Source organism: Cajanus cajan, chromosome 2 (genome assembly GCF_000230855.2).
Source record: "Cajanus cajan strain Asha chromosome 2, NIPB_CcT2T_4, whole genome shotgun sequence".
In the NCBI taxonomy this organism is placed as follows: Eukaryota; Viridiplantae; Streptophyta; class Magnoliopsida; order Fabales; family Fabaceae; genus Cajanus; species Cajanus cajan.
The window spans coordinates 1,989,391-2,133,569 of NC_138518.1; the positions used below are offsets into that span (position 1 = coordinate 1,989,391).

At 32.4% G+C, this 144,179-nt stretch overlaps 13 protein-coding genes and 1 non-coding gene across 16 annotated transcripts; 8 read left to right on the forward strand and 6 right to left on the reverse strand.

Moving 5' to 3' along the window:
• Positions 1-4,723: 4,723 nt before the first annotated feature.
• Positions 4,724-7,695, reverse strand: LOC109791794 (uncharacterized). The gene is made up of 4 exons (XM_083067740.1): positions 7,074-7,695; positions 6,414-6,904; positions 6,275-6,332; positions 4,724-6,219 (listed from the first exon to the last, which is right to left on the reverse strand). Exons 1-4 carry the CDS (start codon positions 7,693-7,695, stop codon positions 4,724-4,726), a joined length of 2,667 nt encoding a protein of 888 aa, XP_082923866.1.
• A 15,096-nt stretch (positions 7,696-22,791) lies between these two features.
• LOC145954063 (uncharacterized) lies at positions 22,792-26,325 on the forward strand. Its single transcript, XM_083067741.1, has 7 exons — positions 22,792-23,085; positions 23,293-23,554; positions 24,236-24,865; positions 24,938-25,200; positions 25,274-25,441; positions 25,509-25,765; positions 25,846-26,325. The coding sequence occupies exons 1-4, from the start codon at positions 22,964-22,966 to the stop codon at positions 25,076-25,078; spliced, it is 1,155 nt and encodes a 384-aa protein (XP_082923867.1). The 5' UTR covers positions 22,792-22,963; the 3' UTR covers positions 25,079-25,200; positions 25,274-25,441; positions 25,509-25,765; positions 25,846-26,325.
• Positions 26,326-32,292: 5,967 nt separating this feature from the next.
• LOC109788830 (2-methylene-furan-3-one reductase) lies at positions 32,293-35,214 on the forward strand. The gene is made up of 4 exons (XM_029269334.2): positions 32,293-32,968; positions 33,216-33,542; positions 34,049-34,208; positions 34,856-35,214. The coding sequence occupies exons 1-4, from the start codon at positions 32,756-32,758 to the stop codon at positions 35,119-35,121; spliced, it is 966 nt and encodes a 321-aa protein (XP_029125167.1). The 5' UTR covers positions 32,293-32,755; the 3' UTR covers positions 35,122-35,214.
• Positions 35,215-42,035: 6,821 nt separating this feature from the next.
• Positions 42,036-42,692, forward strand: LOC145954064 (uncharacterized). Its single transcript, XM_083067742.1, has one exon. The coding sequence runs from the start codon at positions 42,036-42,038 to the stop codon at positions 42,690-42,692; it is 657 nt and encodes a 218-aa protein (XP_082923868.1).
• Positions 42,693-46,841: 4,149 nt separating this feature from the next.
• On the reverse strand, positions 46,842-49,514 carry LOC109788825 (2-methylene-furan-3-one reductase). The gene is made up of 4 exons (XM_020347655.3): positions 49,215-49,514; positions 48,175-48,498; positions 47,767-47,926; positions 46,842-47,438 (listed from the first exon to the last, which is right to left on the reverse strand). The coding sequence occupies exons 1-4, from the start codon at positions 49,425-49,427 to the stop codon at positions 47,173-47,175; spliced, it is 963 nt and encodes a 320-aa protein (XP_020203244.2). The 5' UTR covers positions 49,428-49,514; the 3' UTR covers positions 46,842-47,172.
• Positions 49,515-54,290: 4,776 nt separating this feature from the next.
• LOC145954066 (uncharacterized) lies at positions 54,291-54,698 on the forward strand. The gene has a single exon (XM_083067743.1). The coding sequence runs from the start codon at positions 54,291-54,293 to the stop codon at positions 54,696-54,698; it is 408 nt and encodes a 135-aa protein (XP_082923869.1).
• Positions 54,699-60,869: 6,171 nt separating this feature from the next.
• LOC109788828 (2-methylene-furan-3-one reductase) lies at positions 60,870-62,721 on the forward strand. The gene is made up of 4 exons (XM_020347658.3): positions 60,870-61,324; positions 61,453-61,776; positions 61,918-62,077; positions 62,187-62,721. Exons 1-4 carry the CDS (start codon positions 61,109-61,111, stop codon positions 62,450-62,452), a joined length of 966 nt encoding a protein of 321 aa, XP_020203247.2. The 5' UTR covers positions 60,870-61,108; the 3' UTR covers positions 62,453-62,721.
• Positions 62,722-62,901: 180 nt separating this feature from the next.
• On the reverse strand, positions 62,902-65,596 carry LOC109788820 (CASP-like protein N24). Its single transcript, XM_020347647.3, has 3 exons — positions 64,750-65,596; positions 63,764-63,899; positions 62,902-63,331 (listed from the first exon to the last, which is right to left on the reverse strand). Exons 1-3 carry the CDS (start codon positions 65,346-65,348, stop codon positions 63,143-63,145), a joined length of 924 nt encoding a protein of 307 aa, XP_020203236.2. The 5' UTR covers positions 65,349-65,596; the 3' UTR covers positions 62,902-63,142.
• A 1,137-nt stretch (positions 65,597-66,733) lies between these two features.
• TRNAK-CUU (transfer RNA lysine (anticodon CUU)) lies at positions 66,734-66,806 on the reverse strand. Its single transcript has one exon. It is a non-coding gene; the product is annotated as a tRNA-Lys (tRNA).
• A 2,488-nt stretch (positions 66,807-69,294) lies between these two features.
• Positions 69,295-76,141, reverse strand: ERA1 (Prenyltransferase family protein). Its single transcript, XM_020347657.3, has 14 exons — positions 75,953-76,141; positions 75,781-75,867; positions 75,591-75,696; positions 74,352-74,387; positions 73,732-73,814; positions 73,554-73,607; positions 73,087-73,138; positions 72,699-72,763; positions 71,800-71,856; positions 71,618-71,690; positions 71,404-71,490; positions 71,174-71,330; positions 70,959-71,083; positions 69,295-69,922 (listed from the first exon to the last, which is right to left on the reverse strand). The coding sequence occupies exons 1-14, from the start codon at positions 76,108-76,110 to the stop codon at positions 69,683-69,685; spliced, it is 1,380 nt and encodes a 459-aa protein (XP_020203246.2). The 5' UTR covers positions 76,111-76,141; the 3' UTR covers positions 69,295-69,682.
• A 4,261-nt stretch (positions 76,142-80,402) lies between these two features.
• Positions 80,403-82,982, forward strand: LOC109788826 (formate dehydrogenase, mitochondrial). The gene is made up of 6 exons (XM_020347656.3): positions 80,403-80,611; positions 80,865-81,036; positions 81,416-81,956; positions 82,073-82,197; positions 82,420-82,532; positions 82,626-82,982. Exons 1-6 carry the CDS (start codon positions 80,534-80,536, stop codon positions 82,737-82,739), a joined length of 1,143 nt encoding a protein of 380 aa, XP_020203245.1. The 5' UTR covers positions 80,403-80,533; the 3' UTR covers positions 82,740-82,982.
• A 2,977-nt stretch (positions 82,983-85,959) lies between these two features.
• Positions 85,960-91,256, forward strand: LOC109788822 (formate dehydrogenase, mitochondrial). 3 transcript variants are annotated; one of them, XM_020347650.3, is made up of 7 exons: positions 85,960-86,109; positions 86,258-86,349; positions 88,586-88,757; positions 89,311-89,851; positions 90,143-90,267; positions 90,554-90,666; positions 90,970-91,256. In XM_020347650.3, the coding sequence occupies exons 2-7, from the start codon at positions 86,266-86,268 to the stop codon at positions 91,081-91,083; spliced, it is 1,149 nt and encodes a 382-aa protein (XP_020203239.1). In that variant the 5' UTR covers positions 85,960-86,109; positions 86,258-86,265; the 3' UTR covers positions 91,084-91,256. The 3 variants fall into 3 exon arrangements, with proteins under 3 accessions (XP_020203239.1, XP_020203240.1, XP_020203238.1); XM_020347651.3 differs by having other exon boundaries at positions 86,048-86,104; XM_020347649.3 differs by lacking the exons at positions 85,960-86,109; positions 86,258-86,349 and adding an exon at positions 88,267-88,470.
• A 10,782-nt stretch (positions 91,257-102,038) lies between these two features.
• Positions 102,039-103,505, forward strand: LOC109788819 (basic blue protein). The gene is made up of 2 exons (XM_020347646.3): positions 102,039-102,709; positions 102,988-103,505. The coding sequence occupies exons 1-2, from the start codon at positions 102,541-102,543 to the stop codon at positions 103,188-103,190; spliced, it is 372 nt and encodes a 123-aa protein (XP_020203235.3). The 5' UTR covers positions 102,039-102,540; the 3' UTR covers positions 103,191-103,505.
• Positions 103,506-132,275: 28,770 nt separating this feature from the next.
• On the reverse strand, positions 132,276-134,468 carry LOC145954067 (uncharacterized). The gene has a single exon (XM_083067744.1). The coding sequence runs from the start codon at positions 134,466-134,468 to the stop codon at positions 132,276-132,278; it is 2,193 nt and encodes a 730-aa protein (XP_082923870.1).
• Positions 134,469-144,179: the final 9,711 nt, after the last annotated feature.

A 144,179-nucleotide genomic window follows, 5' to 3' on the forward strand; every position in this document is an offset into this window, starting at 1 on the left:
ATTAGGGGAGCCACCCTTCGGGTGGATATCGCTGAGTGGGAGCTCGAATGGGGGGTTGTTCCAAATTTTTTCCCAATCATATAAAAATTTCAAAGAAGAGTTTTTTAAAGTGCAATGTTTACATAACGATGCGAACTCGGACTCAATTTTCCACTCAAATGGTGAACCAAAATTTCCGCTGAGTTGGCAATCAGAACCTATAAGATTCTCTGGGTCAGAAGGTTTAGTATTGTCGGTGGAAGAGAAGAAGAATATAGAGAGATTGGAAGGGCTAGCTCGGCCGTTAGAAAGTAAAACTATTCTGTTGCTTGCGAGATCAAAAAATCCGCAAGACGATCTAGAGAGTAAGTATGAAAAAATAATATCTGAACTTAATCAAAAGTATATGTATAGCTGAATGTGTTATGCATTGTTATGATGTGCAGGGATCATGGGAAGGAGTAAATGGCGAGAGTTAAAGGCTAAACATGGGTCCAAAGAGTTAGAAGTTATTAACGTGGACAACATACAGGAAAAAGAGAAATTGGAGACAAAGAAGAAAAAGCAACGAGTTGAGGATAAAAATGTGGATGCAAGTCGTCCGAAGTTGGCTCAAACTGAAGTCAATATGGGAGAAAAAGATGCAAAATTAAGTCATCTATCTGAGGATTCAGGTCGTCCAACTGTTGCTGATGTGACCATTCCGAGTTCCTCAACATCGGACGCTGGTCACCAAAAGGGAAAGGATCCAACAGTGGTGATCCTTGATGAAGAAACAGTAAGTGGCCTCATATCCTTTTGGAAACAAGATCATTATACTGAAGTGATTTGAAAATTGAATAACATATATTGAATTTATTTCCTCTTTGTTTTGCAAACATTGAAATCAAAAGAGACAACCAATCTGATCTCCTCGGACGATACAATGTTGGAACTACAAAAGGCAATTGCGCAGCTCGACTTCTCTTCTCCGATACGACAAGGAGGATCATCTCAAGGTGGTCAGACAAGTCGTCCTCGGACATTACATCAAAGATATGATTCTAATCATCCATTGGAGAGATTAGATCATGTGAGTATGTCTCCAGATGTCACCTTGTTTTGGAGTGCCAAGTTAACAGCAGATGCATTTTATAAAGAGGATCGTGCGCATATTGCCGATAAGGCATTAATTGAGAAAGTGGGTCCTGTTGAGGGATTGGATTCGGTTGAAGTTTTTCTGCAAAGATCTATAGCAGTGGTTGATCACTGGAAGAAAAGGTGGAGAAAAAATATAGAGCAAATGGATAAGTTAAAGATGGAGAATATGAAAGTTGGATCGTTCAGTGCCGAGTTGAATGATGTAAAGGGGAAATTTGTGGAAACCAACAAGGCGTTTGAAATATCACTTCGATCAAACAAATCGTACTCAGCGAAAGTAGAGGAACTGTTGAATAAAGTAAAAATTTTGGAGGAAGAGAAGGAGCAAAAAGAAAAAGAGAATGCTGAGTTGAGAGTAAAAGTCAAAGAAAATAGTGAAAAAGAGAAGGAAAATGCTAAGCTGAAGAAGAAGTTGGAGGAACAAAATCGTCTGACCTCGGAGCTGCACGAGGAGTTGCAAAGATTAAAAGAGCAGAATAAAGCTTGTCAGGAAGTGATAGTTGCTAATGTGGAAAAAGCCACAGACTTGGAAAAGAAAAATAATAAGTTAAGTAAAGATCTGGAGAACCTCGAGTTGCATGTGATGGCGGAGCATATGAAAAGATTTGCCAAGGCTCTTCGTCAAATCAAGATAGTATCTCCAGAGATCAATCTTCATGATCTAGTCGTCAACAAGGATGTGTGGGACGGAAAATTAATCAACGAAGACGATATGCCTGATGATGTTAGCGGTGAAGACTGGTGCGAAAGAATAAAAATTGTAATAGTGCGTTGTAGGGGCTATGTTTTGTTGTTGTTTTACTTTGTTCTTGTTTTACTTTGTTCTTGTTTTTTTTTGTATGAGACACATTTTGCTTCTTGGGAAGAAAATTATTTAGTTTAATGTAGCAATGATAACGTTTGACTTCTATATGGGTTTTTTGCGGATAGATAGAATTTTGCAAGCTATAAGTTATAATGAATTTGGTGTGAGGTAAGATGAGTCATATGAAACGTATGTAACGATGATGTAATCATAAGAGGTTGAAATTTGGGTAACCTTTATTAACTTTGGCTCAAACTTGGCCAAGTTTGAATTTGGGTAACCTTTATTAACTTTTGGCTCAGACTCGGCCAAGTTTGTTGAGTAACTTTTACTATTAACTTTGGCTCAGACTTGGCCAAGTTTGTTGACATTGGGTCAAACTTGGCTGAATTTAATTTATTAAGTATTAGGCTCAGGCTTGGCCAATTTTAATTACATCGGCTCAAACTTGGCCGAGATTTAATTTATTAAGTATTAGGCTCAGACTTGGCCAATTTTGGTTACATCAGCTCAAACTTAGCCAAGTTTATTAATATTGAATAAATTTCAAGTAATTCCTGGGGCAGAGACTGTAATAGTTAAATAGAATGAAAGAGGAAGAAATAAGTCAAGAGAAGAGAGAATGTATATTATAAGATTGGATATCAATTACATCTCTCCTACTTCCCTAGGTATGTCTCGTTAAAACCTCTTCAGCCAAAACCCTTTTTTTTATCTGGGAAAAAAGACTAAAGTAGGAAAAAGAGTACAATACCTGGGTTTACATATTTCAGCTATAATAAAATTTCAAATGAGTAGCGTTCCAAGTTCTTGGGATAACTTTTCCATCCAATTCTATCAGTCTGTATGCACCATTGTGCAGACATTCCGAGATTCGGAAAGGGCCTTCCCAATTAGCTACGAATTTCCCCGCTGATGTGTCTTTTCTAGCTTCTCCAACAGCTCTCCAAACAAGGTCCCCTCTCGGAAAGATCTCGGCTTAAGCTTGGAATTGTATCTCCGAGATGCTCTGAGCTTACATGCCTCTTCTTGAACTCGGGCGCACTGTCTGATTTCATCTATGAGGTCGAGGTCAGTTCTCAGGGCTTCTGTATTTTGAGTTGTATCAAAAGTTAGTCGTCGATGACTCGGCTCCCCGACCTCTACTGGTATCATGGCATCAGACCCATAAGTTAACTTATATGGGGTTTCTTGAGTGGTAGTCTGTGGTGTGCAATGATAGGCCCACAAAACACCAGGGAGCTCGTCCACCCATTCTTCTTTTGATGAGCCAAGTCTTTTCCTGAGTTCTCTAAGGATAACCTTGTTGGTAGCTTCAACCTGACCATTTGTTTGTGGGTGTTCAACCGAAGTAACTTTGTGATTGATCCTGAGTTGCCTAAAAAATTACTCATAATTTTTATCAACAAACTGCTTTCCATTGTCAGTGGTTATAGCATGAGGTAATCCATACCTACAGATAATTTTCTTCCACGTAAATCTTTGAACATTGGTTGTAGTGATCTTTGCTAGGGCTTCAGCTTCAATCCATTTTGTGAAGTAATCAATGCCAACTAATAAGAACTTTAGTTGACCTTTGGCTATTGGGAAAGGACCAAGAATATCCATTCCCCACCAGGCAAAGGGCCATGCTGACTGCATGGAATGCAGAGTTGTTGGAGGTAACTGATGTAGATTGCCAAACTCTTGGCAGGCCTTACACTTCTGTACATATGACTTGCAATTCGATCTCATAGTTGGCCAGTAGTATCCAGCTCGGATAACTCTGACAGCCATGGACCGAGCTCCAGAATGCATGCCACAAATGCCACGGTGGATTTCATCCATTACATAGTTGGCTTGATCTGTGTCTAAGCATTTGAGGAGAGGCATGGAGAAGCCTCGCTTGAATAATTCGTCTGCTTCAATCGTAAAGTGGCATGACTTGTTTTTAATCTTTGATGCTTCCACCTTACTATCTGGCAAAGTCCCGTCTTTAAGATAGCTCCAAATATCAGCCATCCAGCCATGCTGATAAGGATTGTTAGCACAAATTGCCGTAACTTGACAACTAGGGGTAGCTATCGTTTCTTGAATGATGGTCTTATGTTGGCCTGGACGTTTAGTGCTAGCAAGCTTTGATAACAAATCGGCTCTAACATTATGTGCTCTTGGGATGTGTTCCATTTGGAAAACATCAAAAAAAGATGTGAGACGAGATACCATAAGATTGTACCTTTGAAGTTGGGGCTCTTTAGTTTGATATCCTCCTTCGACTTGTTTTGTAATCAGCTTGGAATCACTGCAACACTTTAATCTCTTGACTCCAACGTCTTTGGCCAGTGTTAAACCTGCTAACAAAGCTTCATACTCAGCTTGATTATTAGTGGCTTTGAAATCAAATTTAATAGCAAGTTCAAGCATTATATTATTTGGCCCTTCAAGTATAATGCGAGCACCACTGCCTTTCACATTGGAAGATCCATCTACGTGCAACGTCCAAATTTGTTCATCGGAAGGTGGAATAGGGGTGAGCTCAGCAACAAAGTCGGCCAGACATTGGGCTTTGAGTGGTCCTCGGCTTTCAAATTTTATATCGTACTCGGACAACTCGACTGACCAAGCAATCATCCGTCCGGCCAGGTCTAGTTTTCTGAGTATTTGCTTGATTGGGTAATCCGACTTCACAATGATTTGATGGCTTTGGAAATAGGGACAAATTCGTCGAGATGAGACCATCAGTGCCAAAACTAACTTTTCTATTGTCTGATATCTTCTCTCGGTGTCTTGTAGTACTCGACTGATGAAATAAATGAGAGTCTATTTTTTGTCATTTTCTTGTACAAGTGCTGCACTGAGAGCATTATCATCCACTACAAGGTATAATAGGAGACCGGCTTGGCAATCTGGTTTTAACAAGATGGGTGGACTCGACAAGAATTGCTTGAAGTTGGTGAAGGCGTGTTCACATTGGTCACTCCAACAAAACCTTTTCGGCTTTCTGAGTAAATTGAAGATCAGCTTGGCCTTCTCTGCCAGCTTGGGAATAAACTGAGATAACGAAGCAAGTTGTCCTACTAACCTCTGTACCTCCTTGTGATTTTTGGGACTTCGCATGTTTATCAGTGCTTGGCACTTGTCGGGGTTTACCTCAATTCCTCGGCAAGTGATCATGAAGCCTAAGAATTTGCCTCCTTGAACTCCAAAGAAGCATTTCTCCGGGTTTAATCTCATGTGTTTTCGTATTTGCTCAAAAATTTCTGCAAGATCTTGGACATGACGCTCAACGGATCTTGTCTCAATGACCATATCGTCAACATACACTTCAAGGTTACGACCAATCTGATTGGCGAAGACCTTGTCCATGAGCCTTTGATAGGTGGCTCCTGCATTTTTGAGTCCAAAGGGCATGACATGGTAGCAGTAATTGGCTTGCTCTGTGATGAAAGTAGTGTGCTTTTCATCTGGAGGGTACATCAATATTTGGTTATAGCCTGAGTAGGCATCAAGGAAACTGAGCATGGCGTATCCTGAAGCTCCATCAACCAATCTATCAATGCTGGGAAGTGGGTAAGCATCTTTTGGGTAGGCTTTGTTTAAGTCAGTGTAGTCAACACACATGCGCCATTTTCCATTGGATTTTTTAACCATCACCACATTGGCTAGCCAAGTGGTATAGTTAATTTCTCTGATGAATCCTGCACTTAAAAGTTTTTGTGTTTCAGCTTTAACAGCTTCTCTTTTTTCACCACCAATTTTTCTTTGCTTCTGGGATACTGGCTTGGCTTCCCTGTAAATGGCTAATCTGTGGAAAATAAAATTGGGGTCTATCCCGGGCATATCTGCACTGCTCCATGCAAAAAGGTCAGCATTTTTAATGAGAATTGACATGATTTTACCTTGGAGGTTGGGTTCTACGTGCTTCCCGATTTTTGTGCATTGTCCTGGCTTCTTACCAATTTGGAATTCCAGAAGCTCGTCAACAGGACTAGGTCGGTGGTCATGCATGTCAACTCGTGGATCCAACTCGGTCATCTCGCTCTGGCCGACATGGGCCATCATTTTAGAACTCGTCATTCCGAGCTGAGGTTTTGTGGGAGTGATCTTTAGGCTTTCAGCGTAACATTTCCTTGCCAATTGTTGATTAGCTTTGATGGCGATGATATGTCCGTTCATCCCCGGGAATTTCATGGTTAAATGAGGTGTAGACACTACAGCTCCCAATTGGTTCAGTGTTGGTCTTCCAATGAGGATGTTGTAAGAAGTGATGGCATCGACTAAGAGATATTTTACCAACACTCTTCTGGAATTTGTAGCTGTACCAAAAAGAGGTTAGTAATTCAATGAAACCGCGAGTGTGGACTCGCTCACCTGCAAAACCCACAAGAGGCTCGGAATGTGGCTGGATCATGCTGTGAGGAATATCAAGCTTTAAAAAGGTTGGCCAGTATAACACATTGGCAGAGCTGCCTTGATCAATTAATGTCTTCTAAACCTCCCAGTTGGCTACCTCGACCGAGATGACCATTGGATCATCTTGGTTTAGGCTTATGCCCTCGTAATCTTCATCAGTGAAAATGATAGGAGGGGTGGGTATGTCTGACTTAAATTCCGAGTTGAAACAATTGTGAACGTTGGAAACATTGCGGAGATGTTGCTTCTGAGCGCAAATAGAACTTCCTCCTCCGGCAAACCCGCCAGCAATAGTGTTGATGACACCGCGTATGTTGTTTCCTTCAGAGGATTTATCCATATGTTGCGAATCAGCACTGTTTGTTCTTGGTTTGCCCTCATCGCGTGCATTTGTTTGATGATAATTTCTTTGCTCAGATTGTCCTTGGTAATTTTGATATCGTCCTTGATATCGGCCAGTAAATCGGCCACGTCCTCTACCACGTCCTCGGAAGCCCCCATGAGAAGCTTGATTGCGTTGGACATATTGTCCAAGTTGGCCGGCTTGAATAAGTTCTTCAATTCGATCTTTGAGACTCCAGCATTCCTCTGTTGTATGTCCATATATAATTTCTATGATAACAGCAATGTTTGCTCTTATCAGCGTTGACCGGATTGTGTGCCGGTGGGGGCAGAGAGATCAAATCTGCATGGTTAGCTTCCTCTAAAATGTTAACACGAGGAGCATTAAGGGGGGTATAAAATTCATACCTGGGACCTCGTGACTGACGAGGTCTTTTTGATCTCTGGTCGAAATAAGTTTTTGACTTCTCCCTGGTACTAGACTCTCCTTTGGTGGTGAAACTGTCACGGACCAAGTTACGGAACTCAGCGTGTTCCTCCATTTGAATATATCCAGCTGCACGTGCTCTGAGTTCATCCATGCTTGCCGGTTGATGTCGACAGAGGCTGTCAACAAAAGGCCCGGGTTTGAGTGCCATAAGCATGGAATGAAGGGCGACCTCAGGATTAAGGTTGTGGATTTTGATAGAGACGTTAGCAAAATGCTCCATGAAATGCCGTAAAGATTCGTCATCCTGTTGTCGTAGATTTGAAAGCGCGGCCGATGTGATATGATGGGGCCTACTAGTGGCATACTGGGCGGAGAAAAGGTGCACTAAAGTGTTGAAGTTGTCAACCGATCTAGGTGGTAGTTGGGTGTACCAACTGAGGGCGACACCTTTAAGCGAGGTGGGGAATACACGGTACATGATGGCGTCCTCATTTGTGTAAAGGTTTATTTGAGTGATATATGCATCGATGTGCTCATCTGGGTGTGAGGTGCTATCATATCGCTCAATGTTTAATGGTTTCCAGGCGGGCGGAAGAGGAACTTCCATGATTCCATCGACAAAAGGGTGTCGACGAACCGAGTGACGATCATCAACTGGATGACTAATATGGGTTTGCTTAGAACGATGAGACCGAGTTGGATAGGTAGGAAGGATCTAGGGAAGAATGATGCTCCTCGGTGACAGGGGAAACATGGCTGGCATGGTGTGTGTGTGGTGGTTGATGCTGTTGCCATTGAGTTCTAAAAGCAGCATGCTCAGCATGCATTTGGTGGAGATTGGCCTCATGTTGCTTACGAAGAATTTCCATCGCTTCTGCATGTTGCTGTCGCATCAATTCGATTTGCTCGAGTAACCGTCGCAAAGTTGGATTGTCTTCCATGTTTGATGTGTTTCTGTGCACTGTACTTGTCGCTGTGTTGGTTTGGCTTCAGGTTGAAACCATAAGGGTGATGGAGGAAAAATTTTACCAGGCCCTCCTTCTAGCGCCAAATGTACTTACACGAATCAGGTCAGATCCCTAACTCGGATAAGTTGCCTTCCTTGCTCTGGTCTAGGCGAGATCGTATGAGAATGGTTGCTGAGGTGAGTTCCTTCCGTCTGGTCTCCTTGCTTGAGCGTCTCGGATGTACTTGCAAAAAGGACTCCGACAATCAAGTTAGTTATCTATCCGATCTCATTTATTGCTTATATCATTACCTATGGTGGTTTTCTCAGTAATCGCGTAACTGTGGTATGGTTATCTTCTGAGGGTTATGGTCAGTTGAGTCATGTTCGATGTTGTTGGGATGCCGAGGTGTATTACTAATCTCCTCTCCTCGATGTAACACCTCAGCGTTAAATATATGTACTTTAGTTTGACCAGGTGGTCACCTCGGTCAAGATTGTCTAATGAACTCGGTTGAGCTCGGCGTTGAGCCAGGTTGGTACACTAACACTTGTAAACATTCTAACACTCAGTAAATGAATGTTGGAAATGTGTCGAATAAATATTAATTAATTACACACCTATGCTTAAAATGTATTATATAATAATAGTTAAATAGTTATCCTAGGCCATATATAGGTCACATGGTATACCTAGATGGGGTTTAGAACACCAAGGAAAAAGCTTGAAGAGTAAAGGTAGATGTAGTCGTAACACAAAGAGCTTCATGTTGATGAAGTAGTAAAGCTAGCCAAAGAAATACTATAAGATAGATGTGACATCTTTTACCCACACGTCATTATACATAATATAATAAATAACTGAAATACCTCAATATAATAAATGAAGTCAAAGTTCATAAAGTAGAAATAGTTACATTTTAACAAAAAAAAAAACTAGACTTGGTGAAAACACTACTACAAGATGCATATTCTACATCGGTTCTCTAAAGTCATCTACATCGGTTCTAAAACTGATGTAGAATAGAGCGACGTAAAAAATGCATTCATTTTTACATCGGTTCTCTTGAGAACCGATGTAGATTGCATTTAAAAAAAATCATGCTTATTTTTATATTTCAATATTTATTCTTTCCACCAGTACTGAGTTAGAAAAAAATAGAATTAAAAACATAGTTAAAATAGAAGATACACTATATTACAAAACACAGGCACAAACCCAGTTGCTGATTGCAAAGACTATAACCCATCAAAGCCACATTAAACTCCTAAATTCCTCAACCGTTATAGTGGATTTTCTGATTTTGGGAGTTCTGAGCCTGAGGCTACTGTTGGGAAGCCTGCATGTTAATTGGTTGCGTGTTGTAGTGAGCAAAAGGTTGGGAGTATAGAGAATTCATCTGCCAAGAACCCAGAAGAAAAGCATGTGTTGAGTAAATCAAACAGGAATGAAATACAAATATATCATTAAATCTCGTGGTAAAACAATCACGACCTTCAATTTTTTGTAATGAGATATGTTAATTGTACAACAATTTGTAAAATTGAGATGTAATAAATGATGTAAGGAAAATAGATATAAATACTAAAAAAAATGTTGTACAAATTGTTGTATATTAAGTGTATCACATCTCTTAATATTTTCATTATAATAAAAAGGTTGGAACTACAAGAAACCTGGGACTGAAGAGGGTTGGCATTCGCCACACTGAAATGGCTCTGCGTCGCATCATCTTGCAAGGGATCACTGAATCCCACCTGGGTGAAAAGGCCTTGTGATCCATGGCCCATGTAGTCCTTCCAATTAAAAGAAAGAAAAAACCAGAACATGAATGAAAAAATGACCCAAATCATAGGGGAAAAATGCTCATTACTAGCAACTTTAACAACCCGAGACATAAAGTCATTTCCAGAACCAAAACGAGAATATCCGGCTTGAGAATTCTGGTTAAGGAAATTCCCTGGGAATCCACCTTGTGCTCCTTGTGTAGCATAATCAACAGCATATCCACTTTGAGAAGCCTTGAGGTGGTCAAAGTGTCAGTAGGGAAAAAAACAAATAGACATGAATATCTAAGTTATATGATTAATCAACAAGAACAAAGCCCTGTACCCTGTTTTGCAAATTGATAAGATTAATTTCAATCAAACAAATATAATATAATTATATAATATTAACAGTAGTCCACAAACCTGTGTAGAAAAATCATTGACATTATAAGGAACATGAGATCCCTGGCTTTTGAAGTCATCACCCAAGAAGTCCTGATGGTAATTTTGAAACAAAAAGCACAAAAATGAGCCAATTTTACATTTGAAACATCAAGTTCTGACCAAGTCACAATAAGTACCCGGGACATTCCAGGCGTAGAAAATTGATCACGAAATTCCCTTTCAATGCAAGATTATAGTTTCAAATTTCATCAATTCAGGGGTACACATTATTAAGAAAATCATGTATAATTATGAACTCAATAAAACTGCTATAGCTATAAGCCAAATTTCACAGAAATTGTAAAACTTTGCACAAAAGAGAAATGAATGAAACAACAGTGAGAATGTGTTAGTTAATTTATGAATGTGCAACAAAATTAAAAGTATAAATTGGAAACGCACTTTGGTGGGGGGTGCGGTCTGGGAAAGCTCTTGGTCTGGGAAAGCTTCGCGGAACATTTGCTCGGTCTCAAGGTATTGACCCTTTTCTAGAATGAGGCTTCTTATGCTTTGAGAGGGCGTGGAGATGGCGTCGAAGACTTGCTCAACGCCGTTAACGAAGGTCACCGTTATCTGCGGCGGACGCTCTTCCCTTCCGCGCTTTACCTCTACTTCGCACGTCGGGTTCGATTTCTTCACCTTCCGCGAGTTGCATTGCGCCGAGTATGAACGAAAGAGGTGGAGGAAGGCGAGGGAGTCGGAGGGAGAGAAGGAGGGTTTGGGTGATGTGACAGATGAAGAAGGGGGTTTAGGGTTTGGGTTTGCGATTGCGAAGCGGAATGAAGGAGGGGGCTTATGGTTTGGGTGATTGTTGGTGGCTGGGTTTACAGGTAGTGTGCACCCTGCGCGAGAATAGTCTCATTTCTACATCGGTCATAAGGAAAACCAATGTAGAACAACTCCCGAATTTCATTTTTACATCGGTCATAAGCAAAACCGATGTAAATATGTTTATATTTTTTATTTATTTACAAGTTTTCCACCGCGTTTATGATTTACATCGGTTCTACTAGAACCGATGTAAATATGGCGATGTTAAATAGTATTTTTGTAGTAGTGAAATATCAAATTATAAAGGAAATAAAATCAACTATTCAATTTAAATAACATAAATCAAATCCTAACTAGTTTTAACTAATCCTCGATGTCACGTGTCATATCAGAGTAAAACCTAATGTTGAGGACTGGGCTTCATCACCAGCATCCTCAGCATCATGTTGGTGGTTACCTACAAAAATCACAAGGAAACAACATAAAAGAAAAGGGAGTGAGAAACATCTTACTATGACTCATGGTGTAGGAATGCAAATTGGCTAGCCAAATACAAATTAACAACACATACAATGAGATATAACATATACTGTTACACATTATCATCATGCCTAATTCATTCATAACATAACAAACAACAAAAAATATTGATTATAATGCATATAGGATGGACACGGACTACATATATATTATCATGCATGTGGCAACAGTAAAATCATCACACTTGTGTATTGCCACTAGCAACACTCTAGAGTAGTTTATGAGTACATGTTGGGTCACAACCCTTGCACACTCTCACTAGAAGGACATACTACTAGAGTCTCGTCATGATAGCTGAGTAGCACAAGATATATCTCATGCTCACGAGGGCAAGATTAAAACTTCCAAACTATGTTATACCCTGAAGGTTGATTCCTAAACTTTTACATAAGAGACCTTCCCTAATGGTGTATTTCATATTGTACTCTTACAAAATCATTTTATACACATGATGCATGTCAAACAGACTTTATGCATTACATTCACATGGTTTTGTGATCTCACATTTAACACATTTCTCACATTTCATACTCATTATACACTTTCACATATTCATCACAAAGGTCAATTCATATCCAACTCAACATCACATTACAAGAGTTACAATTATTGGAATAAATAGAAGAATAATATGAGAATTGCATTCAGGATCATGCTCAGCGACACACTGTAACGCTCGATTTATATAATAATAAATATATTTTTCCTATATGATATTATCATAATTATATCATTAATAATATTTTTCACAAGGACAAAGAAGATTTTATGAACTCATTACATGACATATCATTCTAAAAATATTTACAAATATGTACTATTTTACACATGTTTCATTTCTTCCAACTCTATTACAATAATTACATTAATAGTGGAAATAAATTTACAATTTGACTAGTATGATTGGCAGAAAGAAAAATATATGAATGTAATTATATGTCTTCAAAACGTAACAGAGTTGGAAACAACATCCACATCCCAATTCCATCCAAGGTAGACAGCAGTAATAACAACTGTAAAATGTCCTCGAATCGTAGGTAGATCCATCAATTTTGTAATATATTTAATTTTAAAAACAAAGAAAAGCGAGGAGTGAGAACAATATCCAATAATTACAATAATTCAAAAGAATGTACAGAATTATTTATAATCAATATTGAACATATATATATATATATCATATATCATATATTAAATTTTCATGTTACAATAAAATTTGAATTATAATTGTAGTGACTCGTCAGGATAAATGAGTATCATCATAATATCAACCAACAAAAGGATATTTTACCTTAACCAACAAGAGGATATTTCACATTCATTCCTTACTCATTTAAATCTCCAAGGTCAAACCTCCAGCTACAAATAATTCAAACTTTATCTTTTATGGTCATAGAATAATATTTATCTTCATAAATACATGAAGAAATACCAACAAGACGAGTCAAAGATATGAAAACTATATTATAGTTGATGATAAAATATATTTACAATAAATATATTTACGTAAAAAGAATATATTAAAAGTACCAGTCATATAAAAATGACAATCATTATAAAATAATTAACCAACATAAAATATGAACACCTTAATAATTATTATGGATAAAAATAATCATAGGTTAAGCAAATAAATGAGGTTAGAGACACCTCACTAAATAAATATACATAAAATATAACATAAATAAATAAAAATAGTAGTATATAAAATTTTAAAGAGATAAAGTTCTCCTCCCCCTTACCTCAAAACATCGACTTATCTGCGAAAAATCTTCAAGATCCTTTTCCTACTCACTTTTTCTCTCTATCCCTCTTTCTTTCTCTTTCTCTTTCTTTCTCTCTCTCTCTCTTTCTCTTTCTCCCTCTAAGTTTTCACTTTAGTCTGTTATAATTTTTCACAGCCCCTCTCTCTTATTTATAAAAGTATGGATTGGCCAGAATGGCCCGTTCTGAATACGGAACGGTCCGTTCTGGACCCATTTCATGATGTGTGTAACGTCTAAAATTGTAAATATTAACCACAATTTTAATACGTTTATATATTTACGGATAATATATATATATATATATATATATATATATATATATATATTTTATTCCTAGATTGAGTACACAAATAAATAATAAAAGAAAATTTCCAAACTTACATAATCGACTTATAATAACCTTAAAATATTTGCAATAGTATAAGTAATTATAAACTACTCATATATTACATTATTATTTCCAATATTTGCATTACATATTATTCTACTATTATTGAGAGTACATGCCTTGCATATTTTTTTTTTTCTACTACTACACTATGATAGTTTTTACATTGGTGGTGGAAATAAGTTTACAATAGGATTTGCATGATTTGCTAGTGGTAAAAAGAAAGTCACTATAATAGGTCCATCTATATTAGTGGGATTTTCTTGATTGAGAAAGAAAACGAACGAAGACAGCCCTATGCCTTGGAAAGTGACTGAGTTGGAGATAGAGTCTACACTCCAATTACCCCCGGGGAAAACGACACTGATAACTACTGTAAAAAGACCTGGTATGGCTGGTAGATCCATCTATTTTATGATATATTAAATTTTTCACAAAAGAAATAAGGAGTGAGAACACTTATTAAATAAATATACTTAATTAAATAAAGAATAAGATTATCTGTAATAAACATAAAAATTAAATAATAAAATTTGAATCATTTTAATAGTGACTAGTCAGGATAAATGAGCATTATTATAATATCAATCAAATATCAAACAGAATATTTTACCATAAATTCTTACTCATTTAAATCCCTAAGGTCAAACCTTCAGCTATAAATAATTCAAACATTATCTTCTATGGCCATAGAACAATATTTATCTTCATAAATACATGAAGAAATAGCAACAAAACAAGTCCAAGATATCGCAACTATATTATAGATGATTATAAAATATAATAAATATATTTACGTAAAGAGAATATATTAAGAGTACCAATGATATAAATACAAAATGAAAATCATTATAAAATAATTAAACAATATAAAATATGAACACTTTAATAATTATTATGGATAAAAATAATCATAGGTTAAGCAATTAAATGAGGTTAGGGACACCCCACTAAATAAATATGCATAAAAAATAACATAAATAAATATACATAATAATATATAAAATTTTAAAGAGATAAGGTTCTCCTCCCCCTTACCTTGGAATGTAGACTTATCAAGAAGTAGTTGAGTAAAAAATTTTCTTACTTCGCTCTCTTTCTCTCTTCTCTTCTTTCTCTCTTCTCTTACTTCTCTCTTTTTTTTCTACTTTCATCAGTTTGTGTCTCCAAATTTACCACAATTGAGACCTATTTATAGCATTCAAGATAATGGTTACATAGTTGCTATGTAATGGTAAATTAATATCAATTCGTTTAGTTTCACTTCCATTTGTACCTTTAGTTACGTAGAGATAACATTGAAATCAAGTTGAAATCAACAAATAAGATTCTGAGCTGGGTTTTTTATCCGTGCATTGATTGCAGCGGATTTTTTTTAAAATTGTAAATGTTAACCCCAATTTTATACGTTTATATATTTACGGATAATATATATATATATATATATATATATATATATATATATATATATTTATTCCTAGATTGAGTACACAAATAAATAATAAAAGAAAATTTCCAAACTTACATAATCGACTTATAATAACCTTAAAATATTTGCAATAGTATAAGTAATTATAAACTACTCATATATTACATTATTATTTCCAATATTTGCATTACATATTATTCTACTATTATTGAGAGTACATGCCTTACATATTATTTTTTTTACTACTACTACGATAGTTTTTACATTGGTGGTGGAAATAAGTTTACAATAGGATTTGCATGATTTGCTGGTGGTAAAAAGAAAGTCACTATAATAGGTCCATCTTGTTATAAAAGGAAGAAAAGTAGAGAGAAGAAATAAGACAGTATGAGATAGAGAAAAGATTCTGACTGATGTATTATCTTTGGGAGAGGAGTAACCAATTTATAAGTACATGTGGTAACTGAACAATTACACAATAAAGGGAATGATACATAACGGACATATAAATGGTAATGATTGATAATGAATATTGACATCCACTAATTAAGCCACTAATTATTATTCATAACACTCCCCCTTGGATGTCCAATATTTAGAATGTGCCTCGTTAAAACCTTACTAGGAATAACCCTGTGGGATAAAAACCTAGTGAAGGAAAAAGAGTACATCATTCATAAATATTTATTTCTCCCCCTTATGCATACAATCTTTAAGACGACGGAGTCCAATCTTGTGTATCAACTGTTCAAAAACTTTTCTTGGAAGTGACTTTGTAAAGAGATCTGCTAAGTTGTCACTTGAGCGGACTTGTTGAACATTTATATCACCATTCCTTTGAAGATCATGAGTAAAAAAGAATTTTGGTAGAATATGCTTTGTTCTATCTCCCTTTATGTATCCATCTTTCAATTGTGCAATACATGCAACATTATCTTCATATATAACTGTCGATGTCATTTTTCCAGAAGATAAACCACAAGTTTCCCATATGTGTTGAATCACAAATCTTAGCCAAACACATTCACGACTTGTCTCATGTAATGCTAAAATTTCAGCATGATTAGATGAAGTGGCTGATATGGTTTGTTTTACAGATCTCCATGAAATGGCTGTACCACCACTTGTGAACAAATATCCTGTTTGTGATTTACCATTATGAGGATCCGAAAAATAACCTGCGTCTGCATAACCATTTAGTTCTGGTTTGGAAACATTTGAATATAATAACCCCATATCCATTGTACCTCTAAGATAACGAAGTATTTGTTTAACTCCATTCCAATATCTTCGTGTAGGTGAAGAACTATATCTTGCTAACAAATTAACAGCAAATGCTATATCAGGTCGTGTATAATTAGCAAGGTACATTAGTGCTCCTATAGCACTATGATATGGTACTTCAGGACCAAGTATTTCTTCATCCTTTTCTTGGGGTCTAAATGGAGCTTTATTAACATTTAAAGATCTTACAACCATGGGAGTGCACAATGGATGTGATTTGTCCATATAAAACCTTTTAAGCACCTTTGTTATATAAGCTTCTTGATGCACAAGAACTCTATTTTCTAAGTATTCAACTTGCAATCCTAGACAAAACTTTGTCCTTCCTAGATCCTTCATTTCAAATTCTTTCTTTAAGCAATCTATTGCTTTTGAAAGCTCTTCAGGAGTTCCAATAATGTTTATGTCATCTACATAAACTACAATTATGGCAAATCCCTTTTGAGATCTTTTAATAAATATAAACGGAAAAATTGGATCATTTTTATATCCTTCTTGTAACAAGTATTCACTTAGTCGATTATACCACATACGACCAGATTGCTTTAGCCCATATAGGGACTTATTTAATTTAATCGAATAATCTTCTCTAGAAATTGCATCGTCAGACAAATTAAATCCTTCTAGGGGTTTCATATAAATGTCAGCATCAAGAGAGCCATATAAATATGTTGTAACTACATCCATTAGATATAAATTAAGTTTTTCATGTACAACCAAACTAATTAAATATCGAAAAGTGTTTGCATCCACTACAGGTGAATATGTCTCTTCAAAATCAATACCGGGTCTTTGTGAAAAACCTTGAGCAACTAGTCTTGCTTTGTATCTCACAATTTCACCATTTTCATTTCGTTTTCGCACAAAAACCCATTTGTATCAAATTGGTTTTACACCTTTTGGTGTATGTAGTATTGGTCCAAAAAATTTTCGCTTAGCAAACGAGTCTAATGCTGCCTCAATTGCATCTTTCCATTTTGGCCAATCATTTCTTTGTCGACAATCGTTGATGGATTTTGTTTCTTGATCCTCAATATCATTTATTTCATTTAGCGTTATATTATATGCAAACACGTCATCAATATTGACATTGTTTCGATTCCATCGTATTCCATTCATGACATAATTTATTGAGATCTCTTCATTTTCAATAATTTCAGGTACCTGAGTTTCTTCTGGAACTGGAATATGAGTTATGTCAGAGGAATCTTTTTGAGTTTTTATATCCTCAATTTGGTCATTTTGCTCTTTAACTCCCTTTTTTATTCGAGGATTCTTATCCTTGGAACCAATTGGTCTACCACGCTTCAGGCGTATTTGTGACTTGTTTGTAGTATTAAATTGTCCAACAGGGACTTTGACTCTTATTGGAGCATTAGTCGCTGATACATATGACTTAGTCACCCCTTTTTGGATCTGTGAATACATTTAGTAATTGATTGGATAGATTTTGCAAATGAATTATCTTTTGAACTTCTAGTTCACATTGTTATGTACGAGGATCAAAATGAGACAGTGATAATTCATTCCAACTAATATATTTTTCTAGTTATTTATGTTCTCCCCCTAATGTTGGGAAAATCAACTCATTAAAAGAATGAGATGCGAATTTACCAGCATTATCCAAACGAATTTTCTTAATTGGATAGTCAGGAAAATGAGCTCTTAATCTAATTAGTTGAGCTAATAATCTCGCAAACGTCTGGTTGCGAATTGATAATAAACAAACATGTGACCATCTTGTTGATGCATCAATTAAAACCATAAAATATCTAAATGGTCCACATGGGGGGTGTATTGGTCCACAAATATCACCTTGTATTCGTTTTAAAAATAAGATAGGTTCATGCCCAATTTTTGCTGGTGATGGTCTAATTATTAACTTTCCTTGGGAACATGCGGTACATGAAAAAATATTTGATTGAAGAATCTCCCGGCTCTTCAATAAATGTTCGCATGAATTTTCAATTATTTTTCGCATCATGATAGTCCCAGGATGACCCAATCGATCATGCCAAACCTCAAATTTATTTTGATTTGTAAACTTCTGGTTTACAATAATATTTGTTTCAACTGTATTAACATACGTGCAATACAGTCCATAAGAGAAAGCAGGTAATTTTTCCAATACTTCCTTTTTATTCAAGTGGATTTTCGTGATATAAAGATATTCTACATTCCCTTCATTGTTTGTTTCAATATGAAACACATTTAAACAAATATCCTTGAAACTTAATAAGTTTCTATAAGACTTAGAAGAAAATAATGCATTTTTAATATGCAACTTCGTTCCTCCCGGTAACAATATATTAGCTCTTCCGGAGCCTTCAATTATATTTGTAGTACCAGATATGGTACTAATTTTGATTTCTTGCATCACTAAATTTGAAAAGAATTTATTATTCTTGAGAATTGTGTGAGTTGTTGCACTATCAGCGAGACACATATCTTCAATATTGATGCTATGGTCAATATTCATTCTTCATAAAATTAAAAAAAAATTGTAAATAAACAATATGATAAAAGACAAGACAATAATTTCTAGAAAAAAAATTTAACGATAATTTGTATATTAAAAAAAATTGATAATCCAATAACATCAAAACATAAGAAATACCCAAAATCCAATAAATAAAATATGGAAAAAAATTATTTCTGAACACTCCCATCACCAATAAGGTGATCAATTTTTCCATTTGAAACAACAAAGAAATCAGCAACATCCAAGTGAGTAACATCCACTAGTGGAAAAAGGGGCAATTACGTCTCCTCATTTACGTCGGAAAGTGGAACACCCGACGTTGTAAAAATGCAGTGGCAATTCCGTAAATATGGAGGAGGAAATTTACGTCGGACCTAGGGGTGTCTGACGTAAATTAGATTATCTATATCGGACTCAGCACCCGACGTAGATAATCTAATTTACGTCGGACACCCCTAGGTCTGACGTAATTTCCCCCCAAAACCCCCCAATGTTCCCTTTCTCTTCCCACGCCTCTTATTGTTTACGAAAACACTTCTCTTCTTCTCTTATATTCTCTAAGTCTCTAACTGCATTATTGTTTCCACATTGCACGTTTCTAAGTCCCTAAGTCTGCACATTACACGTTTGAGGTAATTTTGTTCTCTACGCAATATTTTTTTTATTTTCTGTTATTTGTTCATGTGGAACAGGCTGTTCTACAAGTAGAACGGGCCGTACTGCTTGCAGAACGGGCCGTTGTCCTTGCAGAACGGCCCATTCTCCTTGCTTAAATCTTTTGTGTTGTAAATTGTTGATCTGGAATGGGTCGTTCTAGTTTCAGTATGGGCCGTTCCAAATGCATTAAAGATGGACTTTTTTAGGCATTGATGTTTAGTTTACCATCATATTGGTAGAAATATTTGTGGATTTTATCCGAAATTAGTATCAATTTTTTAGGGTTGTAGTTTAGGTTAGAAAAATTATGAATAACTGAGTGAATAGTTAATTTGTGTTAATAAATAGATAATGAATCGAAGTTGGATGAATGCAAGTCGCATTAGTCAAGAGTACAGAAATGGAGTTGAAGAGTTCTTGGAATTTGCAAGAAAAAATGGGAAACCCCTCAAAGAGGCATATTATTGTCCATGTGTTCGTTGTTTGAATCAGATACGTCAAGAAGTTGGAGAAATACGTGATCACCTGTTTATATATGGTATTGCGAAGAGTTATACAGTATGGACATGACACGGAGAAATATTAGACATTCCAAGAGTGTCAACAACTGAAAATTTTGAAGGGATGGACGATAACTTAGAAGAGATGATACATGATGTTGGTGAAAAAATTTTGAAAGAGCACATGTGTATGATACCTTAAAGTCTGATTTTGAGCAACCATTGTACCCAGGATGCAGTATGTTTACAAGATTATCAGCAACTTTAAGATTGTTTAGTTTAAAAGCAAGAAATGGCTGGACTGATAAAAGTTTCACAGAATTGTTGGAGTTGTTGAAGGAGATGCTTCTAGAACATAACACGTTACCTAATCGCAACTATGAGGCAAAAAATATACTATGTCCAATGGGTTTGGAGTATAAGAAGATACACGCGTGCCCTAATGATTGCATATTGTATACAAATGATTTTGCTACACTGAAAATGTGTCCGACATGGGATTGTTGCGGTTCAAAAAGAAAACTGATGGAAGTAGTGGTGAGGAAGAAATAGAGGGTCCTCCTGCTAAGGTCTTATGGTATTTGCCAATAATACCTAGGTTTAAAAGATTGTTTGCCATTAAAGAGGATGCAAAAAACCTCACATGGCATGAAAATGGTAGAAAATGCGACAAATTTCTTCGACATCCAGCTGATTCTCCGCAATGGAAGAGGATTGATGAAACATTTCTAGAATTTGGTGCAGAGTCAAGAAACTTGAGAATTGGTCTAGCTACAGATGGCATGAATCCTTATGGGAACTTAAGTAGTAAACACAGTTCATAGCCAGTTTTGTTGGTCATTTACAATCTGCCTCCTTGGCTATGCATGAAGAGAAAATATATTATGTTGTCTATGATGATATCAGGACCCCGAAAACCAGGAAATGACATAGATGTGTATCTTAGTCCATTGATTGATGACTTGAAAATGTTGTGGAGGACAGGAGTGGAGGTCTTTGATGCATATCGTGAAGAAAAAATTACCATGCGTGCAATGTTATTTTGCACAATAAATGATTTTTCAGCATATGGTAACTTGAGTGGGTATAGTGTGAAGGGTCATTATGCATGTCCTATATGTGAAGAAAACATCAGTTATACCCAATTGAAACATGGGCAAAAGACTGCGTACACTAGGCATCGTAAGTTTCTTGTTCGTAGTCATCCATACCGTAGATTGAAGAAAGCATTCAATGGATGTCAGGAGGATGAAGTTGCCTTGACACCGCGCAATGGTGAAGAAGTATATCAGCGGGTGAAGAACATTAACATTGTGTTCGGAAAGACGCAAAAGAAGTCAACTGAGAAAAATATCTGGAAGAAACGATCAATATTCTTTAATCTTCCTTATTGGTGCAAGCTAGATGTTAGACACTGCATAAATGTGATGGATGTGGAGAAAAATGTTTTTGATAGTGTAATTGGGACATTGCTAAACATCAAAGGAAAGACTAAAGATGGAGTGAAAGCACGACAAGATTTGGTGGACATGGGTATACATTCTGAGTTACATCCTCAGTCTATTGGAAGACGCACTTACTTGCCTCCAGCTTGTCATACTCTATCAAAAAAAGAAAAAAAAAATCTTTTGTGAGTGCTTACGCAGTGTGAAAGTTCCATAAGGGTACTCCTCAAATGTTAAGAGTCTGGTGTCTATGCAAGATTTGAAGTTAATTGGTTTAAAGTCTCACGATTGTCATGTCTTAATGCAACAACTTTTGCTTGTGGCTATTCGTAACATTTTACCATCTTCTTAGAGTTGTTATTACTCAATTGTGTTTATTCTTCAATGCCATTTGCAACAAAGTAATTGACCCTGTAAAGTTAGATGAGTTAGAAAATGAAGCAATCACAATCTTGTGTCAATTGGAAATGTATTTTCCACCTTCATTTTTTGATATCATGGTGCATTTGATTGTTCATTTGGTTAGGGAGATTCGATTGTGTGGCCCAATTTATCTTAGATGGATGTACCCTATTGAGAGATACATGAAGATCTTAAAAGGATATGTCAAGAATCAATACCGCCCAAAAGCCTCTATTATGGAGAGGTACATTGCAAAAGAAGCCATTGAGTTTTGTTCAGACTACATGTCGAAATCAGAACCAATAGGAATTCCTAAGACTCGACATGATGGGAAACAATTTGGTAAAGGTACTCGAAGTTTAAAAATTAGAACTGTGAGTCGAACAGAAGTTGACCAAGCACATTTGTACATATTGAACAACACTGATGAAGTAATTCCTTACATATCTGAACACATAGATGAAATCAAGATAGCACACCCCCGAATGAATGAGAAATGGGTATTGAATGAACATAACAAGAGTTTCTTAGCTTGGTTTAAGAAAAAGGCTTACAGTGAGATTAATGCTTCTGATACACTTTTGAGACTCGCGCGTGGGCCTAACAACGATGTCATTACATTTGGTGGGTATGACATTAATAAATAGTTTCTATACAAAGACTGAAGATGACAAAAGTAGAGTACAAAATAGTGGGGTTACAATTCAGGCTAAGGCTGTGCACTTTGCTAGTTCTAAAGATAAAAATCCCATTACAGCATCCATGAGTTATTTCGGAGTCATACAAGACATATCTGAAATTGATTATGTTATGTTTAGAGTGCCCGTGTTCAAGTGTAAATGGGTTGATGGCAATACGAGTGTGCAGACATATGATTTAGGATTTACTTTGGTTGATTTGAATAAGGTTGGTTATAAGGATGAACCTTTTATTATGGCATATCAAGCAAGACAAATTTTTTATGTCAGGGATCCATGTAATGAGAAATGGTCAGTGGTCCTCGAAGGAAGAACCATGCATGGAACTCACGAAGATGAGTCTCTAGATATGCATGAGACACCGTCTTTCTCAAGCAGATCATTTGGTCCTATTGCGGATAATGAGGTGGACGAAATACATGCTATTCGAAGTGATCATGATGAAGGAATATGGGAAAACATTCCAACCTAATAGGTTTGTGTTTGTGTATTATTTGTTTTTTTATTAGTTATTTTGTTGCTATATTGTTATGGATGAATGCAATCTACGTCATGGGTGGCACATATTTTCATGCATTGTCATAAACTTTTCTGAACGTTATGTATGTAACAAATTTTTCATTCGTAAAAGACACTTCACATATTTGATTTTAATTTTAATGGCATTATCTTTATATTTCAGGATTATGGAGGATTCGTGGTCTGGCAGTGGAAGGAGGGAAGGTAGATTTGTCACCCGATTGTCTGGGTTGACAGCTGGACGCATAGCCAAGGAGAGGACACTGGTTGAGGTGGATCCTCGTTCTAGCAAGGCGTCAGGCCCAAATGCTGCCAAGTTTAAGAGCTATTTGGGAGTCCTAGCTCGACGCTATGTTTCTATTATCATTCCATCATGGGATGACGTTCAGGAGGCTGACAAGAACCTCATGTGGCAGGATATTCAGGTATATACTTTCACATCCCTTGAATATTATATAACTTAAATACATTATTTATTAATTGTTGTTATTTTCATAGCAAAATTCCCAACACTGAGGTCATGAGGAGGAAGATGTTATCTGCCCTGGCCACCAGGTGGAGAGACTTCAAGACTTTCTTGACACGGGAGTATGTATTTGGAGAGCAACAAAATGAGACTCCTTGTCTAAAGTACCAGATCACTGATGAGGAGTGGATGCAATTTCGTGCCACTCGATTGGACCCTTCTTGGCAGTTTAGTTATTGATAACTCTTACATTGACACAAATGCTTAAGGTATATTTTAATTAATCTCATTTTCTTTTTTGTATTATTGCGGGCCAAAAGAATAGCTGCCCAAGAACGACAGAGCAAGAATGATGCACCCCATCTATTGTCAAGATGGGGATATGAAAGAAAAAAAAGGAAATGAAGAAGGCTAGGGCAGAGGCAGCAGGGGTTGAGTCTGCTGACCGTGTGGAGTCACCTCCCCGCCATGAGATTTGGATAGCAGCCCGGACAAAATCAGATGGGCAAATGACTTCTGAGTCTGCAAGGGTCATTGCTGATAAAATAGTAAGTAAAAATATATAAACTAAGACTCTTCATTTCAACTCATTTAATTCATAAGTGTAGTTTAGGGTATACTTATTGTTAATATGTTGCAGGAGGGTTTAGTTGAGCAAACCACCCAGTGCTCATTTGTTTCCCATGGTTGGGATGATATCCTCACAACGGCCATAGGAAGGCTAGAGCACGCAGGCCGTGTGCGTGGTGTTGGTGGTTCTTGGAGCCACCGAGATTTCTTTGGTGCACGATCAGCGAGGAGCACTGTTGACTCTTGCAGTCAAGAGGCTATGCAGAGAATGGAGATGCAATTTGAAGAGAAATTGAAGAACATGCGAGAAAAGTTTGAACAGAAGTTTGAACTTTTGGCTCGTTCTCAGCAACAGACTGCAGTTGCTCATGATGGTGTTCGAGTCAGCACTAAAGGGAGTTGTGCTGCTCCAGATCCCTCAGCGGAACACGCTCACACTGATGTACCAAACCAATGTGAGTTATATGTTGAGGATGACCCCCCACGGTTAGTGGCTATTGGTCGAGTATTTGAGGGTGGCTCAACCATCCATGGTGTCCCTCTACACCCAGAATGGACACGGGTTGTGGTTGACCAAGTTCAAGATGCTGCTGCTCCAGTGCCTTTGCCCAATACAGAGGTTCAACTAGTGGGGCAGGCAACCGACACATTCTTAGCTTGGCCAAAGCGTTTGGTCATGCTGCTTTTAGCACGGGCAAAGGTAATACTATTATTACTCTTTTATATTCTTATAATTCTATTATTGCTTAACTAATTTTGATTATTTCTTTAGGATTTTATCAATCATGGTAAGGAGGTCATGAGAGAACCTCATGTTGATCATGTTAATATCGCAGAAGCTGAGGATGATCCCATATCTAGGTTTCTATCCATATTACCACGATTAAAGAAAAAACCAATTCAATTGCAGTGAGACATTAGAGTTTTTGGAGTTGATAGCTCTGATGTTCCACTATACATATCCCTGCCTGATGCATTAGAGATTGTTGGGGGAAACTCCATGTTAAATATATCTATCATACAACTGTGGGCCATGTAAGTCATATTTTCTTTTATGAGTCTAAATTTACAATAATTACATTTAACTTATAATAATTATTTGTGTTAGGTACATGGAAAAATTGAGTGTGGAGCAAGCACAAGCAGAAATATATGGATTTATTGAGCCTCAATCCATCCAAAAGTCAAGAAACACTCAGGTCCATATCCAGCAATATATGCAAACATGGATGAGTGACTCACGAAGAGATATATACATAGCTCCATACATTGACGGGTTAGTTTTTTAATTGGTTTTTTAATCATGGTAATTTTATACCTAATCTGTTTGTCATACAATGTAGGTCTCATTGGCAGTTAATGGTAATCATTCCTAAGGAATACACCGTGGTGTGGTTTTGTTCACAACATCGAAAACCAAGCCACGATATTAAATGCCAATTACAAGGATAACTAAAATTTTTCATTATCTTTTAAAACTGTAATTATATATATTGGCTAACATCGGTTTTTATTTCAATTAATTAGAATCGTGTCTGGAGCTAATATTTTAAGTGGAAGAAGCAGATCATCAAAGTCATTGCACTTCATATACCCTAAGGTTAGCAAATTAATTAATACAGGCAATAATATTTAAATTTATTGACTTTGGAAATAATAGTTATTTGTTTCTCATTTTAGTGTAATAAGCAACAAGACTCGTTTGAATGTGGCTATTACATCATGTATTGGATGAGAGCCATAGTTTCTACGGGTATTACTGATTCTTGGGCCCAGGTAATTCATATCAAAATTTATTTAAGTATATTTACCTTTACGATAATTAACATTGCATATTAATGACACTTAAATTAATGTTTCAGGTCTTTCAAGATCCATCTCCATTGCCCGAAGATGAGATCATCAAGATAAGAGAACAATGGGCAAATTTTTTTCTTCAGAGTATATATTAGTTACATTTCTAAGTTTAGTTAGTTAGATATTATGTTTCTAGTTTGATAGCATTGACAAACATATATTTTATAGCTTTTTTACGATAATAGGATTTACATTGTCATAATTTATGCTTTTTAAGATTTATATATTATTTTGTTTTTGTCATTCAATTTTGAAATATAATTTGAATTTCTATTCTGGACTGCCTGGTTTAGGTTTGATATTCTGGACTGCCTGGTTTAGGTTTGATATTCTGGATTATATATATATATGCAGGTGTTGGGTATATCAAAAAACAAAAACGTTTTAAAAAAAAAGGCCAGAATTTACGTCGGACAAGGCTATGTCCGACGTAAATTTACGTCGGGCCTTGCATTGGCCGACGTAAATTTACGTCGGATATAGCCTTGTCCGACGTAAGTTCTGGCATGTTTTTAGGCCACTTTTGACGTTGGGCTAGCGAAATCCCCGACGTAAATTTACGTCATCTTTGACAGGTGACGTAAATTTACGTCTCCCGTAACGTCTGATGCTTTTCCGACGTAAAAGGCTTCAAATACCCGACATAAAAGGGGTCTTTTGTACTAGTGATCCATATGACCAAAATCTGAATCACCGTCTTCTTGAGCAAAATGTGTCTCTATCTTTTTCTTCTTATTAATTAATTCTTGGTAAAGTTCAACAAGATGCTTTGGTGTGCGACAAGTACGTGACAAGTGACCCTTGGCACCACAATGATAACATTTGTTTTCCTCATGTTTGTTACCATGTCCATCCATTTCCTTTTTATTTTTCCCATTATTTTTCCACTTCTAGTGTGAAAAATTGTTTTTTACCTCATAATCATGACCACGACAGCCTTTATTACCACGACCATGACCACGGCCACGATTAATTCCACGGTTGTGACCATAGCCTTGACCACTAGTTTCTTTATCATGGGTTGCAATTCTGGGAATGGAGCAGAGCCAGTTGGTCGAGCCTCATGATTTTTTAATAAAAGCTCATTATTTTGCTCAGCCACAAGGAGGCAGGAAATTAATTTAACATATTTCTTAAACCCTTTTCTCGATATTGCTGCTGCAGGAGCACATTCGATGCATGAAAAGTGGAGAATGTTTTTTCTAACATATATTCATCAGTAATTTTTTCTCCACACAATTTCAATTTAGAAGTAATTCTAAATATTGCAGAATTATATTCACTTACAGATTTAAAATCTTGTAACCGTAAATGCATCCAATCATAACGAGCTTTTGGGAGAATCACAGTTTTTTGGTGGTCATATCTTTCTTTTAAATTATTCCAAAGAACAAGTGGGTCTTTTATGGTAAGATATTCAGCTTTTAACCCTTCATGAAGGTGATGACGAAGAAAAATCATAGCTTTAGCCTTATCTTGGTTAGATGCTTTGTTTTCTTCTTTAATAGAGTCTCCAAGACCCATTGCATCTAAATGTATTTCAGCATCTAATATCCAAGATAAATAATTCTTTCCCGTAATGTCAAGAGCAACAAATTCGAGTTTTGCAATATTTGACATGTTCAATACTATCATAAAAGAGAGACAAAATTAGGGGGAAAAAATAATAATAAATAAAGGAATCATAAATAGCCATAAATTTATAAATTAATATTGCTTTAATTATGGAAATCAAATCGTCTCTAATTTAATATATATTATCGCACAAAATAAATAGAATATATAGTAAATATATATATATATATATATATATATATATATATATATATTGATATGACATAAAAAAATTTATTACAGAATATTTAAATTGATAACATGAACAGAAAATATGTGTCATAATAATATTATTATTAGGCAGAATAAATATATTCATCATTCCATATATATTAGGCAAAATAAATGTATGTAATATGTAGAATGTATCGCATCAATAAAACATAGATTTTTCTCACTTCTGGTGAAAAAAAAAATAATAGAGTTTGAACATTCTACTTTGATAATGTCTTCTAGACATTTCAAAAATGTATGAAGAATTTCTTTATTTCATAGTGTCTGCAGGACTACTATAATGTCTTCAAGACTACTTTGATTCATAATAATGCAAATAATATAAATATTTGATAAAGTTCTTATTATGAAAGGTGAATAACTAACCTTAAAATATTTGTCTTGAAAAATATGACTTTCTTCAAGAAAATTCTTCACAGCTTTGTCTTGTAGTTGCAACACCAATAGATAAAAGACTATCGTGCTGATAACGTGTTATAAAAGGAAGAAAAGTAGAGAGAAGAAATAAGACAGTATGAGATAGAGAAAAGATTTTGCCTGATGAATTATCTTTGGGAGAGGAGTAACCAATTTATAAGTACATGTGGTAACTGAACAATTACACAATAAAGGGAATAATACATAACGGACATATAAATGGTAGTGATTGATAATGAATATTGGCATCCACTAATTAAGCCACTAATTATTATTCATAACACATCTATATTAGTGGGATTTTCTTGATTGGGAAAGAAAACGAACGAAGACAGCCCTATGCCTTGGAAAGTGACTGAGTTGGAGATAGCGTCTACACTCCAATTACCCCGGGGAAAACGACACTGATAACTACTGTAAAAAGACCTGGTATGGCTAGTAGATCCATCTATTTTATGATATATTAAATTTTTCACAAAAAGAAATAAGGAGTGAGAACACTTATTAAATAAATATACTTAATTAAATAAAGAACAAGATTATCTATAATAAACATAAAAATTAAATAATAAAATTTGAATCATTTTAATAGTGACTAGTCAGGATAAATGAGCATTATTGTAATATCAATCAAATATCAAATATAATATTTTACCATAAAAGCTTACTCATTTAAATCCCCAATGTCAAACCTCCAACTATAAATAATTCAAACTTTATATTCTATGCCCATAGAACAATATTTATCTTCATAAATACATGAAGAAATAGCATCAAAACAAGTCCAAGATATCGCAACTATATTATAGATGATTATAAAATATAATAAATATATTTACGTAAAGAGAATATATTAAGAGTACCAATGATATAAATACAAAATGAAAATCATTATAAAATAATTAAACAATATAAAATATGAACACTTTAATAATTATTATGGAAAAAAATAATCATAGGTTAAGCAATTAAATGAGGTTAGGGACACCCCACTAAATAAATATGCATAAAAAATAACAAATAAATATACATAATAGTATATAAAATTTTAAAGAGATAAGGTTCTCCTCCCCCTTACCTTGGAATGTAGACTTATCAATAAGTAGTTGAGTAAAAAAATTTCTTACTTCGCTCTCTTTCTCTCTTTCTCTCTTCTCTTCTTTCTCTCTTCTCTTCTTTCTCTCTTCTCTTCTTTCTCTCTTCTCTTACTTCTCTCTTTTTTTTCTACTTTCGTCAGTTTGTGTCTCCAAATTTACCACAATTGAGACCTATTTATAGCATTCAAGGTAATGATTACATAGTTGCTATGTAATGGTAAATTAATATCAATTCGTTTAGTTTCACTTCCATTTGTACCTTTAGTTACGTAGAGATAACATTGAAATCAAGTTGAAATCAACAGATAAGATTCTGAGCTGGGTTTTTTATCCGTGCATTGATTGTAGCGGATTTTTTTTTAAAATTGTAAATATTAACCCCAATTTTATACATTTATATATTTACGGATTATATATATATATATATATATATATATATATATATTTATTCCTAGATTGAGTACACAAATAAATAATAAAAGAAAATTTCCAAACTTATATAATCGACTTATAATAACCTTAAAATATTTGCAATAGTATAAGTAATTATAAACTACTCATATATTACATTATTATTTTCAATATTTGCATTACATATTATTCTACTATTATTGAGAGTACATGCCTTACATATTATTTTTTTTACTACTACAACGATAGTTTTTACATTGGTGGTGGAAATAAGTTTACAATAGGATTTGCATGATTTGCTGGTGGTAAAAAGAAAATCACTATAATAGGTGCATCTATATTAGTGGGATTGTCTTGATTGGGAAAGAAAACGAACGAAGACAGCCCTATGCCTTGGAAAGTGACTGAGTTGGAGATAGCGTCTACACTTCAATTACCCCCGGGGAAAACGGCAGTGATAACTACTGTAAAAAGACCTGGTATGACCAGTAGATCCATCTATTTTATGATATATTAAATTTTTCACAAAATGAAATAAGGAGTGAGAACACTTATTAAATAAATATACTTAATTAAATAAAGAACAAGACTATCTATAATAAACATAAAAATTAATTAAATAATAAAATTTGAATCATTTTAATAGTGACTAATCAGGATAAATGAGCATTATTGTAATATCAATCAAATATCAAACAAAATATTTTACCATAAATGCTTACTCATTTAAATCCCCAAGGTCAAACCTCTAGCTATAAATAATTCAAACTTTATCTTCTATGGCCATAAAACAATATTTATCTTCATAAATACATGAAGAAATAACAACAAAACAAGTTCAAGATATCGCAACTATATTATAGATTATAAAATATAATAAATATATTTACGTAAAGAGAATATATTAAGAGTACCAATGATATAAATACAAAATAAAAATCAATATAAAATAATTAAACAATATAAAATATGAACACTTTAATAATTATTATGGATAAAAATAATCATAGGCTAAGCAATTAAATGAGGTTAGAGACACCCCACTAAATAAATATGCATAAAAAATAACATAAATATGAAATGATTGATATCTTTGTCCGAGTTGTGAAATCTTGAATGGCTTGCGCCAAAGTTGCTCTATTTTAGGTTATTATTATTTACGCTTGCCGACCATCTCAAGTTTGTGGCCATTTCAAAATCTTAATCCACTATAAACATTTCTTTTAAATCAAACACTTTTATTTATACTCTATTTTTTAATCATTTCACTCACTTATTTCTTCCTTTTATATTTTTTTTTAGCTTCATTTTTTACTTATTTTTTATTATTATAGTACCTTCACAATGATATATAGATAATTCTATCACTTTAAGTTCTCGTCCAACAAAGTCTTTATCCTCATAGTCTTCGTTCATAGCTTCATCCTAGTTTTAGGTTACACTTACTCGAAAAGTCTAAAATATAATATATTTATATACTTTTGATAATGAGATGAGTAGTCATTGGTCATACTTGATCGAGAGGAAAAAATGATTATACCTAAAAAAAATATTTCAAAACCTCAAATTAGTTCTTGATCTTAAATAAATCAATCCAATTAATATTGTAATAAATGTCAAAGTACCTTTTTCTCTTAAAAATGTCATTATTTATATTAACCTTAGTGAACTTGGACCTTTATAATAGATCTATTAACTACTCAATTACCTTTACCAATGTTTCTCAATTATTCATAGCCCTTGATCACAAATAGAAGAGTGTTCGATTTTACTCCTCAACCAAATCCTTTCAATATAGCTACTAAATTGTGTGTTAAGGTTAATTAATATCTAATCATACGCTATATATTCGTGTGCATGTGAACATTTAAAATCCTAATAATAATTCTCATTAAAATAAGTAACTTAAATTAAAACAATTATAAAAGGCAGTAACAATACATGATCACATTATTACTAATAATAACTTTTACTAAAATAAATAACTTAAATTAAAATATTAAAAAAAATAGTAACGGTACATAATAACATTATTTATAACTTTTTAATTGAAATCACTTATTTGAATAAAAAAAAATTATATCACTCCTGATAAATTATAAGAACTTGTTCCTAATATTTATGGAGCGACAACGGGTCCAAGGATGGTGATCGATGGAGAGCGCGGACGTAACATTGTGAACCTTGCCAATAATATCGGGATGAACGCTGAAAATTGAAGGACCAATAACAAAAAAGTCAAAATAGCATAAGATAGTTGGAAAACCCGGAAAGGTAGTTCTCCAGATATTTTAGAAATCCAACTGAGGAATGGAAGGTGCCTGATAGTCATACTTTTTTTCTAAAACTTTTTTTCTTACACATATATATAACTATAATAATCACACACCTACTTTTTATAATACTGCCAAAAAAAAAAAAACAACTATGTATCTCACTAAAAAACAAAGAGAGAGAGAGTAGTTGTTTTAAAATAAATGAGCAGTTTTTTTTTTTTTTTTTTAACTTCTTTTTGCAGTAAAAAGAGCAATTTTACTTTTATGTATACATGTCTTTTAATTTTCGATTTTATCCTTAACATATATATTAATATATTAAAAATTATATATAAAATAGGAGTATAATTGACTTTATAAAAATGGATACCTCTTTGACAGATTGTTATAGATAAATAATAGAAAAATAAAGATGAAGGTTTATTATCCCCACGTTTGATTATGTGTCGTAAAGATTGGATGTGAAGTAGTTTCTGCATTTTCCTAGACCTGATGTGAAATTTTATCTAAATAAGCATAATAATGGAGAACCAAACACTCACTATCTATAACTCTTTTTACTTTTTTTTATTAGTATTTACTCTGGTGCATCATTATATTATCCACACCTACACTACTGATTTCAACTACAACTAGGAAGAACTCTCACTTTCTCTTGTTCTTTTCCCTACAGTCAATAAGATAATGGCAAGCATTTCTAGCGTTCCAACACACATGAAAGCTTGGGCCTATTCTGAATACGGGAACATAGTAGAGATTCTCAAATTTGATACTAACATACCTATACCAGATATCAATGAAGATCAAGTGCTCATCAAGGTTGTGGCTGCAGCCCTTAATCCTGTAGATTGTAAGAGAGCTCAGGGGTATTTCAAGAACACTGACTCTCCCTTACCTGTAAGACTATGATCTTATTAATATATATTTTTGTAGTGTGGAATTATAATTAGTTTCCAATTTTTATGGATAAAACTGATAAACTTATATAGTACTATTGTCTAATAAAATTGAAGTTTATTGTTATTGATTTTCATAATAAATGTTTTCATTAAATATATTCGTGTATTATTGAGGTAAAAATAAAAATATAATTCTGATCCAAAAATAACACTAATAGAAATATAATGTTGTGCTGGAAATTAAGACTGTACCAGGGTATGATGTTGCTGGCGTGGTGGTGAGAGTGGGAATTCAAGTGAGAAAATTCAAGGTTGGGGATGAAGTTTATGGTGATATCGTTGATCATGATGGTGTGAATAAACTAAGGTCCATTGGGTCTTTGGCAGAGTATACTGTGGCTGAAGAGAAACTATTGGCTCACAAACCCTCCAACTTGAGCTTTATTGAAGCTGCTGGCCTTCCTTTAGCCATACTCACTGCTTATCAAGCACTTGAAATAGTTGAACTTTCTGCTGGTCAATCTGTACTTGTTCTAGGAGGTGCTGGTGGAGTTGGTACCCTTGTTATTCAGGTTTCACATCTTCCATCTCCATTAGTTTGCCAAGTGATGTCAATAAATAGAGTAATAGACATTCTTATTGAAAAGAAATTCTATTATATGTTCGTAAATTTAAATTTAAGTACAATTTTTATTAGTTAAGAATTATAAAATTATGAAAGATGTTCATTAAATAGGAAGTGAAACTTATACAAAATTGTGTGGTTTTTAATAAATTTTGATAAATAGAAAGTGTGTTTAAAAGAGTCAAAATGTAGAGAATGAAGTATCTAAGATATTTTTGTACCTTGTTACCAATCTCTTTATCACTTTTCCTTTATATGATCAAACTTATTGATCAATTATTGACCTAAAATACAACTATATGAAGACTCTTATTTATATATATATATATATTAATGAATAACCTTATTCAATTCCCCGCTTGTATTCACACAAAGTTTGCAGCATATTTTCATGTATAATATTTATAAATTAAATGATTTGCTGTGCACGTGTATTTGTTTGATATGATGTAGCTGGCCAAGCACCTTTTTGGGGCATCTAAGGTTGCAGCTACTGCTAGTACTCCGAAACTGGATTTGTTGAGGAGCTTGGGAGCAGACTTTCCTATTGATTATACAAAGGAGAACTTTGAAGAACTTCCAGAAAAGTTTGATGTAGTGTACGATGCTGTAGGTCAGATGTTGAAACTGAACATAATTATTTGCTTTAATTTACATGAATTTTTTTTTTCATGTAGATGGTCAGAGCAATATCTTAAAACTCACTGTCAATAATTAATCTGTAGTAGAGTGTGACTACATAAATTGGTTTGATCATGTATAACACAATACTTTAGTATCATTAATAAGTAAAAATAGAAAAAGAAAAAACTGATTTACAGATATAATTATCATCATTTTTTCCTGAACTACCTTCATTAGATATCAAGAAAAAATTAAAATGAATCATTGGAAATAAAACTTGTATTACATAAAGGATATTTTGAAAATAATAATATTAAATAAGTTCATATTAATTGAAATTTTACTTATAGTTGTGATCAATATCTATGTGAGTTTTTGGCTAATATATTGCATATGGGAAGGAATGAGACCAAAAATACCAAATTATATAGAATGATAATTATACTCTCTAATATATCTTCTAATTATTTGTTAAAATTTATTAAAAATATAAAATTATGATAAAGATTTATTAATTATATATAGGAGATAAATTTTATATTTTCTGATAAATTTTGGAACATATAATAATTCTTTGTATTTCTCTTAAAATGTTATTGATATTGAAAACTAAAACATGGTAGAGTCTAAAAACAGGAGAGAGTGACAAAGCATTGAAGGGTGTTAAAGAAGGGGGCAAAGTTGTGACAATAGAACCACCTGCAACTCCACCAGCCATAATGTACTCTCTCATTTCAGATGGAGCTTCGTTGGAGAAACTACAGCCCTACTTAGAAAGTGGGAAGATGAAAGCAATATTGGATCCAAAGGGTCCCTTTCCGTTTTCTAAAACTGTGGAAGCATTTGCACACTTGAAGACTAAGAGAGCCATTGGAAAAATAGTCATACATCCCATCCCATAAGCATACAAGTGTACACATACACACATATATATATATAGTGTACAGATACACACGCGCACGCACACATATATATATATATATATATATATATATATATATATATGAGGAAGGTATATATATTTGAAAATGGTTCAAACTATATTGGTATAATTTTTACCAATTAGTATATATATCATTCAATAATTTAATTAAATGTGATTTTATTGATCCAATTATTAAATTATAATTTTATATTACCTTATATATGTACATCAAATTTTGTTAAAATTGAATAATAATTTGAAGGTAATCAAAATGTTGATATTTTAGTATATTTTTGATATATATATATATGTTAATCATAAAATCATTTTTATACATTGATTTGAATTAATGAAACGAAGTATTAAATGATTTTTTAAAAATTTTCAGATTTGATCTTTGCATTAAGAACTTTAAATTCAACGATTAAATCGTTGAAATTTGATATAAAACATATGAGTTATTAAACGGGATAAGTCTATGTAAACTTATTCTTGAAGTAAACGAATTCTACCTTACAAATATTTATGATAGTTTCAAATTTGAGTTTGGATTTTGTTACAATAAATAATATGATTTTGAAAGCCAAATCAAAGTGATTGGTTAGATTAGTTTAATCGAAAATCTGCCTTTAACGAATTTTATTGACTTAAAAAACCATTTTGTAACGAATGGATGAAAAATCACTAGAATTGATCTAAAACTAGATAAAATTGGAAAAAAAAAATGAACACATTAAATAAAACATATTTTTATTTTTTAAATTTTAATTTAAAATATTTTTTAAAAAATATAAATTAAAATAACTTATTTTTAATAGTTATCTTATAAATATAATTTAATCATTTATATTAATTTATAATTTATAATATCTTTATTTTTTCCTTAAAAAATATCTTTATTTTTATAAATTTTGTTATTTAATTTGATACTTTCTATTTTAGCTATAACTTTGCTATTAAAATTATTATATTTTTATTAAAATTTAAACTTAAATATTATATTATATTTGGTTTAAAATTTTACATATATATTAAATATTAAGAATCTATAAATAACATTTTTTTTATTTTTAGCATTATAAAATACGATATTATATTTATTTAATATTAAAAATTATTATTATCTCTTTAATATCGATTTGATCATATAATTTAGTCTCAAACTCACAATTAAATTATTGAACTTTGGATCAGTTTCTAGATTAGTTCAATAAACCATCCAATTTTGAAATTATTGATAAATAATATGTAAGATTAACTAATTATAATTAATATGTTCAAAATCATTAAAAATATAATTTGAAAATAATATATATTTATATATATTTAATAAAAATCACACAAATTCAACAAATTCAAAATAAATTTTAATTCTTGCAATGAATTATATATTTTAAAATTATAAATTACTAGAAACGTTAAGACACTTTGTGACTCTATTAAAAAATTAAAAAAAATAAGATTAAATAATAAAATTATGTTGATTTAACTGGTATTGTTTCTTGAGTCGTTTAAGTTTTAGGTTTGATAAAAATATTAATTTTTAATAATAAAAAAATATAATAATATATCAAATATAAAGAGTAAAGTAATTACTAAAAAAAATTCTCATTATATATCAATGTAGATTAACACATAAATAACAAGTATATATGTTAATATAATGTCTGTGATAACTAAAATGAACATTCAAATTTAAATATTTCCTTTTGTTCACATTTATTATATTTACATTCCTTTTGAATTTAATTTATACGTCTTATATAAGTATTTTATCACCATTAATACTTGAAGGAAGTATAAATTAAAATATACTATATTTTTTTATTATTAAAGAATATTTTTCGTCAAATATGAGACAATCTTGCACAAGAGTTTGACATATATATTTCCTTTCAACTTGAGTTTTTTACATTTAGAAGACTTAGGATTCAATTTCTAACCCCTTGATAATCAAATTAAAATTTACCATATAAGGCTTAATATTTAAAACATGATATGTTTAATTAAAAATATAACTAATCATCTTCCTAAATTTTAATTTAATTACATTTAATAATAAATATTTAAAATAATAATTTTATGGTTTAAATAGACCTTTTTATCCCTACACTTATTATTTTTGTTGGAGTTCAAGTTTATAGTGAAGTCTCACATTAGTTAGAATTAGACATGTTGAACAGTATATAAGTGAGAAAGATCTATTTACCTAATACCTTGAGATTTTAAGTTATGTTGTGGTATCAAGCTCACTTGTATTACTTACTCATTATCTATTAAGTTGATGCTCCCTAGTCTTAACACTCAGACTCTATAGTTTAAATAAACCTTTTTAATATTATATTGTTCTAAAAAATTATATAAAAAAAATTGTTGATCCAACTTTTGAATTATAATTTTATATTGTCTTATTTTTAATATCAAATTATTGAATAGCATAATAATTATAAAAATTACACTAATTTAATTTGATCCCTCTTCATTATATTAAATATAAACATCAAAATATATAATTTTAAAAAAATACACGCAAAGTGTAGTATTAATTTTTTTTGTTTGGTAATGTGTAGTTTTAAATTAATGTAATATGAATGGCTCAAACTAATAATATTTATTTCCATATTAATGAAGCACTTTTAATTATCAATGTAGTACTTTATAAATACATAAAAATAAATATTTTTATTTAAATAATATTATATGTTTATATTAAATTTTATATATTAATTGAATTTAATTATAAGAAACAAATTTCTTAAATTTATGCCTTTCATCAGAATTTGTATATATAAAAACATATTATTAAATAAGTAATAATTAAAAATATTATGTATACATATATATATATATATATATATATATATATTTCAAAACCAAAAGATTTAGAAGAAATTCGATACATAAATATTATTACATTAGCATTAAATATTGTATTAATTAATATTTATGTTCAAGGTTGATTTCGAAAAGGCCTACGACTCTGTGAGTTGGTCCTGTCTACAATTTGTGATGTGTAAGATGGGATTTCCTACTATATGGTGTACCTGGATTGCAGAATGCCTAAAAACATCTAGAATGTTTGTATTAGTAAATGGTAGCCCAACAGAAGAATTCGTTATATCGAAGGGGTTGCGTCAAGGAGATCCATTGACTCCTTTCTTGTTTTTGATTGTAGCAGAAGGCTTATTCATGTTGTTCAATAAAGTCAGCTAGTTAGAAAGGTTCAAAGGGTGTTTAGTGGGTAAGGACAAAGTACCGGTTGATATTTTGCAATATGCTGATGATACTCTCATTATGGGGCATGCTTCTTATTCAAATATATGGACCATTAAATCAATTTTAAGGTTGTTTGAACTTGCATCAGGGCTGAAGGTTAACTTTTCCAAAAGCATGCTCATGGGGTATAATGTAGAGTCACAATAGTTGCAAATAATGACTTCTATTTTACATTGTCGGGTAGGTTCCACTCCTTTCTCCTACCTTGGGTTACCTATTGGGGCAAATCATAGGATGATTTCTACTTGGCATCCAGTCATTGAAAAGGTTAAAAAACGTCTCTCTTGATGGAAGTGTACAACTCTATCCTTTGGTGGTAGAATTGCTCTCCTAAAGTCTGTCTTACACTCCATCCCGATATATTTTCTTTCCTTCTTCAAGGCTCCCAAAGGTATCATCTCTTCCATTGAGTCTTTGTTTAAATCTTTTTTATGGGGTGCGGATCAAGATAACAGAAAAATAAATTGGGTAGCTTGGGATGTTGTGTGTAGAGACAAAATCCATGGTGGGTTCGGGATTAAAGATTTGTCGGCCTTTAATTTAGCACTTTTTGGGAAAATGGCATTGGAGAATGTTAGTGGAAAAAAATAGTCTTTGGGTGAGAGTTACTAGATCATTATACGACATCGCTTCACATTTGCCAAATGGGAGTGGTGCAAAGGGTTCAAGGTGGTGGGTAGATTTAAATAGAATTGAAGAAGCGGATTTGGTGAGTAATGAGTGGATGTCCAGTAATTGTTGTAAAGTCATTGGAAACGGGGTAGACACTAAATTTTGGTTGGATAAATGGGTGGGTCATGGAATTCTAGCTCATAGGTTTAGTCGATTATATCAAATAGCAATTAATAAAAATGCTTCTATTGATGAAATGTCTGAATGGGAGGGGGGTGTGGCTAAATGGAAGTGGAGCTGGAGAAGAAGATTATTGGTCTGGGAGCAGCAACTCCTGAATACTCTTGTTAATTTTATCAATGGTACGAAATTTATTGTTTCTGATGAAGATAAATGGTCTTGGATAGCTGCACCAGAAAGGGTGTATACAGTTAGCTCGGCTTATAAGGTCTTGAGGAATGACATAATATTTGCATCTAATGTCATATTTCGGTGGATATGGACTAGCGTTGCTCCAACAAAAGTTTCAGCTTTTGCTTGGAGGGTGATTTTGAATATAATCCCAACTAAAGATAATTTGTTTAGAAGAGGTGTTCTGCAAGCAACACAGTTGGAATGTGGTTTGTGTAGGAATAAGGAAGAAACTACTTCTCACTTGTTTTTTGAGTGTTACGTCTCTTTTCAGCTCTGGATGGCGTGCTTCAATTGGTTAGGATTAAATTCTGTTATGCATAATTGTTGTGTGCAAAACTTGGAACAATTTTATGGGCTTCGTTATTGTTCTGTGAAGTATCAAAATTGTTGGATTCTTATCTGGTTATCTGTTATTTGGACCATCTGGCTGGCAAGAAATGATCTCATATTCAGCTCTAAAATAATTCTTGTTTCTGAAATGCTAAATCTGGTACAATTACGCTCATGGAGATGGTTAAGGGCTAGATTCCTTTCTTTCAAGCATAATTTTTTTTCTTGGTCCAATTCTCCTAGTGCCTGCCTTTCTTAATATTGCACATTGGCTGTTAGCTTTCTGGGATACGAGAAGTTTGTTGAATATTAGTTAATTAAGTCATTCTTTTTGTGAGCTTTTGGGTTGACGTGGATTGGATTAATTTTCTTAATTTATTTATGTAAAATACTATGTATATATAGGTTAGAGTACCCTTTGTACTCTTGTTAATTCTATTTTGCTTATCAAAAATAAAAAATATATATATTTATGTTCAAATTCATTTTTAAAGTGATTTATGCTATGTATGCTTTTGTTAGACACTTTTTTAACATTATTTAATTTTAATTAATAATTAAGGATAAAATTAATAAATAAATTATTGTGTACATGTATAAGTCTATTTTATTTTTTAATTTAGGTACTCTCACATATATTTTAGGCCAAATTATTATCTTGATCTTTTATTTTATTTTTAGATTTATTTTGATCATTTATCTATTAAAATTTTTATTTCGGTTCTTTATTTTTTTATATTTAAATCAATTTGACTCATTTAAAATAATAATTATTTTCAATTTTGCTTGATTTTGAATCAATCTTTTATTGAATCAAAAATAAAACTTATAGCATTAGATTTACCTATATAAACATAATAAAATGAAATTGATGTTAAAATCTAAAAGGGTTATAAACATAATATGAAATTAGATTTTTTTAAAATTTCAATTTTCATCATGTTTATAACATATTTGATTTGAACTTCAATTGCGTATAATAATTTTTATGTAAATAAATCTTATGAAACAAGTTTCAAGTCTTGAGATAGTAAAAAAGGGTTCAAAATGACTAAATTTGCATAAATTTATAAGATAAATGATCAAAATGATCATTTTAAAAGATAAAAGAATAAAAATTTTAAAAATAAAATAAAATAAAAAATATATATAATTTAGCCTAATATGAAAATAATTTTTCATATATTTTTTGAATGGTATGAATAAATATAGATTTAATTTATAGATATTTATTAAAATTTGAAATGATTTATTTTAAATAATTATGAAAATTATCATATAAATACATATATATATATATATAATAAAAATTATATATATATATATTAAATTTGTAATAAAATAGACTCGTATATAATAATTTATTACAAGTGATTTTAAATTTAAATATGTTTGTTAAATTTTTACTTTTAATTATTATTGTTCATAAAACAATTTATAAAGCACACAATTAAAAAAAAGGGGAAAAATAAAAGAATAATTGTTGGAGCAATTTAGGCTAAATAAAAGTATATATTCTACAAATTAGTTTAAGCATAAATCAATTTTAGTTTATATACTGGATAATGGTATGAATATTAGGGAAAACACCTTAGAAGAATGTATAACTCCTCGCGATCACATTGAAGACTTCTCGTATCATTAATGGATCCTCTTATGGGCCTGCATATGGGCCTGGCCCATCAAGGTTAGTATAAATAAGTATGACCAGTGACAAAGAGAGGTACGTTTTGATAATTACCAATTTGATTAGCATTGATATCTCTGAGACCGAGGACTGACTTAAGCATTGGAGTGCCTTTTGCAGGTACCCCTCTCTTTCCCTAGGATACATCATGGAAGACGAAGACCCGGCAGGAGTAGCAAAATTATCGGAGTACCCTCGTGCAGGTACATTTTGGCGCCTACCGTGGGGCCCGTTTTGAAGGCCCGCATTGCTTATTTCTTTTGCAGGAAGAAGATTTTGTAGAAGATGGTCACTACTAGGAACAACAACCACTTGGTTCAACCCGAACAGGACTCGAGGCCGGTTGCTGTGGAAGATCAAACTGATCTCTCAGATGCTGTGAATATGCTTCGTGAAGAAATAGCAGCTGTCAAGCAAGCCCGAGAAAAAGATGCTCAGGAGCTTGAAGCACTCAGGAGAGAAAATGCCGATTGAGAAGCTTGAACAGAACTTGGAACCCTACGACTGAGTATCCCAACAATGAGGCATCCTCACATCATGCATCGACAACTCCACGAACGCGTGCCCCTCCCATGCAACTGTCAGCCATCCCCGGGAAACCTTCCCCTCGGGTAACAATAACACCCGGCTCATACAAGCACCCTTTCACTCAAAACATTATGGAGACAACCATATCTGATAGTTGGAGAAACCTTCCTATAGAGAAGTACGATGGATCCTCAGATCCCGACGACCACTTGAATGCATATCTCACACACGTTACCTTGCTGACAACAGAAGACGCTGCTTTATGTCGCTTCTTCCCCACTTCACTAAAAGGACGAGCATTGAGTTGGTTCATTAAGCTTTCCCCCAGCTCCATAAATTCATTTGAAGAACTAACATCTTTATTTACAGTACAATTTGCTACAAGTAGACCTTACCAACTGACATCATTGGCGTTGGCCAACATCAGACAGGAAAAGAAGGAATCCTTAAGGTCATTTATGGATCGTTTTAACAAAATCGCAATGGAGATAAAAAACCTGAACCTAGCTGTCGCAATGGATAGGTTGAACACAGCGTTGAAACCCGGACCTTTTGTAGATAGTTTATGCAAAAAACCTTCGTTGGATATGAATAACTTGAGGAGAAGGGCTGAAAAATACATGAAAATGGAGGAATTAACTGAATCAAGAAATCAAGCTAGAGCCGAGGCTATGCCAATTGAGAAGCAAGAAAGAATCTAAGGGAAGGAAAACTCTCGGCCAATTGAGATGGACCATACAGAATTAATCAAAACATGCGAGCATACAAGCTAGAAGAATTAAATGGAAAGTTAATGCCAAGAACATGGAATACAACACATTTGAAAGTGTATTACAGTTGAAAAACATTGTAATTCGGTGTACTTTTTTCCTTGCTTAGCTTTTTATCCCTAAAAGAACGTGAAAGGGTTTTTGCTAAGCAATGTTTTTAACGAGATACCCTAGTGAATAATAATACAAGAAATATTTTCAGGTTTAACGAGCTCCTAGACTCAAGACCTCGGCCAAGGACACACTCGGTCGAGCGTGAAAAACAACTCAAGACCTCGGCCGAGGACACACTCGGTCGAGCGTGAAAAATGAATCAAGACCTTGGCCGAGGACACACTCGGTCGAGCGTGAAAAACAACTCAAAACCTCGGTCGAGGACACACTCGGTCGAACATGAAAAACAACTCAAGACCTTAGTCGAGGACACACTCGGTCGAGCGTGAAAAATGAATCAAGACCTTGGACGAGGACACACTCGATCGAGCATGAAAAACAACTCAAGACCTCGGCCGAGGACACACTCGGTCGAGCGTGAAAAACAACTCAAGACCTCGGCCGAGGACACACTCGGTCGAGCGTGAAAAATGAATCAAGACCTTGGCCAAGGACACACTCGGTCGAGCGTGAAAAACAACTAAAGACCTCGGCCGAGGACACACTAGGTCGAGCGTGAAAAATGAATCAAGACCTTGGCTGAGGAAACACTCGGTCGAGCATGAAAAACAACTCAAGACCTCGGCCGAGGACACACTCGGTCGAGCGTGAAAAACAACTCAAGACCTCAGTCGAGGACACACTCGATCGAGCATGAAAAACAACTTAAGACCTCGACCGAGGACACACTCGGTCGAGCGTGAAAAACAACTCAAGACCTCGGCCGAGGACACACTCGGTCGAGCGTGAAAAGAAACTCAAGACCTCGGCCGAGGACACACTCGGTCGAGCGTGAAAAATGAATCAAGACCTCGACCGAGGACACACTCGGTCGAGCGTGAAAAACAACTCAAGACCTCGGCCAAGTACACACTCGGTCGAGCGTGAAAAACAACTCAAGACCTCGGCCGAAGACACACTCGGTCGAGCGTGAAAAACAACTCAAGACCTCGGCCGAGGACACACTCGGTCGAGCGTGAAAAATGAATCAAGACCTTGGCCGAGGACACACTCGGTCGAGCGTGAAAAACAACGCAAGACCTCGGCCAAGGACACACTCGGCCGAGCGTGAAAAACAACTCAAAACCTCGGCCGAGGACACACTCGGTCGAGCGTGAAAAATGAATCAAGACCTTGGCCGAGGACACACTCGGTCGAGCGTGAAAAATGAATCAAGACCTCGGCCGAGGACACACTCGGTCGACCGTAAGAAATAAATCAAGACCTCGGCCGAGGACACACTCGGTCGAGCTTGAAAAACAGCTCAAGACCTCGGCCAAGGACACACTCGGTCAAGTATGAAAAACAACTCAAGACCTAGACCGAGGACACACTCGATCGAGCGTGAAAAACAAATCAAAACCTTGACCGAGGACACACTCGGTCGAGAGTGAAAAACGAATCAAAACCTTGACCGAAGACACACTCGGTCGAGTACGGAAAACAACTCAAGACCTCAGCCGAAGTATAACGTCCAACACACATGGTACCTCGACCAGGACGCATTCGGTCAAGAGTAACTTCAAACAAATCAATATGTATTAACCGAAGACATAATCCATTGAACACGACTTTAAGCATTTTAGACCCCTCGGCCTCGGCTTTTAATCAAAATCTTCAATGTTATAATATTATGACATCGCAGTCAAAATCCACTGCGTAAAAACCTTAGCAAAAGCTAGGCTTCACATTAAAAGTCCTCGATTTTATTGAAAACGATGTGATTCAAAAGCGAGGTGTTGAAGCCCCTTCGGCCAAAATTTGTCAAGGCCAAAAGCTTACAACCCCTCGGTTAAAAACTTACCAAGTTCCCTTGTAATAATTATGACTCCTCGCCAAGGAAAAACTCCTAAAAATTGTTTTTATACATTATTAAAAGGAGTTAAAAGGAATCAAAAATTGCTTGATTTATGCCCTCGGTCAAAGGAGTTAAAAAGAATCAAAAATTACTTGATTTATGTCCTCAGTCAAAGGAGTTAAGAGGAATCTTTTAAAGAGCAAAGGCAAGGGTCCTACTCAGCTCTTAGTTAAAAGGAATCTTATTAAGGAAACCGTTTTGGTCTTCGGCCAAACGTTTAAAAGCGAGAAATCTCACATATAAAAGATTCCTTGGTGAAAAAGTTTTGAAAGCCAAAGTTTTATATACATATGGTAGTCCTCGGCCAAGTATGATTGAAAGCAGCAGCCTCACATTAATTGAAAGACGACAATATCAGAGAAAGCAGCAGAAAAGATCCGCAAACATTTCTTTTTAGGATTTCTCCATTTTTTAATATTTATCAAAAAGCCTTGAAACCCTGGAGGCATGTATACCAGATAATGGTATGAATATTAGGGAAAGCACCTTAGAAGAATCTATAACTCCTCGCGATCACATTGAAGACTTCTCGTATCATTAATGAATCCTCTTATGGGCCTGCAGTGCATATGGGCCTGGCCCATCAAGGTTAGTATAAATAAGTATGACCAATGACAAAGAGAGGTACGTTTTGATAATTACCAATTTGATTAGCATTGATATCTCTGAGACCGAGGACTGACTTAAGTATTGGAGTGCCTTTTGCAGGTACCCCTCTCTTTCCCTAGGATACCTCATGGAAGACGAAGACCCGACAGGAGTAGCAAAATTATCGGAGTACCCTCGTGCAGATACAGTTTATAAAAAAATTATATAATTTTATTTTTATTGTTCTCTCCTACAAATTCTTTCAAAAAAAATTTACCCAAACTATATTAAAAGAGGTTAGCACAATTAGCGAGATAGTTTGACACTTAAATTTTGTAACTAATTAAGTAAAGAGATTTGTTCCATAACTCTTAACATTTCAAATTCTTTCCATTTAATAAGGTTGTATTATTCTTTCAAACTTTATATTAAATTATAAAATTATAAAATATACTCTATTGTTTTGGGTTGGGTTGGGTTGGATTGGGGTGGCTTTAGAGAGTTAAAAATTAATTTTCCTTTTTACTTCAAAAAACTAAATTAATCTTTATTATCATATTTAACAATAATTAATCATCTCTAATTAACATACTTTTTTTCTTTAAATAACTAATTACTCATTGCATTTATAAAGTCTAATACTAATTTTATGTTTAATTAGCTGTCTCAGAAAGAAACTTCCGCTTAGAATTTTTCTTATTATTAATTTATTAGTAAAAAAAAAAGGTACTTCGCGCCTCTGTATTACAAAAAATAATTTCTTTTATGAAAAATTATTGTAATTTTTAATTAGAAAGAGAGAGAAGTTATCCGAAGGAAAAAATAATTTTAAGAAGTTTACAAAATAAAAGAAAAAATAATCTATATAAAAATAGAAACTAAAAACAGTTATAATAAGAGATATCCCGTTTATAAATTGTATGATTTTATACATTTTCAGTAAGAAACACGCAATACATGTTGATGTTATTAACAAACAAATGTTAAATGTTAAGAGTTATGGAACAAATCTCTTTACTTAATTAGTTACAAAATTTAAGTGTCAAACTATCTCGCTAATTGTGCTAACCTCTTTTAATATAGTTTGGGTAAATTTTTTTTGAAAGAATTTGTAGGAGAGAACAATACAAATAAAATTATATATTTTTTTATAAATTAAAATTGATTTATGCTTAAACTAATTTGTAGAAGTTCTATTCTATTAAATTTCCTAAAATCTTTAATATATATATATAGAATTTAGTTTTAACTTATAAAATATTTTATTTTATTTTTTCTCTAAAATATTTGTAAAAAAGTTTATCCTAATTAATATGCCTATCTTCAACTTACAATGTTTTTGTTTTTTTTATTTTTTATTTTTCATTCCTGAAGTATCTTTCATCGATTCCTGGAGTATCTTTCATCGTTACAATGTTTTTGTTTAACATATATAAAAGGTTCCTTTCATCGATATACTTACATTTTTTAAAGATACTCTGTTCAAACTTCAAATGGAGCAGAGAAGTCATGCCCCTCCACAGCCATATGTATTATTTCTTTGGCAACCAAAACACAACCAAACTATGAACTATCAGAACTGCAATTCTAAAAGATTTAGAGTCCCTTAAATATAAGTTAGAAACATTTTTAAAAAAATTTCAATCGAAAATAATGAGTATTTTTCGAAAGAAAAATTCTAAAAATCCTTCTAAACTTATATTAAAATAGACTTTTATCATCAACTTACACATCCAAATTACTGTGTTCTCTATTCATCATCACTCATATATTAGGTATACACAGCAGATCTCAAGGCAGAAATTGATGTGTTTATGGGATGGAGTTTATGACAACTTTCCCAATAGCTCTATTAGTCTTCAAGTGTGCAAATGCCTCCACAGTCTGAGAAAATGGAAAGGGACTCTTAGGGTCTAAAACTGGCTTCACCTTCCCACTCTCTAAGTAAGGTTGTAGTTTCTCCAACACAGCACCATCTGAAGTGAGTATGAAGAGGATAGCTGGAGCAGTTGCAGGTGGCACTATTGCCACAACTTTGCCTCCTTCTTTTATAGCTTTCAGTGCCTTCTCACTCTCTCCTGTTTTGGGAATCAACCATGTCTTAATGTTCAATAACATATTAATATTGTGTTATTCATAGAAAAACTAACTTCTTGTAAAGCAAATAATTTAGTTTCAGATTCAATGAATTCAGATTATTTAACTTTAAAACATGAAAGTTATGGTAACTTAATACATTTAAATCGTTAGATTTATAAAAATAAATTAGATTGTGATACATGTACAATATACGTGTCACAATCTGATCTATTATTACAAATTTAACAATTTAAATGCATTAAGTTATCATAACTTTTTTTCATAAAATAAAATAAGAAAATTCATTTCCCAGGTTCGATATCTGACCTACTGTGTCGTACACTACATCAAACTTTTCTGTCAGTTCTTCAAAATTCTGCTTTGTGTAATCAATAGGAAGGTCTGCTCCCAAGTTCCTTAACAAATCCAGTTTAGCAGTACTAGCTGTTGCTGCAACCTTAGATGCCCCAAAAACGTGCTTGGCCAGCTACATCATTAACCAAGTACACAACAAATCATTTAACTCATAAATATTATATTGTACATAATAATGATACAGAACTTGTGTAAATAAAACTGGTGGCACAAGGGTCATAGGAGGATCATATAATGTGATTTGAACATCTCTCAATAATTGTCAAATTAATTGTACTAATGACTTTAGGAATGAGATTATGCATATAATTGTAGCACTTGAGTATTTGACAGAAGCAATGGAGATAGAAGATATGAAACCTGAATAATAAAAGTTCCAACTCCTCCAGCGCCACCTAGAACAAGAATAGATTTGCCAGCAGAAAAGTCCACTCTTTCAAGTCCTTGATATGCAGTGATGATGGCTAAAGGAATGGCAGCAGCTTCAATAAAGCTCAAATTGGAGGGTTTGTGAGCCAATACTTTCTCTTCTGCAGCAGTATACTCTGCCAAAGTTCCAATGCTCTTTGCACCATTCAATGCATGCTCATTGACATCACCATAAACTTCATCCCCAACCTTGAATTTCCTCACTTCACTTCCCACTTTCACCACCACACCAGCAACGTCGTACCCCGGAACAGTCTTAATTTCCAAACCCAACACAACATTTAACAATGCATAATCAAAAAATATAAATTATCATATGAAACAAAATGGAAAATTCGTCTAACCAAACGTGAGTTTTTGCCTAAAGTAAATCTAAACAAAAAATAAAGTATTATCATATAGTTTTTATTTTTAATTTTTAAATTTATAAACTTGATTTATATATTAAAAAAATTTAATTTCATGGTTAATTTGATGAAATTTGATCTCAAACATGATTTTTTGCCTAAAGTAAGTTTTACTCTACTCAATATCTTATATTTTATATCAAATTTCAATAATTTAATAATTAAATTAAAAAAATTATATATAGATTAAGATTGCAAATTTTCAAAAAAAAAAATTTAAAACCACCTAATATTTTATTATATAAATTCAAATTAATATTTAAAATATTTTTAAAAAATGAAATATTAAATAATTTTTAAATTTTTTAAAATTTTACAAGTTTAATCTATATATTAAAAAATTTTAATTTAACAATTAAATTATTAAAATTTAATATAAAATATGAATTATAATATAGAATAAGTGTATCAAATTCTATTGACACAAAGTATCTACTCCAAAAATAATTATTAATCTCATCTAAGAGTATGAGCACATACATAACTAGTATTCCCTCTCTCAATAAATAAATAAGTATATATATATATTCTGACACAAATATAATAATAAAATCATATTCTTACAGGTAAGGGAGAGCCAATGTCCTTGAAATAGCCAAAAGCTCTTTTGTAATCTACAGGATTAAGGGCTGCAGCCACAACCTTGATGAGCACCTGATCTTCCTTGATGTCTGGTATAGCTACGTTAGGATCAAATTTCAGAATCTCTTCTATGTTCCCATATTCAGAATAAACCCAAGCTTTTATGTGTGATGGAATGCTAGAAATGCTTGCCATTATCTTAGGATCTGGTGAGAATATTGTGATGTTTACAACAAATGTTTATTTATATAGAGAGAAGAGAAATGTGAAATTTATAATATTTTGAGTATATTTTCGTTTCTAATTTCTTCATTCATTACTTTCGAATGCAATTTTCTAGTTGGTCATTAACTTTGTTGTCAAAATCAAGAAGCGTGCGTGCATGAGGACGATTTTCTGGCAAGGTTCATGATGTTATGTTATGTCTCACGAAATCATCATTAATTTGTTTTAATACTTTTCTTTATTAATTTTTTTAAGTCGTTTTTTTCTTATAATTTTACTTACTTTTATCTTTTAATCTTTATAATTAAAATAAATTTTAAATCATTATACTTATATTTTGTAATACTTTTAATCCTTATCATTAATTTTTTCATAATGTCATTTCAATGACACATTACTATCTACAAAATTAAATACAACACCATCACATAAATTTAATAAATTTATGTTCAAAAATTACATTATAAAGAAATTAATGGTAGAAACTAAAAAAATATTAAAAAAAATATAAATATTAAAATTAAAAGAATTTATTTTAAATTATAAGAATTAAAAGGTAAAGATAATGAAATTATAGAAACTAAAAGATTATTTTAACCTTAGTTTTATGAGTAAATTACTCTCCCCTCCTCTCCTTTAAGAGATACAAATATTATAATTTCCCCTTCTTTTATGTTAAAAATTTGTTAAGTCAAAAGACGATATTAAATTTCTTGAGTTTAAAGTTTTAATATTAACAAACAAAATATTTTTATAAGAGAAAATATTTTCAAAAACGTCTTCAAAAATATCTTTAAAAATATTTATCAGAAAAAAAGTGTAAGATGTAGATTGTCTATAAGACGATGTAAATCTGAAGTAGCATACAATTTGTCTCAAATATATTAAATATTTATTATTTATTGAGACTAGTGACAAAGTTTGTACTAATATTTTATTCCTTAATAGATTAAACCAAAAAGTTATCTTGGAATTCACAAATCTATTAAAAAAGAAGAATCATGCTTTCCATTAAAACCAAGATCTCTAAAATCACAAAAAAAAAAACAAATAAAGCTACTGCCACAACTACTTTGTGTTAATAATGCTTTTGCAAGTTCTGTTTGATATGAAAAGTTGATAAGTAGTCTCTTTGATCAGATAAGAGGTATCATTTGGTGATATGTATTTAATGCTCACATGAAATGAGTCAAACAATTACCTGTCATCACAAGAAAAGATGAAGACAGACGAAACAAGCTTGTGAGTTAAACTATTGCAACAGTCATCTTCTCCGAGCTACTATGTAAAAAGATTTAAAGCTCAAGAAAGATGAGAGAATACATATATTGATACACTTGTACAAAAGCATATACTCTCTGAAAAATACAATTGTGTATAAACTTCATTCTTTCTTGTAAAAACTCATTGTTTTGTATTGGTTGTATAAGTGAGATGAACACAACATTTGTATAACTTCCATAATCATTGTTATAAGGTTGAACTTGCAGAGACTTGTCTAGAAAATAATACTTGTTTTTAAGTCTAGAGAGACTTGATTGAAAAAGATACTTGTTTTGAGCCTAGAGAGGCTTGACTGTAAAATAATACTTGGTTGTTGAGCCTAAAAAGGCATGTCTAAAAAAGAATACTTGTTTTGAGCCTTGAGAGGTTTGATTGTAAAAGAATACTTAATTTTTAAGCCTGGAGAGGCTTGTTGTTAAGAATACTTAGGTAGTTGCTTGAAAAGACAAGTTAAAGAACACTTAAGGTTGAGCCAGAAGTGGCTTGTAGAAAGAATACTTGTATCTTTGTTTAAAGATAGTGGAACTCAATCTAGTTAGATTGAGAACTTGGTGCAATCTCGATGGTTGAGATGAACTAGTATAAAAATATCCAATGTTTCACCTGACTGCTCTTCGCAGTTCATCTAACTAACATTACTACTTCATTATGAAAGACATGAGAGTTTTTTATACACATTATTCAACTTCCCTTTTAGTGTTTATGTTTTCTCCACAAAATTATAGCCCACTAAAAAATAATAGGAAAGATAGGAGTTGGTTCTACTAGGGTTTTGGAGAAAAGTGTGTCTAAGAAAGATGATTCTAACAAGCATAGTACCAAGAAGTTGAAAACGAAGGATGAAATGGATATCTTAAATGATGCAATGGAGAATGAGATAGCCTTAGAGTTGGTTGACAAGGACACAAGTGTTCAAGTCATCCCATGATTGTAGAGAAAGCTCCCTTATCTCTTAAGGGAGAGGTTTTAATCAATTAGTGACCAAAGAGTATCTATTAATTTTAATGCTCTTGTGAAAGAGATGAAAGTTCCAGAAGATGAAATATATAAGGAGAATGATGCTTGTGAAGGAAATTTTGAGTTAGATTCATGTCCTACTATTCATGTTTCACAAGAGAAGTTTGAAGAATGGTGTACACCATGGAGAAATTCTCTTGCTATCAATGTTATGGGTAAGAAAGTCATATACAAAATGGTTGATAACAAGGTTTAGAGGAAGTGGGCAAAGGCTACAGTCATCTATTGTTGATAAATCACAAGAATTTTTTCTTGTATAAAATGATGATTATAAACATTTCTTTTTTGAAGGGCCTTGAATGATTGGTAACCACTATATAGTAGTTCACTGATGGAGACCTTTTTTCACCATGACAACAAAGCAAGTTCATAAGGTTGTTGTGTGGATTTGCATTCCAAACTTGCCTATTGAACTGTACAATATGACAAATTCCTCTGGAGGGTGAGAAGTAAGTTAGGAACTATGTTGAAGATTGACAAATTAATTAACATCTATTCAATCTTGTGGTAGGTTTGCGGGAATATGTGTGCAAGTTAACTTGGAAAAATGTCTTAGGTCATATTCTAAAATTAGATTATGAAGGGCTTTATGTCATCTATTTTAATTGAGGAAAGTATGATCATAAACAATCAAATTGCGTGGAGTCATGTGATATGAATGGTTTTGAAGTGGTCATTCAAAAGTAGACTACAAATATAATACCAACAACAATGAAGGTTGACGGTGGCTGGGTGACGGTGAAAGTGGGCATTGTGAACCCTAATTTGAGGATTATGACTGTGACCAAAACTAATGTTAATAACTTGAATCCAAAATTAGCATGGTTTTATGGGCCTTGAATGATCACAAGAAAAGGACGAAAACAAAATTATAAGTTAGGGGCTAATGGGAAACAAACTAAGGATAAACATGATATCTAGACCATGATTCTTGTTGGGAATATGCCTAAATATCTTTAGGAGATTAAGTTAGTTTTTTATAAGAATATTTTATTTAGATTTCAAATATTTAGATTTAATTTGTTCTGATTATTTTAAGATTTATTTCCTTATTTTAGAATAGGATAATATCAATATTTGATTTTGTATAACAAATTTTCTCTATAAATAGAGACTCGTGAATAAAATTAGATTATGCTCCTCTGATAAAAATAACTCTTATAAAATATGCCCTCAAATAAATATCATAAAATAACCCCATCAGTGATATATAAAGACAAATTCCGCTGCATGAAAGGTTAGGTCTCTTGTTTGAGGGGAGGATTGTTGGAATACAAACAAGTCTCACATCGATAAAATAAAACAAGAAATAACAACTTATATAGCATAAACATACTTTAATGATTGAGATGCCTTTTGGGTGATGACCAAAAGCAAAACCATGAGGGCTAAGGCCCAAAACGGACAATATCTCATCAATGTGGAGTATGTTTGTGTAATAATCTTATAAAAACAACCTTCCTAAAATATCTCTTCAGATAAACACCACAAAATAACCCCATCAGTGGTATCTAGAGCTAAGGTTACGATCTTGGAGATAGAAGCAGAAACAAACTTTTCACAAATTTCCCCACCTATTTTTGATGGAGAAAGTTATGATCTTTGGGCGATGAGAATGGAGGCATACCTAGAAGGTTTAGATCTCTGGGAAGCCGTAGAAGAAGATTATGATGTTTCCGCGTTGCCAGACAATCCTACCGTAGCCCAAATAAAAATTCACATAGAAAAGAAAATCAAGAAGGCAAAGGCAAAAAGTTATCTCTTTACCTGTGTTTCACAAAATGTTTTCACCAGGATTATGACTCTCAAATCGGCAAAAGCAATTTAGGATTATCTAAAGGAAGAATATGTTGGAGATGAAAGGATTTGAAACATGCAAGTATTAAATTAAATTTGAGAATTTGAAATACAAAGAATGAAGGAGACTGAGATAATCAAACAATACTCAGACAAATTGTTTGGCATTGCTAATAAGGTACGATTATTACTAGGAACGCAATTTCTTGATTCTAGAATTGTTGAAAAAATTCTAGTAACTATACCTGAAAGATATGAAGCTTCAATAGCGGCTTTGGAGAACACAAAGGATTTGAGTAAGATCACTTTGGCAGAGGTGTTACATGCATTGCAAGCATTAGAACAAATGAGGCTTATGAGAGAAGAAGGATCTATGGAGGGTGTATATTTAGCCAAATGGAAGAACAAAAATAGTGGCAAAAACAAGAAGAAAGAATTGTTTCAAGAGAACAGTCAATATAATAACACTCAAATTTTTCCACCATGTCCTTATTGCAAAAAGACTAATCATCCACAACAGAGATGTTGGTGGAGACCTGATGTAAAATGTGACAATTGCGAAAAATTAGGGCACCTAAAACATGTATGCAAATCTCGTGAGCAACAAGAAGAAGCCAACATTGTTGAAGATCAACAAGAAGAGGAAGAAGAAGAACTACTTTCAATGTCATGCTTTATGACCAAAAAAACCCTCAAAAGCTTGGATTATATATTGATAGTGGTTGTACAAATCATATGACCTATGATCGAGAACTCTTCAAAGAACTCAACAAAACTGATGTCTCTAAAGTTCAAATGGGGAATGGAGCACACCTTGCAGTAAAAGGCAAAGGAACACTTGCTATTAAGAGTCATTCAGGTTTTAAATTAATATCTGATGTTTTATACGTTCCTGATATTAACCAGAATTTGTTGAGTGTTTCTCAATTAATAGGAAAAGGCTATAAAGTGTTATTTGAAGATAAAAATTGTGTGATTAAAGATATACACAACAAAGAAGTATTTAATGTCCATATGAAAGGTAAGAGTTTTGCTTTAAATTTGGAGAAGGAGGAGCCAATTATAAATGAAGATACAAGTGAAGAGCACAAAGATGCATATTTTCAAAAGAAGTTTGATGATCAAGTGGAGAATGAAAGATGATGAAAAACCACCTTCAAAAAAGAAGTTCGAGATAAATGTTAAAGTGGTCCCACTCAAGAAGGATTACAACAAAAATCACAAAAAGAAGAAACCAATCAAAAAGAGAAAAGGCAAATTTTGAAACTCAAATTAGGTGATAAAGATATTCAGTCAAGGAGGAGTGTTGGGAATATGCCTAAATATCTTTAGGAGATTAAGTTAGTTTTTTATAAGAATATTTTATTTATATTTCAAATATTTAGATTTAATATATTCTGATTATTTTAAGATTTATTTCCTTATTTTAGAATAAGATGATATCAATATTTGATTTTGTATAACAAATTTTCTCTATAAATAGAGACTCATGAATAAAATTAGATTATGCTCCTCTGATAAAAATAACTCTTATAAAATATTCCCTCAAACAAATATCATAAAATAACCCCATCAGTGGTATCAAAGTCGCAGGTTGGATTCGGTGACAACCAATAACCTTATAAAAAAAATAATAATAATGATAATGTGATATATAAAGACAGATTCCGCTGCATGAAAGGTTAGGTCCCTTGTTTGAGGGGAGGATTGTTGGGATACAAACAAGTACCATATCGATAAAATAAAACAAGAAATAACAACTTATATAGCATAAACATACTTCAATGATTGAGAGGCCTTTTGGGTGATGACCAAAAGCAAAACCGTGAGGGCTAAGGCCCAAAACGGACAATATCTCATCATTGTGGAGTATGTTTGTGTAATAACCTTATAAAAACAACCCTCCTAAAATATCTCCTCAGATAAACACCACAAAATAACCCCATCAATTCTAAATTGTGGTTGCGATTTTGGCTACTGCAGTTATGGTCATTATGGCTACTACGATGCGGATTGTGATCATTGCACTATGAAATTATTATATATTTGTACCAAACATAAACAAATAATTATATAATAATAAAAATCAATCAAACCTCTTTTTTTTAATTTTTTATTCCAAATCCCTTTCCCCCTTTACTAAAATACATCATGACCTTTTTCATCTAAACTCACTCAAATCAGATTATAGTCCTATCCTTATTAAGTTTAAACATGGTGTTGGAGGACAAAAACATATTAAGAAGGCCTTTTAGATTTGAATCGGCATGGTTAACTTATCATAACTTTCTGAATGTTGTTCGACAAGAATAGGAAGCTTCAATTGATTGGAATAATACATTGGGTCACTTATAGTCTTTTCTACATGGTTGGAATAAATCTACTTTTGGAAACATTTTTTATGCTAAAAGGCATATTCTTCAAAGGCTTAATGGTATTACTTGTAAGCTATTTTAGGGGCTAATCCTTATTTGGATAAGCTTCAAGGTGAACTTTGGGATGAATGTAAGTGGATTTTGGTAAGAAAAGAATTTTTTTGGTTTAAAAAATCTCATTACAAATGGCTTTACCTTGGGTATAAAAATACAAAGTACTTTAATGGCATAAGACTTATTTTTGGTAAGAGGAATACAATATAGATGCTCTGAAATTATGAGAAGGAATGGATTGTTGATAAGACTCAGTTGGAGGAGATGGTTACCCTCTACTACAAAGACTTAATCAGAGATATAAGCATGTGCACATTATTTTGTTTATCTAATAGCTTCCCTAACTTAGACGAACAAAGCCACCACATTCTTGACTTTCCTATTAAGGATGAGTTGATCCATGATGTGGTTAAAAGAATAGGAAGTTTCAAGGCTCTTGGAAGAAATGGTTTTCATGTTATTTTTTACCAAACAAAATGGAGTATTGTTGGCTCCACAGTTTGTGCTCTTATCCCCGCCATAAAGTAGAATTTGGATAGAGTTAAAGAGGTGAATAAGACCCTTTACTCTAATCCCTAAGATGGATAAGGTTGCTAGTCTAAAACACAGAAGACCTATAAACCTTTGCAATGTTTCTTACAAAATTCTTATAAATATTCTTTTGCAAAGGTGAGCATTTAGCTAGTCTAAACTAGTGTATTTTTGTCCTTAACAAACAAACTACTGATAATGCAATTATTACACAAGCCATCCAATTTATGAGGTCAAAGAGAAAAGGGAAAGGTTGGATGGTTATAAAAATTGACCATGAGAAAGCATATAATAGACTGAATTAATTGGAATTTTTTAAAAGACACCCTAGTTGATATTGGCTTCCCCGATAAAATTTGTTGCTACGGTTTGGGTTTGTGTATCTACTCCTTCTATGTGTATGTTATGGAAAATAAAGAATTTGGAGGAGTTTAAGCCTTCTAAAGGTATTAGACAAGCTAGGAAACCCTATTTCACCTTATATCTTGGTCTTACGTATAGAGAAATTATCTCATTTTATTGAAGTGGTTGTTCAACATATATTATGGAAGTCTATTAAGTTGGCTAGGGATGGCCCCCTTATCTCATCTGCCTTTTGTGGATGATTTGGTTCTCTTTGTTGAAGCCTCTATGTGTCAAGTGGAAGTTATTCAAACTTGTTTGAAAGTGTTTTGTGATAGTTTTGATTAAAAAGTGAGTTTAGAAAAATTGGTATCTTCTTCTCCAAGAATGTGGCTAGGAATGTTCATAATCAAATTAGTGAAACCTCTATTTTTCAATGGACAATGAATTTTGGAAAATAATTGGGGTGTACCTTTGCATCAAATTCGTGTGAATAAAGCTTCTTTTCAGGGTATGTTTTAGTAGGTGAATCAAAACTAAAGAAATTGGAAGGAAAATTTTATCATTTACTGGTAGATTAACAATTACTAAATCAATGGTTTCACCCTTGCCTTCCTATATCATGCAAACCACATTTATTCCCCTTCATTTGTGTGATGAATTGGATAAGAGGTGTTGAAGCTTCTTATAGGCGATCATGAAGAACAAAGGAAGGTACACAATGTGGCTTAGGATTTTATTTGTGCTCCAAAGAATGAAGGTGGTCTTGTATCGTAAGGCTCGAGATGTCCCTTGTTTATAATGTAGAATTGTTGGAATATCTCTGTACAAGTCAAGAAAAACTTTGGGTGAAAGTTTTCAAGACCAAATATAACTATGGTAATGATGGATATCCTAAGGTTGGTATAATAAATCATATGTTATATCTTTGGAGAGGAATGAGCAGTGTATGGTAGAGTTTTAAGTGTAATATGGTGTGGAAGATATGGGATTGCAAGCGAGTCAAATTTTGGCTTGATCGTAGGGTTACTAGATTACCACCATTGGCATATCTTATTGTGTATGATATTCCTAAGGGAGAAACTCATCATACAACAGTAGATTATGTGAACATAGAAAGGGAATGGATGGATGTGACTTTTAAAATTTACCTTCATTATGATATATGTTAAATTGTGATTAGTCATGCTCTAGCTCCCTTAGATAATATAAAGAACCTTATGTAATTGCTTGGAAAAGCTTTCCTAATGGTTTTTTCTTTTCAAATAAAGGAGCTTATGATGTGGCTAGAATGGATGTGACAAGGAGGATTCAACCATTCTTTAAGTTGATTTGGAGCTAGAAGGGACCTAATTAAAAGGATAAAAACTTTTCTATGGAAAATTGCTCATAATGGACTGTTGACAAATGATATTCATTGTCTTCGTGGGATGACTCCTAATTCAACATACACATGGTGCACAATTAAAGATGAAACGATTTTGCATGTGTTGAGAGTTTGTCGAGCCATATGTGCATTTTGGGATGTTTTATGTTAAGGGTCAAAGCCTTTGAATTTTATGAACACTAATGTTTTTACTTGGTTGAGAGCTAACTTAACTTGTAGCCATAGTAGTTGGAACACTATATTTGTTGTTACAACGAATTCTATTTAGTATAGGAGGAACCTTTTTTATTTTCCAAGGGAAACAATTGAATACAAGCAACTTTGTGTCAGAAATTACAACTCGTTCTAATGCTATAACACGGAGCTTTTAATGAATTTATTGGCACGAGTTCAACCTATACAAGCTTGAATAATGTATCAAATATTAGGTGGTCTTCACCTCCAATAGAATGTATTAAATTGAAATGTGATGGGGTTGTAAGGGAGGGGAAGAGTTTATTCTTTGGTGAAATTGTGAGGAATCATCTAGGTGGTTTTGTATGTGTTTTTTCTATTAAATTGGGAAGATGTTCTATTTTGTAAGTAGAACTTTGGGCTATATTTTATGACGTTAAGGTGATAAGTGACAAAGATCTTATTGAAAAGATTATAGTGGAAACACTAGTACAAAAGAGGTAATATTCCACGTCGGATATTTTGAGCTTTTTACATCAGAAAAAATACCGACGTAGAAGCGGGAGACGTAAATTTACATCGAACATTACCAAAATCCGACGTAAAAAGTAGTAGAAAAATAAAAAATAAAAACATAAGAATGCAAGTAGAACGGCCTGTTCTGCTTGGAGAACGGGTCGTTCTACTTCGTAGAACAATCCAAAAGAAAAGGCCAACGACCTATACAAATAGAACAAACAAAAAATCGAATAGAACAGATAGCTACAATAGTAATGCGAAGCAAAAAAGTGTTAACGAAACCTTGATTCATACCTGATGAGTTGCAACAGTGTGCGAATGAGTAACAACGAGTTCACCCCTCTACAAAAAATAAAAAAACGATTCAGTAACAAAGGAGAGGAAGAGGGTTTACAGAGAAAAAAATGAAAAGTGATGAAGAGTGAATGCGCGCGGTGTGCCTCGCACTCTCTTATTCAATTTCGCGTCCTTTTTTTACGTCGGACCTGATAGGGTCCGACGTAAAATGTCAAATCTACATCGGACACAACATACATCCGACGTAAATTTGACTTTTTACGTCAGACTATACTAGATCCGACGTGAAAAAGTTCGCAAAAATTACAAAAATGCCACCGCGTCTTTTTTACGTTGGATTTTCGTATTTCTGACGTTAAAGAAGTGACGTAATAAGCTAATTTTCCACTAGTGAAACTCTATTTTGGCTTTAAAGTTTTTGAATGATGGGTGCTTCCCTATTATATTTTGGTTAACATGATTGTGAATTTACTGAACCATATCATCAAGAGGTTTCTTGCAATCACATTTTTAGAGGAGCAAACCAGGTTGGAGATACAATTGCTAAGAATGAGAGCTCTTTGACAGAAGGATTGCATTTATTTCATAATCCACCTCGTTGGATTCAAATTCTTTTACTTGCGGATACTTCAGGTATATTTTTCTTTCGTGTCCTTTTAGTTTCACACTGTACCAAAAAATAAATCATAGTCTATTTCCTTATCAAATTCCTATATGTGTGTGTGTGACATTTTACCTATTTTTTAAAATTTTTTGTTACAATTTCATTAACTTCTATTAAAAAAAATATCACCAAAATACTTTTTACACTAACATCCTCTCAAAAATATAAATATTATAATACCCTCCTTTTTTGTATTAAAATAAACATTTTCTTTCCTTAACAAATACAAAATGTTACACTTAATTTAATGGTTTATTTCTTGATTTACATATTTAATTATTATTTTATAAATTAGTATGATTTTTCTAAAGTAAAATAAATAACATATTTTAAGATGGTTTTTAATTAATGTCATTAATGCAATACTTTTCTAAATATTCAAATAAAATAATATTTTTATTATATAGTATAAACAACTTTAACATCAAGAGTGAAAAAATCTTTTTTTTTTCCTTTTTGAAAATAACACTTCAATTTTATTTTGTTGAATTATTTTAAATAAAAAATAATTCTTAAAATTTAATTTATCCAAATAAAGCTAACAAAATTTTGATTTTACCAAATTATGAAACACACATTTAAATGTAATATGTTGTATCTATGAGTATTTAATTATAAGTAAAAGAAATATTTTTGTGTGTAATAAAATATATTATTTTTAATAAAATTAAATACATTATCATAACACCATGCAGACCTCGATATTGACTGGCCTCTCTTCATGCGACGTCATACCTTACATAAGAATTATATGATGAGTACATCGGTCAAAGAAGATGGGCAAAATATCACGAACTTTGCCGAAAAATCGTCTACATGCATGTTATGCTGTCCTAAATTATAGCATACAAGACAATAAGAGAGTAAAAAAGAAAATAGTTTTTCGTTTCTTTAATTCTCAAAATGATATCCAGACAAGCCATCATCACTTGTTCATGTAAGTTAATTAGTTAAAATGAGTAAGATGACAAAACAAAACAGAAAGTTCCATCCAAATGAGAATGCTTTATGCGCCCCCAATTCCAAAAAATAGAAACCATGCAATGCCACAATTGCATGCTATAAATAGCCATTTAATCTGCATAATCTTCCCACACACATCATTCAGTTCAACTCTGAAGTCTCATATCATATCTAAATCCTTTTATCTCTTTCTCTCCAAACTAACACTCTTACTACAAGGAACTTATTCATCCAATCCTACAATATCATGGCAAGCACCAATTCTAGTGTTCCATCTCACATAAAAGCTTGGGTGTACTCAGAATATGGGAACATAGAAGAGGTTCTCAAGTTTGATCAAAATGTACCTACACCACACATCAAGGAAGACCAAGTGCTCATCAAGGTTGTGGCTGCTGCCATTAATCCCGTAGATTACAAGAGGGCTCTTGGCCATTTCAAGGACATCGACTCTCCTTTACCCGTAAGATTATTTTCTCAAATCTTTCAGCATATATTATATTGTATTATATATACTACTACTACCCCAACATTTTGATTTTATTTTTATCTCATTTCACAATATGTTTTATGTTGTGTGGTGGTGAGAAGACTGCACCGGGGTATGATGTTGCTGGGGTGGTGGTTAGAGTGGGAAATCAAGTGAAGAAATTTGAAGTTGGAGATGAAGTTTATGGCGATATCAATGAGATTACTTTGGACCATCCAAAGACTATTGGCTCTTTGGCTGAATACACTGCTGTTGAAGAAAAAGTATTGGCTCACAAACCCTCCAATTTGAGTTTTGTGGAAGCTGCTAGCCTCCCTTTGGCAATCATAACTGCTTATCAAGGACTTGAAGCTGCTGAGTTCTCTGCTGGCAAATCTATTCTTGTTCTTGGAGGTGCTGGTGGAGTTGGCTCACTTGTTATTCAGGTTTCAATATAAATCAAGAAGTTGATCTGCCTCTCTTATATTTCTATGGCATATTTTTTTCTTTGCACACAATATAGTATTTTATATTCTACTGGAAAGCTAACTTTTTGTTGTATATGCCTGTGTTTGATCATGAGATAGATCGCTAAGCATGTGTTTGGTGCATCTAAGATAGCAGCTACTGCTAGTACTGGCAAACTGGAATTGTTGAAGAACTTAGGAGCAGACTTGCCTATTGATTACACAAAGGAGAATTTTGAAGAATTGGCAGAGAAGTTTGATGTGGTGTACGATGCTGTAGGTAAGTTATTTAGACTTTAAGTCATCTTAGCCTATGTTCGTATGTTTCACAAACATAATATTGTTGTTGAATAATTTGTCTCAAAAACTGTTGTTCCAAATTAACACAGGGCAAAGTGAGAGGGCATTGAAGGCTGTTAAAGAAGAGGGTAAAGTTGTGACAATATTGCCACCTGGAACTCCACCAGCCATCCCATTTTTGCTCACTTCAGATGGAGCTTTGTTGGAGAAACTGAGACCTTACTTGGAGAGTGGAAAGGTGAAGCCAATACTGGATCCTAAGAGCCCCTTTCCATTTTCTCACACAGTGGAAGCATTTTCCTACCTCAAGACTAATAGAGCCACTGGCAAAGTAGTCATACATCCCATTTCATGATATGCATGCATAATGCCAATTTCTTTGGCCTTATAAGTTCTTTACTTTGGGTATTTCCTATTTGAGTTTGTGTATTGTAATAAACCTCTCAGAGATGTGGTTGCTTCTTGTGGTATAAGTTTTTAATTACCTGCATGGTTTGCGTTCTGGCTACACAACATGAAATATAATGATATAGTATATGTTGTTGAACAACTTATGAGTAACTTGTGTGCAGTATCCCTATTTGTACACTAAATAAAATTGAAACGTGTAGTAAAATTTGCCTATTTGATCTACTTAAGCTTGAAAGCAGAACAAATCTCATACTTAAGCTTGTTTTCTAAAAATTTGGGCACTTGATTATTCCAGAAATGATAGAATTTCATCAATCTGACACGTGCAGTTTGTGTGCTGGACAAATGACATTATAAAATATATAATATTAGTGTTGAGAACTTTTATCTGAAATGAATCTAATACTAGGAACACAACAAACTGAGTTGCAGAGAAATGACTCACTACAACTGAAAATAGCTCACTTAGCGGAAATAAAGGCTAGTGGTAACAGAAATGAGAAAACAACAATAATTCAAATCCAGATAAATATCCCTAAAGACAGAACTTATCAGTAAACCAAGATATTATTCAAAACAGAAAAACTACAGTAAACTCCTTCAATTAGTACATAGACCAAGAGTGTTGTATGAACTAGTTGAATCTACAAAAAATGAAAGCAGAAACAATAGAGGAGCAGGCAAAGGCCACAAAAGCAACAAAAGAGAGAGCAACAGATGCATTCGCCATTTCCACGTACTTGTTTGTATCCGTACTTTTTGCCCAATAATAAGCTATAGTGGCAGCTGATGATGATGCTGACATCAGAAGATATGCCATTACCTGTATTTTAATCTTAGAGCTTAGTATATAAACATATATACATATGCCATGATTATGGAACTAGCTATTAAACATGCATACATTTTCAGCCAATGAGAACAAAGGTGCAAAATATAGCAACAACATCATGCATGCATGCACACCTCATTCAACATGACTTGAAAACTTCTATGATTACTATAGGAGATTTATTTAACAACTCTAAACTAAATAACTAATAACCAACTATTTTATGTACTAAACTTATTTGTAATATTAGCATCATGATAATATTGATATTAATTAGAACATATATGTACTTTCACCGATGAAAATTACAAAACTCTTGGTAGATTAAACCAAAATGCATGTAGGGGTACGTCCGTACGTACATTGTAGGTAGACATATAATTATTAACTAATGGAATGAAAATTCCTGAAAACTGGCTTTACCTGATCCATAGCAAAATTGAAGTAACCCCGAAGTTTGGGATCCACTGTGTGTCTTTTAGTGTACAAGTACTTCAACAGATCGCATATTTGCAATCCAGAATATACAAAACCAATCACATTAACTGACAAGCAGTATCTGCAAATTCATACCAATAAAAGTTGCAAACAGAAGCAATAATAACAAACAAACATAGTGAAAAGCAAACTAAATGGAAAATTTTCATTTTATAGTCTCAAAAGATCCATTATTTGAATGGAATAAAAAAAATGTTCTACATGAAAAGCAATTCTTAATTCAGAATACTTTTTTCTTTCCTCAGTACTCATGAATTGTTTTGCATTCTTTTTTAAGAGTCAAGTCTGAATGAATTTCTCTATAAATAGTTAAATACGTATAAAAGAAAAAAAATAATTCAAATAAATTAATTAAGTAACAAGCGGGTGTTTGGTTTCAAGTTTTATTTTCTTTTTTATTTTTAATTAAAAAATGTAAATTGTATCTTCACTTCATTTTTTTTGTTTACAAAAAAAAAATTATAAAGAACACTGGAAAAAAAATATCATTTCTATTTTCACTATTTCCTATATTAAAAATAAGAAATAATGTAAAAAAAATAAAATAAAAAAAATAAAAAAATAAAAACAACTCTACAACTATACACGTTAAATGAAAAATTTTCAAACCAAATATTTATATTTGCATTAATTTGAAACATCATTAGATTTAGACAAGAAATAGGCAAGACAAGTCATTAATCTAAGTAATAATAAATCCAATCTTTTTAACTAAAATCTTGAATTTAAATCTTATATAAAAAATTGATTTGGAAGAGAGATTTCACTCAAAGTGAATTCTTTAACAAAGATTAATCATTGATAGATTCTCTCTACTAACATGATTAAAAAAAGCAGGAATAGTTGAATGCAATGCAAGTGTCTATCTATATATTCTTATTACTCGGAGAGATTAAGAGCAATTAACTTACTTGAATTCCCGGAAGTCATACCAGTGTACTTGATCTTGAGACGATGATTCCACATAATAATCGTACCAGCTTGTGAATGTTGTACGCACTTTCTTTTTTTGATCAGCAGCCAACACAGAAAAAGCAACATTGCACAATACGAAAGCAGCGATCCTTAGTCCCAACAAAACAATGTACCACGTACCCTCTTTCTTGGACACCCCATCACGTGTCCCTTCTTCTTCAATGTCGTCTTCCACATCCATCACCGCCACCTTTGTCGTTGCCATCGTCTTATTCAGTTCCTCCTCGACAACCTTAATGGCCCCGTCACTGACAAAGGAGTGAGAGTGGCTAGCCACCACCATCTGAGGGTCCCCATCACTCATAGAGTGGTCGAGTGAGTCCTGAAGTGTTAAACTGTATGGAGCTGAAGGAGCTTTGGAAGCATTGGAACGGATTGATCGTGGTAACTCTGACACTGGGTGGTGGCGGTGGTGGTGGTGGTGGTGGTGTTCCTTCTTCTTCGAGGGATTTACTTCTTCTTTGTCCTCTGGGTGCCATTTGGTTTTGTGGCCTTTGTTTTCTAGGGTTAGGGTTTCACTTTTCGTCGTGGTCATGGTGTGTTTTGAGACTACAAGGTTTTGGAATTAAGCAGATGCAATACTCGAGAAGTTTTTCACTAAAAATGCATGCTGTTTCATGAGTGATAAATATATCACTTCATGCATGCTAATTAGTGATTATTTAACCAACCAATGTACAGTGATGTATACTTGAGTTAAATAATGTTGAGTGTTCACTTACCCTTTCGGTGTTCACTTGCTCAAGAACAGAAGATACCTTTTATTGCAGCTGAAAAGGATTCAACCATCCACCATCATGAGGAGTAATTTGACCCACATCCGTATAAAAGATGATTTTTTTTTTAATTGCAAGATGAAAATAATGTTTATTCATATACCAATAAGTCATTAATTTGAGTAATATGCATTTTGGTCTTTTAAGTTCTAATTACTACTACATTTTAATTCTTTAGCTATATTTTTTTTTATATTTGTTAAAATGTTATTATATATTGAATAAATAGGTATTTTGTAATACTTTTTTTTGAAAAATGTCATTGTAGATAAAGTTACATTTTTTATTTCAATATTATTCTTTTTAATTATTTTAAAAATTAAAGTCTCATTAAAAAAATATTACATAGGTTATTTTGCAAAATTTATTTTTTAAAAAATATTACTATAATTGCTTCTAAAATCAAAGTCTCACATCGAGTAAAAAAAGTATATTTCTTTCATCTCTAATTGTTACTCATAATTAAAATCAACATCGAATAGATGAATGAATCATAAAAAAAAATACATATATAATCATAACTTAAGATAAATGAACTTTGATATTTGATATATAATTAGTGGTGATTAATTAAGAATATCTTTAATCTTTTCTTAAAAAACTCCTAAAGAATTTAGAATGCATAAAAATATAATAATTGATAATTTTAATATCTAAATTAAAATTAATTATTATTTTATAAATAAAAAATAACTTAGCAACATGAACTATATATAATATTTAATAATATATTACCAAAACAAATTAGTAATATTGATACACAAGTAGGTAATAATATTTTTCAAATGTTACTAAAAGTTATTTGTGTTGTAATGAACGTAAATTAAATTTTTTAAATTAATCTTCTATAAAATTGGTACATAATATCATGGTTAAAAAAAATATAACTTTTCCTTTGCAATATGACAAGTGTGAGCAAATTTCTATTCGATTTCTTTTTTCATTCGGATACAAATGTCTTTCGGATATTGATTGTTCTTTTACTTCAAATTTTAAAACTTTCAGTTTGAATAGGGGCATTAAAAAAATAAATTTGCTCTTTTGGTTTGAATATATCGACTAGTACTATTTTGCATTGTTGAAGATCCTATGTCTAGTGACGAAAACCTGTAATTAAAGTAAAACTGTAAGAAGTAGAATAAAACGCCCACCGTGGGGCTCGAACCCACGACCACAAGGTTAAGAGCCTTGCGCTCTACCGACTGAGCTAGACGGGCTAGTTAGCAAGTATTCGCATTTTAATACTTACCATATTAAAAGTATTACAGTAATTGTCCTGGAACAATGTTCTTTCCATTTAATGAATTATGAATGATTTTTATATTTATACTCCTTAATCAAAAATTAAAATTTTATTTTTAATTTAGATATGGAGTTATAACTAAAGATACAGGATTGACTCAACATATTATTAGGTTTAAAATAAATTTTAAAATAAGGTTTTTTAAAATTAATGATAATATCTTTTGATAAAAAAAATAAAAATATTTTAGAGACAAGTCTTGAAAAAAATTATATTTATATATATTTTTAAAATAAATCTTATAAAAAAAATTTTAAGAATGTAAAATGTAACTTTTTAAGTCATGAAACCCTTAAAAATTATATAACTATTAATGTAAAATATTTTTGAAGAAACCTAAAGCACAAGCTTTGTTGACCCGACCCTTGAACCAACGTTAAAGAGATATTATCTACAAGAACCAACCCAATACGAATAACTTATACTTCCTAATTAAACTAAAAATAATAGTAATGGAATAACATTAAGTTAAATTCTCATGCAATGTTTAATATAAAAAAAAATTAAAAATCATATAAAGTGGTTCTGGCAAAAAAAAATTGTGAGGGTTTAGTTACCACTAGAAAAAAAAAACAAATTAATTAATTAATTAATATGCACTTTTACTACTATCAAAATGCATTAAGAATAACATTTGTCATCTTGTATCACAAGGAAGAAATGAAAAAGTGTGTGCCTCACACCTTTTTGATTTCTCTCTTTTATCTATATCTTTGGGGGAAAAAAACTCTCATTTTTGTTTCTCACACATTTTGTTCCTTTTATTTTGTTTGTCATTTTTTTATACCAAACAAATAAAAATTGTGGTATAGAGGATAAAAGTTATTCTATGTTCTTTATTATAAGCAAAAAAAAGTACATTTCTTATTCTTAAAAATAAATAAATTTAACTACTTTTACATCATTTAATAATATTTTTTAAAAGGATATTTCTCTTTTAATCTATGACTTTTTAGTTGCATTATTTTTTTTTAACATATAAGGAGAATTTAAGAAAAATTTTATGATAATAAAATTTAATGCAAATAATGAACTTTTTTAATATGTATAAAATTAGTTATTTTTATTTATAATACAAAATAGAGAAAGTAGAAATTACTAACACTGATTTTTTTTACAAGAAAAAAAAATAAAAATAGTAGTATATTTTACGCTTTTGGTTATACTATAGCTACAAGAAGTTGGATCTTGATATGATTTCTGGTTTAAAAAAATAATAAAAATCAAACATCATATTTAAAATTGTGATATTCAATTCCAAGTTCAAGCCTTAATTTCATGTGGAAATCCGCGCCGAAGGTACCCTAATTATTGCGCCAGTTTCTAGCATAACTATGATCACAAGAGCCTAAATCAGCCGTTCATATCACGATTCATGAAGCCAACCAAATTTTGATTGAGAAATACGTAAAAATTTCTTTTCGATTGTGACTTTTCTTGTGCTTGAAAGGGTAAAAATTCCAATTTACAAAATGTATGTTTATTGTTGGTTATGTTATAAACAACATTTTCTAGCATGGCTATAAGTCACAAGCACGGCATACATTTGTTATTTATGTCATTGAGTCTAAGATTAACTCACTAGGTCAACTATCTGCCTAAGAGAACTGTATTATTTAGGTTGAAATTCCAGAAATTTTAAAATTATAAAGAATCTTTAATCTCATTGTAAGTCTTCATTGACGCTAAACAATTTTATTATCCAAGTTGTCCTTACCATGCTCCTGTAAGTTGTAAATTGAATTGTTGAAGCCTCGGAAAAGTCAGAAAGAAGAATGTCCGTGATTTAAGGAACACGAAATGTGAACTCGAAAAGGCAAGGCAGCAGAGGCCTCAGATTGGTTTAGAGACGAGCATCATGGAGAAAACAGGTATTCAATCATTTGATTTCCATTGTTTACAAAACCCAGAGTTAAATCCAACCAATAACATTAATTCATATTACACGGATCCAACTGTGATCAAAGTCATTTAACTAGTGAAAAACTAGTTATGCACCGTACCAAAAATTGGTATCACGCTTCACTAACATAATTCAGTATTGTGTTATTCAAAAATTTACAAAGAGAATAGTGCTAAACACTCTTCTACACACTCCTTAATTGATATTTATTAAATATCAGTAAATCAAAAGATAAATTTATTAAGACTCAATAGTGTGACTTTAAATAAAACTCAATTAAGTATATTATTGCTAGCATTTCATGATTAGAAAGGCCGAGTTAATGATTTCTTTTAACATCGTTAATGAAAAATTTAAGTAGTTTCATCGCTCATCAGATTTAACGAAGGATCAGAAAAGATGTTAAATTTATTTTAATTTTATATATTTTTATGCACACTCTTATCTGCATCAATTCCTAAATAGCAAGGTTATCAGAGGAAAAAAACAAATAAATAAATAAGAGAAAAGTATCAGCATAGGAAATTATAACATAGCACGAATCCATTACACGTACACAGACCCAATCAATCTACATATAAACAACCAAAAATTTTAATTTAAAAGAGCTAACAAAACTCGATTACTGATTACTTGAAGATCGGTCAAGATCATTATGACCCTGGACCATGTAATGATTTCTCTGCATACAAACGACACAACAGACATCAAGTTCTGTTTAACGGAACCTACATATCAATATCAAATTATCAATAATACTAGAAACCCGTAGACAAAACCCGAGCAATCCAATGCTGTTTTACATTTATATGCAATGTTCAAATGAATTCATTTTACATCATAAGGATAAAGCTGTTGGTACTTGGTAGCTAAATCCAGATCAGTTGTCACGACTCAGCAAAGAAGAATTCATGAGCTTCGCGATATCGTTCCAATACAAGATTATAGAGGGGATGGATAGGTTCTAAGAGATTAGAATAGGGGCCCAATACTAGGTTTGGCAGCGGTGGAGAATCTGGGTGCTTTGACCAGCTATACTGGCACAATGAGAGTCCACTTAAACAGTAACATGTGTGATAGTGATCTCTACGTTTACCCGGTTTGTCTCTCAATCCACCCTCTTGCTCCTGCATCAACCAAAATAATAATGCAAATTTCAACAAATCGGAGCTAGCAATGAAAGTGCATAGATAGAATTGGTTAAAGGTATACTGGAAAGGTTAAACTTGGATTTTCAATTGTCCGAAAGTGAAGTCGACTAATTCAACGCCTTTTGGTTTTAGCGAAGAGTTAAATGATTAACTAACATTTTGATTGTGTCATGGTTTTAGCAAAGAGTTAAATGATTAACTAACATTTTGATTGTGTCAAAGTTCACACAGAAATTTAAAATCTCTTATTGCCATTCATCTGTATGTTTAAGTAAGAAACAGAGCAGAAATAAAGATTGTTTCACACACACACATTTTAGCGAAGAGTTAAATGATTAACTAACATTTTGATTGTGTCAAAGTTCACACAGAAATTTAAAATCTCTTATTGCCATTCATCTGTATGTTTAAGTAAGAAACAGAGCAGAAATAAAGATTGTTTCACACACACACATTTTAGCGAAGAGTTAAATGATTAACCAACATTTTGATTGTGTCAAAGTTCACACAGAAATTTAAAATCTCTTATTGCCATTCATCTGTATGTTTAAATAAGAAACAGAGCAGAAATAAAGATTGTCAAACACACACAAATACTCAAACTTCCTTTATATCAAACACACGCGCACACACAAATACTCAAACTTCCTTTATATCAAACACACACACACACACAAAAATACTCAAACTTCCTTTATATCAAACACATCTCACTTTTTAACACACAAAAATACTCAAACTTCCTTCCTCTTCCCTTATATCAAAAACATCTCACTTTTTAACACAAAAATACTCAAACTTCCTTTCTCTTCCCTTATATCAAACACATCTCACTTTTTAACATCTCTCTACTTCTTCACACTTCTCTTCTCTTCTTATCCACATCCGTCTTCCCAAACACAGCCCAAGTGTTCAGATTATTGGACAAATGCAATCATATAAAGCTGAATTTTCATTTCAAGCTTTCAAAGAATCAACAAGATATCTTAAGAGAGAAATTAGAAATACAGACCTGTGCACATAAGAGAATGTATTGCTGTAAAGCAATGGTGTGGAAAAGTGGTTCTTGTGCTCTCCACTCATTGATAAAGTTATAACCAATATTTTTAAAATCAGATGAACAGGATTCACTAGTGCCTGCAAGAAATTAGAATTTTAAAAAGTATTAATATAAAGAGAAAACTTATGGTTGAAAATTTTCAAACATGTACTTTAAAGTTGATATACCTTCATGCCTACCATCATGGCAAGTTGCATGACTAGAGGTTCCATCCAAAATTCCTTTTTCTTCAGATACATCGGATATTTTAAAAATCTGTGAGGTCCCTTCCATTTGTTTGTTGATAATAGGATATAATCTTTGCAATAGGGCAACAGCTCCTCCCTGATTACTTTCAAGTTTCAATCCAACTATATCACAAAGAAGATTGATGAAGAAAATGTAAAATTTCAATCACCTGCCAAAAGGAATAGCATCCATCCACCAATTTATTTGTTCTCCCCTGAAATCCACATTCCTTGCCTTGCCTGTATACCACCCAGTCCTAATGCAAAGCCTCAGATAATTAAATCATTCATATAACTTCAAGTGTGGTTTTGTAGTCGCCCACACTTGTAACAAAAGTTTGTATGAATAATTTGAAGCCAATGGGAAAGAAACAATTCTCTTACAACTAATCGAGGCAGATCCAAGCGATTAACCTCGCCAATCAGAATCATTGCAGCTAATCCACAAAAGGTGTACCTGATAAAATAATAGTCAAAAATAAGAATGCTTCTCATACCTCCCTTTGTTTTTAATGCCACCTATCTTGGTGAAGAGGTATAATAACAGGGAGTATGATGATACATACCCACCATGAGCCTCAGAACCAGGCTCGCCTCCAATGCCACCCTCATATGTTTGACAGCTGCAGAGAAGCACCAGATTATAAAACATTTAACACATAATAACTTCACAACAAGTAATTTTGGAGAATGTATACAAGTGCCCATAAGAGTTAAGACACTTAAAAAGATTTTATGTATAGGTGTTACTGGTGCACTCCTACTATGATTTCAAATAAAAAAACAACTATATTTTGATGTCTTAAACAGAACCCTTAAGGAACTCAATTATTTCATTTAGTTGACCATTGAACTAATGTTAACACCAAAAAATCCCATGTTGTGTAAAGCCATCAAATAGCTGGAAGCATGGAACCATAATTAGCCATCTAAAACAATTACTAATATAAAAACTGCAAAAGGCATTTTAGAGCACCAAAAAAATGCAGAGAATAAGTACCTTGGCATAACATACCACCATCATCATTGAGACTACTGGGACTTTCAAATTTCAAATAATAATCCCATTTAAGGCAAGAAACGGTTAATGAAGGAATCATAAAATAGTTTTCTTTAATGCCAAAACCCATTTAGAGACCAAGAAAATGAAAATAAAAAATAGAGAAAATCCAGTAATAACATTGTGGCTAATGCAGCTTTAAATTACCAGTGGCTGTATTTAAAGGTCATATGTGACACCACACATACTAACTGAAGAGATAACAAAACAGCTTGCTTTAATGCCAGCATGTTTTGAATGCTTGGAAATTGATCTTAAGGAACACCAATCAACAATCTACACATTAGAACCAAATATAGTGAATTTTAAGTTGTATGAAGTTTCTATTCTAAACATTGCTTTCCAAGCTAGAAACACAGTCAGATTTACTACCAAAGATTAAAGTTATTGCTTCTTGAAACTAACCTTAAAATGTAGTCTCCAACATTCTGCATCAGCTCATCATCCAAAATGTTCAAAACACTTGCAACCTGGTTCGAACAAGATTCTCTACATTATACAATAGATACCATTTTATACCAGCCATAGCATTTACAAACCTCTCTCCCACAACTAAGTTACAAAGATAACAGATGTCATGATGACGGTAAAAAGGTCTCATGTAGCCAACATCATTTTTAACACCCTGTCATTCTTATTTCATAATATTCTATCTAAATTCTAAGCCATGTCTAAAAAAGACCAATCTAGTAAGAATTATTATGCATGATGCTAATACACAAAGTAAAATATCTAATCATTCACACATGCAGACATAAGCATGTGTGAAATAAAGACAGAGATGCCAACTTACAGAAATGGCAGTGTAGCAAGCTCGAACATCAATTTCTCCTTCATCATGCATCCTGAATAAAGTATTTAATGATTGAAAAGGAGAAAAAAAATGGATTAGAAAAAATAGTTTTCCAAATCAATTCTGCATGTGTCAACATTACAACAAAGAGAGTAATTCACATTAAGAAATGCTTTTAAAGCAGCACTTGAAGTCACACTCTTCAGACTTCTGTATGGTAGCAGATTAATTTCTGTAAAACTAGCTCCACAAACACAAGAAAATCAAAATCAGTCACCGTTCATAGGTGTGAATGGTGTGTGTAAGCAGTGTGCAAATAGGTGGACTTCTAAGCATTACCACAACAAAGTTATCCATCATTTATAAAAATTTAGTGAATATCTATCAGATACAATAAAAAATGGATACACAATCGATATAATTACTTATCGTTAATTGAAGTAGCAGAGATGTATAAGATATCAAACCTGAATCCACCATTAGGTTGTTTCATCCGCCGCAGAAACCCATACAATTTATCTCTGAGAATAATAAGTTCAATGTATCAAACCAATCAATTCCACCCGAATGAAGACTAACTCTACCAAATAAATAATGCAACATAATATCATAAAAATATTTGCTTTGGGTGCATAAACTGACCACCTATTAATTGATGCCAGGGATTTCTGACCACCCAAAGTAATAAGTGTATTAACGGCAGCATAAGTTGTGGCAATATGAGGCATCTGTAGAGAACATTCAAGAATATTAATCATTAATTCATTATGCATCTCAAACACTCAGAATGCAAATGAAAGACAGCAACTTGTATTTTTAGAAGTTTTGTTATCCTTCCAAGACTACAGTTACAGCAGAAATAAAGTGGCCATCAAAAATATAAAGCATATATGTCACACACACATAAAACTATTACACAAGAAATCAACCAACAAACAACATAATAAAATAAATACAAGCCTAGACATATTCCACTGTTTTTGTTTTAACTCAAACAGTACAACATAACCTCCTTTTGGTATATTCTCTTTAGTCTTTGTAAAAGCAGCAGTTATATATTATACTTAATTATAGAAGCATATTTTATTTCAAAACAAACCCCAGTATTAATTAGTCTTCTATTCATATACATTAGAGTTGGCACATGGCAGCAAGAGACAATAAAGTGAAGTCTTAGAGAGGGAGAGAAGAAGGTAAGAATCAAATTCAATAAAACCATATCTTAGCAATCAGGTAAAAATCAGCAAAAGATAATAGTTGCTTGCCTGGCCTGGTCCCCCGGCATATCCACCATTTGGATCCTATTGGTATACAAAGAAGAAATTTATGAGGGGATAGAAATCATATAAAAAAAAAAATGTGGCTGGTAAAGAAATCCAGTATTAAATCAAAAGATTATGAAAAATCATAACTAGAAGATCAGCTAGTCCATGTGGGCATGAAATGAAACAAAACAAAACTAAAACAGGCTTGACTTACTAAATATGGTATACGGTATAGTGCATAATTGCAACTTTTGAGCCATAAGCATACATATGATATATCCATTATCCAACGTAAGCAAGCAATGAAATAGGTAGACAATAGGAGAGGAAACATGGCAATAACAAGTAATATAAATTGCATACTTCAAGCACAACTATCTAGTTCCAATATCAAGGTTTATATTTCCAGGAAATGAATACTGAAATTCCATTGTAAATTTGTAATTATTAGCAAAAAGGTTATAACTGAAAAATGAAAACAAAGAATAAACCAAACGCCAGCCCAATTTTTATGTCACTGATATACTCCTTTATTATATAAAAAATAGATTACACAATTTGAATAGTGAAACTTTCACTCTCTCCACTCTTTCAATTAACATTCTTAAAATTCTCTCCTGTTTGCGCTTTGGAGATGCATCTCTCACACTAATCCTACAACTAACTTATTGTACCAACCGCTCAAGTGATTATCAAACTACCTATGAATATCCAATTCTACAAACTTCACGTTTAAGATATTCAATCCTCGACGTAAAACAAGTGTGTTGGAAATCCCAAATTAACTAGTGACGAGGCCAAAATATAGTATATATATGAGGAGTGCAAACAACCCTCACCTTACAAGCTGATTTTGTAAGATTAAATTAGGTTCAATCTCACACTATTAAAATAGTATCAAGGCCTATCATAGCTATTGTCGTTCTTTCTCTAACATTTCAAACTATCCTTAAGCTACTCCTCGTTCCTCTTTATCTATATACTTGATATTCTTTACCATCTATTTCTTTTAACTTATCAAGGTATGTCTGTCCCTAAATTGAATTTCAATATTCTTTTTAAAGAAATTGACACCGGTTAAAAAAATAAAACAAGCAACACAATTCATCTCTAACGCGCTTCAACGAACACACTTTCGCTATTTGCTGAAATTTTAACATACTTTCTCTACTCGCTGAAATTTTATCTTTTAAATAACACAATGCAAGGGGAATTAGAATTAGAATGAGAATCAAAAACCTGGCAACGGTTAAGAAAATCGATAGCGTTATCTTCGAGTTCGTCATCGACGGATTCTCCCAACAAAGCAATGGAGTGGAAGATCCAGTAGCAGAGCCAAGGCCGACTGCATAACAATAACATTTAACTGAATCCAAAAACAATAACAGAGATTTCGATTCGAATCACAGAGAGAGAGAGAGAGAGTTACTTAGAGTCCAAAACGGAAAATGAGGAACTGAGATGGCGGAGGCCTTTGGAGAGAAACTCCATGTGATTATCGCGTTGAAGCTCCAACCTGCGAAGACAAGAGAAGAAAAACGTTGAGAAAACGAAAGAGGAAAGAATGAAGTGACGTTGGTTTCAGTGGCTGAGTAACTTACATGAGGGTTTTGGCGTTGGGAGGAATGGTTGCGAAGAGTTGGTAAATCTGAAACACCTGCGATTCTACCATCCACTGGTCCCGCTGCGTCACCGTCGGACACGGCGGCGCTGCCTCCGCCGCCGACGGATTCGTCTCTCCCTCGCTCTCTCTACTCATTGTGTCGCCGGAAACTGCGAGAAACAACGCGACGCAAGCTCCTTCTTTTTGCTTTTCTCCTCTTGGGCTCTTAGGCCCGTAACAGGTTAAAAAAACAAGTTTTTTTTTCTAATTCTTGTAAAATAGAATTTTTTTTTATTTATTATAATTATCTCTATTAATTTCTACTAATATTTTTAATCTCTATAATTTAACATATATTTTTTAGTTTTATATTTATCTTTTTAATTATTTTTTATTTTTAATATTTTTTTATAACATCATTTTTGTGTTAATGTAATAAAAAATTTAATTTTATGTAGGTAAAAAAAGTGTTTTAATAATGAATGTCATAGGTGAAAATAAAAAAGAGACACAAAATATATATGATCAACAAATAAATTTGACATTAGATACATGAAATTTGTATTAATACTTTTATTAAGTTAAAAAAAAGTGTTAAAAAATTAATGAAAATTAAAAGGATTAAGAAATTGTAAACATAAAAATTAAAAAAAATATATCTTAAATTATAAGACTAAAAATAATTAAAAAAGATTAAAAATATATAATATCTATTTTAAATTATAACAACTTAAAAAATAAAATAAGTGAAATTATAAAAACTAAACAAAATATTTTAATCTAAAAAAATTGACTATGAAAATGAAAATAACTCGATTATGAAAAATTAACGATACTTGTAATTAATAGACTTTATTATAATTAATTATTTAAAAATAATTATAAAAATAAGTGAATATTAATCATAATTATTTTTTATAATCCGTTATTATTTAGTATAACCGATTTTCATTTTTAAAATCTAGTTATAATCAAAACCAATTTTGAATTGAAAAAAATAGCCTCTAAAATCAATTCACGGAACGAATTTTATTTTACGAAATTAAAATTTATAATTAATAAATATTTTTTAATATATGAATTATATTATTATTTATAATAATAATAATAAATATTTTTATATACTATGATAAGGAGTTATTTTTAATTATTGATAATTTGTTTTAAAAAATTAAAATTTAATTTCGAAATAAAAAATGATATATTAAAAAATTTAGAGTTTAAATGAAAATTTTCAAAAATGTTATTGTTGATTGAAAATAGTTAAAAATATTTTTATTAAAAAAGTATAAAAATATTTTTGTTCAAAATAATTATTTTAATTTATATAATGAGGATTATTAGAGTATAAAATTAGTTATAAAACTGTATTCAATATATAATTACTTTTTATTTTCTGAATTTTTGAAACCGATTTTAACTATAATCAATTATTTAAAAATTATAACTGGGTTTGATAAATCAAAACTCGTTATGTAAAACCGGTTATAAATAATTATTAACCATTTTTATAAATAATTATTAAATGATTATGATTAAGTTATTTAAATTAACTCATTTCATAGGGTAATAAAGACTAGGTGTGGTTTTTTGCTCCTAAAACATTTCCGGCAGAGATTGCTTAAATTTATGCACGGAAATTTTTATAAGTAATTTTGTTAAAATTTAAATAACTCATAAAATAGAAAAAAATTAATATAACATGATGTGACATAGACAATCTCCGCTAGAGATGCTCTTAAACCAAACATAGTACCCCATCTCAGTATCCTAAACTTCTTCTCCATCCTCCCTCCTCTTTCTTCGCTTCCATGAAATTCTCATGAAATTCTCTTACACCAAACAGTTTATGGTTTAATTTAGTTTCAATTCCAACGAAATCTATTTGGAAATCACGCCAAAAGTAAAAGCAATAAATAGTTACTTAAATTTATTTTATCTTTTACCAATATTTTGAAGGTTATAATTGATTATAAGAGATATTCAAACAAAGTGCGATTTATTTTATATTTTAGACTTTTTTCTTCACATTTTGAATGTATTTTTTTTTCATGATAAAAGTATTTTTAATGAGAATTGTTTATGAGATATCTGATAATAAAATATTATTTTAATATATCATATGTTTTTTTCTCTTAAAGTTAAATAAATTTACTTATATAACAATTCTTCTTTTGTGAGTAGTTTAATATTTGTTTTTTTTTTTTTACACAAATAATAGATAGGAGATGACATCCATAAAAATCCATGGTTGTAGTACGAGACAAAGAGTTAATAATATGTTGAAATTCTCAAATTGAGCATTATTATCTATTTAGTAATTAGTTGAAATATAACAATTCTCAATTTGACTCAGAACTTTAATCGTCAAATTGAGAGTTTACAAAAATTCATAAGAGGTTTAATTTTTGGCATTAAGGGATCTCTTTGAGTAGATATGTCCATCAAAGTAAAATTATACTTGCAAAAAATGTAACATTTGTGTGTATACATATAAGAAAGATAATACGAAATATTAATGAGAAAGAAAATACTTATATAAGTTAAGCAATTATTGCATTAGAGTGAAAACTTGGATGATAGCTTAAAATTGAGATGAGATGATGTGTCCACTTAAAGAAATAAAATGAGTTGTTTATTTGAATTTTGAAGAACCATATATGAGATGCTCCATGCTTATAATTTTCACATCTTAAATATATTTGGTAAGATATTTCATAAATTTATGTTTTATTGTCCATCATATAAATTAGTTTAACTGAAATAAGCTTATTTAGGAAGATAAATGAAAACTAATTAAAATGTTCTAAAATTTACAAGTTTTAGTTATTTTCTCTTCTTTTATTATCATTAATTTATTTAAAATATTTTTTTACTTTATTAATTTAGACACTATTTTACATATATATTTTTTCATTTTTATTATCAAATAAACATTATTTTAATTAATATGTTTTTTGAATCCCGAGACTGTGACAGTTGTCTCGAGTCTTAAATGGTAGAATAAGTTGAAATTGTTTCCATGTACTTCACTTTTGTTTGGTAAAGATGAGAAATATTATAAAAATGACTGCAATGAGAATTGAATCTAGGTACTCATACTTCTAACTATCCACTTTCTAACTACTAGGCTAACCTTAATGATTATATGTACTCTACTTTTTAAATAAGACTATGAACATAATCGACTAAACATCTAAAAAAATTGAAGAGAAAAAAAAGATTTTTTTTATAAATTAAAATTAACTTATACATAAATTTAAAATAAAATTTTAAAAAGTTAATACAGGAGAATTTTTAGAAGATAATTTATATATAAATTAATTTTAAATTATAAATAAATTTATTTCATTTTCTTTTTAGAAAGTATTTATGAAAAAAAAATTTAACTAAATACCCTATGTATTATTTTATTTGTTTCCTTTCACAGGTTAGATATATCAGCATAAATTTAATTTTAGGATTGAACCATGAGGGGTCCATCAATAGCTAGTCACTATTAGCTTATTATAAATCAAATAATATCTCTTATTATTAATTCACTGAGTTTTTGACTAATCGAGCTAAATTAATATCTCTTATTTTACATAAAAATAATATATTAAAAATAAAGTTAAAGATAGCTAGCGTTAAAGTCTTAGGCTAACTTACAAAAAACAATTATTTGATAATATAGTAATCGATGATTTGACTCTAATGACCCGTATTATCATTATTTAAGTTGAAAATTACCTTTGACAAATAATGAAATAGTTTTTTTTTATAATTAAACTTGATATTAGGAACCGGATAAGATCGTGACGAATGAGTGCTTAAGAAGTTGAATTAAGCCAAATAAATAAGCAAAGTAAAAACAATTGTTATATTATACTTTTGTACTTTTATCATATCTTTAATATTCATCATTTTTTTTTCTTTATTAGATTTATGTTGATATCAAATTAATTTAATCTTTTAAATAATAATTATTTTTAATTTGAAGACATAATTTTAATTTTTTTTTACCAATTTAAGATGTTATCTCAATAACAACTATGGAAGTTTGATATTCAAATAAAAAAGATTATAAGTGTAGTAAAAAATAACTAAGTGAAAAGTAATTTACACCGACAATCATAAGAGAGTTTAATATTAGATTTCTTAATTTTTTCAATTTATTATTAGACTTATTTCCACACAATCTTTTTTATCATGATGATAATTTTTTTTTTCAAATATCAATTGGACTCAATAATTTAGCTACAAGTAAAATTTTGATATAAATTTTATGTTTTTATGAATGAAAAAAAAAAAAGAATTTATCTTTAAAAATTAAAAAGTGAAAAAAAAGTGTCACCTAAAAATTGAAAGGCACACGTGAAGAAAATGAAAAGGCATGGGTCGTAGGGACAAAGAGTATTAAAAAGGCTGCTAGTGTTAGTGTTGGTTCATCCCTTCCCTAGTTGCCTTGTTATTCATATGCACTGTTATGTCTGCGGATACATTCTATATAAACCTCACCCTACTATGCTCTTCCACACACACACACACACTTCTTCTCTCTATTATCTCATTTTCATTTACGTAGCTACAACACAACATGGCTATGAAACGTGTTGCTTCCTCTGCGGTTCGCTCCATGCTGGCCTCTTCTTCCACCTTCACCAGGAACCTTCATGTAAGTAACCTCAATCAAATGTGACAAAATGTTTCCATGCTCTTGCCATGCAATTACACAAGTTTTAATCATTAGCACAATTTTACTTTTTCATCAAAATAAATGTCTCTAAGTGAACATTTAACCATTTTTACAGCTGAGCTGATCACGAATTGTTTTACTTATGCAAGACCATGATTAATATTTAATTCTTCAACTTTGTTTATATCCATGATTGTGATTTTTTCTTTTTTCTGTCTATGATTGAGAATAGACCCCAGGTGAAAAGAAGAAGATTGTTGGGGTGTTCTACAAAGGAAATGAGTATGCTTCATCGAATCCAAATTTTGTGGGATGTGTTGAAAGAGCATTGGGTATACGTGAGTGGCTAGAATCTCAGGGTCATCAGTACATCGTCACTGATGACAAAGAAGGACTCGATTCTGGTTAGTATCTTGCTAACTTTTATGAAAGAACTATATACATAATAACTATATTATTGATATGAACTATCTACTTACTATGTCAATAACAATTTTTGTCGAAAAACTTAAAAAAAGGACATCTTTACTAAGTTCTCCCTTCCCAATCATGTTTGTTTTATTAAACTTAAACTCATGATTTTGTTTGAAGAGATCGAGTCTGGTACTACTAGGACCAACCATTTGTTGGTAAAATTATATACATAATATTCCTTTGGTATTTCTCCAGACAGGGGTATCAACTATCAAAGTTATCAACACTAAAACATCATAAAAGGTAGATGTAATTATCTCTTAAAGATTTAATTGCTTGAACTTATGGTTATTTGTTGTGTTAATGCAGAACTTGAGAAGCACCTTCCTGATCTCCATGTCCTCATATCCACTCCATTTCATCCTGCTTACGTAACAGCAGAAAGAATAAAGAAAGCAAAAAATTTAGAGCTACTTTTGACTGCTGGCATTGGTTCTGATCACATTGATCTCAAAGCTGCAGCTGCTGCTGGTTTAACTGTGGCAGAGGTCACAGGAAGCAATGTGGTGTCGGTTGCAGAGGATGAACTCTTGAGAATCCTCGTACTAGTGAGGAATTTCTTGCCAGGGTACCATCAAGCTGTTAATGGGGAATGGAATGTTGCTGGCATTGCACATAGAGCTTATGATCTTGAAGGCAAGACAATAGGAACTGTTGGTGCTGGACGAATTGGGAAGCTTTTACTCCAAAGGTTGAAACCTTTTAACTGCAATCTTCTCTATTTTGATCGAGTTAGGATGGATCATGAGTTGGAGAAAGAGATTGGAGTGAAGTTTGAGGAGGAGCTTGATGCAATGCTTCCTAAGTGTGATGTAATTGTCATCAACATGCCTCTCACTGAGCAAACAAGGTATATTGCATGCTTTTTGTTGTATTAATTGGTTGAGACATGGGTTTTGAATGAATATTCAAATTCTTTGAGCATTTTCCTGTGTTGAGTAGTGACCAAAGTTTTTTGTGACTCAGGGGATTGTTTGACAAAAATAGAATTGCAAAGTGCAAGAAAGGTGTTGTGATTGTTAACAATGCTCGAGGGGCAATTATGGACACCCAGGCAATTGCTGATGCTTGCTCTAATGGCCATGTTGCAGGTAATTGTTTCCACCAACAAAACATGTAACTATTATTAAGTAATGTAATGACATTATTTTGTTAAGATATTAAAATCATTTATGTGCTTTCATCCAGCAAATTTTATCTAACAAGCAAACAATTCATATTATTGTTTGTTATTAACCCAATATAAGTTGTTAATTTAGATGTGAGACATATATATACATCAACATTTCCAAATCTTTTATTTGTATATATAGGTTACGGTGGTGATGTTTGGCCAACACAACCAGCTCCAAAGGATCATCCATGGCGATACATGCCAAACCATGCCATGACTCCTCATATTTCTGGCACCACCATAGATGCACAGGTATTTTAAGTTTGTATAACATTTTTGTGTCCAAGTTCTTTCACTTTGGTGCAACACTAACTAACATTAATGATAAACCAAACTTGTGTTCAGCTACGTTATGCTGCTGGGGTCAAAGACATGCTTGATAGGCACTTTAGGGGTGAAGACTTTCCAGAACAAAACTACATTGTGAAAGAAGGTCAACTTGCAAGCCAGTACCGTTGAAGTGCTGTGTTTCAGTGTCAATGTGGCCTTTGAATCTTCCATTTCTAAGGCCAACGAATGAGCAAATAAAAATCTAAGGGGCACTTTAATTGTGTACTTGGCTTTGTTGAATTTGAACTTGTTTAATTGAATCTCGGAAATAAAATTGTAAGGAACACTTTTCATGTTCCTTGTATGAATCTTGTATTTTCGAATTTGGATATGTACCGCTTGTAATGCAAGGAAATTAGTAAGGTTAACAAACACGTGAGTGAAAATTGAAGAACAAAATGTCCACCTAACCATAAGTAAATTTGGCTCTCTAATAACAAGAATTTTATACATATTAAATAAAATATATGATAAACTTAAACATATATTCATCAAATATAATACAATTAAATTGAATATGTACAACTAAATATTCAAAAGAATTTCTTGCGATTTTTTTTTCAATTATTTTTATGTATTTCATGCAAATTGTACTTACATTCATAAAAGTAACAAAAATGGATATATCTACTTTTCAAAATTGGTTTTGAGAAGGCCTTGTGATTGGATAGGTTGAAAATTTCAATGACTTACATTAACAAATTTTGGATTCCCATGAGTTTATCATGAATAGCACAATTATATCCTCCTTAATTGTTTGAGAAATGGAATAGTGAAAAACTTGATACTTCTATCGCAAAACAGAGATTTAAAACAAGGCAAGGAGATTCAATGTCTCTGTGTATGTTCAAGAATTTAACCTTCACACTTTTATGATTGCTTCAATCAAAGCTAATTTGGAGAATAACGTGGTTAAATCGCGGTCACGACTTTTGTGCCCAAGAATTCAATGATTAGCTTCAATTACATGGTTAGGGGACTCGCACTTCATCATTTGTAGCGACTTGTTGGCTAGTTTGGAAATGATCATATGTAGAACTCTTCAAAGATGTAACATTGGATAGTTGGTATATTCAAATGCATAGCCAATCCTTACATCACTTTATTAAATATAATAAAGTGATTTTGATATAATTAAAATGAATGTGGTAAACATCTTTTAACATCAACATCATTGTTGTGAAATGACATCTATAATGTTTAAAAATAACATTTCATCCTTTAAAAAAAAATACTTAAGCCTAGAGATAAAATTGAAATTCCGCGTGATTCGAAAAAAATTGGTACACTTTAAAGTTTAAGCTTAAATGGAATAATAACTATCTAAAATGATTTCTCAATTACAACAGTCTTCTAATAGTTAGATATATACATGGCTCATAGGAAACAAGTTTTTAGGATTATGTTGTATATATATATAAACTTGAATGCAACTATGCTCGACTCGTAGCAATCTATCATAGAGTCAAGTTAGCATAGAACTCGAGATACCAAACTCTTGTATGTGAATTGGATTCCATTAGTGTGTTATCTTGGGTCTTGTAGGGTGTCCATCAACTTCATTGGTATGCTCTTTTAGTCAATAGTACTAAAGCTTTCAAGACTTATTCTTGAAACTTCACTTTCTTGCACACATATATAGTGAAGCCAATGAATGTGGCAAGAAAGGGAGCCTCCTTAGATCGTGCATTTGTCAATTGGGAAAGTTGCCTTCGCACAATTATGTTATATTTGATGTTCACTGCATTATTTTAACGTCGACAACCATATTTTAACACTATTAAAAGACCAAACTTTAAAGAACTATGAAGATAAGTAGAATTTTTTTTTGGTTCGTCTCTGGAGTATTCACTGTCGATAGATGTGACTAATCTTCTAGCTATGTTGGAAGTACCTCAAAAGGTGAGATAGCTGACCCCAAGATTTAACACGGCTGCATACACAAGACAGAATTCGAACTCCTAAACTTGCTTAGAATCAACTCCTACTGCTGAACCACGCGCTTAAAATTAAGATAAGTAAAATTTGAAGATAATAATATAATACTCATATCTTTTTTAAAAAAATATTCACATATGTACTCGCTAGAATAATAATATTAATATTTATCAATGTAATTTAAAAGTTTTAACAAGCATTTTAGTACATATCCAATGTACAAGATAAAATGCTTACTTTATATCACTACAATTTATGATAAATAAATAATTTAAATATATGAATTATATTATGATTAAAATTCATAACAAATAAATATTTTTGAGTATATAAATTTTATTTTAGATTTATATAATAATTTATTTTTAATATAAGGTTTTTTTAATTACTGTTAATTTTTAAAATATTAAAATTCAATAAAAAATACTAAAACTAAAAAACAAATCAAAAGGATGAGAAGTTGAAAAAAAATTCTGAAAATATTATCTAAAAATACTTTCATTGAAAATAAACATTCTTAATTCTTAAAATACTTTCGTTAAAGAATAATTTTAAAAAATATTTTCTTTTAGTATAATCATTTTATTTTTTATATAAAAAATAATAATAACAAAAATTATATTTAATCACAACATTTTATTTTATTTTATCTAAGAAACACAGAGTGGTTAATACTTGAATCCCGTGTAACCGTGGCGACTCGTCCAGTCTCAGGGCAGAACAAATTCAAGTTGGATACATGCATTCTGAATGCTAACGGGCCCACGACCAAAATGGTAGTAACTATTAAATAAGAACCCTCTCTTTGTTTTAATTAATTAAATAAAAAATTTACATTTATCTTTATATTTTCCGAAAACACTTTAATCAATGCTAAATATTATATAATATATTTGGCTCAAGTATTCGCCTTCCATAAAATAGGAGTGTGCAAAAAAATTCAAATCGACCCGAATCAATCTATAATCAATTTAATTTATATTAAAAAATTTAATTCATTTTAAAAAAAAAATTAACTGAATCACTTTATAAAATTAGTTTAGTTATCTGATTTATTTTTACAAAGTAGATTAGTTGATTTCGGTTTGATTTTTTTAAAAAATTAATTCATATATGAATAAAAAGTGAATAACTGTACCGCATCAAACCGATCTAATTTTAAAAAAACCAATTCATATTTTAGAAAAACTAAACCGATTTACTTTATAAAAAATTGGATCGATTAATCGATTCACTTTATAAAAAAGTAAATTAGTTAACCCATTTACTTTTATAAAATGGTTCGGATCGGATCCGCGATACCACCCTACGACAAATAACACCATAGCTGTATTTATAATTTATTTGAATTAAAGTTGAGATTAGGAAGCGGATAAGATGGCGACAGTGACAAATGAGTGATTAAACAAATAAACAAGCAAAGAAAAGTGAAATGAAAGAGTGGCACGTGGGAGTTGAAAGGCACACGTGTATAAAGAAACAAGATGAGAAGACAAGAAAGAAAGACAGAGAAAGGAGTAAAGGCTGCTAACGTTAGTTCTTCCCTTCCCAAGCCAGCTAGGTTTCTACATATGCTTTCTACTCTTCCCTCTGCCGATGTTTTACTGACTCGTGTTCTTTTTGATTCCTATATAAACCTCACCCCTCTTCTCTCTGTTATTTCGATTTCATTTTAATTTGGTGAATTTCATTTTCATTTACATAGATAGATAGATACATGATCATGGCCATGAAACGTGTTGCTTCCTCTGCGGTTCGCTCTCTGCTCGCCTCTTCTTCAACCTTCACCAGAAACCTTCATGTAAGTCCAATCATGTGTTAAATTTATTTGCGTCTTTTTTACTTCTCAATTTTAAGGTTTTGTTTCGACGATGAACGCTGCGATCTGGTATGTGTCACTTTCGTCAATGCGTTATCCGTGACGATGATCACGGGATTCCGTTTGTGATTTGTTGTTTTCTTCATTATGCAAGTACACGTGGTAGAGTCCCTCTGCTATCAAACTTTGCTTGCATTCATATGGCTTTTCTTTAGGACTCTATCATACATTTCTTTTTTTCATATACTTTATATTATTAGTTTTAATTTATTAAAAGTTACAGAGTAAAAAAGAAGATTATTAAATAGGAATTTTTTTTCAATATTCGTCGAATCAGATTGATTCAATGAATCCGATCATTTAAATGAAATTAATAATTAAATATGTTTTTATTCTTTAATTTCTTTTTTTTGCTGTTGTTATTTTCATTTTCTACCCTCAGTAGGTTTTATTTAATTTTAATTTTTAAAATTTTTCTTCACAAACAAAAGTATGTCAAAGATAAAAAAGTTGTTTAATACAAGAAAAAGTTCATATACTAAAAATAAAAAAAGTGATAAAAAAATTTAAGAACTAAAAGAAATAAAAAAATTTCAAAACTATAAATAAAAATTGATAAAAGTTTAACGGCAAGGTTAGAGTCAACTACAACCCACCTACTCCTATCTTATTTTTAGTCTGAAAGAATTAAAGTATAAGGAAACTGAATTGGATCTCCAAGTTCTAGGAGAATGATTTATCCAGTTGAGATAATTTTTAAATTAATTATATTGGTTTAGATTTTTGGTTAATTAGTTCATTTTACTTTAGATTTAAAAACTATCGGGTGGTTTGGATACCAGATCTATCTATTTTGACTCGCTCGATTACCCAATTGATTATTTTTAAATTTTAGATTAATTTAACTCATTTTATAAAGAAATTTATTTTTTATTTTAATACAAAATTATTGAGATATATAAAGTGATAATTATTGAAAATATTAATTCAATTCTAATCAGATTGCTATTTTTTTTTAAATATGAACCAAATAAAATCAATTAAATATAATGAATTTGAATTTGATTTAAATTAGATTTTGCATCAAATACGATTAAATCGAATCCATGAACATTTCTAATTTTGGTGAGGTCCATTCCATTTCTCTTCCTCGTTTGATTTAATTATTAAATTATGGCACAACAAACAAAAATTCCCCTTGCTCTGTCCAGAAAAGGCCGTAGGCACTCTTAATTATGAGTGTTTTTCTTTCACTGATCAAAAGTTTATTCAGGGAAAATGATCATGAGAATGAGAATGCAATATTCTGATGTTTATTACAAGTTTTTGAAAATTATTTTCCAGTATTATTAATTCATGATAAAGTTGGAACTTCCATTTTTATTATGCTTTCTTATATTTTTATTCCCAAGTAAAGGAGCTAGAAAAGTTATATTTCCATATGAATATAAGAAGTCTATAATTCATTAAATTATAAACAGAAATTAAAATTTATTTTCAAAATATTATTAAATTATAAACAGGGATTTATTAAACAACGAGTTGAATTCCAATAATTTTATAATTCTTAACAAATTTCACTCATTAAAAAATATATTTAGAATGATATATTATCGACAAACATGTGGATCAGCTGGTTCAAGTTATTTCAGCTTAGCTAATGATCACAAATTCTAGTTCTACTCGAATAAAATTATTTTCAGTAGAGAATATATATAGTCTATAAAAGAAATATTATTATCATTTATTTGTCATTATCTATGTCAGCAACTTGAATTTTTCTGGTGTATTGAACTGAGGCCAAACTGAAACATGTTCTTCATGCAAAGGCCTAGTTTCCATGTCACGTGTACGTGTCATCAGCTGGCAACCCCTCGTTTTCTATATAACGTAGCATTATCTCCCTCACCAACATACACACACCCCAATAACAAATCTTTCACTAGTTGCTCTTCTTAGTTCTCTGTTGTATCATTTTTATTGCTATCCTTGATTTCACCCTCCAACATGAGTGATCTCACGGAAGCACAAACATACCAAGTCCACACAACAACACATGTTGAAACTGTTGATACCCCAGACAAAAACACACCCTCAATAAATGTGTGTTAGTGCATTACATTTAATTATTTATTATTTACACAGCTGAACATGATTAATATATAATTCTACATCTTCGTTGATTAATTTTTATTTCTTTCCCTGTGATTGAGAATAGGCCCCAGGTGAAAGGAAGAAGATTGTAGGGGTATTCTACAAAGGGAATGAGTATGCTTCACTGAATCCCAATTTTGTTGGATGTGTTGAAGGAGCATTGGGTATACGTGAGTGGTTAGAATCACAGGGTCATCAGTACATTGTCACTGATGACAAAGAAGGACCTGATTCTGGTTAGTATTTTGTTAACTTAATTCAAGCTTATACAACATTAACTTGGGGCTTGGGAGTAGCCTAATGATTTGCTTTACCTATTTATTCTATAGATTATTCCAACACTTTGACACCTTTTTTTAACAGAATTATATATACATCTACTTTTAGTAAGAACCACAAAAAGTATACCCTTAGTAATTCTCCAGACAAGGATAAATTCTGAGACTATGTGGTCCTAACAATTTCCATATGACATGTTATCAACTCTTTTAATGTGGTGATGCGTTGTGCAAAAATTGGTTGGGAACGTGTCTCGAACCATATAATAAATTAATAATATATCTTAAACAAGAGTATTATTAACATTAGTGTACCAAGCAGGTTAGCTCAGTTGGTCGAGTAATGTGTGCAAGTGATTAAAACCCTTTTGCACTATGTTCGATTCTTATCGATATAAAAAATAAATCAACATTAGTGTAATCAACACTATAATATAATGGAAAGATAACTGTAATTATCTCTTCAAGTTCTTAATTGCTTGAAACTCAATAATTTGTTGTCGTGCTGCAGAACTTGAGAAACACATTCCTGATCTCCATGTCCTCATATCCACTCCATTTCACCCTGCATATGTCACTGCTGAAAGAATAAAGAAGGCCAAAAATCTAGAGCTGCTTTTGACTGCTGGCATTGGTTCCGATCACATTGATCTCAAAGCTGCAGCGGCTGCTGGGTTAACTGTGGCAGAGGTCACAGGAAGCAATGTGGTGTCGGTTGCAGAGGATGAACTCATGAGAATCCTCATTCTAGTGAGGAATTTCTTGCCAGGGTACCATCAGGCTGTTAAAGGGGAATGGAATGTTGCTGGCATTGCACATAGAGCTTATGATCTTGAAGGCAAGACAATAGGAACTGTTGGTGCTGGACGAATTGGGAAGCTTTTACTCCAAAGGTTGAAACCTTTTAACTGCAATCTTCTCTATTTTGATCGAGTTAGGATGGATTCTGAGCTGGAGAAAGAGATTGGAGCAAAGTTTGAGGAGGACCTTGATGCGATGCTTCCAAAGTGTGATGTAATTGTTATCAACACCCCTCTCACTGAGCAAACAAGGTATACTTTTAATATCAATCTGAAAAAAATAAATAAATTACACATGAAATCTTGAGCCTTGTATAATTTTCAAAACAGTTATTATGAGCAGTGCATTATTATCAGTATTTATCATAAGGAATTAATTTATGGTTAATTCAACATAAAAGTGATAAGTGCTTCATTTGAGTGATGTATATGTACTTTTTGTGATTTTTGTTGTACTGGTTGAGACATGAGTTATGCATTGTCTTTCAAATTATTTGATTATCTCTCATAGATGACTAGTGACCAAAGAATTTTGTTTTTCAGGGGATTGTTTGACAAGAATAGAATTGCGAAGTGCAAAAAAGGTGTCTTGATTGTTAACAATGCTCGAGGGGCAATTATGGACACCCAAGCACTTGCTGATGCTTGCACTAGTGGCCACGTTGCAGGTAATTTCTAAAACCAGATGACAAAAAAGAATCGTGTTTTCAGCAACAAAACATGATTCTACTATTAACCTAATGTAATACCATAGTTTTGTTAGATACTAAAATCATTTTTGTGCTCAAGCTATGGGGATAGTTGATTCATGGCAACTTTTATGTGACAAGCTAACAATTCATGTTGTTTGTTAATATTCCTTTTTAAGTTGTTTAGATGTGTGAGAAATTTTCATCATCCTTTCCATTGCAAATTTTTTCATCCTCTTTCCAAATATCTTATTTGTATGTATAGGTTATGGTGGTGATGTTTGGCCCATACAACCAGCCCCAAAGGATCATCCATGGCGCTACATGCCAAACCATGCCATGACTCCTCATATTTCTGGCACCACCATAGATGCACAGGTATTTTTACTTTGGACAAAACTTAGATGCAGTATCATAGGTGTTGTCGGTATTGTTCCAGTATTGTTCTTTAATCAGAGTTAGAATTTATTCAATGTGCATAAGTGTATATTATTCAGGTTTGCATTAAATATATATACATATTATCGCAGTGAACTTTTAACTCTGATTAGAGAATAATACCAACAACAGTTGTGCTACTGTACTTAAGTTGTCTCTTCAATTTCTGTAGCACTATTGTGCCTAAGTTGTTTCACTCACTCGGTGGAACACTAACATTAGCAATAAATCAAACTTGTTCAGTTACGTTATGCTGCTGGGGTCAAAGACATGCTTGATAGGCACTTTAGGGGTGAAACCTTTCCAGAACAAAACTACATTGTCAAGGAGGGTCAACTTGCAAGCCAATACCGGTGAAGTCGTGTCTATCAATGTGGCCTTAGAAACTTCCATTTTTAAGGCCAAGGGGATGAACAAATAAAGATCTAGCTAGAGGGCACTGTAATGATGTGTACTTGCTTTGTTGAATTTGAACTCGTTTATTCGAATCTCGGAAATAAAATTGTAAGCAACACTCCATGTTCCATGTATGAGTCTTGTGTTATTCGAATTTGAATTTGTAATACTTTTAATGAGAGGAAATTAGACAAAAACGTGATTGAAAAATGAACAACAAAATGTCCCCCATACCAAAATGATGAACAGGATTTGTGAAGGAAAACAAGAGTTGTGGTTGGAACAATACTTCTCCACAGATCAAATGGGGAGTTATTTGTAGCGATCGAGAGCATGTGCGATTCTAGTGAGTCATGCACATATCTTGCCACTGAATATAGTTCCTCTAGGATACCAAGGGAAACTTTTGAAAGTACCCCATTTTTCTTGTATCCACATATGGACTTAGCCACAGCTCTATTACTGAAAACTTGCTTCTAACCCAATAATTAATTTACATATAACATTATAAATGACCAATATAAAATCTAAATCTTGCTTGAATCTTTATCTGAATGATAGAGTCGAACAATTCTTGCTCCTTTTATTTGTTAAGGCATATGTTGAACATAAAGGAGGCAATGGCATAAAAAATACAACAAGATCTACTACACAAACAAATAGTCTAAACAAAACACGCATAAATTTAAATATGGTTTAAGAATGCAATAAAAAGTATTGAGAGGTTTTCATAAAAGTTGAAAAGAAAATAAAAAAATAAAAAAATGAAGAACAATAAAACCAATTTATTTTTACCTTTTTACATTGTCTCAAACACTAAGAATGGAGATTGGAGGATTTCATAAAATACTTAAATTTTAAATTTAATGGCTTAAGAATGTAATAATAAAAAAAGTGAGACTGTGAGAGATTACCGTCAAAGTTAAAAATACAATACATAATAATAATAATAATAATAATAATAATAATAATAATAATAATAGACAATAAAATAGACTCATTGCGTATCTTATTCAATGATTAAAGAAAGAAATTTGAAAAGATGAATAGATGTCTTCAATTTTAATTTGTTGGTAAATAAAGATAGAAAAAAGAAAACAACGTTATAAAAATTCAAAGAATTATCAATATATCGGTTTTAATCACTTTAGTTTATTCAAATTAAAATATATACAAACTAATACCCTTAGATTATATACTTGTTATTATTTATTTAATTATTATAATTAAATATAATTATATATTAGTTAATACTTTTAAAATATATGGTTATTATTTTAGAGTATTCCTCCGTTATAAAATCCTTCCTTAGTTATTGGTTTTGATCATATGCTAAATTGGTCTTATTATAAAAAAAATGGTTGAGGGAAGAGCCAAAGTAATAATAGTAGTATTGTTGTATTTATTAGTGTGTCTGGATATTTTATGATAGGTATTTTGGACATTCTATATTAGTTAGGACCGCGTCATAGATCCAAATAATATAGAATGTTTTCATATTCTATGACGATTCAACACCTGACATAGAAACTTCACCTTTTATGTCAAGTGATCAACACCCGTTATAGTAAGAGTTTGAGGGGATGCATATTAATATATTAATGTCTACATTTTATGATGAGTATGACCATATCCATCATAGAAAACTTATATTCTATGACGGATATGGTCACACCCATTATAAAAGGCTCACATTCTATGATAGGTAACATCACACTTGTCATAAAATGTGTAGTTTTTTTATTTTTAATATGTTCATTTTTTGAATTTGTTCAAACCTATACAACAGAAATACATTCCAATACATTTTAGGCAATTCAAATCAACATATTATTGCCTAGTTCAATACAAACCTATATAGCATACGATATCTATCATTTAAATTGAATTAATGAATAAATTAAACATTATAAAATTAAAGATAGTTAACTATAAAGTTAAAGTTAATAATAATTGTCATTAATTAATAACAAATGTACATAAATAAAACTAAAATAATGCACTCAAATATGTACCAAGAGGATAAAACTAAAACATAAATATCTAGTCAATGTACACTTATAAAACTAAAATAATGTATAAAAACTTAAATCAATCAACCTTTAATTGTCTCAAGAAAAGAAGATGTTTATCCTTTGTGGATATCTTCCATGTCTTCATGAGCAAATGGATGTGAATTTTTGAATACCTACACAATAAATTCAAAATAGAGATAATTTAAACATTAGTTCGATCATTACATTGTTGTATGATCATTTAAAGTAATTATTTTGATTTAAAAATATATTACCTCTCTCCATGAGTCCGTAATGTTGCCAATAATAATGATAAGCATATGTTTCATCACGTAATAGTCACACTCATGATTACTAGTTTAACTTGGGTACTATAATATAAAACATAAATAAATCATACTTATAATATATTTTAATTGAATTTTAACTACTATTTGGTTGACAGTTGACTTACATTTGGGAAAATATATTGAAGCTTCTTCCTAGCTAGTGGAGGAAGCCTCTCCAACCTCAAACTTGCTTCCAAAGACCTACGAAAATAAATGATAAACCAAAAATAGATAAATGATACAATTTTTGTTTGTTTGTTTCATGAAATTATAAAAAAAAATGACAAAGATTGAACTTAGATGCTTACGAGTCAATGATGTATCTAAAAGACAAGTTAGTAATTTTCTTGTCTAATGAACAAAGGAGAACTATAAGAAACTAACTCAAAAATTATCACGAGGAGTTGTCAAAATATCCACTACATTTTTTTAATAGTTAGAAATTGATAAGTTACTATAAACATAAAATCAAATATAATACAAGTATTTACCCATTAAAATAAGGTGATAAGTACATCTCTTTTCTACCATCCTTGAACCGATTTATCAAATATTGGTTCATCTTAGTGTCTTTGTTCCCAACACATTTGATGACAATCGGTTCGATAAAACCATAATAAAAGACATTTTGCATGGCCACAACCACATGATGAATATACCTATAATTGTGAAAAGAAATATAATGTAAGAAATGTGTAATTAAATATATTAAATTAATAACTATTACAAATAATACTTTCCTAATCCATAACTAGATCACTGAGATGGATAGAAGGTCAACACCAAAACTATGTCTAAGGCATCACGTTGGCATATAAAGAAAGGGATAGGCATATATATCCCTACCAATGGCCTCTAGAGGTATGATTATTTGTAGTCATGCCTCCCAAGATCAATTGATGCCAATGCCAAAAGGATGGATTGGAAAAAGGTCAGTAGGTGTTGCACGTGGTGCAACAATAACTTTCCCCTTTCCACAAGCAACCAAAACATCATATAATACAAGTAATTAAGTTAATAAAACATAATTAATTAAGGATATCATTAAAATGTATTAAATTGAAGCATTGATTACCTTAGGCACATAGACCCTAGTTAGCCTACTTGACCATAGGATAAAGGCACCTAAGGCATGTCCCATTGTCTGAACCTCTATTGTGGGCACATGGACTCAAGCATTATGCTCTCTAACGTCGACAACCTCCACTTGTAGCATATAATCTACAATCTCCTAGTGGTGGATGGTTAATCCCAACATATACATCTTACCTATGGCCACCAATTGCTTCGACGTGCCATCAATGTATAATTTCACATCTAATTGTGTTACATTAATTGCATCCTTTTTTAATGTCGAAGAGGTAGCAAAACTCCTCTTTGAGTTGGTAGAAGAAGGAGGAAGAGGAGGACAATGACAAGGAGAATGAGGAGAGAGTTGTTGTCGTGGGACCCATGGACACGAGCTCTGCCTTGAGGTCTGCCAAAAGTTGCACCTTTTTGACACTCTTTACCTCACAGTATTGTAATACATGAAATAAATAAAAATTGAATCAAAACATCTATCATAAGTAAATCTCAATTGTTCAACATGAAAAGTATCACATTTTAACTAACAATAACCAACTAAAGTCTAACTGAAACCTAATACATTAGAAATAACAATTGTCCTAAGAGCATAATAACAAAAATAAATCCTAACTAAACCCTAAGGTTACATTTATCAAAGCAAAATTCCAAAAGAAAAAACTAGGCCTCATCACTAACATCATTAACATCCTAATGAATATCGCCTACAACAAAATCCAAAAGGAACAACAATAAGAAATGGAAAGTGAGAAACATCTTACTTTGCCTCACAACATAAGAGATAGTTGGATAGTCAAACACACCACAAGGTATAATAACAATAATGTATACATATACATATATCATGACAAGATAGTGCAACAAGGTCAATCACAATTCCTACAACAATGTTCATTACACGAATACATTAACACACATAATGCAATGGACATAGAATTCAATGTGCATATGCATGTGACATCAATAAAATCAAGTATCAACTATTGCCCCAAGGCCACCACCTGAAGGCTCACAACTATCAACTATTGTCTGAAGGCCACTGTCCAAAGGCTCACAACTGTCAGTTGTTGCTCGAAGGCCACTACCCAAAGGCATTGTCAACTATTGCATAAAGACTAAATCTTAGTTATGCTCATAGTTTTAAAAACTGGACCGGTCATCGAACCGGTTAAGGTACTGAGTCAGTGGGTCAAAGGTTGAACCGGTGGGTCATTAGTTGAACCGCATGACTCTGTTTTTATTTATTTTTATTAAAAAATATTCATATTAAATATATTTTATACTTATAAATTTTAATAAATTCATATCTTATTTTAAATTTCAATTTTTCTATCTTATTTAAAATTATTTTTATTTTTATTTTGTAAAAAAATACATAAAAAATTACATGTTAAACGGTATATTAATACAAATTAAAAATATAAATAACATGTACATATATAATATGCTTACAATTAATATCACAAAATAATATATGTAATATTTACATAAATATTATATTATTAAATATATAATTTAAAATTAATAATATATTATAAAAGTTATTTAAGTTGTATATATTGCAAACAAATATATTAGAACAAGTAGTCATTGTTATATTTAATAAGACTCCTTGCTTTTTCATTAAGAGATTCAATTTTCATTATTATTTTTTGTGATTTATGGTCCCTTAAAAAAATTTAGAAAAAAAAAAGAAAAAAAAATGGTTGAACCGGTTTGACCCACCGGTTCACCAGTTGAACCGGAAAATTGACCGGTTCAATCCGGTTTGAAACGGGTCGACTGCATAACCGATCCAACTTAAGATTCGGACCGGCTGGACCACCGGTTCCCGGTCCAACCGGTCTGACCGGCCGGTTCGGTCCGGTTTTTAAATCACTGGTTATGCTTATGATGCATTTCAAACAACACTCAATGCATTATCATATTATAACAATATGCATCATAATTGTATGTCAATTTATGTGTCACAATAGTATTATCAATATATCAAGGCAAAACCCCATTAACTTTATCAAGATATCAATATATATACTCAAAAAATTTACCATTTAAGGATTTTCCATATACATTTTATTAACAACATTCAATTCTCATATCTGTTAGAAAAGAATGGCACAATCCAAGAGGGGGGGTGAATTGGATTCTATGATACTTAAAAAATTTCAGAGTATTTAGGATCTTTATTTCACTTAAACTTTTCTAAGACTGAATTTTCAAATGAAGCTTCTTTAAAGACTTGTTATAGAAGAATGAATTCTATATGCTCTCTTGATTACAAAATAATGAGGTTCAAAGTTAATGCCAATATGTAATGCTTTTACTCAGTTAAAACCAACAATATTCTTGCACACATGCTAATCAAGAATCATCTTCTTTAATGAACAATTAAGATATTACTCAAAGTAAAAGATAAAGGTAGAAGAAGATTGCACAAGTCTTTTATCCTAGTTCAGTCACTCCACATGTGACCTACATCCAGTCCTCAATCAGAACCTGATCAAGATTTGTTCCACTATCTCAATGAAGAAGGTTTACAAGCATACCACACATGCGTATACTTCAACACTAAAGATAACCACTTTATTGACCCCAAGAAAGCACCCCTTGTAGAAACTCACTACAAGAATCCTTACCACTTGAGAAACCCTCTCAAGATTTTACAAGTATTCACAAAGAATTAAGGAACGAATTCACCTGGAATTCAGAAGCAAATCTTAATCTTCCCTTTTCAAGAATATGATGATGATGATGATCCCTTCTCAAAGTTTTTCACAAACGTTTTTCTTCTTGGATTCACAAAGAAAACTCTCCAAGATTGTCACAAAGACTCCACAAAAAAACTTTTCTAAATTTGATTCTCAATTCTAACTATGTTCTGAAGTTTCAAAATGTTCAAACTATTAATAACAGTTTCAGAACCAGATAATCGATTATTTTAAAGAATAATCGATTATTTTATTCTTCAGGTTTTCTGGAAACCAAACAAGAACAATATAATCGATTATTTTGCTGGATAATCGATTATTCCAAAGAGTCATTTCTGGGATAATCGATTATTTCACAAATAATCAATTATTGCAGCAAGGCATCCCATTTTGCCTGTTGCTGGAATAATCGATTATATTTAATGATAATCGATTATTTTGAGTTAGTTTTCACAACTTCGTTTTAAGTCTCAAAATAACTTTTTAGCCCCTTTAACTCATCATCATACATCCTCTAATTAGTTTAGATATAGATTTGGCTTATGCACACAGCACACACAACAAATAAAATCATTCAAAACAATTTATACACTAATTCCTATTACATATCACATAGCACTTTCTTTGACTTTGTTTTTGTCTTCTTAGTTGTTGTCGTCCTTGACACACATTTGTTATCATCAAAACTCTTCAAGCACCAGAGATGTTCTCATCAAGCTCAGACTTCAACAATCTCAACAATATCTTCATAATTTCATATTCAATCATATCCATCAATTATTACAAGAATCATTCATCGGACAAGATAACCAACACACAACACATTGTATCACATGAGAGTCATATGTTCACAATTCAAACACAGATTCATATATTTTAACTTGATACACCTCAAGTTATTAACAATCAATTCACATTATAACTTATTTATAATTGTTCTCTCTCATGATTTCTCTTTCCTAAGTATTGTTATAGGCACCTCAAATCATTTATAAGATCAAACATCTAAAGGGTAAAACTATTCATTATCATCACTCACAAACTATACTTTCATAACTTAATCTTCTAATTAAGACATAATGTTGTCTAAACATCTTATATAGAACTATACATATACTATCAAGTTGATTTTTTTTATAGAAAGATAAGACAATTTCCTACAACTTTAATGTTGATCTCATGAGCTAATTCTATCATCAATCTATTGTTTTAAAAAAGTACAAAATCGTAATATTTCAACCAAAATATGAGAATCTGACCTTTGCTCAATAATCTGAAATATGTAGGACGGTAAATGGGTTGAATTATTTAAGTTGGACTCATTAAATGCTCGATCAATTAAATAAACAAACTTAAGCTTGAGATTCTAGTTGATTATTTATACAAGACAAACTCAAAGCTTAAGAAATTCGTCAATAACTCTCTCCCGATCTCTTTCTTTCTCTCGCACACACATACACACACATATATATATATATATATATATATATATAATGGTAATTTTTAGAACACATTTTGTATAGTATTTTACTAATAATTTTAATAAAATAATATTTTTATTTACTATTCATAATTCTTTTAAGATATTTATTTAAAAAATATATAATGTTAAAGTTTAAAAATAAAGGAAGATGTTTCAATTCCTTTTGATTGAGGTAACACGTGATAAGGATGATGGGATAGTCATGCGGAGTTGGGGTGATGTAAGTGGCGCAAGATTGGCATGCAGGTTCGTGTGATCACGTTAAAAAATAATTTAAGCAAAATTAATAAAATTATAAATGAAATAAACAAACTAAACTCAAACTTCGTTTTATTTAACAACTAAAATCTAAAGTTTCAATTAGACTGTTTAAATAAATTAGTCAAATTTAAACGATTGGTTCTTTTCATAAGTTAAGTTCAGATCTTAAGATCTCGACTCTATTCAACTCGTTTACACTCTTAAACAGGAGTATGATATTTTGGTTCCAAAAGAGAATTATTATAAACAAGCAACTCTATAAAATAATTAACAGAGAGAGACAATTGCTTCTATTTTATTTTTATGTTAAAAATCATAAAGAGATATTTTTTTTTCAAAAATTCATTAATAAAGTCATTAAATGCTTACTAATTTTTCATTAGGTAGAATTTACACCCCGAATTTCAAATAAAAGAAAAAATAATGCTATTTTATTTTACACTGCAAAAGAGTAAAAATAAAAAATTACTTAACTTAGTTAATATTATTTAATTTCATTAATCTTATTTTAAAATTTAATTTATCTTTCTAAATTATTCTTCTTTAAAAATTAATATTAACAATAAATATAATTATTGAAAATACAATGTCAATCAAATGAAGTGATATTTTACCGATAATATCGTGAAATATAATAAAATTAATTAAAATTTGATTATTTTTGAGACAAACAAACATGATTATTTTGTTATGCTTATATTTGAAGCCACAAGAGAAAATATTAATTATGGTAAAAAACATGTATTAATTATTCATTAATTATATTTAAGTAATTATTTATAGCGTTATCTTTAATAGATAATTTTAAAGTATTTTTCAAAATTTAATTAATATTTATGCACTTTTAGGTAATGTAAATGTAAATTTAGGATAGTACAATAAGTACTTAGATCTAGTGACAGATCCAGAAATTTTAGATAGTATAGGGACAATATTTATTCATATTTGTAGTATTAAAAATTTTAGGCTAAAACCCTATTTTGGTCCCTTATAATTTTTTTTTGTTTCAATTTAGTCCCTCATTAATTTTGGGTCTCAATTTGGTCCCAAATTAATTAATTGGTTTCAATTTAGTCCTAAATTAATTAATTGGTTTCAATGTGGGACTTTCCGTCCAAATTGCTTTAACGGTGTTAACTTTTGGCCATGTGGACGCCACGTAGATGCATACGTGGCATCCACGTGGATGAGAATTTTTTTGAAAACACCTGGACCCAGAACGGCCCGTTCTGAAATCGGAACGGGCCGTTCCGGATGCACTTTTGGTGTGTTAAATTTGCATCCGGAACGGCCCGTTCCACGTGCAAAATTAACACACCCAAAATGAACCAGAACGTCCCGTTCCAGTTTCAGAACGGGCCGTTCCGGTTTTATTTTATTTTATTATATATAAAATATTAATAATTTTATAAAATATATATTATTAATTATATTTTAATTATGTTATTATATCCAATAAAATAAATATATTAATATTTTTTATATATTTTATTTTATTATATTTATCTTATTAATTTTTATCATTTTATTCCTTTAATGTCAAATAAGTTGCAAAAAATTATAAAGTGATATTCCTTTTATCTTATTAATTATTATATTTTTTAATAAAATTAATTAATAATATTGGCTTAATTGCATTTTTTATCCCTCAAATATTACAATTGTGCAGTTTTATGATCTCCAAGATTTTAATTGCATAATTTTAGTCTTTAAAGAATTGCAATTTCGCGATTTTGGTCCTTCAATTTTTAATTGAACAATTTTAGTCCCTCAAATATCATAATAGTATGATTTTTGTTTCTCCCATTAAAAATTAATAATTTTAATATATATATATATATAATGTTTTAAAATTAAATAATTATTTATCTATTCAAATTAACGTATATTATAATTTTCGATATTATATCAATAATATTATTAATATATTTATAAATAAACTAATAATTTGATAAATATAACTTGTTATATATTAATATACTTTTACAAAAATATAAGTATATTAATTAGAAATATATATCTGATCTTATATATTTATATTTTTGTAAAAGTATATTAATATATATTAAGTTATATTTATCAAATTATTAGTTTATTTATAAAAAGGGTAAAAATATTATTGATATTAATTTATCAGTAATATTAAAAAAAGATATACGTTAATTTAAATAAACAAACAATTATATAGTTTTAAAACATTATATATATATATTAAAATTTTAAAATTATTAAATTTTTAATGAGAAAGACTAAAATTCCACAATTATGATATTTGAGAGATTAAAATTGTTCAATTAAAAATTGTGAGACTAAAATTACACAATTATAATCTTTTAAGGACTGAAATTACTCAATTAAAACCTTAGAGATCAAAATTGCATAATTATAATATCAAAAACACAATTAAGTAAAGAATATTTTATTCACAGTTCTGGAACGAGCCGTTCTGAAACCAGAACGGCCCGTTCTGATTTCAGAACGGCTCGTTCTGCTTCACTGGTGGTGTTTTAATTTTGCAACCAGAACGGCCCGTTCCGGTTTCAGAACGGGCTGTTCCGGGTCCAAATGTCTTAAAAAGAATTTTCTCATCCACGTGGATGCCACGTATGCATCTACGTGGCATCCACGTGGCCAAAATTTAACTCCGTTTAAATAATTTGGACGGAAGTCCCACATTAAAACTAATTAATTAATTTGGGACTAAATTGAAACCAATTAATTAATTTGGGACCAATTTGAGACCAAAAATTAATGAAGGACTAAATTGAAACAAAAAAAGATTATAAGGAACCAAAATAGGGTTTTAGCCAAAATTTTACATATAACTTTTAAAAGTACAAATATATATCATAATTATTTTTTACAAGCATTTATATCTACGATTATAAGTGAAGATGAAAATAAATTAAGTCAAATTAAATTTTATTATAATTTAATAGGTTTGAACTTAACTTTTTTTAAAAATATATATTCTAAATATGATTTATTTATCTATCATAGACACTTTTTAAATATTTGGTTAGAACTATAATCCTAAAGACTTACTTTATAATAATTTAACACTATTAAAAATATAAAATAAATATATTAAATTTTATACAAATCAAGTTTAATTTATTTATGATATAATATTTTTAATATCTAATATATATTTTTATATAATAATTTATTTTAAAATAGTAGTGGAGCAAGTGCCCCATTACTCACAACGTGGATCCGTCAACACTTCGATCAGTTGAATTATACATCGGTCTTCACGAGTTTAATTACATTCCTTCATTTATCTTTCAACACATTATAAATGAAATGCATTAGGTCAATTTCGGTCCAAATGAATACTTTGATTAATTTTTATTTTAATATTTATTAAATTTTCTTTATTTAATACTAATTACCAATTGTGGGCTATATTTAAATTTATATTTTCCAACAATTAAAGATAATGTCCATATATGACTGAATTATTTTATAAGACAGGGAGCTTCCTGAGCTATAAAATCCTTCCTTAAGTCTCTGTTTCGATCAGAAAAGCAAAAATGGCTGAAGGAAGAAGCATTGGTGCATCAATGGTATTGTTGTGTGTGTTGGTGCTTTATTCTGAGATGGTTTATGCAGAAACCTACGTGGTTGGGGATGCAGCTGGTTGGACCTTTAATAGCAGTCATTGGCCTGATGGAAAGAGTTTTAAGGCTGGAGATGTACTAGGTTCGTATCATCGTACCTTTTCTTGCTTTTTTTTTTCTTTTTTGAAAATTAATGGAAAGAGTTTTAAGGACGAAGTTTTGAGTTTAATATGTTTTCTTATGCATATTTAAAAAAAATTTTACGCAAATTATTATAGTCGGTTAGAGGGTTAGACTCGATAAATGAAGATTTTTATTTGATTTTTGTTATTATTGTTGGAATATTGATTATAGTTAAAAGAAATGCTTTTGTTTAGAAAATGCATGCATGATTCATTGATTATTGTTTAATACATGCAGAATTCCATTATCCTCCATTGATGCACGACGTGGTGCAAGTGGACGAGTTAGGATACAACACATGCTTTCCTGTATTAGGAAGATCAACTTTTCATTTTTCAGGAAATGATCGCATCGTGCTTTCTTCAGGAACCAACTACTTCATCTGCGCCGTTCCTTTTCACTGTCAAGAAGGAATGAAAATTGCCGTCAATGCTGCATGATATTATAATAAGTACTTATAGTTATCTATGTATTTTAATTTTGCTAAGCATTTGCACACCTCTCTTTTATATTTTAAAATTACCCCTCTTTTTTTAACACCTTGAATGAAGATACATATCATTCATTTTAGATGATTGCTAAAAAAAAAAAAGGTGAAAAAATATGTGCCAATTTATGTTTAACAAGGATCACTTCTGTCTAAATAAATGAGAAGTATTTATATAAAGACAGTTTTTATTTATTTATTTCGTGGTATCGTAATTGTATATTTTAATTGCTAGCTAGGTTCTAAATCTCTAATTGTACTAATTAAGTTTTTTAAAAATATATATAATAAGTCTTTTTTTTTTTATCAAATATGTAATGCAACTTTTTCATGCGGTGTTCAATGATGTGCTAATATTATGATCTTAATATGATTAATATGCTAGAACCAAGTTGGTTGAGTAAGTAGGTAGGTTATTATAAATATTTTAGAATCAATTATATATATATATATATATATATATATAATTATATGGTATAACTATTTTTAGTTAAAAAATATAAATATTAAACTATTTGTACAATAATATCAAATTTGACTCTAATGGATAAAACCAAACACTTATATGAATCATTATTTAAAAAAAAAAATACTCCATATAATGGATACACAAAACTCACCATAGTAATTTTTAATCTTTAAAAAAAGTTAGTCTTTAATTATTAGAAGTTTCAATTTATCAATAGAAATTAATCTTTATATATTCCTATAATTCATATTGTTGTTCCCTTTCATTCACACAGGGTGAATATTAATGTAAAAGAAAGAGTAACACAGATCTAAAATAAACTTATCATACTTAGATGTATAAAAAAATGGGTGGCCTAATAGGCTAACCTAATGATCAAGTTAGGTTGGATTTTGAAAAAGTAACCTAAAATCGAAATAAGTCAATTTAATCTAATCCAATAAGTCAATGGTGCTGGATTACTTGGTTAGATCATTAATTTTCAAACTTAAACTTATTGTGCCTATTTTATTTGATTTTTTATTTATCTTTTTGCAAAGTTTAAATAAAAAAATCAATTTGAATGAAATACCAAAAAAAAATCTTGACAAAAAAAGTCTGATACGCATTTGACAAGTATACCAAATTATTAAATATATAGTGACTTGAGTTATAATTATTTAATTTAATTCTAGTATTACACAAATGAATTAAATGTGGAGAAAAGAAAAACACTAGAGTAGAAGTTGAATAGTGTCAATCAAAAACTTACTTTTCTAAAATAGTGAAGTAATAAACTTATGAAGAAGTGAAAACCAAGAGTTAAGAAATTGAACACAAGGAATTTTTATATTGGTTCATCTCAACCATCGAGACTATATTCAATTCTTGATCCAACTAGATCAAGTTTCTCTATCTTATACAAAGAAACAAATATTCTTTCCTAAACTACTTCTAGCTCAAACTTAAGTGTTCTTTGACTTTCCTCTTCAAGTGACTACCTAAGTATTCTTTCAATACAAAGAGTCTCCAAATTTTAACAGCTAAGTATTCTTTTAACACGAAGCCTCTTCAAACTTTAACACTAAGTATTCTTTTACAATTAAGTCTCTTTAAGCTTTAACACCAAGGATTCTTTTATAATCAACTTCAAGCTCAGATTAGTAACACTAAGTTATAGCTTGGTTAAGCTAACAATGTTGTTTTCATCTTACTTTCAAGACATGATACAACAAATACAATACAAAGTTATTTTACAGAAAGAAAGAATATGATTAATAATTGGTTCAGTTCCTTTCTTCTTTTTGAATCATCATGATTCCTTATATAGGTATTTTAATGAAGATGACCATTGCAAATTCTTGAGTATCTCTCACAAGTTTGCTTTGTTTGTCTTCATCCTTGTTCCTTGTGGAGAGAAGTGTCATTTGGTGCATTAAATATTTTTATCAAAGTCACTTCTTATTAAATCAAGGAAGCTACTTATCATTTTTTAGGTAACAAACAAGTGGAACCATACATGTGTCAAGTTAGAGCAGTTTTTAGCAGCTTTATCTTACATTTTTTGTTATTAAGGGGATCTACTTGTCTTTTTTTTTTATGGAAATCATGTCTCTTGTTTTTTTTAGTGAATGTGAGTGTCGACAAAGCTTTTTCATTCTATCTATTAAGGAATCATATAGACACAAACAATTTAGTTATCAAATATTATAAATGATATGAAATCAAAGTGTGTGTCTTTCAAACTAAGTGCTTCGTCTGGCTAAATAACTCAATCATCTCTTAGTGCTTATTCATCTTGGTGCTTTGTTTACAAAACTTTTCTCTAAAAATTTTTTTATGATTTTTGTCATTAAAACATGAAATCCTAAAGGGTCTAAGAACGTCTTTTGACATAACATTAAGGAAATTTAAAATTGTTTAATGTAAAGTATAAAAATTTATAGAATGATAAACGTAAAAAACATGTAATGGGCAATAAATAATTTAGATAATAATAAGAACAATTAATTAGAGATTGATTTCACTAACCTTTCTTATGTAAATCCTACCCAATTTTTATTCAATATTATAAATTATATAGTTAATTCAATAGCCCTCAAATATATTTAAACCCTAATTTTTTAAGCAAGAAACTCTAGGTTGTTTAAGGAAATTCCTAATGCCTTGGTAATTTTTGTTAAGCAATCTATGTTAAGGTTAGGGATCTAAAAATTAACTGATAAGGCTTCACCACATTCCAAGAAAAGTGTTATCAGCATTTTACCTAGATCATAATTCTAAAAGGATTTCCTAACCTTAGTTAAAATTATAAAATCATGCATTGACCAAAGCAAATATTAAGTATAAAGTAAAAGTGATTAACTAAATAAAAACAATGTATTGAATGAGAACAACAAAGATTACATAAGTACAATAATCATATCAATTTCCAACAGTAGAGACTTAGTCACTACATACTAGAAGAAGACCTTTAAGCGATTTGTGATTATAAAAATGACCTCATAAGAGCTCTCTTTAGTATCTCTACAATTATGCTCAAAGAAGTATTTTAAAGACCTTTTAAAAATTCTTATTTATAATATTTTGTAATGGACTTTTAGGTCATTTATGCTTGCTTAGAGCGTCTATGTAACTCGCTCTTGTGAGACCCTATTTTTTTTTTCCTTTCCCATTTTACCCTTACCCACTCCCACTCATACTCCAACTCTCCTTCCTCTTTACTCACTTTTTCTCAAAAACCTTCACTCACTCTTTTCTCACTCGTGGATTGCTTCTTGGTGGGTATAGGTGCTGATCAAGGATAGTTTGAGCTAGTTGAGCTGTACAGAGCTTCTTCCCCTTCGCCATTTCTTCCTCTCCGTCCGTTTTCTTCTTCTTCCTTGAGTTGCCTTCTTCCCGGAGCTCGGATTTCTTCACCGAGGTAAGGGAAGCTAGTTTTCTTAGCTGATTCTGTTGGAGAGGAGTTCTTAAACTCATTTTTGTGGCTGATTATCCGTTGATTGATGAGCTGTGGTGATGGATATTCATTTTCGGAGTTTTTCGGGGTTGGGTGAGAATTTTGGGATTTCTATGATTTGTGGTTGCATGCTGAAAAAGAAGTGTTTTTATTGATGTTTGATGAAAATGTGAGCTTTTGGTTGGTTTGCATGTGTTGGATCTGTGAAGTTTTGCAGGTTTTGGGAAATTTTCGAACTTGGAGAAGTTGTTGTTGAGCTTCGCGCTGGGCGCTGTTCTTCGTGCCGAGCGCGAGACCACCAGGAGACTCCATTTGAGCAATCTTGCCGGGCGCAATGATGTATGCGCCGGGCGCGCTTGGAAATGGGAGTGTCTGGCTGGCCCTCGCTGGGCGTGACTTGATCTGCGCTGGGCGCGATGACAGTTGTGGCATGTTTTGGGTTATCTGGTGTCGCACTGGGCGCGCGTTTGGACTCCCTGGGCACGGAGGCTCCTTGGGAGTCTCTGCCAAGGGTGCGCTGGGCGCAATGCAAATTGCACCGGGCGCGAGACCTTGGTAGGTCTCTGCCTTTCCCACGCTGGGCGCGGGTTAGGCCACGCGGAGCGCATGAGACCCCTTGAGTCTTTGTCTGGCATGCGCTGGGCGCAATTGGGTATTGCGCCAGGCGCTCGAGAGCCTTGGGCTCTCTGGCTGAGGTACGCTAGGCGCGAGCACGCTTGCGCCGGGCGCGCTGGCCCCCTGGTGCCTCTGGATGTGCCACGCCGGGCGCAACCATGGGTGCGCCGGGCGCACGAGGATGTTGACTTGATGTGCTTTTAGCTGTTAAACTATGCTGAAATTGCTGAGAAAGGTTGTTTTATGCTGAACTAAGCTGAATTTGATGATATGTTGTGCTGATTAGTTGTTGATGCTGAAAATATGATGTTAAGCTATGATAGATGTTTAATTCTGTGCTGAGCTGGGCTATTACTGATGATTTTCAATGATGTCTTATATGATATTGTTGTGCTCTAGAATGATGAGCTGAGTTGTGAGTAGTAAGCTGTGTTGAATACTACTTAGCTGTGTTGTATGCTGATTTGCTGTGCTCTGCTGTATACTGATGTGCTGTGCTGTGCTGTGAAATGCTGAGCTGTATGCTGTTATAGCCACTATTGTGGTGCTGTTATAGCCGTTATGTCGGTGCTGTTAGCCACTATTGTGGTGCTGTTATAGCCGCTGAGCGGTGCTGATATTGCTGAATTGCTGTGGTGTAGTATAAGCTGTGCGGGTGTGCTGATAGCTGTAGATGTTTCCATTCATATATTTATATGTGTATGTTGATTTCTTTACACTAGCTTACCCTTTGTTGTCTCCATGATGTTTGGACTGCAATGATCATACTATAGCAGAGCAGGGATAGGTTGGTGGCTGGTGTAGGGTCTGTAGCTGGCAGACGGAACTGATCTATTTAGATGTTTTGTTGTTTAGCTACTGGGTGTAGTAGCTTTGATGTATTTTTGTTGTACACTCTAACTCTAGTCGGATTTGGGACCTTGTATATACATATATTCTAGATCCTATATTATATACTTGTTCTATCTGCTTGGTGTTTCCAGTGTGCTGTGTCGTGTGTAGTGACCAGCTGGGTCGTTACAGCTCTCAATAAGCTTGCTTGTTCCTCTAAAAGTGTTCTTTGTCTTGACTCATTTAGAGAGCTCTTATGGTCGTTTTGAGTGAATTTTGTTCGATCAGGCAAGTAGCTTGCTCACTTAAGTGAGTTAACTCCATCTTTAAGGGATATTCTTTGACTTGGCTCACTTAGACTAAGTTGTTGGACACTTTAAGCAAGTTTGTCCTACTGATACATACTGCATACATATATCTTGAAGCAATGGTTTTCTTTTAAGACTTGTAACTTCCATATTTTTTTTTCATATGTTACATCTTAACATAGAAAACTATTAAAATTATCTAATATTAAACAATTTCATTCTTTAAATAAAATTAAACCTAACTACGTACTTTTGGTCCAAAAATAAGACTCTAAAGCATAAGATATATTTAATAATGCCTAAATTGGATAAAAAAAATTATAGATATATTTGACAATTATCAAAGTCAAATCATTCTAAACTAACCCAGTTGAGTTGTATGGTCCAATCACTACAATAAAATTATCATATAGTAACAAGCACCTACAATGACAAAAAAATTGTCACTAAAAATTACTTTCACCAATACAATAAATGTAATATATGTTAGTATATTGTTAAAAAGTGTGGATATAGACTATAGTAACACACAAAATATATTGTTAAATCTCATTTAAAATCAATACTAAAATTATGTATAATTATATATAAAAGAGATATATATCTACATATATTATACTTATATCGACATTTTTTATATGTCACTGTATATATGTAGCATTTCTTGTAGTGAATCAACCATTTACAAATCTTATTTATACAATGATAGGTAATTACTAAGGTCGGTATAATGGTAGACATTGGAGTAGTAGTCAGTTACTATAATTTTAATAGATAAAAAAGAAATTATACAATGGAGGATGTGATCCTAAACCTTTTCTGAGTTTTCTTTGACACATGTGACGTTTACCATTCCCAAGAGAAAGAAATCCCATAAATTGGAGCAAATAGGGTTTCAAATCGTGGTCCATATCACGAATTACAGTCGCAATATTGAAACCTCTCCGCAATGGTTAAAGACTGCAATTGTAGCGTGATTGAAAATCACGGATTTTTACTCATCGTCACAGTATTGCGCTCGCAATACAACCGAAATGTCTTCACAGCATGCAAAATTAACGGTTAATTTAACTATTCATAAAGAAGAAGAGAGACTCGATTTAGAGACTTTTGAACTTTCATTGCCTAGTTGCACGCTTTCTTTCCACTATGGCTTGTTGCCCTGCTCTCTAGCTTGTTTCGCTTTTCGTTCTAAACTGCATTTTGGACTCTGAAGTTTTGGGTTCGTGGGGAGTTCGGATTGTTGAGAAGAGAAAAAGGAATGCCCTCACATTTGTGTGTTTGGTTTCACAATCTATTTTGCTACTTTTGTATTTTTTTTTTTTGGATGGAGGCATTCTCATGCAGATCTAAATGAGGACGTGGCAGGAACACAAGGGTTGGCTGAGGTTGGTTGCGTGGTATTTTGTGGAGCTTTTAATGAAAGGGAATTGCTACCCTACATTTAAAGATTGAATGGTTTTGAAACAGTTTTTATGTGATCAATTAATTAAACAAATATAAGATAATAATGTCATATAAACTTTTTTAATAAATTTTATTTTTTCTACTAATAAATTCTTATCAATTAAGCGTGTGTTTGTATCGGTGTGAAGACGTGATTTTTCATGTTTAACTAAAACTAAAAAATAGTAATTTCTCTTTAAATTCACAATTAGACGTAGAAAGAGAAGGAAAACTTATGTTTAAAAATCAAAACCAAACATGTACTAAACTTTAGCAAATTTTAAAATACTGATTTGAAACTAAAGTAAAAGAAAACAATAATTTGATATATTTTCGATATCAATAGATTTCATCTTTTTTTTTTTTTATCTCACCAATTGTTTTGACATCACAAGCAATTTTTGATCTTTATCCAACATGAAAATTTTTAACACAAGAACAAGAACAATGCAAGTAATCACAATAATGAACACTAAATTTGAAATCAAGTGATACCATAAAGAATAAGAAGAGATAATGATAAAAGAAATTTTAAGTACAGGTGCACATATTTAAATTAGAGATCCTAAAAATAGAAAAATACAATTTTTTTTAATTAAAAAAATAGGGACCAAATTGAAATATATAAATGTAAAATTATGATATAACTAAAAATTGATGACAAGACAAAAAGTCAAATGACAATTTCAAAATCCTTCCAAAATGTTAAGAAACGGTGTAAATTCTCTTAATGAAAATGGAAACGTAGATTGGATGGGTAAAAATTTGGATTTTAAATTTTTACTTAAGATGAGAGAGAGAGATTAATTTATGGAAGGATTTTTGAAAATGGGTTAAAATGTAGAGTTGGATTAGAGGTGAGATTTTTTGGATTTTAATGAAAATGAGAAAGAGAAGGATTAATATATGGAGGGATATTTAGAAAAATAATTAACAAAAATAAGTGTATAAACTTATAAATAAAAGATATATAAAAAGTTACTTCTTCCATTTTTTTTACATTTAAGGTTTATGTAAAGAATTAAAAAAATAATTAATATTTTAATTTTTTAAAATATTTATTATTTATTTTTCTGTTATACCTTTCAAGTAATTAGAAAAAAATAGGTATATTAGAAATGAATAAATATATTATCTACTAAATATATATTAATTATCAAAGTTAAAAATGTAAAAAAATAATTAATAAGTCATTAATTTTAGTAAAATAATAAATAAATAAATAAAAACCTTTTTCGTGTGAATATTCAATAATTTCACACCCCAATTCGCATGGTGGGGATCACAATGCCCACAATTGCGATGGCCGCAGCCACTCTCACAACTGCAACTATAACTACACCAACAGCAACTGCAATTTAGAATTGAGAACAAAGATAGAACCTGTTAATTAATGGCCTTGATAAGTTTCATTGGTTTAGACTTAGCATGCATGATGATCGATGATGGACACGCTTCAAATAAAGAAAATTATTACTTATAATATTCTCACAAGAAGTTGAAACAGCTATTCACACTTTCAATCATCGTGAGTAAAAGTTGTATACATATATATAACCTTCACCTTAGTGAAATTTGACTCAAATAATCCATATTTCAATAGTTTCCAAAATCCCAAGAATGGTTGATACTCATAGAATCAGTAGTTTGCCAAATGCAATCCTTTGTATACACATTCTTACGCTCTCAAGATTTCGACCAACCCCTCCAAACCTCTCTTCTCAGATGTTGCTCCATCTTTTACGACCCTTTTAACGTCAAAACATGGCTTGACTTCACAACAACGCAAGGAAGAGTTGAACACCTCGACCTCTATCTCGATATCACAATTGGCTTGCCATCTTTTAGGAAGCACTAACACCACTAGCAACGAAGATGTCGAATTGTTTAATGTTTAGGATTTAAGATTTAAGATTTAGGTATCATAGTATTAAGTACTTGAAAACCAAAAGTTTATGTCTTATTGGTTGTAGTACTCAAAGGATGTTCGAAAGATTGCCCAAGTTGATCAGAGCCGTATCCATACAAATATTGTTCCCTTAGAAGTTGTTAATAATGTTCAGTATCAGAGCATGGATTGGGTACTGAGTTTGACTTTTGTTTGTTGTTACTTTCTATTTTTAATTATAAAAGTGATATTTAATGTTTTGTCATTCTTTTGGAACTCTTGCAGATGGAGAAAAAGACTTGATTCCTTAGTTTCCCAATTTAACTCGTTGATTTGGACTATTTGGTATATACTAATTAAATACTGGATTGAGGTTTTTAAAGTACTGAAGAGTTCTCCTATGCTTCAAATTCTTGTCATTCAAAAGGTTTGATTGTTAAACATTTTAAAGATGGCTTCTGTTGTTATCTTTTCTTCACATATTTGTATTGATTTTTTATATTTATGATTATTGTTAACAGCAAAAGTGCAAAACTATGATTTCTGTATTAAAGAAGATGAAGGGGAAGTTTGGCTTACCTGGAATCTGATCCTGTATGCGTCTAATCACACCTTAGAACATGTTGCCTTAAAGGTTATCGTGGCTCCAAAAGAGAGTTTCAATTTGCTATATATATTATGGAAAGTGCAACATTTACAGCGGATGAAAATCTGCTTTTATAATGAAGCCAATCATGAGGAAAGACTTGAAATGATAAAAGAATTATCTTTGTGCTCAAGGTGTTCTAAAACTTGTACACCTTGTTTTACATAGCTCTCATTTGAACCAGTTGCTAATAGTACGTAATAGTTCCTTTCTGTTTGTATTTTCATTAGAATCTGCAAGTAGTTTTCTTGATATTTGGACACTAAACAACTTGTCATGGCAAGTGAATTGTGGAAAGGAGAAACGGTTATTATGTATTGTCACACTACATATAATGATAAGATGTCATGATAAGAATTAAGTATGGTATTAGTGAGATTTACGTGTTAATGGTTGAGATTTGTAGCCCTATGTTATATCATCAATCTTCCATGATTTACACACAATTTTTTGGGTTCAGTTATTTTATCTAATTTTTCTAATTAAGGATCACTTTATGTTGGAATCGGTGCATATGAAATTTGGGGCAGGGTCCGAATAGTTGAATAAAAAACTAGTCAATTCATCGGTTTGAATAACTTTGAAGGATAATGAAATAAAACAAAAATGTCGTAACAATGAAATTACCCGTGAAATTTTGTCACTCATGTTAATTTCTCCCGATCCGAATTGTATGCAAGTAAAAAAATAAAAGTTTTTTTATAAGAAAAAACTGCACTTATTAAAGAGGATAATCAAATATATTTATTTTTCCACTTTTTTTTTATAAAATATACATCACATTTACTAAAATGTCCTTAATCAAATTTATTATAAATAATCTTATTAATTACCATATTAGTATTTTTTGATTAAGAGCATTAAATAAACTTAATTTGATTGAAATTTGTTTATATTTGAGTGCAAAAAAAATCCAAACATATTTTGCTTATATATGGATCTCGATGGAGCATTATTATCTTTAAAGTGAGGTGGAACCTGTCAACCAATCCAGTCCACCATAACTTTGAACTAGGTTGGGTCAAAAAACATTTAGTTATAAGGAAATTTTGACTCGACCCACTTACTGTTGTATTTTTTAGTGATATTTCAAAAAGGTTAATATGTTTATTTAATTAGAAAAATATTTTAAATTAATTATGCTTTATTAAATAAATATTTTAATTAGAATTAGTCTTGTTGACTTGGTCTTTTGGACTAGGTCTTATCTTATATTTTGACTTGGCCTTCAAGAGATAATATATTTTATCTTATGACTTGATCAAAGGTGGTTTTGAGAAACAGTTTCTCTTCATTATAAATATTACATACAGAAGATTTTGAGGATATATCTCCACACACATCTTTTCTTGATTATATCATGAGTCTCATGGGTTATTCTCACTTAAGAAAACTTGTTAGTTCTCTTTACTCAATTATTAATTGGGAAGCCTGTTATATCCTGGAAGACTTGCACATCACGTAGATAAGTCCTTAAGGACAGTGCTATCACATGTCTTAGGTTATTGTTAATTTTTGTGATTGTATAATTTCCATATCAAATAGAGGATTCCTATTCGTGATGGATGTGAAGAGGGACAACAATGTACAACAATCTTAAGGACTTATGTTGTCCATGAAAATCTCTTTGGAATTTTGTAATTTTTGGATCTGGTTTCTTTCACCGTAGCAAAGGTGGTGAAAACCCTAATTTTGAAATCAGATAATCAATCCATGAAATCAAAAAAATGGATCAGGGAATAGTAGGCGGTCTAAACCAACAAGGTCTTTCGGGAATTTGAAGCTGGATGGCAGCAACAAGAAAGAGAAGAAGTTCAAGCTGCCGCCGCAGCCGGCTTGCGTGGGGCGAAAGCAGCAGAAATAAAAGGGTCTGGCGGCGACGCGGCTGCCGACAGTGATGTCGTTGTTGAAGTGCAAGCTGTTGCTCTTGAAGCTGGAGCGAATGAAGGACTACTTGTTGATGGAGGAGGAGTTCGTGGCGAACCAGGAATGGCTAAAGCCGTATGAGGAGAAGGCCGAGGAAGACAGATCCAAGGTGGATGACCTTTGGGTTCTCCGATGAGTGTTGATCCAAATAGATTTAATGGGTATATATTGATCGGTGAGTGCGACCACATTGAACAATATGAAATTTGTTACGGAATGTGACTGGGCAAGTGAGGTTTCCTTGGCTTAGCTGCAAAGTCAAAGGGTAATTTTTTTATATAAAATAATAATTACATGCAAATCTTTTGGAATCAGGTCCTTAGACGTTATGTATTGTTTCTTCTTAACTGGTTTGTGTGAAAGTGCAATGAAAAGCCTTGCATGTGGGTGGAATATTATGTGACGATATTATGAGTTAGAAATGTCAAATGGCTAAAGTAATAGTTGATCTTTTAGGAAATTTTATTAGATAAAATTGTACTACTATCATTCAAAAAAAAAAAAAAAAACTAGCAGTATGCTCTGTGATTCGTGTTTCAAAAAAAATAAAAATAAAGTATAGATATAATATTGGAGGTTGATTATAGCTTTGACAGATATAACTAGTGGTATAGTATGATATTGAAAAGTACTATCTCTTAAGAGAAAATATGAGGTGTGATGAGAGGATGAGAAGAGTAATTGCGAGACATCATATGAGAAATGATGTAGGCAATTAATATTTGAGATTCTCTTCATGATGAGAATATTTAATTATTAATACACCATATTATTGTTATTAATTTTCATAAATGAGATGAAACTCACCTTAACACCATTATAATTATATATGATGAGTTTTGGGTACATTACTTTATGTGATGTTGAACATATATGCTATATGTTTTTTAGATATTGGTTTAAAGTTCCCTCGTATTGTTGTGATCATATACTTGATTTGATGACTAGTATATTTTTGTTATTTGCTTTCTAAGTAATACATGATTATATATGAATTTGACCTACATGACATTACGTGAGAGAGAAACTTCACGTTATGAGAAGATAGCTAGTATTGATCTAGTATGTTAATTGATTAAATATTTTAATTGCAAAATGAAAAGTTATGCCTTTGTTATATTAATGATGTGTAAATTACATGGTATAATACTTAACACATGGTGTTAATATATGTTTGGGTAATGTGACTTGGAAATGATCAAAAATAATTTCTAGAGGACATGTGGTTTTTACTTTTTAAGGTGTGTATGTGGTGGTGTTAAAAATGAAGATTCATTGGTTAGTTTATGAATTTATTTATTTATATTTTTGTTTATAAGATTGTTGGAAAAATTATTAATCTTTCTAAGTGTATTTTTGATGTGCCCGATTGATTTAAATAAGGTATTAATCTTTAAATATTTTAATTATGAAAATTATTGTGGAGATTTAAGAAGCAATATTATTGACTTTATAGTGATAAAGTTTTTATTTTTTGTTTTATAAAAAAATGTGGAAGTTTTAGGCCTTTTTAAATAAAGTGAATAGTAAGTTTAAATTTGATCTTGATACATGGCTTTTTAGACAAAACTAGACTTGCAACTTTGGTGAATCTATAAAGCTGAGATATGATATGTATCTTACCATGATTTAAGAATTTTGGGGTATATTTTTCTAGTGACAATGATTCTTGGAAAAGAACAAGAGATACCTTTCTATAGGCTTGTTATAAGATATAGGACAAAATGAGGACTTGATAAAATTATTTATAAGTTGCATACTTTTGTTGACTTCTTGAAGGAGTAATTTCTAGTTTTAATTATGAGACAATACCTTTGTCGCCTCTTTGAGATGTAAAATTCTCTAAGTTAGCTTTTGAAAATATTTGTCATTTATGACATGAGATGTTGAGAACTATGTGAACTGTCAGAAAATTTTAAGTTATTTTTTATTTGACTATAGTGTTAATGTGAAATTATCCATATTATAATTTTTTAATACTATGAGATGTTGGAAAGATACCATAAATTGATGGAATTCAACATGGTGGATTTTCCATTGTATTAGAAATACAATGATGATTATTATTTGATCTTTGATCAAAATGAGACAAAATTCATCAGTGGTTATGTAACTACACTTGGATGTGGTGCAATTACTTTGAGATCAACAAATTAAATAATTGTTGAGTTAGAGTTTATTTCTCTTAATATGGTTGATTATGAGGTTGAGTGGTTGAAAAACCTCTTAGTAAATATTTCATTGGGAATATAACATTGAAAATAATGTGGTAAAGCAATTGCTTATATAAAATGATTGAATTTATCGATTATGTGAAGTTAATAATGGATTCGGCCAATCCTATCACTTAAATCCCTAAGGAAGATATTGTTATATTAAACATCGAGGGGAATGAGACTTTATTAAGCTACTTGTAAACAAACAAGTGATGGTAACCCAACCTTTGTGATTGGAGATCCCATGAATAAGGTTCATATGGGTAAAAACAAGTCACTTGTTAGTTCTGCTACCACTAAATTGGTTTTAATCAATTTTAATATTTTTTGTCTCTTCTCTAATCTATCTCTTTCTCATTCTCTCTACATTCTCATTCTCAATTCCTTCTTCATATCTAATTTGAGAGCTAGATTGGGAGTAATACGGTCCTACTCTGCCTTTTTTCTTGGTTGATTCCTATTCTATTAGATCTTTAAAACTGCTAAGTTAGTATAATTTTGGGTGCTAGTTTAATAACATCAATGCATTTTCTTAGTTATCACCATAGACAATCCATTGTAGTGCACTTCTTGCATGATGTTGCAATGTGAATTTGTCATGGGTCATTCCAGGGATTAGTACCACATATTCTCCTTTATTGAAATTGAAGTTTGTCATCGTGACCCTTCTAAAATATTGTAAATTAATTATTAATGCATGATGCATCTCCTAGAGCCTAAGAATCCACCAAAGAAATGGCTATTGAAATGAATATAGAGGCTAAGTTGAATGAAAAATGAAAGATTCATAGGAAAAAAACATTTTGACGACATTGATATATAGTGATAAGATAAATCATTTTACTGAAGATTCTTTTCGCATTGATTATTTTTTTATATATTAGATCAATCTATTTCTTCTATTGAGAGTCGATGTAAACAATTTTTAGAATATGAAAACATGTTTGATTTTTTATTTGATTCAAATAAATTTAAAATTTCAGGAGAAGATGAATTGAAAAAATATTGTATCAATCTTGAAAAGATTTGGTTTAATTGCGTTTTTTATCCCTCAAGTATTGCAATTGACCAATTTTGATCCCCAAAGTTTTAATTGGGTAATTTTAGTCCCTAAAAGATTGTAATGGTGTGATTTTAGTCCCTTAATTTTTAATTGAACAGTTTTAGTCCCTAAACTATTATAATTGTGCGATTTTAGTCTTTTTCATTTAAAATTTAGTAATTTTAAAATATATATATATATATATATATATATATATATAATATTTTAAAACTATACAATTGTTTGCTTATTTAAGTTAATGTATATTATAATTTTTTGTTAATATATCAAGTGATATATATTTATCATTACTAAATAAATAAAATTTATATATTATTAGTATTTTAATATTATTGATAAATTAATATCAATAATATTTTTAGTATATTTATAGATAAACTAATAATTTGATAAATATGACTTAGTATATATTAATAGTTTATCTATAAATATACTAATAACATTATTGATATTAATTTATTAGTAATATTATAAAAATAATAATATATAAATTTTATTTATTATTAAAAATGAATATATATGCGTTAATGACAAATAATTGTATAATTTTAAAATATTGTATATATATATATATTAAAATTATTAAATTTTTAATGGGAAAGACTAAAATCGCATAATTATGATATTTAAGGGACTAAAATTGTTCAATTAAAAATTGAAGGACCAAAATTGCACAATTGCAATCTTTTAGGGACTAAAATTACCCAATTAAAACTTTGGGAATCAAAATTGCATAATTGCAATACTTGAGGGATTAAAAACGCAATTAAGCCAAAAGATTTTGAGTTTTGAGGACCATTCTAATATTGATGGTCTTAATTTGTTTTCAGAATTAAAGTTATTGAAAGAAATTCTAACAAATGAAATTAACAGACCATTAAAAATATTGAACTATATAAAAAGATCATGTTATTTTCCAAATACATACATTGCTTATAGAATATTATTAACATTATCTATAACTGTTGCAACTACCGAATAAAGAAGTTTTTCAAAATTAAAATTGATTAAATCATATTTAAGATCAACTATGTTACAAGATAAATTAAATGGATTAGCTATATTATCTATTGAGAGTGAGATGTTAGAATTACTTGATTATAAAAATTTAATAAATAATTTTGCAGCTCAAAAAGCCAAAAAAAAAATAACATAAAAATTATTAGGCTATATTAACATAGGCCCCTATCTTAATTTTTGCCTAAGGCCCCGAAATTCCTAGATACGGCCCTGTCTTTTGGACTAGGTCTTATCTTATATTTTAACTTGGTCTTCAAGAGATAATATATTTTATCTTATGACTTGGTCAAAGGTGGTTTTGAGAAACAGTTTCTCTTCATTATAAATATTACATACATAAGATTTTGAGGATATATCTCCACACACATCTTTTCTTGATTATATCATGAGTCTCATGGGTTATTCTCACTTAAGAAAACTTGTTAGTTCTGTTTTCTCAATTATTAATTGGGAAGAACACGTTATATCTTGGGAGACTTGTGCATCACGCAGATAAGTCCTTAAGGACAGTGCTATCACACGTCTTAGGTTATTGTTAATTTTTGTGATTGTATAATTTTCATATAAGATAGAGGATTCCTGTTCATGATGGATGTAAAGATGGACAACAATGTACAACACTTACAATTTTGTTCACTTGGTTCACCATAGGTCAACTTGTGATGAGTCGAGTTGCCTCATCTAATTTATTTTTTATTTTTTAGGTTCTCAAATGTTAAGTAATGTAATTATACATTTATATCATTCACTAAATTTTGTACAAATATACTAGTTATGAATTATGAAAACTAGTGCTAATTTAATATTATTTGTCAGTATTTTATGTACCAACTTTGATATTATTTAATATTATAAGTTGATTAAGTTAGTTGTGGTTGATGTCTATTTTTTTTTTTATATTTTTTCCCTATTGTTAACATAGTTGTAATTCTAAACTATAAGACTATAATATATATTTTTATAAAGTTCAATAATTTTTTTTTAATTTAAGCGAGTTAACCCATTTAACTCACCAACCTGTGGTGAGATAGGTTGGGCTGAACTTTTTTAAGCTCACTAAAAGGGAAGTTGGATTGGATTGGGTTAGTTCACGTATTGTCCAACTCATAGTAGGTTGAGTTGGACTGGGCAGGTTACTTATTTATACATTTATGTTTTTTATAATATTTTTATTATTATTAATTAATATCAAATTTTAAGAAAGAGTAGTTTAGAAAATTAGATTATGTTTTCAAATAGTATTAACGTAATTAAATGATAATAATAATTTTTTAATTTAACGTGAATTATTTTTGTTATTCAAGTTTAATTATCCTTTTAGTTCTTATAGTTTGATAAATTTAACCTTTTAGTCCTTTTATATATATATATATATATATATATATATATATATATATATATATATATTTTTAGCCGTATTTATTTTTGTAGGAGCTAAAAAAGAATGTTTATGCAACTATAGGGTATAAAAGGAAAAGTTCATATAATTATAAAGGTTAAAAGGGAAAGCTTATGCGACTATAAAGACTAAAAAATAGTTTGTATAAGTATTAACTTAATATTTTTTAATTACATGAATTTAAAGGTAAAGTTTATGAAACTATAAGTATTAAAAAGGTAATTAAACCTATTACTTATACTCAAAACAAAAAAAATACTAGTTTGTGAATTTTCTCACATGATGTTAAACTGTCGATATGTTGCATTATATGTTCTTAACTATTATTTTTCTTGTTTATAATCATAATTGTTGACAAATTTCACTTATTTTGATTAAGTGTGTGATGAGATTATTTTATGGTATTTGTTTGAGAGAATATTTTATGAGGGTTATTTTTATAAGATTATTTTACATACAACTTCATAATAATGAGATATTGTCCGCTTTGAGTTTAAGCCCTCACGATTTTGCTTTTGGTAATCACCCAAAAAGCCTCTTAATCATTTATCAATATAAAACTTGTTTATATCCCAACAGTGTGCAGCAAATAGGTAAAAAGGATGCAAAAAAGGGAGTATGTGCAAATAAAGACAAAAAAAAAGGTGCAAACATGGTTAAAGCATTATACACAACTATGCTAGACTAAAGCACACCTCAAGCTAGAATATGCACATTCATGCTTGAGTTATGCACGTCCCAAGAATCAAAGAAGCACACCTATGCTTTTGAAACATAGTCGTATCTGATATGCATGACCATGTTTGCTAGGTTGTCCTAATTTTAATTATAAATAAAAAAATGTCTAGAGCATATTGTAATTATCTAATTTTTAATTTTTGTTTTATATTTTATCATTTTCTTTCTTTTTATTCCTTGTTGAGATTTTGTAAGAAGCTAAAATTTAAGCCCTTGGAAGATGATTTTTCTCTTTTAGTTAAGTATCTTCCTTTGTTTTATGGATTCTAGAATCATGTTGGACTATTCACCAATCATGTCTAGCTTGTTTCCTTGCTCTAGAGTTGTGATATAATTATTTCTTATGAGCCTCCAATAATGAATTTGTGGAGAAAAGAGAGACACTAGGGGTAAAAAAACTCATATGTTTTGAAATAGCGAAGTAGTATTGTAACTAAAAGAGTGCATATAAAGAGATAAGTAAAATGAACACAAGGTGTTTTTATACTAGTTTGTCTCAACCATTGAAACTACATCAAATTCTTGAGCAACATGATCCCACTATACAGATATTCTTTCACAAGTCAGTTCTATCTCAATCTAAGTATTCTTTGACTTGTTTCTTCAAGTAATTATCCCAGTATTCTTTAAACACAGCCTCTTCAGGCTTCAAGCAGTCAAATATTATTTTACAGTTAAGCCTCTTTAGGCTTAAAATAGCCAAGTATTGTTTTATAGTCAAAGACAATAACAACAAGTTATAGTTGGGTAAGATAATGTTATTTTGTCTTACTATTAAAACGTGATACAACCAAATAGGTATAGGGCTTAATAACAAAAAGAATGAATATAAGTTGTTCAATATGTGTTCTGTCTATCGTTCTTTCTGAATCTTCAAGCTTCCTTTTACAAGTGTTTTATTGAAGATGACCATTTGCAGATCCTTGAATAGCTTTCACAAGTTTGCTTTGTTTGTTTTCATGTTTGTTTCCTATGGAAAGAAGTATTTGTTGATGCATTAAATGTATTTAACCCAATTTTCATTTCTTATATAATCAAGAAAGTTACTTATCACCTTTTAGATACCAAAAGAGTGAAACCATGCATGTGTTAAGTCAAAGCAACTTTTTCTAATGAATTTCGTGATATGTGGGATTTGCTCATCCTTTTCTAATGCATATTATGCCTTTTGTTCCTTTCATTATTTGTTAGTACCAAAGAAGCTTTTTTACCACAATTTGTTAAAGAATCATGTGAACAAAGATTAATTTAGTTATCAGACATCATCAATAATATAGATTTAAAACATGTCTTACAAATGAAGTGCTTCATCAGTTAGACTTAACGTCAAGATAATTAATCATCTTATTAGACCGTCTTATATTAATTTGTCTTATTGTTTGATTTGAAAAGTTTTCTCAATAAAAATGTTTATATTTGTTATCATTAAAAGGTTTGAGGAGTCTATAAGATCATCTTTTAACCTAACAGAATTGAATGAATTGTTTTTCTTAATTGTCATATAATTTTAATATTTTACATTATTATTTTAGTTAATCAAAAGTGTATGATCAAACTCTCTTAATTAACTAAATACTAAAATAATTCAATTATGAAAATTTGTATGATCAAACTTGTTTTCTTAATTTTCAATTGAATTAATTTATTAATTTGCTTCTATTTTTTGTGTTTTATTTTACCAATAAATCTCTTATAATCAATTTGGAGTTTTTTTATGGTAAATTTTTTTGACTTTTTGGATCAAAGGTTGTTAATAGTTTCAAAAGTAAATTGGTAGCAAAAGTTTTATAATTTATGAAATTCATCTTGAGAGATAGAGAACAATAAGTTACAACTTTAGAATTTTAATCTTTGAATCTCAATTAATCTCTTTTTTTGCTTTAATTTTTAATTTGCTAATGTCTATCATATTCTCTCAAATCAAATTTATATCCCTTCTAAATGTTGAAAACTACAAATAAGTTGATAATTGTTTAAATCTAGTTCTTTTTGGATCCAACATATCTAGACTTTGTTAAATGTTATTATTGTGGTAAAGTATACTTGTCTTTACAATTTATGCACAACACCAAATATTTGATTTTTTATTTTTTATTTAATTTCGAGGGAGTAAATATTTTTCTTAAAGAGAAAATGGAGTATATGTTAGTTAATGAAAAATAGGTAAACATGTATTGACTATAAATTAATAATATTAGTATGTGCAAACTTACATAAGCTAAGCATATCTAATTATTTACTTCAACTCAATTTAAATATAATTAAAAAATTGAAGAAAAAAAATTATCTTATTATTTACTATTTTAAAAAAATATATCTCTATTAATTATTTTGATTTTTTTAAATTCGAGATACACTATTTTTAGTTTTTAAAATTGTTTAAATAACCATTTATAATAAACGATACATTCCTGATACGCATATATATATATATATATATATATATATATATATATATATATAATTCTAAAATATTTTGAACTAAAGTATAAAAAAATTTGAATTAAGTCAATTTTATTTAACACTCTTAATAAAAAAAAAATTCCTAAAATAATAAATAATAATTGATTAAAAATATTTTAAAAAATATAATATACTCTCTTCATCCTCCTAAGTATCGTTTTAAATTATTTTTCAGAGGCATGATGCTATACTCGCATGTGAGGTTGGTGTGATGTAAGTAGGGATGGCAAATATACTCATATTCGCGAGTAATACCTGAATCCGTCCTGATTTTGACGGGGAATACCCGGTTTGACCGGGTACGGGTACGGGTAAAACCCGATATATTAAATCGGTACGGGTATGTACTTACCCGCCCCGTACCCGTACCCGTACCCGTACCCATCCCCATTCCCATTTTTAATTTAATACACACTTTCAATTTAATTTTATTAAAAAATTTTAATATTTTTTTATGTGTGATTATTTATTATAATATGAGATAAAGAAATAACCTGATTATAACTATAATATAATTAAAAAAATAATTTAAAAATATTATATTTTAAAAAAAAATAAAAAAATAAAAAATTTGACGGGTACGGGTACGGGTACGAGTATACTCGATACCCGACAGGGACGGGGATGAGGATGAAAATCACATACCCGACGGGAACAGGGACGGGGACGGGAATGAGTTTGGCTCGCAGGGACGGGGACAGGTATCATGAAACCCGTACCCGCCCCGCCCCGTTGCCATCCCTAGATGTAGGTGGCGCAAGATTGGCATGCAGACTAGTGTCATCATGTTAAAAGAAATAATTTAAGCAAAACCAATGAAATTATAAATCAAGTAAACAAGCCAAACTCAAGTGTAGTTTTATTTAAGAATTAATCATCTATACATTATTAGTGGAAAGTTTTTTATACTAGCAATCAATTATATCTTTTAAAATTACTTATTTTATTATTATTTTATTAAATGAGTAGTTGATATGACACTATTAAAAGATATGATTGATTATTGGTGTAAAAAAACTTTACACTAATAGTATATAAATGATTAACTCTTTATATAGGTAATTAATTAGACTCATTTAAATAATTAAACGAAACAAGTTTCAACAATCAATTCTTTCTAAAAGCTAAATCCAAACAATTTCAAAAGTTGGACTTGTTTACACTCCTAAATGGGAGTATGATGTTTGTTCCTGCGTAAGAACACTCGTCTCCTTACTCCTTAAGCTGCCTTTGAGTCCTTCCGAACCTTCCGTGCCGACCGAATACTAGCTCCGAATGGTGGGGAGGGTACCTGCAAAGGCACTCCGACGATCAAGTCAGTGTTCGGTTTAGAGCAATAAATGTGCTAGTGGGAATAGTAACGTACCTCATTTATGTCACATCACCTGTATATTTATAGTGACATGTTTGGGCCTGGTGGGCCTTCATCCTTGGGATGTGTGTAATACGTGACTTAACCTTAATCCTGTCTTAATCTGGCCTGGTAATAAGTATCTTAGTAGGTATTTGGTTTGCCACGTATTCACCATGGGTTTTTCACTATGTTTTCGGCTAAGCATAAGGCCGAAGGGGTGTCCGGCCAAGCTTGGGACCGAAGGAGTGTTCGGCCAAGCTTGGGGCCGAAGGAGTGTTCGGCCAAGCTTGGGGCCGAAGGAGTGTTCGGCCAAGCTTGGGGCCGAAGGAGTGTTCGGCCAAGCTTGGGGCCGAAAGGAGTGTTCGGCCAAGCTTGGGGCCGAAAGGATGTTCTTGAGTAACCTCTTTGGGTCTTTCCTAAGGGACCGAAAGAGTGTTCGGCCTAGCCTGAGGCCGAGAGGGTGTTTTGCTAGGTACGGTGCCGAAGGGGGTGCTGTGGTTCCTCGGTTCGGGCCCCCCTTTCAGACTATTGTCTGACCGAGGGGGTGCCAATTGGTGTGGCTCTTTGGTTCGGGCCTCCCTTTCGGCCTATTGCCTGACCGGGCTCTTCGGTTCGGGCCTCCCTTTCGGCCTATTGCCTGACCGAAAGGGGGTGTTTTATTAGTTTAGGTACCCCTCTCGGCCTACTTCGTGACCGAAGGGGTACCCACCAGTACACTACCCCCCCAAGCCCAAGGATGAAAGACGAAGGGGTTTTACGTGAAAAAGGCTCGGGGACATTTAGGGTTTAAAATATAGGGGGATGTGCATTTTCGGGAGTCGCGTCGAGTAGATAGTGACCGTTGCATGCTACCGCCGCCCTAGGGTTTCGCGCCTTGGGGTTGTGCCGTTTGGCGTGCAGATGCATTTATTGTGAGCCTCTTGGGTTGCCGCGAGTGAGTTATATAAGGTGTTGAGGTGGGGCTCTTTTCTTCGTGCTTTCTCTTCATCGCCTCTATAGCTTTTCTTCTCTGAGCCGAATACTCCTAAAAGGTTGGTTTTATTTTTGATCTTAGTGATAATGGCCACCGAAGGTGTCACATTGTCGTCAGGGTCCTCGGCCAGTGAGGGGGGATCGGCCCAAAATCCGGATGCCGAGATCTTGGCGTTTAACGCCGAAGTAGAGACGGATGGGGGTCTCGGTGAGTCGGGCCCAGAGCGTAGTGGGGAATCGGGGAGTTCCTCTGGGTCGGAATTGCCCGATGCCGAAATGAGTCCCGGGGATTATAGGCAAAAATTTCCCCCCTGTGAGATCCCCGGGTACGATTGGGTTGATGGTGAAGTGGCGGCCTATTTCTCTCGTTTTCATGAGAGGGCCGCCGTGATACGCCTTCTTAGCCTTTGCACGATGGGCCGATGGGAAGGTTGGGACCCTTATCCGATAATGCTACGACGATGCCGAGCCGAAGGCCCTGGGGAACTCGATCTGGTTTTCCTTGCGAAGCGGGAAGATCAGGGGGATTTCTTTTACATGTACGAGTGTTTCTTTCGGGAGTTAGGGATGTCACTTCCTTTTGATGATTTTCAGATGGGGGTCCTTCGTGTATTAAACGTAGCTCCGACCCAGTTGCACCCGAACGCGTGGGCTTATATGCAAGCGTTTCGGGTGTTATGTAAATACCATTATGTAGAGCCGACTGTAGGTTTGTTTTTGCATTTTTTCTGTACACGTCCGTCTAATAAGACGATGAAGTGGTTGTCGCTGATTCGGAACCCCGACCGACCGCTATTGACGCCCTTTACATCGTCCTTTAAGGGCTTCAAATCAGGGTTTGTGAAGGTGATCATAGACCCTGTAGTCGGCAAAAATTATTTTTACGATGCCGATGAGGAGCCTCTTTTTCCCTTCTATTGGACTCGTCAACCTCGGAAGTACGATGACTTCCCCGAGGATATGATGACCGATGCCGAGCTGTCGGCCTTAAACGTTCTTAAGGGATTGCCGAGGTGCATCCCGTCTCGGTTTCTGGTGCTGCTTCCTAAATCGCCTCGGCCTCGTTTCGAGCTAGAGGGTATGTGTTGTTTTATCTCTTTTTGCTCGTGCTTGTTAGGTTGATTTGTGACTTGGTGTATTTTTGCAGGTTGGATGGCGCAGCAAGGATTGGGCTTGTCTTATCGGCAGTTGATGAGGAACAGGGCTCCGGCTGGGTCCTCTGCCGAAGATCATCGCAGTGTCGCGATTGATCCCCAGCCTCAAGTGATGGAGGCTCCCCGACCGGCGCCCCCTGTTATTGCTCTTCCCGATCCGAAGAGCAGGAAGAGAAAGGACAAAGGGAAGAGAAGAACTGACGCAGTCGGTCCGGAGGTGTCGCGGCCGAAGCAGCGCAGGGTTGAAAGGTCTTCGTCGGATTTGGCGGTCCCGTCGGTCATTGTGGCCAAAGATTTTCTGTCTGAAGAGATCCGGCCGGCGAGGATGATGTCTTCAAATTTGCTGTCGGCTCATGGTCACACGATGCTCGACTCGGCCTCTCCCTCGGCACGGTGGGCTATGGCCTGTGAATTACATGTTCGGGCAACTGCCATTTTTAGGAAGATGGCTTTGGAGCCGATGGGCGATCTTCATAACCTCCAGAAGAATTTGGAGGACACTAAGACGGCCCTTCAACAATCCCTGTCGGCATAAGAGGCGCTTTCCAATGACAAGGCAGCGTCCGATGCTGAGAATTCCCGACTAGAGGTAGCTTTCGCGGAGATGGAGGCTCGGGCCTTGGCGGCTGAGGAGGCAAGAGTCCGAGAAGTGGAAGAGGCCGTTGCTCGGGAACAGCAAACAAAGGCCGAGGCCGACGCTGCTATGGCTGCTTTCCGGGCCGAGTGTGAGGACAAGATTGTGAAGGAGCATGAGGAAGGGTTTTGGCACGCCGTTCGGCAAGCAACCCACTTCGGCGCTTTTCCCTCTGACTTTTCTTTTGAATTGAACAAAGACTTCTTTCAGGGAGAGTTTATGGATTTTGCCGAGGCGCCGGATGACCTTGAGCCAGATAATGCAGCCCCACCTCGATCGGCCCCCGCCGAAGACCCTGGGACCACTTTGAATGATGATGACGAGACCGAGCAGACCACCAATGCCGATTAGGCAGCTTTTGTTCTTTGCTTTTTGATTCATACATCTGTTTTGTTGATGATGTACAGATATAGGGATACTTTTTTGCTTTTGATTATTGTAGGCCATTTGAGCCGTAGAACCCTTGTACTCTTCGGCTGTTAGTGCCGCCTGTGGCTTCAAAGCCCTTAATGAATTTCATGTTTTCTTATTCGGATTGTCTTTCTTGTTATGCGGCTATGTACTTGACTTTGTTCTTTGACATGACCAAAACGAGTTATTATCTTTGGCCGAATAATATTTGTTCGGATAAGAGGTTTAACACCTGTCAAGTTTTCGTGCTTCGCCGAGCGGGAGTGCTTCGGGATAGAGTTGTCTTTTTCGTCCTTGGCCGAGCGAGGTTGCTCGGGAGGGAATTAATTTTTCATCCTTGGCCGAGCGAGGTTGCTCGGGAGGGAATTAAGCTTTCATCCTCGGACGAGCGGGGTTGCTCGGGAGGGAATCAAGTTATTCGTCCCTGGCCGAGCGAGGTTGCTCGGGAGGGAATCAAGTTTTCGTCCTTGACCGAGCGAGGTTGCTCGGGAGGGAATCAGGTTTTCGTTCTTGACCGAGCGAGGTTGCTCGGGAGGGAATCAAGTTTTCGTCCTTGACCGAGCGAGGTTGCTCGGGAGGGAATCAAGTTTTCGTCCTTGACCGAGCGAGGTTGCTCGGGAGGGAATTAAGCTTTCATCCTCGGACGAGCGGGGTTGCTCGGGAGGGAATCAAGTTATTCGTCCCTGGCCGAGTGAGGTTGCTCGGGAGGGAATCAATTTTTCGTCCTTGGCCGAGCGAGGTTGCTCGGGAGGGAATCAAGTTTTCGTCCTTGACCGAGCGAGGTTGCTCGGGAGGGAATCAATTTTTCGTCCTTGACCGAGCGAGGTTGCTCGGGAGGGAATCAATTTTTCGTCCTTGGCCGAGCGAGGTTGCTCGGGAGGGAATCAAGTTTTCGTCCTTGACCAAGCGAGGTTGCTCGGGAGGGAATCAATTTTTCGTCCTTGGCCGAGCGAGGTTGCTCGGGAGGGAATCAAGTTTTCGTCCTTGACCGAGCGAGGTTGCTCGGGAGGGAATCAATTTTTCGTCCTTGACCGAGCGAGGTTGCTCGGGAGGGAATCAATTTTTCGTCCTTGGCCGAGCGAGGTTGCTCGGGAGGGAATCAAGTTTTCGTCCTTGACCAAGCGAGGTTGCTCGGGAGGGAATTAAGCTTTCATCCTCGGACGAGCGGGGTTGCTCGGGAGGGAATCAAGTTATTCGTCCCTGGCCGAGTGAGGTTGCTCGGGAGGGAATCAATTTTTCATACTTGGCTGAGCGAGGTTGCTCGGGAGGGAATCAAGTTTTCGTCCTTGACCGAGCGAGGTTGCTCGGGAGGGAATCAAATTTTCGTCCTTGATTGAGCGAGGTTGCTCGGGAGGGAATCAATTTTTCGTCCTTGGCCGAGCGAGGTTGCTCGGGAGGGAATCAAGTTTTGATTTATAATTAAATTGGACAGATGAATGATTCGAAAGGGGCTTGTTTTATTGATATGGTGCCTCGTTAAAAACCTTTCTCAGAAAAACCTCTTTCTCATTTTTATAAGAGGGCAAAACCTGAGGAAGGAAAAGAGTACACCGAAACAATTACAATTGTTAACTGAAATAATGTTTCAAATGCGTTGCGTTCCATGTTCGGGGAATAGCCTTTCCCGAAAGCTCTTCTAACTTGTAGGCTCCGTTCTTCAAGTTATGCATTATGCGAAAAGGGCCGTCCCAGTTGGGTGCAAGTTTGCCCTGAGCTTTGTCCTTTCGTGCTTCTCCGGTAACTCGCCACACGAGATCCCCGGCTTGAAACTCCCTTGGTTTCACCTTGGTTCAAATTTTCTTTTCTAACCTGGTTCGACAGGCCTCCATGTTCACCAGTGCTTTCTCTCGAGCTTCGTCCACCAAGTCCATTTGAACATTGAGTGTTTCCCGATTGCTGTCCTCGTCAAATTGGGTTCGTTTGAGAGAAGGTTATCCCACCTCAACTGGGATCATTGCATCCGTGCCGTAGGTTAGCCGGAAGGGGGTCTCCTTGGTTGAACTCTGAGGCGTGCACCGATATGCCCACAAGATTTCGGGTAGCTGGTCTGGCCATGTTCCTTTAGCCTGTCCGAGACGTCGTTTCAACTCTTTAAGGATAACCTTATTTGCTGCCTCGGCCTGACCATTGGACTGGGGGTGCTCCACTGAGGTCATTCTGTGCTTGATTCCTAATCCGTTCAAAAATTCATTGAAACGTCGATCAGTGAATTGCAGTCCGTTGTCCGTGATCAAGGCGTACGGGATCCCAAACCGGGTAACAACGTTTTTCCAAAAGAATTTTTGTATGTTGTTAGCCGTGATGGTGGCCAATGCTTCTGCTTCGATCCATTTTGTGAAGTGGTCGACGGCTAGAACGAGGAACTTGACTTGGCCTTTTGCAGGTGGGAATGGTCCCAGAATGTCCATACCCCATATGGAAAACGGCCAAGGCGTGGCGATGGAGTGTAACCCCTCGGGGGGTTGGTGAGTTAAGGGTCCGTGCTGTTGACAGGGCTTGCATCGTTGAATGAAATTTGAACAGTCCGCAACCAGGGTTGGCCAATAGTACCCTGCTCGGAGAACCTTGGCTGCGAGGGTTCGGCCTCCCGAATGAGTTCCACATACGCCTTCATGGATTTCTCGCAGCACATAGTGTGCCTGGTCCGGTGTTAAACATTTCAACAGGGGGGTCGAGAATCCTCTTTTATATAATTCCCCCGCGATCAGGGTATATCTCGCCGCCGTAACCCTCATCTTTTTTGCCTCCAATGGGTCATCAGGTAATGTTCCCGCTGTTAGGTACCCCCTTATTCCTGTCATCCAGTCGGGGCTGTCATGCTGAACCTGTAAACACTCTGGTTTTGTGATGCTGGGCTTCGGCAAATCCTGTTGGATCATACTTCGTAAGTGGCTGACCTTTTTGCTGCTGGCTAGCCTAGCCAATTGATCAGCTCTTACGTTGAGTTCCCGAGGCGTGTGCTTGACTTGAACATCTTCGAAGTCTGCCTTTAGCTTGTTGAATGCATGAAAGTACAACAACAGGGTTGGTTCTTTGATTTGGAAGACGCCGCTGACCTGCCCTATTACTACTTGTGAGTCGCTCCAACATTGTATTCTTGAAATACCCAAGTCTTTTGCCAGTCGTAAGCCTGCCAAAAGGGCTTCATACTCGGCCTGGTTATTGGACGCTTTGAAACCGAAACGAAGTGACTGCTCGACAACTACGTGGCCCGGTCCTTCCAAGATGATACCCGCTCCACTGCCCTGTTGGTTCGACGATCCGTCTACATGCAAGGTCCAAAGGTGTGCGTCAGGGGTCACCGTCGACGTGAACTCGTTTAAGAAATCGGCCAAGCTTTGCGCTTTTATGGGCCTACGTGGTTCGAATCGGATGTCGAACTGTGATAATTCGATGGACCAGGAGACCATTCGTCCCGCCAATTCGGGTTTTCGCAGAACCTTGGTTATGAGAGTGTCAGTTCGGACGAGCATACGGTGACTCTGAAAGTAATGCCTGAGGCGTCGGGAGGTGTGGACGAGGGTGAGGACCGTTTTCTCGAGATGTTGGTATCTGGTTTCGGCATCTTGCAGTACTCGGCTGATGAAATAAATCGGCATCTGTTCCGTTTTCTCTTGCACCAAGACGGTGCTGATGGCCTTGTCGGATACTGATATGTACATTATCATGTCCAGCTGGGGGTCGGGTTTAATCAACAACGGCGGGGTAGCGAGTATCGCCTTGAAGCTGTTGAAGGCTGACTCGCACTCGTCGGTCCACTTGAACTTGGTGGCTTTCTTTAGAAGGGACATAATGGGTCGTGATCTGTCTGCCATGCAGGGCAGGAACCGAGCCAATGAAGCTATTCGTCCTGCCAAGCGCTGTACTTCTTTGACATTAATCGGACTCTTCATGTTGATGATAGCCTGACATTTGTCAGGGTTAGCCTCTATCCCTCTTTGTGACAACATAAAGCCCAAAAACTTTCCCCCAGCTACTCCGAATGTGCATTTAACCGGATTCAGTCGCATGCGATGGCGTCGTACTTCGTCAAAGATGGAGCATAGGTCTCTGATGTGGTCGGGTCCAGAAGCGGATTTGATCACCATATCATCTACGTACACTTCCAGACTTGTCCCAATCTGGTTGCGGAAAATCTTGTCCATGAGCCTTTGATAGGTTGCCCCCGTGTTTTTCAAGCCAAACGGCATTACCTTGTAACAGTAGTTCGCCGAATCAGTGATGAATGCGGTTTTGGCTTCGTCCGGGGGGTACATGGGTATCTGATTATACCCGGAATAAGCGTCCAGGAAGCTTAGTCTAAAGTGGCCGGCCGCGCCATCGACTAGTGCGTCGATGTGAGGGAGAGGGTACGCGTCCTTTGGGCATGCCTTATTGAGGTCGGTATAGTCAGTGCACATCCGCCACTTGCCGTTCGATTTCTTGACCATTACTACGTTGGCCAGCCAGGTGGAGTACCTGACTTCCCGAATGAAGCCTGCTTGTAACAACTTGGTTGTCTCCTCTTTGATTGCTTGGGCTCTTTCTCCACCCACTTTCCTCTTCTTCTAGGCAACAGGCTTGGCGTCCTTACACACAGAAAGCCGATGGCAATGGAAACTGAGATCAATTCCCGGCATGTCGGCGGCAGTCCAAGCGAACAAATCAGCGTACTGTACTAGGACTTGTTTGATCTTACACGCATCCGTTTCGGATAGTTGGGAGCTCAGGAATGTAATCTGCCCCTCTTTCGTCCCGAGTTGAAAAGGAATTGTTGTTTCAATCGGTTCGACCCTGCCCTCGTCTGTCACTCTTGGGTCCAATTCCAAGTCATCAACTGGGTCGTGTTGGCTGGTGTCTCCGATGACATTAACATCTCGGGTAGGCCTCGGCGTTGGTTGAACTCTTAAGCTTGCAAAGTAGCACTCTCGAGCCGTTTTCTGGTCCGCGTGGAGGGTGATGATCGCTCCCTCTTCCGAGGGAAATTTCATGGCTAAGTGAGGCGTGGAAACGATGGCCCGGAGTTTGTTCAAGGATGGCCGGCCTAACAAGATGTTGTATGAAGCGTTGGCGTGTACCACCACATATCGGACTTTGATTCTCCGCCTATGGTGGTCGTCCCCGAAGTAGGTGTACAGGTCGATTGTTCCCCTGGTATCTACTCGTTCACCAGAAAATCCGACCAAAGGCTCACCATAGGGTATTAATTCTTGTTCGGGAATGCCGAGCTGTTCAAATGTTTTCCAATATAAGATATCGGCCGAGCTTCCTTGATCAACCAACGTCTTCTTAACCACGCAATTATTGATCTCGACACTGATGACCATTGGGTCATCCTGTATCGGGTCTACCCCTTTGAAGTCTCGGTCGGTAAGTGTGATAGGAGGCATGTGAATGGCTGCCCCTCCCACGGCATTTACCGACTTGATTGCTCTTAAGTGCCTTCTTCGGGCAGAGGATGTGCTTCCCCCTCCCGCGAATCCTCCGGCAATTGTATTTATCACCCTCCTGGGTTGATTTCGTTCGGGCTGCCGGTCACTTCTTTCGGGGGTCCTGCTTCTTTCCCTAGATCGATGCCTCGGGGGTGCTCTGTCGCTGTTTCCTCTCCTTTCCCGAGAGTTGTCATATCTCCTCCTTCCCGATGGTTGGGTGAAGTTCTGGAGATGGCCCGACTTGACAAGGTCCTCAATGCGGTCTCGGAGAGCCGTGCATTCCTCGGTGGTGTGTCCTCTGTTTCTGTGGAAATGGCATGCCTTGGTTTTATCCGCGTGGGGCGGAGTCATAGCTCGGCGGGGGACTGCTAGGATTTCTGTGGCCAGCGCTTGCTCTAACACCTTAGCTCTAGTGGCATTGAGTGGTGTGTATTGCGTGTATCGGGGCCCCCTGTTGGCTTTTTCTCTGTCGGTCATGTCCCTCGGGCGGGGCCTTGGGTTGTGCTCTTTTTCAGGTTCTTTCCTTCCTGGAAATGGGTCGGACCGGTTTTGATTTCGGAACTCGGCCAGCTCTTCCATTTGCATGTACTTGGTGGCTCTTTGCCGAAGCTCATCCAAATCTCTGGGAGGTTTTTTACATAAACTGTTCACGAAAGGGCCTGGCCGCAGTGCTGTGGTGAGGTGGTGCATGGCCACTGCGGGGTCTAGATTTCGAATGGACAAAGTCATCTTTCCGAACCTTTCCATGAACGCTCTAAGGGGCTCCTTCTTCTCCTGGCGGATATTAACCAGCGCGATTGAGGTAAGTTGATGCGGGCGACTCGTGGCGAACTGTATGGTAAAACGAGATGAGAGGGTGGTGAAGGAATCGATCGATCCCGACGGGAGCCTCGTGAACCAGTTGAGCGCTGGTTCTTTCAGCGAGGTAGGAAAGACCTTGCACATGACAGCATCGTCGTCTGTATATAAACCGACTTGGGTGACGAATGCATCAACGTGTTCTTCAGGATCGGTGGTTCCATCATACTTTTCCAAGGTCAAATTCTTCCAATTGTCGGGTAACCGTGCTCCGGCGACGTCTGGGACGAAGGGAGACCTCCCCTGTCGTCGTTGCTGATCGAGGGAAGTGGTTATCACTCCCGCTGTGGGCTTAGGATCTGTCGGCTCCTTGTACCATCCAGATGACTCTCCTAGGTCTCGTGTCGACTGAGTATTCAGAACATCATGGGACGGACGCCATGATCGGTTATCGCTTCGGAGCTCGGCATTCTCTTTCCTCAAGACCGATAGTTCGTGGGCATCTTTCTCTCGGAGCCTTCTAAGCTCCATCATTTCGGCCTTTAATTGCTATATTGCCGACGAGGGGTTGGGTTGTTGGGATCGCACCACATATAATTCCTCCATTCCTTCCTCGTGTTGATTGGTTGGCCGCGCTGGATTGTCTCGGGGCATCCCGTAAGGGTGTTCGGTGGCTACGTTTTCCTGCTGACTTCTCGTAAGTACCATCTTGCTGCGGGGTCGAAAACCGTTCTAGCTTCGGTCCCACGGTGGGCGCCAAAATGTTCCTGCGTAAGAACACTCGTCTCCTTACTCCTTAAGCTGCCTTTGAGTCCTTCCGAACCTTCCGTGCCGACCGAATACTAGCTCCGAATGGTGGGGAGGGTACCTGCAAAGGCACTCCGACGATCAAGTCAGTGTTCGATTTAGAGCAATAAATGTGCTAGTGGGAATAGTAACGTACCTCATTTATGTCACATCACCTGTATATTTATAGTGACATGTTTGGGCCTGGTGGGCCTTCATCCTTGGGATGTGTGTAATACGTGACTTAACCTTAATCCTGTCTTAATCTGGCCTGGTAATAAGTATCTTAGTAGGTATTTGGTTTGCCACGTATTCACCATGGGTTTTTCACTATGTTTTCGGCTAAGCATAAGGTCGAAGGGGTGTCCGGCCAAGCTTGGGACCGAAGGAGTGTTCGGCCAAGCTTGGGGCCGAAGGAGTGTTCGGCCAAGCTTAGGGCCGAAGGAGTGTTCGGCCAAGCTTGGGGCCGAAAGGAGTGTTCGGCCAAGCTTGGGGCCGAAAGGATGTTCTTGAGTAACCTCTTTGGGTCTTTCCTAAGGGACCGAAAGAGTGTTCGGCCTAGCCTGAGGCCGAGAGAGTGTTCGGCTAGGTACGGTGCCGAAGGGGGTGCTGTGGTTCCTCGGTTCGGGCCCCCCTTTCGGACTATTGTCTGACCGAGGGGGTGCCAATTGGTGTGGCTCTTCGGTTCGGGCCTCCCTTTCGGCCTATTGCCTGACCGAAAGGGGGTGCCAATTGGTGTGGCTCTTCGGTTCGGGCCTCCCTTTCGGCCTATTGCCTGACCGAAAGAGGGTGTTTTATTAGTTTAGGTACCCCTCTCGGCCTACTTCGTGACCGAAGGGGTACCCACCAGTACAATGTTCTAATATATGAAGAAATGATCATTATAAATAGGCAAATCTATAAAATAATTAATAGAGAGAGACAATTGATTCTTTTTTTTTTTCTTTCAAAAAAGAATGACAGGGAGGTAATTTTTTTTCTCAAAAAAATCATTATAAAGTCATTAAATGCGTACTTATTTTTCATCAACTAACATTTACTCTCTTCAATTTCAAATAAAAAGTAATAATAGTATTTTTTACTGAAAAAAATTAACTAAATCAGTTAATATCATCATTTAATTTCATTAATCTTATTTTAAAAATAACTTATTTTTTTAGAATATTAGAATAAAGATGATTATTAGAAATACAATAGATCAAGTAAAGAGATATTTTGTGGATAATAATATTCAATATAAAAATTAATTAGAATTTGATTATATGTGAGACAAATGATTATTTATTTTTGTACTTATATTCTGTAATATTCTGAACTTTTAGTACAATATTATAGTTTGATTACTTTACTCTTAAAATAAGAGTTTAAATTTTTAGTTATCATATTTAAAATAAATAAATACAGATTTAGTATAATGTTTGATATTTTAAGATCTTTATATTTCTAGTAGATTAAGGTAAAAATATCTAATATTCAATTTTTTTAGAATAATATTTTTAGTATAAATATTTAAAAATTGTTAAATATTTATAAATTTTTTTAGTTTTAAATCTCAAAAAAAAAAATGCAAGCATTCAATGCACGGATAAGATCAAATAGAAAGGAAAAAAATTCATAAAATGCTAACTAGAGTAATCATTACCAACTATACTATAAATAGGCCATGGGGTAGGGGGAATATTGAACTGAAAAATTTGAAAAGAGAGAAAGAGAGAATTTACGAAGAATATTAAGAAGAAGAGAGAAAGGGGAAAGAAATATACAATCTTAGAATACTTTCAAGTCATTTCATTTTTTTACTAAGGTAAGGGGAGGAGACTTTTATCCTTTTAAATTTTTTATATTATTATATTTGTTTCTTTTATGTTATATTTATGTGTATTTGCTTAGTGAGGTGTCCCTAACCATATTTACTTGTTTTATCTAAGATATTTTTTACTCTTAATAATTAATAAGGTGTTCCTAGTTTATGTTGTTTAATTATTTTATGATGTTTATCACCGTCATTCACTAGATTAATATTTTTTAATACACTCCATTTTTGTAAATTATATTATATTAAATTTTAAATAATTAAAAATATTCAAACTTATTTAGCTTAATTATTTTTATATTAATACTAGCTATAATATAGTTTTGTTAAAATATCTTAAGCTCATCTTTTATTTATTTATTCATATATTATAAAGATAAATGTTATTCTATGGCCATAAGAATGAAAGTTTTTTAATTAATTTGTAGTTGAAGGTTTGACCTTAAGAATTTAAATGAGTAAAGAACGTAAGGTGAAATACCCTTTTGTTATTTGATATTATGATAATGCTCATTTATCCTGACTAATCACTATAAGCATAATTCAAATTTTTATTATTGGTTAAAAATATTTCTGTGTTATACTTAATTATTTTTATTTATTGGATAATTATTCTCACTCCTTATTTTTCTTTGTTTAAAAAAAATTAAATTAATTATAATATAAAATACATGGATCTGCCAGCAATATGGGGCCCTTTTCCTTCTATTATATCAGTAGTATTTTCTGGAACGAGTTGGAGTGTGGACGCGGTTGCTAATTCTGCTACCTTCTACATTGTAGTATTATCGACTTTTACACTTTCTCCGATCCAAGAAATTCCTACTGTTATTGATGGCCCAATAATAATTACCTTCTATCTACCCCAGCCAACCATGTTAACCAATAGTAAACCTATATCAACCTAATATGTAAATATTGTAGTAGAAGTGAGAGCAATAAATAGTGTGTAGAATAATGTGTTGTTGTAAATATTTTTAGAATGGTAAGTAATGTAAATGAGTTAAACATGTGTATATAAGTTCACAAAAATCTTCTTTGTCTTTATGTAAAATATTATTGATTCTATACTTGCAGTGGCGGAATATCAATAAAAAATTTAGGGGTGCTAAATTAATTTTTTTATATATAAATTAATTTTTTTACTAATTAAAAAAATAATATTTTTTTTATTTTTTCTACTCAAAATAAACATGCATGATAATAAAATAAAAAAAAAGTATTATCACTCACTAATCATTTCATAAAATAATCATAAAATAAATAAATATATATATATATATATATATATATATAAATTATATAAAAAAATATTTTTAAAAAAAGTTTGGGAGAGTCATGGCTCCCCTGTCCCTTAAAAGGTCTGCCACTGTATACTTGTGTTAACAAATTATATAAATATATATATATATATATATATATATATATATATATATATATATTTTAGTATTATATTTAATAGTATATAATTAGGTGTTACATATTTGAAGTCATGAGAAAAAGTATTAATTATGGTTGTTAAAAAATCATTTATTAATTATTCATTCTATTAATTTTATTTAAGTAATTATTTATAGTTTTATCTTTAGCAATAAATATTTGATAATATTTAATTTTAATAAATATTTTGAAATATTTTTTCAAAATTTAATTAATATTTATGCGCTTATAGGTAATGTAAATGTAAATTCAGGATACCACAATAAATAATTTGATTAATTTTTGTTTTAATATTTATTAACCTTTTTTAATACTAATTATGAAATCAACTGTATTTAAATTTATATTTTCTAACCACTACAAAAAATGTTACATACAGTGACATATAAAAAATGTCATTATAGGTATAATATATTAATTATAAATTTATTTGACATATATCTATGCACAATTTTTAGTCTTAATTTTGAATAAGATTCAACAACATATATTGTGTATTACTATAATTTATAGTTACATTTTTTTAATAATATACCAACATATATTATAGACTTAAATATGTTTTTAGTCCTTATAAAATTGATGATTTTGATTTTGACTCCTCTAAAAAAATTTCTTTATATTTTATCCTTCTAAAATTTATTAACATTATTTTTGGTCCTTGTAAAATATTTAAATTTTGATTTTGATTTGTGTGATATAATATTTTTTAGTTTTCATCCCTCTAAAATTTAAACTAACTATTTTTATTCCCAAATGATTATTTTAAGGTGGATAAATAACATTTATTTTAAAGACTTATAAATTTTTGTAAAGATATTAAATATCAATATAATATTAGTAATGATTGTAAGTAACACTTAAGATGGTTACTTAACTTTTTAATAAATAAAACGTAGTTAAAAAATGATTACATAAAAATGGAGACTAAAAACAATATATAATTTTAATAGGGATGAAAAACAACAACAAAAAAACTATAGGGACTAAAATCAAAACTTACTAATTTTATTGAGAAAAAAAACATATTTAAGCCTGTATTATATTTATAGTGTATATAAAAGTAATTTTTAGTAATAAGTAATGTGTCATTATAAAGTATGTGTCACTACATGATAACTATTTTGTAGTAGATAAATATAATGTCCATATATGACTGAATTATTTTATAAGACAGGGAGCTTCCTGAGCTATAAAATCCTTCCTTGAGTCTCTGTTTCGATCAGAAAAGCAAAAATGGCTGAAGGAAGAAGAATTGGTGCATCAATGGTATTGTTGTGTATGTTGGTGCTTTATTCTGAGATGGTTTATGCAGAAACCTACGTGGTTGGGGATGCAGCTGGTTGGACCTTTAATAGCAGTCAATGGCCTAATGGAAAGAGTTTTAAGGCCGGAGATGTACTAGGTTCGTATCATCGTACCTTTTCTTGTTTTTTTTTTTTTTTTTTTTAAGATGATACACTAAAACAAAATTTAGTATTATCGACAATTATTTAATGATAATAAATTAATTATTTCTATTTTATTATTTAATAAAAATATTAATGACTATTATATAATGGCCACTAAAAATATATTTACATCACATCAAAATTTATTATTAGCGACAATTATTTGTTAGAAAAAATTTAAGTCTCATATCAATTAGAAATAAAATAATTAAAGAGTATATAAGTGAATGATAACTCTCACTTTACAAGTATGTTTTATAAGGTTGAGTTAGGCCTATAACTTACTATTCTAAGTTGATATTTAGGAGATAAAATAATTAAAAAAATTAAATAATATATACTTAGAAGATAACCTTCATCATCTTCTAAGTCTCACATCAATTAGAAATAAGGTAATTAAAGAGTATTTGTACTCATCTTACAAGTCCTACATCGACTAGAAATAAAATTATTAAAGAGTATTATAAATCTTTTCTTAAACTTTTAGTGGCAATTTTAAATGCAAGTAACAAATAACACAAAAAATTATACACTTTTCTCGACTATTATGCGGGTCTTTACCAGCATATAAAATAATTGCCAGTAAATATTTTAGCGACACTACATACAATGGCTAATGTGTAAAATACCGGTAAAAGATTTTGTAATAATTTTTATTGTTACTAAAAGTTATATTAAATGCCACTAAAAGTCTATTTTATTTTATAAAACAAGACAAGATATATACCTTGTCTTGTTTATTATATACTCACATATTAAATTTAAGAAAAATTTATTCGATTCCTTATACACACGTTAAGAGTGTTTAGGGTTGAGTAAACTTCAATATTGATCCACTTTTTATTTTATTTACTTTAACTGATCTGATTTAAATATCTAAATTTGTTGTTATTTGAGTAGAAATGGACTGCCTAATCCGGTCTAATTTGATATTCTTTAATTTGGATAATTTATTTTAATCACATCTTTAATTACATGTTCTAACTTTATATTTTTTTTATTAAAAATGATTTTTTACTTTTATATTTATGACTTTTTTATAATTATATTATCGATATGAAATATTTACTGATTTTTATCATTAACTTCAATTGAAAAATCTAACTTACCACTTAATCTTATTTAAAATAATTGAATCTTGTACCATTAAGATTAATAATGACTTATTAACAATTTGTGAATCTAATTACATAATATATTGGCGTGACACTTTATTTTTGGTTATTTCTTATATGTTTATTTATTAATTAATTATTTAATTACTACTCACAATTACTTTTTAAAAGTAAGACAAGTTTTAATTTTTTATTAATCGTTGGGTTCGAAGGAAGGAAAGTGAGAGTGAAAAGAAGAAATTTAAGATTTGAATTGAAAAAAGTGAAGGAAGGAAAAAAATTAAAATCTTATCTCTAAAAAGTCATTTTTTTTCTTTCTCTTTATTTTCTGTCTAACTAAACAAAATTGAAGATATCGTAATTTGTTTTTTTTTTTTTTTCATTTTATGTTCTTTTCATTTAACAGAACAAAATATTATATTTGATAGATTCAACCCGAATCAACACATTATAAATTGAGTTTGTTTGATTTTAATTTGTTTTTAAAAAATGGAGTCGTGTCAACTCACTTTATTTTGGTAGTTAAATAAATTTCGTAAATTCTATTTTAAAAGTACACTTATTAACCCGTATGTTTTCTTATGCATATTTAAATGTTGTTTTACGCAAATTATTAAAGTCAGCTTAATAGTTAGATTTTGTTATGGTTATAATCTTGTTTATTTGTAAAAGAAAAAGAATGTTTTTGATATATAGACATGTCTCATTATAGTTTAATACATGCAGAATTCCATTATCCTCCTTTGAGGCATGACGTAGTGCAAGTGGATGAGTTTGGATACAACATATGCTTTCCTATATTAGGAAGATCAACTTTTCATTTATCAGGAAATGATCGCATCGTTCTTTCTCAAGGAATGAACTATTTCATCTGCGCTGTTCCTTTTCACTGCTTCCAAGGAATGAAAATGGCAATCAATGCTGCATGATATTATAATAAGTACTTATAATTATTTATGTATTTTCTTAGGCATTTCAACACTTTTGCTTTTGTATTTTAAATTTACCCCTCTTTTTTATCATCTTGAATGAAGATACATATCATTCTTTTTAGATGAATGCAAAAATGGGTGAAAAAATATGTGCTAATGTATGCTTAATAAGGATGACTTCTATTTTAATAAATGATAAATATTTATATTATTTTTTTAATTTTTAATCGTAATTATATGATTTTAATTTGTAAATTTTAATGATACTAATTTAGTATTTTATAAAATTAAAATTTAATTTTTTTATTAAACATTTAACATAATTTTTGATATGATAATCGATTGTGATAGTGACACTAATGGCACGACTTAATTTAGTATAATTATTATACAATAATTTGATATTTACATCGCATCTTAGATCTTATAGAGCATTTTTATGAAGAAAAGAAAAATATTTCTTAACAAACACATAAAGTAAAAAAAAATAACGCTTGTTTTCATATGTGTAGGCTATTTAAAATCTTTTAATATCAAGTTTGATTATGAATCTCTAATGGTTATTAGGTTTATTACACATCTTTTGAAAACCTAGAGTATTTGCAGAAGAGAAACTAGAGAAGACCACTAAGAAAGATGCAAAGTAGTGGTTGAAGTTACGGGAAGTGTGTTGAACTGTGAAATCATCACTCTAGGTAGGGGAGAGTGAGATTATCGCATTCATGGGCATATATGAGAAATAAGGGTAGATAAGTGATTCTTAAACCTCTTAGGTTTGTTGATTTGATTTTTATGGATCTTTATGTGCATGTTCTAAGGTTGAGTTATTGTACTGTTCTTATAATTTTGTACATGAATTATAATTAAATTAATCTGACGATGAATTGCAATGTTTGAGTGTTATGAATATGAGATTTGGGGTTTTTGAGTTTATTGGATGTATTATTTATGAATTTGGTGTGATTTGTTTAATTTTAAAAATTTTGGTATGACAGTCTCAGTATTTAGATGATTGCTCTTTGTGAGATTAACCAAATAGTGTTTTATTTCTTAAGTTGGAAAGTAGACATTTGGGACTTCATCTTACACTTAAGAATTACATTAAAAAAATTAAGAAATGGTCTAGTTATGTAAGTCATAAGACGAGCTTCACGTTCTGTGCACAAAAAGTATTATATTGTCTGAACATTATAAGCCTTGCAAGGACCCTTAGATAATCAAATTAGGTTTCTATGTATTCATAAGAGTTGTAACCTTTGATGTTAGCTTTTCAAGAACGCTAAAATCACCCAAAAAAGAGGTTTAGAACTGACATTATGATCAAATTAATGAACAAAGGTCAAGTTGCTAAAATTAGGCTAAAATACTAGGCTTTTGTAATTTTTAAAAATAGTAGATGGTAAAATAAACTCTTAAGATCAACATAAAAATTCTATATTATGGAGAAAAGATAGATATTAGAAGGAGAGTTGAATAGTGTATATTAAAAACTCGCATGATTTCAAGTATGTGAGGTAGTATCTACAACAGACAAAGAGTCAGCAAGAGTAATTGTGACACCCTCTACCCCATCATTAATACACAATAAATGTAAAGAAAAATTTCTTTTTTTTTTTCTTTTTGAGTAAATAAAATTTTTCGTAGTTGACAACATCTTTCATGTATAAAACAAATGTTTCAATATCATAAGGTAGAAGATTCACATTCGTAACTCATAAATCATAGAAAATCATCTTGTAAGTATCAAAATTCAAGAGGTCATATAAAAGGAAAATATAGATTAATTCCAGCAAAGGTGGCAGTGCCTCCTAGTTAGGAATTAATTTATAACTTTAAAATCATATAATAAAATAGTATAACAAAGATGTACATTTTGGTCTTTTCTCAAGAAAGTTCAAAATTACATAAGAAGAGAAAATTAAAGCTTTTAAAACAATAACATCCCAAAAAAACAAGTCATGGACTCGACTCATAAATGCACATGTAAAACATACACATACATCATCAATATCACATATATACTCATTTATCATGCTATAATGTCATGGACTCGACTCATAAATGCATGCATGTGGCGCCATACGGAAGATTCACAATTCATCATTGGTGACCCTAAGGTACACCTGATTACATCACTGGTGACCCGAAGATACACCTTGTTAGCATGTTACATCGTGGGTGACCATAAGGTACACCTTATTAGCATATTACATCGTGGGTGACCATAAGGTACACCTTATTACATCGTGGGTGACTATACGGTACACCTTATTAGCATATTACATCGTGGGTGACCATACGGTACACCTTATTAGCATGTTACATCGTGGGTATGCGGCCTCAGCGGTACACCTCGAGTAATATATGCATATGATGCATGTCATACATTCATAATCTCATGGACTCAACATTTAACTTATTACAGAATTTCATTTAATACATCATGTCATTATTCTTCATATTCTCATAATCATAACTTGTCTCAACAGTCCATTCTTAGGTCTCATGTCTTTTGTCCATATTTCACAAGGTCATGTCATCAATACTCCTCATAAGGTCCGCACAGGTATTCACAGAGAGCATTCTTGTTAATATTAAAACTTATTTATTTATATCATTAACTTCATATTCATTTATTACTTTTAACAAAGAACAAAGTAGAGTAAATAGACAATCAAACAGAACAACGACACCTTCAACAAAGA

Bases quoted from the DNA above. Each gene is read 5' to 3' on its own strand.
- LOC109788822 (XM_020347649.3), top strand. From the start codon at position 88,375: ATGAGTGATCTCACGGAAGCACAAACATACCAAGTCCACACAACAACA. The intron at 88,471-88,585 runs GTGTGTTAGTGC...GATTGAGAATAG, and splicing joins AAAACACACCCTCAATAAAT to GCCCCAGGTGAAAGGAAGAA. The intron at 88,758-89,310 runs GTTAGTATTTTG...GTCGTGCTGCAG, and splicing joins CAAAGAAGGACCTGATTCTG to AACTTGAGAAACACATTCCT.
- LOC145954067 (XM_083067744.1), bottom strand. From the start codon at position 134,468: ATGGAGCTTAGAAGGCTCCGAGAGAAAGATGCCCACGAACTATCGGTC.
- LOC109791794 (XM_083067740.1), bottom strand. From the start codon at position 7,695: ATGGAAGTTCCTCTTCCGCCCGCCTGGAAACCATTAAACATTGAGCGA. The intron at 6,905-7,073 runs GTCCCAGGTATG...GACATACAACAG, and splicing joins AAGACCTCGTCAGTCACGAG to AGGAATGCTGGAGTCTCAAA. The intron at 6,333-6,413 runs GTAGCCAACTGG...ACCTTTTTAAAG, and splicing joins CAATGGTCATCTCGGTCGAG to CTTGATATTCCTCACAGCAT.
- LOC109788820 (XM_020347647.3), bottom strand. From the start codon at position 65,348: ATGACCACGACGAAAAGTGAAACCCTAACCCTAGAAAACAAAGGCCAC. The intron at 63,900-64,749 runs GTAAGTTAATTG...ATGAATTTGCAG, and splicing joins TATGACTTCCGGGAATTCAA to ATACTGCTTGTCAGTTAATG. The intron at 63,332-63,763 runs GTAAAGCCAGTT...ATTAAAATACAG, and splicing joins TCAATTTTGCTATGGATCAG to GTAATGGCATATCTTCTGAT.
- LOC145954064 (XM_083067742.1), top strand. From the start codon at position 42,036: ATGCAACTGTCAGCCATCCCCGGGAAACCTTCCCCTCGGGTAACAATA.
- ERA1 (XM_020347657.3), bottom strand. From the start codon at position 76,110: ATGAGTAGAGAGAGCGAGGGAGAGACGAATCCGTCGGCGGCGGAGGCA. The intron at 75,697-75,780 runs GTAACTCTCTCT...ATTGTTATGCAG, and splicing joins TTTTCCGTTTTGGACTCTAA to TCGGCCTTGGCTCTGCTACT. The intron at 71,691-71,799 runs GTATGTATCATC...TTATTTTATCAG, and splicing joins GGTTCTGAGGCTCATGGTGG to GTACACCTTTTGTGGATTAG.
- LOC109788825 (XM_020347655.3), bottom strand. From the start codon at position 49,427: ATGGCAAGCATTTCTAGCATTCCATCACACATAAAAGCTTGGGTTTAT. The intron at 48,499-49,214 runs GTAAGAATATGA...TTGGAAATTAAG, and splicing joins ACATTGGCTCTCCCTTACCT to ACTGTTCCGGGGTACGACGT. The intron at 47,927-48,174 runs GTTTCATATCTT...TTAATGATGTAG, and splicing joins TTGGAACTTTTATTATTCAG to CTGGCCAAGCACGTTTTTGG.
- LOC109788830 (XM_029269334.2), top strand. From the start codon at position 32,756: ATGGCAAGCATTTCTAGCGTTCCAACACACATGAAAGCTTGGGCCTAT. The intron at 32,969-33,215 runs GTAAGACTATGA...CTGGAAATTAAG, and splicing joins ACACTGACTCTCCCTTACCT to ACTGTACCAGGGTATGATGT. The intron at 34,209-34,855 runs GTCAGATGTTGA...GTCTAAAAACAG, and splicing joins TGTAGTGTACGATGCTGTAG to GAGAGAGTGACAAAGCATTG.
- LOC109788826 (XM_020347656.3), top strand. From the start codon at position 80,534: ATGGCTATGAAACGTGTTGCTTCCTCTGCGGTTCGCTCCATGCTGGCC. The intron at 81,957-82,072 runs GTATATTGCATG...TTTGTGACTCAG, and splicing joins CCTCTCACTGAGCAAACAAG to GGGATTGTTTGACAAAAATA. The intron at 82,533-82,625 runs GTATTTTAAGTT...ACTTGTGTTCAG, and splicing joins GCACCACCATAGATGCACAG to CTACGTTATGCTGCTGGGGT.
- LOC145954066 (XM_083067743.1), top strand. From the start codon at position 54,291: ATGACCTATGATCGAGAACTCTTCAAAGAACTCAACAAAACTGATGTC.
- LOC145954063 (XM_083067741.1), top strand. From the start codon at position 22,964: ATGAGACACCGTCTTTCTCAAGCAGATCATTTGGTCCTATTGCGGATA. The intron at 23,086-23,292 runs GTTTGTGTTTGT...TTTATATTTCAG, and splicing joins AAAACATTCCAACCTAATAG to GATTATGGAGGATTCGTGGT. The intron at 23,555-24,235 runs GTATATACTTTC...AATATGTTGCAG, and splicing joins TCATGTGGCAGGATATTCAG to GAGGGTTTAGTTGAGCAAAC.
- LOC109788819 (XM_020347646.3), top strand. From the start codon at position 102,541: ATGGCTGAAGGAAGAAGCATTGGTGCATCAATGGTATTGTTGTGTGTG. The intron at 102,710-102,987 runs GTTCGTATCATC...TAATACATGCAG, and splicing joins TAAGGCTGGAGATGTACTAG to AATTCCATTATCCTCCATTG.
- LOC109788828 (XM_020347658.3), top strand. From the start codon at position 61,109: ATGGCAAGCACCAATTCTAGTGTTCCATCTCACATAAAAGCTTGGGTG. The intron at 61,777-61,917 runs GTTTCAATATAA...ATCATGAGATAG, and splicing joins TTGGCTCACTTGTTATTCAG to ATCGCTAAGCATGTGTTTGG. The intron at 62,078-62,186 runs GTAAGTTATTTA...AAATTAACACAG, and splicing joins TGTGGTGTACGATGCTGTAG to GGCAAAGTGAGAGGGCATTG.